This window comes from Fusarium phalaenopsidis (genome assembly GCF_050370095.1).
Source record: "Fusarium phalaenopsidis strain FUZ10S chromosome Unknown contig_32296, whole genome shotgun sequence".
NCBI classification, from domain to species: Eukaryota; Fungi; Ascomycota; class Sordariomycetes; order Hypocreales; family Nectriaceae; genus Fusarium; species Fusarium phalaenopsidis.
The window spans coordinates 45,804-167,699 of record NW_028145408.1 but is presented as its reverse complement, the minus strand read 5'-3'; the positions used below and the strand labels follow the sequence as shown (position 1 = coordinate 167,699).

Genomic DNA, 121,896 nt, shown 5'->3' with positions numbered 1-121,896 from the left:
ATTATAATAATTTAACCTATATTTTAACTAGAAGACTAGCTAAGTGCTCTCTTTTAATAATAAGGCACTTTCTATAGTAAATAACGACTTAAAACACGATATGAGATCTTAAACTTCTATTAAAGGAACTAAAGAAGTTAGGCAGAGGTAAATATAAGATACCTCTCTACCTATAGGAATAAGATATAAATATTAAAAAGGATAAAAATAATAGTAATAAAGAATAATCGCACAAGTTATATAATAGTTTTATAAACTTAAAAAGGACCTAGCTCTATAGAAGAAACTATAGGATAACCTAGAAGAAAAAGAGCGACTTAAGAATATCTTATAGCAATATCGCATCTATAAGAAACTCTTCGCGGAAGAACTTAAAATAGGCCTACCTAAGTATATATATTATGACTTAGAAATTAAGTTTATTAATAAGAAGTAACCTAGCTTTAGTAAACTCTACCTACTTAACGAAGCATAGCTATTAGTATTAAAGGAATATATTAAAGATATAATATAAAAAGGATATATTAGGGAAAGTAAGTTATCTATTAGATACCCTATTATGTTTGTTTTAAAGAAGAATAAAAAGCTCTAACTCTATATTAACTTTAGAATACTTAATGCTATTATAGTTAAGGATTATATATTACTACCTCTTATTAGCGAGTTAAAGGATTAACTTTTTGGCATAAAGTATTTTATAGCATTTAACCTTAAAGGAGCTTATAACCTTATTTAGATTAAAAAAGGATATAAATAAAAAACCGCTTTTTATACTAAGTATAGACTATTTAAGTACCTTATTATGCCTTTTAGACTTATTAATATACCTATTATATTTTAATAAATAATTAATAATATGCTATGAGAATATCTAAATATATTTATTATATATTATCTAGATAATATCTTTATCTTCTCTAAAATAAAAGAAGAATATATAGAATATATCTATAAGGTATTATAAATACTATAAGACGCTAAGTTATTAGTAAAACCCGAGAAAAGTAAATTTTATATCTTAGAAGTAAAATTCCTTAGATATATTATCTCTTATAATAAGATATAAATAGACCCTAAGAAGGTCTTAGCGGTTAAGGAATAGAAAGAACTAGTAAATATTAAGGAAGTATAGGCCTTTCTTAGATTCGCTAATTACTACTATAAATTCCTTAAAGTCTTTAAATAGATAGTTGCACTATTAATAGAACTTATAAAGAAGGATAAGACCTTTATATTTAAAAGTAAAGCCAAGGATGCCTTTAATAAGATTAAAAAATTTATCCTAAGCAAACTAGTGCTTAAAATATTTAACCTATCTTAACTAATTAAACTTAAAACTAATGCCTTAGACTTCGCCCTAGGCGCCTAAATTAGATAATAAGATAATAAAGGACTCTTATACCTAATCGTATTTTACTTCTATAAGCTATATAGAGTAGAATTAAATTACCTTATTTATAATAAAGAATTCCTTATAATTATTAATACCTTTAAAGAATTTAGATATTACCTCCTAGGAAGCTAATACTAGATTAAGATATATATAGATTATAAGAATATTACCTACTTTGCGAAAATATAAAAACTTAGTAAATAATAACTCTAATATATTAAATACCTCTTAGAATTTAATTATATTATTATTTATAATATATATAATAAGCGAGTATACTAGATAAATAAGTACACTAAAAATCTCTACCTTAAAGATAGAAATCACTATAAAAATACTATAAACCATTTAATTAATTAAAATTACTCGCTATACTCTTCCCCTGATATCTTAATCACTACCTGATAGGTCCTTGCATTATGGCCGGGCTTGCCGCAGACACCATAACGCCGAACACCCGGTCGCGCCGACCTCCCTTGACCACCACTTCTCGACGATTCGGCCACTACCTGCGCATCAATATCCATCTAATTAATTGCTTGCCTTCCTTCCTCTACCGTTATTACCCCTCTTTTCTGTAGTCGGGTTCTTTTTGCCCTCCGGCGCCGGCTTAGTATCTTATTTGCCTCTTAAAGGTCTTTATTCTTAGCGGTCAATAAGGCTACCCGATGCATAATTGCCTTTGTCCCCTTTGCAAGAGACTGTAGAGCTTCTAAAATTGACTCTAGGGAGCTGCTCTGATGCCTTCTAATTCGTCTTTCGAGGTATTCAGACTAAGATCTAGCCTTAAGCACGGTCTTTGGGGTCCTTAAGGCCCAAGGGGTCGACGGTTCAGCTGCCTCCTTAACCGGCGTTGGCGTATATAGCTGTATATTAAGCTTTAAGATTATATTTTCCGCATTAAGAGGAATAAGCCCAGCTCCTCTAAAAGCCCCCTTAATATTTCATTTTATCATAGTAGCTTAAAATACGGCGTAGAAGGCTAGAAAGAACTTGGTTTTTGAAACGTAGGTTATAGAGTATCTGATTAGACGCTCTATTTCTTAACCATAAACACTCTTAAGCACGCTAAAGCACCTAATATTAAGGGGCTAAAGTAGATAAGAGGAATAAGGTAGCATATAAAGCCTAATAATCTTATTCTCCTTATAATATCTCTTAAATTTAATAGAGTAGTGACTTTTATAGCTATCGAGGATTAAGAGACAATAGACACTAATTAATCGATTAGTTATACACCGGTTAAAGTGCTTAAGCCACTCGAGACCAGTCTCGTTATCAGTCTAGCCATTTTGGGTCATCGCAATAGCCTAATCGCCCGGGAGGTTACTTTCTCGGTACCAGTTGGCGAGATGATATTGGCCCGCACTGATAATAAACGGCGGGATTAGCCAGCCTTCCGCATTAATCGCCTAAATGACTATAATCCATTCTCGGTTTCTAGGCTGCACTGCTTTTAGCTTTTCACGCCTTTCTATGCCTATAACGACCATTCCGCTTATAATCATGCCCATAAGAAAGCTAGTCTCGTTAATATTATAGATATCATCTGATTAGATGCTATACTTCGCGATTATATTCGCTATAAGCTGAAACTAATCGCGGATAATAGTTAGATCTTTGCATTTAGCTCTCTAGTAATTATATTTGCGAAAAAAACGCGTCTTAAGGTCTAGGTATCACTTGATGAAGTTTAAAGCCTAGCGCACGCCAATTAGTAATGCGTCGCGGTTAGTAAGTAATTAATTAGCTATTTCTTTTATATCATATAGCTAAGGGGGAAATCCTTATAAATCTAGGTTAAGAATAAACTAAATAATAATCTATTCCTCTAGATTTAATAGTTTGCGTAATTTTAGGATAATATCGCGTTAAGATTATATGCTATTATGCCGACGACGTAAGGCATAGTAATTAACCTGGTAGAGCCTTGTAGTTTATCGTAGTTTTAAATCTAGGTTATTTTGAAGGGCCTAAAGTGTAAGAAGTAATCTAGCTTCTTTATTTAATTAAGATATCTCTAGTTGTGAGGAATTAATTAATTAAATGGTGATAATATTAGATAAGGGATTTTTAGTGCACTCGCTTGTCTAGTGCACTCGCTTATTATATATGTTATTAAAAAAATAAAAAATAATAAAGCTAATGCTATTAATAGATGCCTTAACCTAGATATAAGAAGAACTAAGATAAAGGAATAATTTTTATAATTTATATAGGAAAGATACCTTATATAATAAATTATTATAATAACCTATATAATAAAATAGGGCAATTTATTATTTATAAAGATCTTAAAATATAACTAATACCTTTTAAATAATAAAAAAATAAATAAATAATAAATACCTAAGGAATTATAATATAACCTTATATGCGAAATCTATAGCTACTTACTATATAGATACTAAGGAATTAATAAAACCCTAGAATAAATTAAAATAATATTTATTTTTCTTAATATAAAGAAAATTATTTTAATTATCACTAACTAATGCGACCTCTGCGTAAAAACTAAGGCATAATACTATAAACTATATAGAAAGCTATAACTACTCCTAGTTATATAATAACTATGGGACTTGATTATTATGGATTTTATCGCTAAACTACCCTTATTAAAAGAACTAGCCACTAGAAACTTCTATAATAGCATTCTTATTATTATAAATAAACTTATGAAATTTTCTTATTTTATACCCTATAGAGAATTAATAATAATAGAAGAATTCGCCTATCTCTTCTATTTTTATATTGCTAAAATATATAGGCTATTACTTAAGATTATTATAGACTAAGGACTACTATTTATATTAAAATTCTAGCAGAGCCTTATAGGATACTTAGGAATTAATTATAAACTCTTTATTATATACTATAAGGAGATAGATAGATAAATAAAACGCATAAACTAAATACTAAAATAATACCTTCGTTACTATATTAATTATAAATAAACTAATTAGGTTAAAAAGCTACTAACTGCCTAGCTAGCCTATAATATAGTAACTAATAAAAGCACTAAGGTTATACTAGTATATACTAATTTTAAATTCATATTAGACATTTATTAATAATCCTAAGATACTATTATTAACCCTAAGGCAATTCTTACTAGTAACTAATTATAAAACTTATATAAAGAAATAAAAATAAAACTTAAATTTATTAGAAATAAAATAATAATATATACTAATAAGAAAAGAATTAAGGGATTAATCCTCTTAGAGGAAGATATAATTTACCTTATAATAAAAAATATTAAAATTAAATAATAAAATAAAAAACTTAATTATAAATATATTAGATTATAACGTACTTAATAAGCATGCGGATCAGACAAGCATGCGGATCAAAAATCCCTTATCCTATAACATTTCCATTTAATTAATTAATTCTCAACCACCCAATATGCCACAGTCAAATAGAGAGGCTAATATCCTTCTTGCGCTCCAGGCCTATCAAAATGACCTAAAATTAAGTCTCCGACGCGCCGCAAAGGTCTATGAAATCTCTTATACTACTCTCTATCGCCGACAGCATAGCATATCTGCGCGTTGCGATTGGATCCCTAAATCACGCAAACTATCTGATCTAGAGGAATAGATCATTATCTAATTTATTCTCGACCTAGATTCACGAGGATTTCCCCCGCGACTACGTAGTATTAAAGAAATGGCTAACCGATTACTCGCCGACCACAACGCGCTACCCATCGGCAAGCGCTGGGCTAGAAACTTCATTAAGCGATACCCAGAGCTTAAGACGCGTTTTTTTCGTAAATATAACTATTAGAGGGCCAAATACGAAGATCTAACTATTATTCGCAATTAGTTTAGGCTCATTAAGAATATAATCGCAAAATACGGCATCTAATTAGAAAATATCTATAACTTTGACGAGACTGGCTTTATGATAGGCCTAATTCAGAGCGGGATGGTCGTCATAGGCGCAGAAAGGCGTGGAAGACCGAAATTAGTGCAGCCTGGAGACCGGGAATGGGTTATAGTCATTCAGGCGATCAATGCGGAAGGCCGGGCTATCCAGCCGTTCATCGTGGTTACGGGCCAATATCACCTCGCCAATTAGTACCAAGAAAGCAACCTCCCGGGCGATTGGGCTATTGCGACGTCTCAAAATGGCTGGACCGATAACGAGATAGGTCTCGAGTGGCTAAAGCACTTCAATCAGCACACAACCAACCGATCAACTGGTCCCTATCGTCTTCTGATCCTCGATGGCCACGAAAGTCACCACTCGGCCGACTTTGAGATATATTGCGAGGAGAATAATATTATCACGCTCTATATGCCGCCTCATTCATCTCATCTACTCTAGCCCCTTAACGTCGGTTGCTTTGGGCTACTTAAGAAGGCTTATGGTCGAGAAATAGAGCATCTGATCAGATGCTCTATAACCCACGTTTCAAAGACCGAATTCTTCCCGGCCTTCTACGCCGCATTTTAAGCCACTATGACGAAGAAAAATATCAAGGCAGCCTTCAAAGGGGCTAGGCTTATTCCTTTTGACCCAGAAAGTGTGGTCTCGAAGCTTGATGTGTAGCTACGGACTCCAACGCCTGCCGAGGAGGAGGCTAGCCCCTCTAACCCTTGGGTCTCAAAGACCCCAAAGACTATCCTTAAGGCCCAATCTCAGTCTGAATACCTTGAAAGAAGAATCAGAAGGCATAAAAGTAGCTCTCCTAAATTAATTCTAGAAGCATTAAAGTCTCTTTCTAAGGGAATAAAGGCGGTTATGCATGAGATGGCATTAATAAGGGCTGAGATCTAAGACCTTTAATAGGCAAATAAGGCATTAAGCCGGCGGCGGAGGGCAAAAAGGACCTGCCTATAGAAAAGAGGGAAGATGACTCTAGATGAAGGAAGGCAAGCAATTGATCAGATGGATATTAGTGCGCAGGTAGTGGCTGAATCGTCGAGAAGTGGTGGTTAAGGAAGGTCGGCGCGACCGGGGGTTCGGCGCTGTGGTGTATATGGTAAGCCCGGTTATAATATAAGAATATGTTAGGTAGTGATTGAGATATCTGGGGAAGAATATAGTAAGTAGTTTTAATTAATTAAATAGTTTATTGTGTTTTTATTGCGATTTATATCTTAGAGGTTGAGATTTTTGATCTATATGCTTATCTAATCCGCATGCTTATTAAGTATGTTATAAGATTAAGTAAAAAATCTTAAAATATAATTATAAATTAGACTTATTACTTAAGGTTAAGCTTTATTTAATCTTTTATATTTTATTACTTAAATTAATATAAGATATTATCTAGGTAAAAATAAATAAAGAATTAAATATAAAAGTTAATAGACTAGAAGAATATATTATAGAAGCTATCCTTAATATAAATAAAATTAATAGCAAAATAATATACTTCATTAAATAAAAGAACTACCTAGACTTAGAAAATATATAGGAACCCCTAGAATACCTCACTAGTGCATAGCAACTATTAAAGGATTTTTATTAGTAATAATAGGCACAAAGAGGTTATCCTAGTTAATAATATCCATAGCACTAGCTAACTACGCTTTAGCCACCGCGAAGGATTCTATATTCTCTATGGCCTCTAACTTATCTAGCATCTTAATATTCTAATAAAATATCTCTACCCCACGCTTAATTAGCTAATGTTTCTAATAATAAAGATATATTAAATAATTAAGCTATTTATTTACTTATTACTATAAAGAAATTAACTCTAACTCCGCTACCTCTTTTTTTTACTCTAAATAATATTTTTCTTATATTAAGTAATTAGCTACCTTAGAAGTTAGAAAATATTATAAGGAAGAATAAAAAAAATATATTAGAAAGAAGAGTAATACTATAGCTATTATACTTCTAACTATATTAAGTATACTAGGCATAATACTTATAACCCTCTTTTGCCTAGTATTTTAGCCATTGCGGTTTATAGTAACTATAAGGTATAATTAAAAAACTAGTATTTTTAATAAAAAGGGCTTAGGCCTTTTAGTTACGCGTGGCCTTAGAATCTAATATAATATTAGTAGGAAAGGAGGAATAATTATAGGACCAAGTTATATACCTTAGGATATAGCCGCGGAAAGTGGTCTTAAGGATAAAACTAATAGAGAGGGGATATCGTGTCACGGCACTAGTTATGATAACCGCCGGGGTCACGTGTGGCCCACTATAACCGCCGATTACCCTGCGACTCACGCCGCCAACGGTACGTACCGTGAGCCTCGAGATAGGACTCACGATCTAGATTATAACTCACCGTGAGCCTTGACTTATGAATCGTGAGCTAGACTAAGTATATAGAATATACTCGTTATACTTTCTTATATATAAGCTACCTTAGCTATTAATATAACTTAGTTATATTTAATACCTTTAAGTATATTACTAGATGTGACTTATAACCTATTGCTTAGACTATGCCTAGTACTCCTTGCTAATATAAACCTAGCACGACTGGCTTATCCCTTAGAAAACATATAATCGTTATATAAAGGGTAAGTAATTTTATTATTTATTATAATTATAAGCTAATATTACCTCTTTTACTAGTATTAAGAAAGTAACCTCTTAGGTAATTAAGTTATTATAATAACTTATAATAGCTAGACTAATAATAAGACTAATATTAAGTAATTAAAATACTTTAATTATTATATAAGTATATAATTAAATAATTATTATTATTTTTTAATTCTTAATAGGTATAAAAGTTATTATTTAATTAATTTTAAGAAATATTATAAGAAAAATAAAATTATTATACTTTATATACCGCCTTATTTATCTTATTTATTTTAGCCTCTTAATATTAAGTACTTTAAGTTATTAAAAATAGCATATAATTAAGAGATTAAGTATTTAATTAGATACTTTATTACTTATATTTTAAAGACTAAGTTTTTCTTAGCCTTTTATATCGCTTACTAGGGTATTATAATATAAAGTAATATTAAGAGGGGTTTTAAAGGAGCTAGGCTTATTTCTTTAGACCCCGAAAGTATTATATTAAAGCTTAATATCTAGCTATAGACCCTAATGCCCCCTAAGGAGGAAGATAACTAGCCTAACCCTTAGGTCTTAAAGACCTTAAAGATAATCCTTAAGGCTAGCTCTTAGTTTAAATACCTTAAAAAATAAATTAAAAGGTATTAAAATAGCTCTCTAGAGTCTATTCTTAAGGCTCTTAAGTTATTAACTAAGGGAATAAAGGTAATAATATATAAGATAACCTTAATAGAGTCTAAGGTCTAGACCCTTCGACGGTTAAATAAGGCCCTAAGCAAGCAACGCAAAGCAAAAAAAACCTAGCTATAAGATAAAGGGAAGATAATTATAGATAAGGCAAGGAAAGTAATTAATTAGATAGATATTAATATATAAATATAGGGTAAATCGTCGGGAAGTAATAGTCGAGGCGGGCAAGTATGACTAAAGGAAGGCTACTATAGGAAATATAGTAAGGCTAGGTATAATAAGAAAATATATTAGATTATTACTAAGTAGTTTAAGGAAAAAAATAGTAATTAAATTAAATTAATTAAATACTTTATTATATTTTTATTTTTAATTCTATCTTAAAGGTTAAGAAAAGTATATTATATAATTATCTATGCTATATACTTATTATATATATTAAGTATATAATATATTTTACCTTATAATATAATTTATATTAAATTTTAAAATAGTCTTAAAAATTTTAAAAATTTAACTTAAGATTTAACTAGTTAATAACTTAAAATTAAACTAATTAAGCTATAAAAAACCTATTATAATTTTTAAAACTTTTTAAAAAAATCTCTTATAAGGTAGTTTAAAAAAGAATTATTTATATTATATAAATAGCTTTTTTTTTATTAAGAGACTTTTTTAAAAAGTTTAAAAAATTATTTATAGTTTATTTAAGAATTAAGTTTATTAAAATACTTTTTTAAGCCTATAGCTATTTTATTATAGCTTTTATTAAGCTTAAGAATATTAAGATTTAATGCATAGTATAGGTGCGTTATATACTTAGATATATTGCATACTTATTATATATATTATAGTATTTTTATTATAATTTTTAATCTTTAGGGTAAAGAAAAGTAGCTAATTTACTTACCTAGCTAACTTGCTTATTATATATATTAGCTTTTATATTATATAATAAACTTAACTTTTTAAATCTAGGTAATTTAGGTATAATTTGGATTTTTTAGAATTTATTTAAAATTATCTTTTAAGGTAGAAATTCAAGTGGTGCACTCGCTTGTCCGGTGCACTCGCTATACATATATATTACTAATAATTACCTTTTATTAAAATAATTTTTTAATAAATAAATAACAATTTTAAAAAAACTATGCTATACATGCTGAGGGTTCCTATAATAGTACTATGCCGCGTCCTAAACAGATTGGCAGATTTTGAGCATAGACGGTTTTCGGCAAGATCTACGACGCCATGCGCTGGAAAGAGGCGAGTATCCTCACTCAATTGCGGACAGGAATGACACGCTGGAATGGATATCTGCATCGGATTGGAGCGATAAGTGTTAGAGCTCCGTCAGCCCGGTTGAGCAGACATCCGTTTTGGGGGCAGCTTCCACGAACAGTTGAAACAAGCACAAAGAAGTAGCGCGCTACTACGACGGACTTCCAGCTTCAGGTCGGTAAGGTGAATGCCTCCTCGGGCGTACCGTGTATATAACAGTGGCCGCAGAAAGACGGACAGGATGGTGTATCGATAAGAACTCAACTCGGGGATTGGTTAACTATCGGACGTCACAACCACGGAGGTGGCGCCAAATGGTTCTTATCTTTCTGCCGATGGTCACCGTCAAGGGTCTTGACAGCGGCCGTGTTCGGTGATGGTTGGACACATTGTGCCAAGATCTACACCAACGTAGCAACAGCCAACTTGCAGGAGTATATGACAGCTACTTCTTGCGTTACAGCAGCACTCAGTTCCCCAACTTCCCTTTCGTGATCTCAATGGATCAAAGAACACCAACATTGGCGCCACAGCTAAATACCGGCAGACGACGAATGAGCGACTTCCGTGACCAGACGGTCGGCCATATTATCGATCCCGCTTCGTACCCGGCATCTGGATACATCGGTTCGCCTCAACAGTTGCCAAACTTTGCTACAGATACTGGAACCCTCAAATTCTGTTCAGGAGGGCTTGTGACTACGTTCATCGGATCTGTCGCTGCCTTTACTGCAGCTGGAATCCTATACAGACGGCAGAAGGTGATCTACAATGAGTACGCCAACGAGTATGATCAATCCCCGATCGGCTTTGCTTCAACCGCAACAAAAGAAGGAGTCTCTCTACTTCTCAATTTTTACATTACGGTCTGCACGGAAAGCCTCGGATTCGTCCATGCTGCCTCGCTCCGTTGGACGCTCTACCACGAGGGAAGGCTGAAATACAACTCAAACTTGCGACTCTTCACGAGTGCGAGACAGTCATATGCGAATGGCCGGGTTGCAAACTTTCTCTGGGCTGCGAGCCTCGCGCTTTCATACGCCTCGGTCTCCCAGTTTATCCTCCCAAACGACCCTCAATCTGGGTTCCCGCACTACATTTTCTGTCCGTCTCCTCTCGTCATTCTCGGTGCCTCGCTGCTTTGCCAATGTGTGATGGCGATATGGTGCCTGGTTCCATCGGAAAGAAGAAGGATCCTTTCTTGGAACTCCAGCCCTCTCAACACTACTCTCGCATATCGTCACATGAATGGGATTAGTCACAGTCACTTTCGCGTTGCCTTGCCTTGCCCGCGCCAGCACAGCGCTTTCAAATCTGTTCCACATATGCAACACATACTGATTTTCTTGTGGTCTCTGGTCCCCATCACTGTACTCTGGGGCGTCTTGATATGGTTTCTTGCGGTCAAGGATCTGGGGCAGCGTGACACATCATTCAGTGCAACCGACGACACGGGAGGCTTCTATCCTGGGACGTACAACCTGGACGAAAACTCCGCGATCGCCGTCAACACCCTCATCGTGGGGTTAATGCAAATCGTCTACACCCTGGCCTTCCACGCAGCAGAGCAAGTTGTAAACGCCTCCCGAGATGAGGAACAATGGCGGAAGGCGGCAAATCTTGATAAAGGAGTGGCCATCGGCGCCAACTCTATTACAGCAGCGCTCACATCCTGGAAGACCCTCATACTCCTCATTCTCAAACCCATAGGTCACTGGATCTTTAGCTTCAGCTGCGTAAGCTTCTGGTATGGCTGGCTCGCTTTCCACCCGATTCCAATCTTTTGTCTTTCCGGCATCGCTTTACTGTTGTCGGTTTTCGTGACAGCCATCGTCTTTTATCAGCCTGCTGGGCCGCAGCCTTCGACATACGGCAACTTGCAATTTTTGTCAATATTCATTGATGACTGGGGGAAGGAGGATCATGGCAAGCTCTATTGGGGAGATAAATGCACCGTACTAGATCTCTCGAACCGGGTCGTGAGAGCCACAGGGACGTCAGAGACAGCTGAGAGGCTTCAACCGATTAGGATGCAGGAGCTATATTTAGGACTGCAGATAGGAGCCTCATAGTGCTCGGCAAACTTTTGGAGACTCAAAAACTCTTGCCAAACATTGTTTCTTAATCATTGTATTTGAAGGTCTTGCCCTGTCGTAGAACCGGCTACAAGCATTGCTCCTTGAAGATCAGAGCAGTGGTCCTAAAATGGCGGCATCGCTACGGCTTAAAGATCCTCGAAGACTATTAAAACTAAAAGAGTTTTTAAATAGATTAGTGCTCCTTCTATTATCATTGAGCTATTAACAGAACGGCAAACACCTGTGAATATAACTATCTTTCCCGCGTTCCAACTGAACTACAGAACTATTATGTTTAAAGATAATATATACTAGCTAAGAAGTTTAGCAATTCGCCGAGATATTATATTTAAGAGCTCATTAATATATTTCTTCCTATACTCCTCTTATTAACTTATTCTAATAGCTATAGCTTAAACCTTTTTATTTTTATAACTAAAACCTTTCTTTCTTATAGCTTAAGTTACTCCTATGACTTAATAACTTAAAACTTTAATCCCTTCCCTAAGCCTTAGTAATATATCCTCTATAACCTATTCTCTAATTTTCTTACTTTATTAATATTTTTATTTTATTTTATTATGCTTATCTTAGCTATATAAGTAACTTTATTAACTCTAATAAAATATTAACCTAGCTTATAACGTACTTGATATGCGAGCGCCGCAGTCAAGTGAGCGCCGCACTTTTACCCTATCTCCTGAGTGCATATGTGTTGAATAAGAGGAGCAATTGCGATCGTGCCGAAAACTAGTGGCGCGCCCTGTTTTTTGGTGCAGTTGAATTGTTCAACAATATCATCTCGCCAACTGGTACCGAGACAGTAACCCCCTGGGCGATTGGGCTATCGCTACGACCTAAAATGGCTAGACCGATAATAAGACGGACCTTAAGTGGCTAAAGCACTTTAATCAATGCATAACCAACTGATCAAATAGTGCCTATCATCTTCTAATCCTTAACGGGCACAAAAGTCACTACTCGGCCGACGTTAAGATATATTACGAGGAGAACAACATCATCACGCCCTATATGCCACCTTCTTTATCTCATCTACTTTAGTGATATCTCATAATATCTATCATAAGATACCCCTTAGATTATACCTATAAAAGACTATATAATATTTCTTAGATAGATACTTTAGCGATCTTAGGTTCTAATATAACTTAATTACTTAAGAATAACATACTTGATAAGTGAGTAGATCAAACAAGTAAGTAGATCAAAAATCCCTCATCCTCCACCCTCTCTTCTTAATCAATTAATTCTTCACCACCAAGCATATCACAGACAAATTATGAGGCAAGAATCCTTCTGGCACTTCATGCCTATCAAAATAACCCCAATCTAGGTCTTAAATGCGCTGCAAAGACCTATAAGGTTAGTTATAATACACTATGGCGCCGACACAATGGCATTTAGTCTCAGCGCGATACCACCCCTAAATCACGCAAATTATCCGATCTAGAGGAATAGATCATAGCTCAATTCATCCTAGACCTAGACTCGCGAGGGTTTCCCCCATGACTGCGTAGTATAGAAGAAATAGCCAACCGACTACTCGCCGACCGGAACGCACTACCCGTCGGTAAGCGCTAGGCTTCTAACTTCGTTAAGCAACACAATGAGCTTAAGACGCGGTTTTTTCATAGATACGACTGCCAGAGGGCCAAATACGAAGATCTAGCCGAGATTTAAAAGTAGTTTAAGCTCGTGGAGAACATAATCGCTAAATACGGTATCGACCTAGCCGATATCTATAACTTCAATAAGGTTAGCCCGTTTTCTCAACCAAACGAATGATCAATTGGCTCAAGTCTTGAATGTGGACGCTGCCCCAACGACTCAACCCTGCACTAACCTGCAGGCCCTTTCCACGCTGCAGCGTCAATTTCGCCAACTCGGGGATCTAGATGCTTCTCTTATTGACAGGACCACATCCTTAGCTATAGATTATAGGGGGTATCATAACGGCCATCTTAATGTATGGCGTATCTGACGCAACAGAAAGTATATAGTTATCCACGACGCGGCTTAGGTGTTGTCTGATCAAGGATTGGATTGATTCGATGCCCGATAGATCATCGTAGACGTTATCGCCGGTGGATCCAGATGATCGCGATAGATTTGCAAGCTCGGGCATTGCTAACACGCTTGCTCCTGAGATTTGAATCCAGTACTGAGACTTCTCGCCGCTGGCCTTGCCGGAAAGGGCTTGGTGGATCGTCTGCACAATTTTCAGATGGCTCGTAGCAGCGAGATCTATGAAGACGGCTTAGCAAAGCTACACCAACGGGATGGGACTGTCGACGTACGGACAACGACATCGGCGCCGACTGCTTCACGGGCGATGAGCTCAGTGTCGTCAAGACCACCATTGACGATTTGCACTTGGCCGAATGACCTCTTGATGGCCTCACCCTTGGCAGCGTCTCGAACCAGTACCCTAATACGGTAATGGGGATGCGACTTTGAGAGAAGGTGAAGCAGATCGCCGCCAATGTAGCCAGAAGCCCCGGTGCTGAAGGCAGTGGAAGATTAGTAACTGAGGCCAAATTGAATGAAGACGCACTGACAGAAAGATTTTGGCCATTTTCGACTCCTTTGGCAAATGATAAATGATGTTGGCTGCTTTGTGTCGTCATGGCGGAGGCTGAGGTTGAATTATAAGTAAACCTCCCCAGAGTGTGTGTGATTATTGACTAGGTAATGACCGACAGTAACCGGCTGAGAAATCCGCACCAGAACTCCAAGATTGTTGTTCTAAGTAGCGGTCCCAGAATTTAGATAAGCTGACTTGTAACAACCAAGTAGGGCCGAGCTTGGGTTTGTTATCGGTTAGCTAAGCTATGCCGAGAGCACCCCGCCCCGCGGAACTCCGTCTGTGTTCGAATTGGTCTCGCCTTGCACATTTATAATCAACTCGAGGTTTAAGGAAGGAATGTGGGTCAATCGCGTTCTAGACACGAGACGCCATTCTACGGGGAGACTCTTTTCACAAGGGAAAGCTTTGGACCGAGCGCTTCCCAAATACAATACGACTACACTCTTGGAGTTGTTTGATGCACTGGGACCAAAAACCTGAGACCAAGCACCCGCCGAATTAGTTGAATAAGAATCATTGATTGCGATAACGGAAATTTGGACAAATGCACCAGCAACTTCCAAACTCACCATGGCCCTGAGATTCTTTAAGCAGGGCATAGATGCTGAATTAGAGGAGAGCATTTATGTAGCCAGCCATTGAGGCAAACTTAAAACCAGTAGCAAGACGTAGTCGTGAGAATAATCTACGACGGAGAGGAGAGACAGGGAGATTTCCATGAGACATAGTCAACTATCCTAAAATTGAATGACTAAATTACAGCACGTTCCATCAGAGGCTCGTCCTTCGCAATGCGGGTATATGACAATGCTGACAAGTCAAGCGTACGGAAACTACCGTAGGTGATGAGCTCAGCGATACCCCGACCACACGCCGGAGCCTGTTGGCTGCCATGGCCCGAGAACCCCACGCAGAACATCAGGTTGTCGATCTCAGAATGTGGCCCGATGATGGCATTATGGTCAAAAGTGTTGAACTCGTAGTGACCCATCCAGGAATGAGTCACCTTGGCAGTAGAGAACTGAGGAACCCGTCTCCGAAGAACTGGAAGCATCTTCTTATTCCAGATATCCTCGGCGTAGTCAAAGTCGTCAACGTCGACAGCCACATCGGGGCCGATGGGTGGGCAGCCGACGAGGTAGTCTTTCTCTCCGTACGAGCGCAGGTGGACTCCACTGGGGTCGATGGTAAGAGGCAAATCTTGCGGAAGAGGTTCATCAACCGAGAAGATAAAGGTATACCGGCGACGAGCTTCAATGGGTAGGTCGATGCCGGCCAGACGTGAGACGTGTGCAGCCCGAGTCCCAGCCGCATTGACAACAGTGCCAACTGTGATGACCTCGCCGGTGTTCAAAGTGATGGAGTGAACTTGGTTACCCTTTAGGCCAATCCTAGTAACCTCGTTGTGGATGTAATCAACACCATGTTGCTGGGCCTTCTTGCGGAGGCTCCTAACCATACCGGGAGCGTCAAATGCACCCTCATCGACCGTGTTCAGGCTACCCGCTTTGATATCATCGGTAGCGAAAAACGGGTACTTGGCAGCAATTTCTTCAGGAGAAATCATCTGGGTGCCAGCTCCACAAGCGGCCTGGAGCTGCTGATCTTTCTCCAGAATTGCGGCAAAGTCATGGTTATCGGCAAGATAGAGATAACCAAAGTTGCGAATAGGGATATCAGGGATGCCATCTCCATCCTCGCAGCCAAGGTTTATGCGGAAATCTTTGACGAACTCGGCCGCGTACTGAGCTATCTTGACGTTGATTTCGGTAGCAAACTGCTGGCGCATACAGTTGTTGCTGGCTTGGGTTGCCGAGTACGAGAGCGACGGGTCGCGCTCAACAACGAGAACCTTGCCTTTGAAGTCAGGGTTCGAGGCAAGGAACCAAGCGATTGCCGAGCCACTTGTTGCACCACCCACGATGGCAACATCGTAGGTGAGACAGCTGGGCTGCCGAGGGAAGGATGAGATGCCAAGAGTAGTCATGGTTGGATGGTTGGTGTATAGACGGTTCTCGAGATTGGAAAGCAGTTCTTTGTCATGTCCACAGCGGTCAAGACAGAGACAGGGTCGGCTTTAATAGTTCTAGGCTTACTCGTACCGGATGTTTCAATTGTCTCTCTTTGACGCCGCATCTTTCCCAAGTCTGGTGTCAGATCAACTGTGACTCTTGCAGAAATTGGTTTCGGTAATCTTCCCCGAGCCCTTATCGAAAGGATGGCAAAAAGGATATACTCGGCGCAAGTATTTGCAATCATGTCTATCTCCAGGGCCTTTTCACGCGCCCACGGCATTTATCGGCCTCGGTCATGATTCTTCAAAGTTGTACCCGTCGGCTCAGTGACGCCACCTGGAAGGAATGTGGGCGAACTTACCAACGGAATTCCGCGGAGGGCGCTAGCTCTATTGGGCGTCTTGATTGGTAAGGCGACGACACCATCCTCTTGTCTGGGTCTCTGGGTAACAGAAATCCACTCGAGTAAAGGGAAATGACGCCTGGCCAAATAATATGGGTAATGCAATTCGATGGCTCAAAAGTTAAGAATGTAAATGTCGAGTGTCGCTACGTAACTCAAGTCTACACCTGCACGTAGCCATGGTTTGACTGAAAGGTAGGTAGATGGCCTGACTCGAGTGTATATATCAAACTTTTTTTTCTAGTCTGTGTGATAGCAAGCATGGTGATTGGTAAAACTCCGCTGACGCTCATGCTGAGTAAGTACTCGGGAGGGGTACAGAGATCCCGTGTTTTCCTCTCTTTGCTTTCTTGCGTCACAGCCGAGTCTTAGCATGGATATCGCTACGTATGCCCGCAGGCGTAAAGGTAAGAGAACCTAGCATCTCACTTGGCCACGGCTGATTCCAATAGCCTGTGACTTTTGTGCCGCGAGAAAGATCAAGTGCGATGGTCTGAAGCCGACGTGCTCCAATTGCAGACAATACGGTGTCGACTGTGAAATGACCGACGTCACCAACACCAGTAGGAAGAGGGTGCACCCGCCGCCCGAGGGCAGCAGCTCTGCGCCCCTACGGTGAGTAAAGCTTATATTATGGAAGTATGGAGATGCTGACATCCGTGAAAGGGATAGAAACAGTTCAGTCGAGACTCGTCTCGCCAGCATTGAGTCACGGCTTGATCAGATTATTGCGGGAAATGCTAGCTATAACCAGGCTCGGCAAACACCTGCTACATCCTCCAGCCAGACCAATGTCCAGCTCACCTTCCAAAACTTCCCTGAGATCCGCGTATACAAGGCATCTGACATGTGGAACGAAGCATCGACGCTACCATGTCTCGGCATATCCCCCCAGCTCCCTTTCGGGGAGATGACGGCGAACGTATCCCAGCTCGAGCTTCCGCCATTAGTCGGGATTTTGCCGGCCCTCGACAACTTCTTTACTAACTATAACCGAGTTGTCCCGCTCTTTGACCGGGCGACCTTCATGCATATGGTCATCGATTGGTACTCGCCATCTTCGAAGCGAACCCGGGTCCCGTGGGCTGCTATCAACATTGCCCTTGCCATTAGCTGCCGCGTGATAGACGACTTGTCGATAGATGATCCGAGACTGGCCCAGTATATCTCCAATGTTCAATCTGTCACAACTGAGCTGATGGCATGGAGCGAGGATCTGTTGGGTCTACAAGTGTTGCTCGGTATGGTGATCTTGTTCCAGGGAACCACGAACCCTCAACTTGCCATTGTCCTCATTGGTAGTGCTATCAGATTAGCGCAGAGCATGGGTTTACCCTCGCGGAACATCGACTCCAGCCCATCCTCGGAGGCATTGCTACATAGACATCGTGTCTTCTGGATTGCATACATTCTCGACAAGGTACGTTACCGCGGTCATGGCTACTTGGCGAGGACTAACGCCATGGAACAGGACTTGTGCCTTCGCTCCAAATCTCCCTACACTCAATTCGACGCCGAGACCGACCAAGAACTTCCAGAGCAGCACGCACCGGACGGTGCAGGCATCTTGACTTCAGACATCGACCATATCAAGTTCAATCACCTCCGTGCCCGTGCCGAACTTGCCGTGATCCAAGGCAGAATACATAATCTACTCTACGGCAGGACCAGACATCGGTTGGATGAAGAGCAAAGAGCTGCGTCATTGTCTCGAATTGAGTTGATGCTGGCTAACTGGCGGGATACAATTCCAGCCGAACTCTTACACTCCGAAGGCCTATTTAAGCGATTCCCTCGGATGCCAGTTCAGATGATGATGAACATGTATAACAGATACCTGGAATGCCTATATAGGATCCATGGCATATTTGCCTTTGACGAGGCGTGGATCAATAGAGTTCGAGGGTATCTTTCCCCAGCAGTTATTAAGCTTGGCGAGGACGGGATAGATGGCAAGGTCGACCACTCAAACATGCCACCACTTCCCGACAAGTGGAGGGAAGATGTGCAATGCTGCAGACTTGGGCTCGAGTTATCTGCCCTCGGACACGAGACCGAATATTCGGTCTGGTGAGTTCTGGACATCCATGGAGCGTACCGGGTCTAACCGCCGACATAGGCTTCATGCGTGCTGCAATCTCTCAGGCCTTATTATCCTATTGGTCAATATCATCGAGTTCCCAGACCACCTGCTCGTCGTGTCAGACTGGGACTTGATTAATCGTGTCCGCGGGACGTTTGAGAAGATGAACGCCGAAGCTTCTCAGGACCCATTCTTTCTCATCACGGTGGCAAAAGAATTAGATCGCCGCGCGCGAGGGCAGATGCGACGTGTTGCTCAATACGCAACTGAGTTCCAGGATGAGTTTATTGGCAGCTCTAGTGGATGGATGGATGTAGATATGATACAATATGGTGGCGGAGACAATGACAGCTAGTACCACACTTTACATACCGGATCGTCCATTCAATAACTACCATATACGGCCAGTCTGGGACACACGTGCTATAAAATAAAGAAATTAGTATATTTCTCGCTCGAAGCCTACTCAAGTATTAAAGACCAAAACGGGGCCCGTTTCCGCTTTTCAACCAATCATGCCTCTCGATTATCACAGGGGTCATTCGAAGTCGAAACGGGGCCCGTTCTTATTTCTAGCTCTCAACCGCGATCGCGAAACGGGGCGCGTTTTCGCGTCGCGTTAGTCCATGCTAACCAAGTCAACTCCTTTCATACCTCCCTCTACCTCGCCTGAACTAGTATTTCCTATATTCTTCTCTTTTTTAGTTAATACCTATATGACTTATACTCTATAGAAAAATTAATTAGCTAATTTATAGCATAGATCTAATGCATTAAGAAATCTAACTTAATATATATAATAAGCGAGCGCTATAAATAAGCGAGCGCTATACTTTTCTTAACCCTCTTTAGTAAGATTATAATAAAAATATAATAAATTAATTAATTAATTAAAACTACTTACTATACTCTTCCCTAGAGGTCTTAATTACTACTTAATATATTCTAGTATTATAACTAGGCTTATTATATACTCTATAGTACTAAATTCTTAGTTATACTAACCTTCTTTAATTACTACTTCTTAATAATTTAGCTATTACTTATATATTAATATTTATCTAATTAATTACTTATCTTCCTTTCTTTATTATTATTACCTCTCTATTTTATAGCTAGGTTCTTTTTGCCTTTTAGTACTAGCTTAGTATCTTATTTACCTATTAAAGATCTTATATCTTAGCCCTTAATAATACTATCTTATATATAATTACCTTTATTCCCTTAAAAAGATACTTTAATACCTTAAGAATTAACTCTAAGGAGCTATTTTAATATCTTTTAATTTATCTTTTAAGGTATTTAAACTAAGATTTAACCTTAAGTACTATCCTTAAGGTCTTTAAAGCCTAAGGGGTTAAGGGCCTAGCCTTCTCTTTAACTAGCATTAGAGTTTATAGCTATATATTAAGCTTTAAGACTATACTTTCCGGGTTAAGAGGGATAAATCTAGCCCCTTTAAAAGTAGACCTAATATTTTATTTTATTATAATAGCTTAATAAGTAATATAAAAGGCTAGAAAGAACTTAGTCTTAGAAATATAAGTAATAAAATATTTAATTAAATATTTTATTTCTTAATTATAAGCCTTTTTAAGTAAGCTAAAGTATTTAATATTAAGAGACTAAAATAAATAAAATAAATAAAATAATAATATATATAATAAGCAAGCGCCGCAGACAAGCGAGCGCCGCACTTTTCTTAACTCTCTTTAGTAAGATCATAATAAAAATATAATAAATTAATTAATTAATTAAAACTACTTACTATACTCTTCCCCGGAGGTCTTAATCACTACTTAATATGTTCTAGCATTATAACTGGGCTTACCGCATACTCTATAGTGCCAAACTCCTAGTCGCGTCGACCTTCCTTAACCACTACTTCTCGACGATTTAGCTATTACCTATGTATTAATATCTATCTAATTAATTACTTGCCTTCCTTCCTCTACTATTATTACCCCTCTCTTCTATAGCTGGGTTCTTTTTGCCCTCTGGCGCTAGCTTAGTATCTCATTTGCCTATTAAAGATCCTATATCTTAGCCCTTAATAATATTATCTTATATATAACTGCCTTTATTCCCTTAGAAAGATACTTTAATGCCTTAAGAATTAACTCTGGGGAGCTACTTTAATATCTTTTAATTCGTCTTTTAAGGTATTTAGACTAAGATTTAGCCTTAAGTACTATCCTTAGGGTCTTTAAAGCCCAAGGGGTTAAGGGCCTGGCCTCCTCCTTAACCGGCGTTGGAGTCCATAGCTATATATTAAGCTTTAAGACCACACTTTCCGGGTTAAGAGGGATAAGTCTAGCCCCTCTAAAAGTAGACCTAATATTTTATTTTATTATAATAGCTTAATAAGCGGCATAGAAGGCTAAGAAGAACTCGGTCTTAGAAACGTGGGTAATAGAGTATCTAATTAGATGCTTTATTTCTCGACTATAAGCCTTTTTAAGTAGGCTAAAGTACCTAATATTAAGAGGCTAAAGTAGATAAGACGAATAAGGCGGCATATAAAGCGTAATAATCTTATTCTCCTCGTAATATCTCTCGAAGTCGACGGAGTAGTAACTTTCGTAGCCATTAAGGACCAAAAGACAATAGCGACTATTTAATCACTTAATTATACACCGGTCAAAGTGCTTTAACTACTTAAGACTAGTCTTATTATTAGTCTAGCCATTTTAGGAGGTTATAATAGTCCAATCGCCCGGGAGGTTACTTTCTCTATACTAGTTAGCGAGGTAATATTAGCCCGCACCTATAATAAACGGCTAAATCGCTTAGCCCTCCGCATTGATCGCCTGAATCACTATAATCCATTCCTGGCTTCTAGGCTATATTGATTTTGGTCGACTACGCCTTTCTGCGCTAGTAATAACTATTCCGCTTATAATTATACCCATAAGGAAGCCAGTCTCATCAAAGTTCTAGATATTATCTAATTAGATGCTATACTTCGCGATTATATTCACTACGAGCTAAAACCATTTCCGGATTTCCTCTAGATCTTCGCACTTAGCCCTCTGGTAGTCATATTTATAAAAAAAACGCGTCTTTAGCTTTTCTTATCGCCTGACGAAGTTAGAAGCCCAGCGCTTGCCGACGGGTAGCGCGTCGCGGTCAGCAAGTAGTTGATTAGCTATTACTTTAATAGCATATAGTCGCAGGGGAAAACCTCGCGTATCTAGGTCGAGAATGAATTAAACTATGATCTGTTCCTCTAGATTAGATAGTCGGCGTGAATTTGGGATAATATCGCGTCGGGATTAAATGCCCTGCTGGCGGCGACGTAGCCGCCGCTCATTAATCTTATATATCCCTATAGCGCTTTAGATGCTTAGTTTTAGGTTATTTTAAAGGGCTTAAAGGGCAAGAAGCGTTCTAGCCTTAGTATTTAGGTCTAATATATTTAGTGGTTAATAATTAATTAATTAAATAAAAAGTTAGGTATAGGAGGGAAAAATGCGGCGCTTGCTTGTCTGCGGCGCTCGCTTATTATGTATGTTATATAAAATATAATAATTTTATTTTTTTTATAATATCTCTTAAAGTTAATAAAATAATAACTTTTATAGCTATTAAGGACTAAAAGATAATAATAATTATTTAATTACTTAATTATATACTAGTTAAAGTGCTATAGCTACTTAAGACTAGTTTTATTATTAGTCTAGTTATTTTAGGAGGTTATAATAATTTAATCACCTAGGAGGTTATTTTTTTTATACTAGTTAGCGAGGTAATATTAGCCTATACCTATAATAAATAGCTAAATCGCTTAGCTCTTTATATTAATTACTTAAATTATTATAATTTATTCCTAGCTTTTAGGCTATATTAATTTTAATTAACTATGCCTTTTTATATTAATAATAATTATTTTATTTATAATTATACCTATAAGGAAGCTAATCTTATTAAAGTTCTAGATATTATTTAATTAAATATTATACTTCGCGATTATATTTATTATAAGCTAAAACTACTTCTAGATTTCTTTTAAATCTTTATACTTAGTCTTTTAATAATTATATTTATAAAAAAAATATATCTTTAGCTTTTTTTATTACCTAATAAAGTTAGAAGCCTAGCGCTTACTAATAGGTAGCGCGTCGCAGTCGGCAAGTAGTTAATTAGCTATTACTTTAATAGTATATAATCGCGGGGGAAAACCTTATATATCTAGGTCAAGAATAAATTAAACTATAATTTATTCCTCTAGATTAAATAATTAGCATAAATTTAAGATAGTATTATATCGGGATTAAATGCCTTATTAGCGGCGATGTAGCTACCGCTTATTAATCTTATATATCCCTATAGCGCTTTAGATACTTAGTTTTAGGTTATTTTAAAGGGCTTAAAGGGCAAGAAGTATTCTAGCCTTAGTATTTAAGTCTAATATATTTAGTAGTTAATAATTAATTAATTAAATAAAAAGTTAGGTATAAGAGGGAAAAGTATAGTACTTACTTATTTGCGGCGCTCGCTTATTATATATATTAGCCTTAATAGCAAAATTATATAATAAATAATAATAACTAATAATAAAGGCGGGCTAAATATTAAAAGGGAAATTAATAGAAATATAAAAACCTTTTATTACCTTATTTCTTAAGGCATAAGGTATTAATATAAAGGGTAAGCTTCTTAGCTAGAGGCTATTATTAAGTAATTAATATATTATTATAAATTAAGGTAATATATATAATAAGTAATTAAAACAGACAAGCAAGTAAAACAAAAATCCCTTAACCTATACCTTCTCGATTTAATTAATTAATTCTTAACTACCCAGTATGTCACAGTCTAATAGAGAGGCTAGAATCCTTCTTGCCCTTAAGGCCCTTTAAAAAAAGCCAAAGTTAAAGCTCCAACGCGCTGCAGAGATCTATATAGTTAACCTAACAACGCTCTGGCGTCGACAGAAGGGCATCCAATCTCGACGCAATACTATCTAAAAATCACGTAAGCTATTTGATCTAGGGGAAGAGATCCTTATTTACTTTATTCTCGACCTAGATTCACGAGGATTTCCCCCTTAGCTACGTGGTATAAAAGAAATAGCTAATTAATTACTTATTATTAAAGACTTTTATAAGAAAGGTCTTTTATATAAATAATTCTAGGAAGTTTAGCTTAAAAATTATAAATCTAATAATCTACTACCCTATAGTATATTACTAGCGCTATTTAATAGTATGCTTATCTAAGCTATAACTGCTTAGATAAGTAAGATATTATAAAGTTATATAAGCTTCCCTCCTGGGTGATTCCAGACATATAGGGTAAGTCACGTGACCCAGACTTAGGGCTTTTATTAAAACCTAATAACTCTATTAAAGGCGGTCTTCTTATATAAGTATTTTCTATCTAGTTTTTAATACCTAGAATATAAAACTCTATAGGTTTTATCTTCCTTATGCAATAGCCCGGCTATTAGCTATCTGATCTATATATATTATATTTAATTAGAAGGCCTTGGAAAAGAGCTATTTAACAGTTTAACTTTTATCCGAATCGGGCTAATAGATTCCGAACTATTAGTTATAAAAGAATAGCTTTCTCTTAGAATAGTTTTCCTTCCTTAGTGTTATAGTCCTCTTAGGGGAGTAAGAGGCCTAAGTATTACTAAAAGCGGTGAGATGAGAGCTGTTTCTAGCAGCTAGAAGGTCAAAACAAACATAAGTCACAATGCAAAGAAGGCACATAAGAGGTAATCTAAAACTAAGTTGATTCTATCTAAAAGCTGCTGGATCTGGCTATTATAGAGCTATATTCGTCACGTGGGGGACCTATGTGACTGGGGCATGTAACACTTAGAGCTTTATATAAAAAAAAGCAATATAAGCATCAAGACCACTAATTAGGAGCTGGCCTTTTACTCTATACTCTTATTTATCTTATGACTTACTTTTATTGGCCTATAATCTCTTATTTACCTAATTAGCTTTTTATAAGGACTGAATCCTCTGCTTATTCCCCTCTGTAAAATACTTTATCTTTAAGAAAGTCTTTTATAAAATAAAATTCTAAAAAAATAAGCTTATAAGATATAAGCCTAGGACTTTATTACCTTATATTATAGCCTACGCGCTTCTCTATGGGCTGCTTACCTAAGCAATATCTGCTTAGATAAGCAAGATGTAAGGGAGTGTTAATATTGCCCCTTCTAGGCTAATTTCCCTTTTAGGAAGGTCACGTGACTTCGGACTTAGGGCTTTATTATAAACCCGGTAACTCTATTAAAGCTGTTTCCTTCTAAAGAGTATTTCCTATCTGGTTTTAAATATCCTAGTTTAAAATCCTATAGGTTTTAACTTCTATTATGCCATAACTCGGCTTTTAGTTATTCGCAATTAGTAAAACTAGTAGGGTTTTAAAGCCTAGAATTAGGGCTATCTGATGGTATAACTTTTATCCGAATCGGGTCAGTAAATTCCAAGCAATTAGATATATAAGCTATAGATTCTCTCTTTAAGATAACTCCTTAGATCTTTAACCAATTCAGATAATAAGAATACTAATAAAAAGCTAGTCTTTTTTATTTTAACCTTATTATTTATTTAATTTACTTTTATTACTTTATAATTCCTTACCTAGCTAATTAGCTTTTTATAAGGATTAATTCTATTACTAATTTACCTCTTATCTCTATTACCTACCTTATAGGCTTTAAAGACTATATTTCCTCTTTTTTATAATCTTTTATATCCTCCTGTTTTAGTTACTTACTTTATACCTTATTTAGACCTTATAGTTTATATTTTTTAGTTTTTTATATATTTAAAAATATTAGAGGCAAAGTATTAATATGAAATTTATATATTTCTACTTAAAAGGGCTTAAAGCTTATGCCTTAGTCCTTTTTAGCTAGAAAAACTATAGCCCGGGTTAAATTATTAAATTAAATATAATAGCTATATTATTTATTAAAAAAGCTTATATTATTATAAGAGGTAATAACTTATATCTTATTTAAAATTAAAAAAAAAGCTTATTAATAAAGTTAAAATAATTTAATAATATTTAAGTTAATATATATATATAATAAGCTAAATAATAAGTAAATTAAATACTTTTTTTAACTTCTAAAATAAAAATTATTATAAAAATATTATAATAATATACTTAATAAATATATAAATTAAATAAGTATATAAATTAAAAATCTTAACCTTTAAGATATAAATTATAATAAAAATATAATAAATTATTTAATTAATTAAAACTATTTATTATATTTTTCCCTAGATATCTTAATTACTACTTAATATATTCTTATATTATAACTAGGCTTATTATATATACTATAGCGCTAAACCCCTAGTCACGCTAATCTTCTTTAATTACTACTTCTCAATAATTTAGCCACTACCTACGCACTAATATCTATTTAATTAATTACTTGCCTTCCTTTATCTAGAGTTATTTTCCCCTTTTTTCTATAGGTAAGTCCTTTTTGCCCTCCGCTACCGGCTTAATGCCTTATTTACTTATTAAAGGTCTTAGATCTTAGCTCTTATTAATGCTATCTTATATATAATTGCCTTTATTCCCTTAGAAAGAGACTTTAATACTTTTAAAATTAATTTAAGAAAGTTATTTTTATGCCTTTTAATTCTTCTTTTAAGGTATTTAAACTAAGATTAGGCTTTAAGAATAATCTTTAGGGTCTTTAAGACCTAAGGGTTAGAGGGGCTAGCCTCCTTCTTAGTAGGTATTAGAGTTTATAGCTATATATTAAGCTTTAAGACTATACTTTCTAAGTTAAAAGAAATAAGCCTAGCCTCTTTAAAGACTACCTTAATATTTTTCTTTATTATAATAGCTTAAAATATAGCATAAAAGGCTAAGAAGAATTTAGTCTTTAAAACATAGGTTATAAAGTATCTAATTAAATACTTTATTTCTTAACTATAAGCCTTTTTAAATAGCCTAAAGTAATTAATATTAAGGGGCTAAAGTAAATAAGATAAATAAGGCGATATATAGAGCGTAATAATATTATTCTCCTCGTAATATATCTTAAAGTCAGCTAAGTGGTAACTTTTATAGCTATTAAGGATTAAAAGACAATAGGGACTAATTAATCAGTTAGTTATATACTGATTAAAGTGCTTTAGCCACTCGAGACCTATCTCGTTATTAGTCTAGCTATTTTAAGACATCGCAATAGCCTAATCGCCCAGGAGGTTACTTTCTTAGTACTAATTAGCGAGGTAATATTAGCCTATAACTATAATAAACGGCTAGATAGCCCGGCCTTCCGCATTAATCGCCTAAATAACTATAACCCATTCCCAGTCTCTAGGCTATATTAATTTCAGTCTTCTATGCCTTTCTACGCCTATAATAACTATCCCGCTCTGAATTAGGCCTATTATAAAGCTAGTCTCATTAAAGTTATAGATATCTTCTAATTAGATATTATACTTCGCGATTATATTCTTAATAAGCCTAAATTAATTATAAATAATAATTAGATCTTTATATTTAGCTCTTTAATAATTATATTTATAAAAAAAACATATCTTAAGCTCTAAGTATTACTTAATAAAGTTTCTAGCTTAGCGCTTACTAATAGGTAGCGCGTTATAGTCGGCGAGTAATTAGTTAGCTATTTCTTTAATACTATATAGTCACGGGGGAAATCCTCGTAAATTTAAGTTAAGAATAAATTAGATAATAATCTATTTCTTTAGATTAAATAGTTTATATAATTTAGGGATTTAATCGCAATGCATAGATATGCTATGCTATTAGTAATAAAGAGTAATATAAGAGATTTTATAGACCTTTGCGGCGCATTAGAGACTTAATTTTAGGTTATTTTAATAGGCCTAGAGCGTAAGAAAGATATTAGCCTCTTTATTTAATTATAATATATTAGGTAGTTAAGAATTAATTAATTAAATAGAAATATTATAAGATAAGGGATTTTTAATTTATATACTTATTTAATTTATATACTTATTAAATATATTATATATAATAAATAAGTAAAATAAATAAATAAATAAAATACTTTTCTTAACTTTTAAAATAAAAATTATTATAAAAATATAATAAATTATTTAATTAATTAAAACTTATTATTATATTCTTCCTTAAATATCTTAATTACTACTTAATAAGTCTTTATATTATAGCTAGGCTTATTATAAATATTATAATATTAAACCCTTAGTTATATTAACCTTTTTTAATTATTACTTTATAATAATTTAGCTACTACTTATATATTAATATCTATTTAATTAATTACCTACCTTTTTTTTTCTATTATTATAACCCCTCTTTTTTATAACTAGGTTTTTTTTACCTTTTAGTATTAACTAAGTATCTTATTTACCTCTTAAAGGTCTTTATTCTTAGTAGCTAATAAGGTAACCTAATATATAATTACTTTTATCTCTTTCTTAAGAGACCTTAGGGCTTTAAGGATTAACTCTAGGGAGCTACTTTAATGCCTTTTAATTTATCTTTTAAGATATTTAAACTAAGATCTAGCTTTAAGTATAGTCTTTAAGGTCCTTAAGACTTAATAAGTAAAGGGTTTAGCCCTTTCTTTAATTAATATTAAAGTCTATAGCTATATATTAAGCTTTAAGAATATACTTTCTAACTTAAAAAAAATAAGCCTAGCTTCTTTAAAATCTCTTTTAATATTTTTTTTTATTATAATAGCTTAATATATAATATAAAAGGCTAAAAAGAACTTAGTTTTTAAAATATAAGTTATAAAATATTTAATTAAATGCTTTATTTCTTAATTATAAGCCTTTTTAAGTAGCCTAAAGTACTTAATATTAAGAGACTAAAGTAAAGAAAATAAATAAGGTAATATATAAAATATAATAATATTATTTTTTTTATAATATATCTTAAAGTTAGCTAAGTAATAGCTTTTATACCTATTAAGGATTAAAAGATAATAAGGATTAATTAATTAATTAATTATATATTAATTAAAGTGCTTTAGCTATTTAAGACTTATTTTATTATTAGTCTAGCTATTTTAAGATATCACAATAGCCTAATTGCCTAGGAGGTTACTTTCTTAATATTAATTAGCGAGGTAATATTAGCCTATAACTATAATAAACAGCTAGATAGCCTAGCCTTCCGCATTAATTACCTAAATAACTATAACCTATTCCTAGTCTCTAGGCTATATTAATTTTAGTCTTTTATGCCTTTTTACGCTTATAATAACTATTTTACTTTAAATTAGGCCTATTATAAAGCTAGTCTTATTAAAGTTATAGATATTACCTAAGGTAATATTATATTTTATAATTATATTCTTTATAAGCCTAAATTAATTATAAATAATAGCTAGATTTTTATATTTAGCTCTTTAATAATTATATTTATAAAAAAAATATATTTTAAGCTCTTAGTATTACTTAATAAAGTTAAAAGCTTAGCGCTTATTAATAGGTAGCGCATTGTGGTTAGCGAGTAATTAATTAGCTATTTCTTTAATATTATATAATTATAAGGGAAATCCTTATAAATCTAGGTTAGGAATAAACTAAATAATAATTTATTCCTCTAGATTAAATAGTTTCTATAACTTTAATAGAGTATTATATAGAGAAAGAATATTTTATTATTAGCGCTATAGTATTATAAGACTAACTTTATAGATCTTTATGGCGTATTAGAGAGATAATTTTAAGTTATTTTAAAGGGCTTAAAGAATAAAAAAAATATTAGCTTTTTTATTTAACTATAATATACTAAGTAGTTAAGAATTAATTAATTAAATAGAAATAATATTAATTAAGGGATTTTTATTTTACTTATTTATTTATTTTACTTACTTATTATATATATTATATTATTTAATTAATTAAAACTACTTATTATATTTTTCCCTAGATATCTTAATTACTACTTAATAAGTCCTTGCATTATAGCTAGGCTTACTATAAATATTATAACGCTAAATACTTAGTCGCACTAACCTTCCTTAACTATTACTTCTTAATAATTTAACTACTACCTATGCATTAATATCTATCTAATTAATTACTTATTTTCTTTCTTTTATTATTATTACCTCTCTTTTCTATAGTTTAATCCTTTTTGCCCTCTAGCGCTAGCTTAATATCTTATTTACCTATTTAAGTTCTTTAACCTTAGCCTTAAGTAAGGTAACCTTATATATAATTATTTTTATTCCCTTAGAAAAAGACTATATAGCTTCTAGAATTAACTCTAGGGAGCTACTTTTATGCCTCTTTACTTGCCTCTTAAGGTAATCTAACTAAGATTAAGCCTTAAGTATAATCTTTAGAGTCTTTAAGACCCAAGGGGTTAATAGTTTAGCCTTCTCCTTAGTAGGTATTAAAGTTTATAGCTATATATTAAGCTTTAAAACTATACTTTCTAGGTTAAGAGAAATAAGTCTAGCCTCTTTAAAGAGTAACTTAATATTCTTTTTTATTATAATAGCCTAAAATATAATATAAAAGGCTAAGAAGAACTTAGTCTTTAAAATATAAGTTATAAAGCATTTAATTAGATATTTTATTTCTTAGTTATAAGTATTTTTAAGTATATTAAAGTATTTACTATTAAGGGGCTAAAGTATATAAGATAAATAAGGTAATATATAAAGCTAAATAATTTTATTTTTTTAATAATATTTCTTAAATTTAATTAAGTAATAACTTTTATAATTATTAAGAATTAAAAAATAATAATAACTATTTATTTACTTAGTTATATATTAATTAAAATACTTAAGCTACTTAAAACTAATCTTATTATTAATTTAGCTATTTTAAGTTATTATAATAACTTAATTACTTAAGAGGTTATTATTTTAATATTAATTAATAAGGTAATATTAGCTTATATTAATAATAAATAATAAGATTACTTAGTTATTTATATTAATTACTTAAATAATATATATAATAAGTAAGTTAGCTATATAAGCAAGTTAGCTATTTTTCCTTATCTTAAAGATTAAAAATTATAATAAAAATACTATAAATTATCTAATTAATTAAAACTACTTATTATATTCTTCCCTAGATATCTTAATAACTACCTAATAGGTCCTTATATTATAGCTAGGCTTACTATAGATACTATAATACTAAATACCTAGTCGCGCTGACCTCCCTTAACTACTACTCCTCGACGATTTAGCTATTACCTACGCATTAATATCTATTTAATTAATTACTTGCCTTCCTTCCTTTATTATTATTACCCCTCTTTTCTATAGTTAGGTCCTTTTTGCCCTCCGGCGCCGGCTTAATATCTTATTTGCTAGTTAAAGCTCTCAGACCTCTGCCCTCATTAGAGCCATCTCATATATATTTCCCTTTAGTGCCTTAGTAATTAACTTCATAGCCTTAATAATTAACTCAGGGGGAGCTACTATGATGCCTTTTAATTTATCTCTTAACGTATTTAGACTAAGATTGGGTCTTAAGCATAGTCTTTGGGGTCTTTAAAACCCAAGGGTTCAACGGTTTAGCCTCCTCCTCGGCAGGCATTAGAGTCCGTAGCTACACATCAAGCTTTGAGACCATAATTTCTAGGTCAAGAGGAATAATCCCGGCTCCTTTAAAGGATACCTTAATATTTTTTTTATTATCATGGCCTAAAATATGTTATAAAAGGCCGGGAAGAACTTAGTCTTTAAAATATAGTTTATAGAGCATCTAATCAAATGCTTAATTTCTTAACCATAAGCCCTCTTAAGCACGCTAAAGCATATAACATCGAGGGGCTAGAGTAGATAAGATAAATAAGGTAGTATACAAAGCCGGATGATCTTATTATCCTAGCAATATCTCTCGAATTCGATTAAGTAATAACTTTTATAGCCATTAAGGATTAAGAGATAATAGCAACTATTTATCCGCTTAGTTATATACCGGTCAAAGTGCTTAAGCCACTTAAGACCAGTCTTATTATCAGTCTAGCCATTTTAGGTCATCGTAATAGCCCAATCACCTAGGAGGTTGCTTTCTTAATACTAGTTAGCGAGGTAATATTAGCCCGCACTAATAATAAACGGCGGGATTAACTAGCCTTCCGCATTAATCGCTTAAATAACTATAATCCATTCCTAGTTTTTAGGTTGCACTAATTTTAGCTTTTTACGCCTTTCTATGCCTATAACCACTATTCCGCTTACAATTATGCCCATAAGAAAGCCAGTCTTATCAAAGTTCTAAATATTATCTAATTAAATGCTATATTTCGCGATTATATTTACTATAAGCTAAAACTAATTATAGATAATAGTTAGATCTTTGCACTTAGCTCTTTAGTAGTTATATTTCTAAAAAAAAACGCATCTTAAGCTCTAGGTATTATCTAACGAAGTTATGAGCCTAATGCGTGCCGACTAGTGGCGCATCGCGGTCAGTAAGTAATTGATTAGCCATTTCTTTAATACCACGAAGCCGAGGGGGAAATCCTCGCGAATCTAGGTCGAGAATGAAGTGAATAAGGATCTGTTCCTCTAGATCAGATAGCCGGCGTGATTTCTAGATAGTATTGCGTCGAGATTGGATCCCTTTATGGCGATTAATAAGAGTATTGCGATTAACCTTATAGGCTCTTATAGCTTGTCGGAAGCTAAGTTTTGGTTGATTTTGATAAGCCTGAAGGGCAAGAAGCATTCTAGCCTTATAATTCGTAGATAATATGCTAGGTGATTAGGAATTAATTGATTAAATTAAGAAGATATTAGGTGAGGGATTTTTAGCTAACTTGCTTGCATGGCTAACTTGCTTATTATGTATGTTAATTATAATTTATTTCTAGTTTCTAGGCTAAATTAATTTTAGCTTTTTATACCTATCTATGCTTATAATAACTATTTTACTTTAAATTATACTTATTATAAAATTAGTCTTATTAATATTATAAATATTATCTAATTAGATATTATACTTCGCGATTATATTTACTATAATATATATATATAGCAAGCTAAATAGCAAGCAAACTAGATAAAAAATCCCTTAACTTATATTATCTCTATTTAATTAATTAATTCTTAACCACCTAGTATATTATAGTCTAATAAAGAGGCTAGAATCTTTCTTATACTTTAAGCCTATTAAAATATATTAAAACTAAGTCTTAGAGGTGCTATAAAGCTCTACTAAGTTAAGTATTTAATACTATTTAACCGATATAATAGCATTTAAGCCTAAGTTAATACTATTCCTAATTCACGCTAATTATTTAATCTAGAGGAATAAATCCTTATTTACTTTATTCTTAACCTAGATTTATAAGGATTTCCCCCCTAGCTTTATAATATAAAAGAAATAGCTAATTAATTACTTATTAACCGCGATATACTATTAGTTAGCGCGCATTAGGCTTTAAACTTTATTAAGTAATATCTAGACCTTAAGATGCGTTTTTTTTAAAAGTATAATTATTAAAGAGCTAAGTATAAAGATCTAGCTATTATTTATAATTAATTTATACTTATAGTAAATATAATCACAAAGTATAATATTTAATTAAATAATTTTTATAATATTAATAAGATTAGCTTTATAATAAGTATAATTTAAAGTAGAATAGTTATTATAGGCATAAATAGGTATAAAAAGCTAAAATTAATATAGCCTAGAAACTAGGAATAAATTATAATTATTTAGGCGATTAATATAAATAGCTAAGTAATTATGCTATTTATTATTAATATTAGCTAATATTACCTTACTAATTAATACTGGGATAGTAACCTCCCGGGCGATTAAGCTATTATAATAACCTAAAATAGCTAGACTAATAATAAGACTAGTCTTAAGTGGCTTAAGTACTTTAATTAGTATATAACTAAGTAATTAAATAGTTATTATTATCTTTTAATCCTTAATAGCTATAAAAGTTATTACTTAATTAAATTTAAGAGATATTATAAGAAAAAAAAGATTATTAGGCTTTATATATTATCTTATTTATCTTATATATTTTAGCCCCTTAATATTAAATATTTTAATATATTTAAAAATACTTATAATTAAGAAATAAAGCTTTTAATTAAATACTTTATAACTTATATTTTAAAGACTAAGTTTTTTCTAGCTTTTTATATTATATTTTAAGCTATTATAATAAAAAAGAATATTAAGTTAGCCTTTAAAAGGGCTAGGCTTATTTCTCTTAACCTAGAAAGTATTATCTTAAAGCTTAATATATAGCTATAAACTCTAATACTAGCTAAGGAGGTAATTAAATTATTAACCCCTTAGGTTTTAAAGACCTTAAAGACTATGCTTAAGACTTAATCTTAGTTAGATTACCTCAAGAGATAAATTATAAGGCATAAAAATAGCTCCCTAGAGTTAATTCTAGAAGCTATATAGTCTTCTTTTAAGGGAATAAAGATAATTATATATAAGGTTATTTTACTTAAGGCTAAGGTTAAAAAACTTAAATAAGTAAATAAGATACTAAGCTAGCGCTAGAGGGTAAAAAGGACTTAATTATAAAAAAGAGGGGTAATAATAATAGAGGAAAGAAGGTAAGTAATTAATTAGATAGATATAGATATATAAGTAGTAGTAAAATTATTAAGAAGTAGTAATTAAGGGAGGTTAATATAACTAGGGGTTTAATATTATAATATTTATAGTAAGCTTAGTTATAATATAAAAATATATTAAGTAGTAATTAAGATATCTAAGAAAGAGTATAATAAGTAATTTTAATTAATTAAATAATTTATTATATTTTTATAGTAATTTCTATCTTAAAGGTTAAAAAAAGTATTTAGTTTACTTATTATTTAGCTCGCTATATATATATATTAAGTATAAACTACTTATAAATAATAATTAGATCTTTATACTTAGCTTTTTAATAATTATATTTTTAAAAGAAATATATCTTAAGGTCTAGGTATTACTTAATAAAGTTTAAAGCCTAATACGCGCTAACTAGTAGTGCATCGCGGTCAGTAAGTAATTAATTAGCTATTTCCTTTATATTTATAAAAGTTTTTAAAATAAAGGTTTTTTATAAATATAATTCTAGAAAAATAAACTTATAAGATATAAGCCTAGGATTTTATTATCTTATATTATAACTTATGCGCTATCTTATAATTTGCTTACCTAAGCTATATATACTTAGATAAGTAAGATATTAAGGAGTTATAATAATACCCCTTTTAGGTTATATTATCCTTTTAGGAAGGGTCACGTGACTTCGGACTTAGGGCTCTTATACAGCCCAATAAAGCTAATAAAGCTGTGCCTTTCTATTAGGTATTTTCCACCCGGTTTTAAAACTCTTAGTTTAAAACCTTTAAGGGTTTTAACTTCTTTTAACTATAGCCCGGCTTTTAGTTATCCGTTTCTAATAAAACTAATAGGGTTTTAAAGCCTGGAATTAGAACTATCTAATGGTATAACTTCTATCCGAGTCGGGCTAATAGATTCTAATTCATTAGCTATATAAGCTATAAACCCTCTTTTAGAAATAGCTCCTAAGATCCTTAATAAATACAAGCAATAAGACTACTAATCAGAAGCTAGCCTTCTACTATATACTCTTATTTATCTTTTAACCCACTTTTATCAGCCTATAATTCCTTATCTAGCCAATCAGCTCTTTATAAGGACTGAATCTACTGCCTATTCTCCTCCTATTTTAGTTACCTACCCTACACCTTATTCAGACCTTATAGTCTATATTTTTCAGTCTTTTACAATACTATAAAGCCAGGGGGGAAATCCTTGCGAATCTAGGTCGAGAATAAAGTAAATAAGGATCTATTCCTCTAGATCAGATAGTCGGCGTGAATTAGAAATAATATTGACTCGGGCTTGAATGCTATTATATCGGTCAAAGAGTATTAAATGCTTGACTTAGTAGAGCTTTGCGGCACCTCTAAGACTTAATTTTGGGGTATTTTAATGGGCTTAAAGTGTAAGAAGGATTCTAGCCTCTTTATTAGACTATGACATACTAGGTGGTTGAGAATTAATGGATTAAATAGAGAAGGTATAGGTTGAGGGATTTTTTGTCCGGTTCGCTTGCTGTCCAGCTCGCTATACATATACGTTATAAAATAATATTAATTTCTTATTGCATTAAACTTTTCGTACCCCTCACGTACTTCCGAGGTGACCGAGATAAGTGGGGCAAGTGACTTTGCGGAGGTCCGCACCCACTCAGGAGATAGGCTTGACCGGATACAGGAAGGCGGGACGGTGCTAAGTCAAAACTCCGACATTTATGTCCTCCCTCCAGTATTTTATAATGAGACCGGTCGCGGTGAGAGTATTGGCGAGAAGGACAGAGTATTTAAAGAAGTAGTTCCATCCAGTTGCGAAGCTAAGCAAAGTCAAGTCAGTACATGAAACAACGAGCGTTATTATGACAGGCAGAACACACATACCCCAAAGCAGGATCCACGAATCTGGTGGCATAACCACTGAAGCCCTTATTCATGGGTGTAATGATGGCCATCTCTGCAAATCCTGTCATAACGGTGTACACGCACGTGCCCAAGATTCAATAAGCGATCAGGATGCTACCTGGCCCACCGGCTGCCAAGGCTTGGCCGCTGCCGATGATCAGGCCGGTACCAATGGACCCAGCAATGGCGAACATGTTGACATGCCGCATCTTGAAGCCCTGTTTCAAGTCGATCTGTACCTCGGCCGACGAGGTCTGTTGGCCATCGTTGCTCGCACGGCCATCGGGGGTGTCAGGATGATCAACATCCAGCGCCATGTCGTCTTGCTTGGTAGCCATGTTTCCAATTAATGTTTTGAAAGGTATGATATAATCAGATTGAACTGAAATGATACAGATCTGGGATATCGAAAGACTGGGTTCAATCCAGATTATATGCTCTGGATCTGCCCTTATCAGCTAACAGGGGCTCAGTCATGCCAATCTCCGGGGTAATCTGGGGATGGTCTGGAGTTGGAGTTTGCAGAGTCGCCTCGCTCATACCATGAGGGGCGGAAAAGACATCCGCAGCGGCAAAGCCAGCCGCATGTTGTCACCAGACTACTTTAGCATACTGATAAGAGTACCACTTTGACCTCCTTGGGTCCGAGCCGGATTGCAGTACGGAAAAGATAAACTGAAATGGAGCATATGGATGGGAGGAGAGGCATTCTATAGGTTTTGATGAATGAAAGTTCCATCCAAGTCTGACACATACTCTCACAACATCAAGAGAATGTGACGCGTTTAATTGTAGGAGGGCCTTCTATTTCCTGCAGGCCATGACAGCAGTTTCAATTCACAACTGCACCACAATTAAACAAACCTACAAGGGAACACTTTGAGAGTCAATTCAGTTGTTTTTATCCTTCCTGATGTATTGAATGTCGCAACATGGCTCCCAGATTCTCACATTTAGGCCTCTACTCAGGCAACGCAGCCACCACGTCCAATCCCATCGGCGCATTCTTAGGCATCTCCATGACCTTCATCGCAGCTCTAGCCGGCTTATGATCTCCCAGGTACTCAGCGGATACCTTGTTGAAGACTTCAAATTGGTCGAAATCCGTAAGATAGACGTTTTGCTTGATAATCCGGTCCAGGCTAGTGCCGGACTCCTCCGAGATGATCTTGAGGTTCTCGAAAATGCGGCGAAGTTGGTTTTCGGCAGGCCCATCCACGACCTTCATGGTGGCTGGGTCGAGGGGGATATAGGCTGTAGTAAATACCAAGCCACCATGAATAGCGGCATGGACGTAGGGGCCGATGGTGCGGGGGGCGCGGTCGGGGCAGACGGCCTTCATGATTGTTGCTTTGGTGATGCAATCGGGTAAACTTGAGAGAGGTGTAACAGTGGATGTTTCGAGGTTGAAACCTTGTTATCAGGATTGGAATCTAGAAGCATGGGTCTGCGCTTTTATCTTGAGTTGATTATCAACTTCATCCATCAAGATGGAGATAGCGGATGGCGATCCGAACACAGAGATGCAACCCGCGTGAGCCCACTTGGCGTAGCGGATTCCTTTTCCGTCACGAAAACAAGATCAACGGGACTGCAAAACTTGACGCACCATGTCCTCTCTTCTGGTTAGCTTCCTCATGAGAGTCAGGGAAACTCGAGTCATTGGCTGCGACTAGTGGGACGGAGCAGCTACCCGCTCCTCTTCCCGCCACAAGACGGGATCAATACCCGCTCTTGCAGGGCACCCCCACATTCGCGCCCTCAGACCAAGCTGCGGAAGCCAGGCCGCCTGAATGATCAATTCTGTTTGTAAGTCCGCTACTCCCCTGGTACCTTGTTAAGAAAGGTACGAGACAGCTGGTATGATCAGCACTTGACCTCGATCCTTGGTCCATTCCTGTCAGACTTCCTGTCCTACGTTTCTCCCCTGTTTTTGTTGTCATTCATTCAAGATGTTGATGTCAATGAGGCAGGGAGCTTGCCTTGGGCTACAAACTGCCCCCACAGCTCTTCCTCGGTGTACAACTCGATTATCATCAACCGCGACCGCGCGAACCGCAGTCTCATGGAGAAACGTTGCATTGAAGGATAAGAGAGTCCTCTACGCTGCTGGAGGAACAAGTTTAGCTGTTGTGGGTTTGTTTCTAGCGACTTCAACATCGAAGACGCAGAACAACTCCGACGACTCCCGGGATATCAGTGCGCTCCCCAAGCTCCCTTTCAGTAAGCTTTTGTCTGGCTGGATGTAAGTACTGCATGGCGGTTGACTACATGATACGTGGTGACTGACCTTTCCGGACGATAGAGCCTTTGCTTTCTGCTCCTCGCCCACCTGGGTCGACATCGGCGAAGGCCTTTACAATGTCGTGTCCAAAATACCGATCGTTTCTTCAATCACCCGCGTCTTTGTTATGCGAACCTTTTTCAACCAATTCCTCGGCGGAGAAACGACCGAAGATTGCATACCGAAAATCAAGGCCCTACGAGAGGACCAAGTCGGGACCCTCCCTGGTTATAATATCGAAGCCGAATTTGATGGATCAAGCAAAGATCCCAGACTTATTCATACTAAAGTCAAGCATGTGATTGCCTCAATCGAGGTTCAAAGACACTTAGGCAAGGAGTTTTGCCCTGACACGGCTACGTTCAGCGGAGATAACCGCTTCTGGGTCAGGATCAAGGTTACCGGTCTTCTCCCGCACCCAGTCGCCATCCTCCATGGTTCCAATTCCATCTTGAAAGCCAGGGCCTCCAAGGGGCTCGACAAGGATGTGCCTTATCCAGGGCTACCGCACGATGGTGACTGGGAAGCAGCTCTGAACGGAGTTGGTGCAGCTGATCGCGAGCAACTGGTTGACCTCCGCGCGACTCTAGAGACTATCGCGAGGAAGGCACGCGAGAACAACGTTCGTATAGTTATCGACGCTGAACAGAGCTGGTATCAGCCAGTGATTGACAGCCTGACTGATGAGCTCATGCACAAGTACAACCGTCTTGATGGCGGACCTGCTACCTGTATTGCATCATTCCAAGCTTACCTTCGCCGGTACCCACAGCTTGTTGATCAACAACTACGCCGTGCCGAGGAGAAAGGGTACAAGCTGCTCTTCAAGCAGATCAGAGGCGCATACATGGTGACGGAGGCTTCGAACTGGAAGGGCAAGGAGGGTTTAGGACCCGTTTGGCCAACAAAGTCCGAGACTGACGCAAGCTACAACTACGGCATTGAGAAGACACTGTCTGTAGTCGCAGATCAGGTCAAGACTACAGGTAGTTCGACCATTGGTGCCGTTTTTGCCACGCATAACTCCTTCAGCATTGACCTGGGCATCAAGCTGCTTGAGAAACACGGGCTTGCCAAACGGAGGGCCAGTGACAACAAGCTCATTGTTTCAAATGAAATCGCTGGAAGCATTGCCTTTGCACAAATCTATGGTATGCCAATATCGCGCTCATCATCGGTGAAGTGATTTGGTGTCCTGACTTGACTGCATAGGGATGAAGGACGACCTTACAAACAGAATCAGGGGATCAGTCGCAACAGAAAGCGGGTTTCCACTCGTTGTGAAGGTACGTTCATTATCATACCCATTTCTGTGCACCAACATCACTGACACCACTTGTCTGCAGTTAATGAGCTATGGTAATTTGAAGGAATGTTTGCCCTTTCTCGCCAGACGAGCCACAGAGAACAAGGCTGTTCTAGAGGGACGCGGTGGAGCTGCAACCGAGAGGATACGTCTGGGCCGTGAGATCCGTCAGAGATTGGTCCCATTTGTATCATAAATGCACGAGATCCGTTCTTTCGATTTAGTAATTTCAGCTATTCCTACGCCTTGAACCCAACGTCTCATACATTATTAATACATAATCCTAACCCTACGCCTGCGTACGATGTATTAATATCCCCAACGATCCACCCTTCCCAAATCCAGGAACCAGATTGCCAGTGTAAGCAGAGCCGAGGTAGATGCCTAGGCCGAAAACAAAGCGTTCAGTGATAGTCCAAGCAAGCCTGATGGGGTTATTATCATAATGGCGGCGAGTGCTAAAGGTTCTGGTTGCAAGCGTATGTCTGCAGCACTGTTCTTAAACCGAGGGATTGCTTCGGTCCGTGACTGTGATGATTCTTGTGTCTTTGAAATAGCTGGATTTCAAGAACTTGAATAACGGTTGGGCAGAAGTTTTTCTGTGGAGAGCGGTAGAGAGAGAGCCAGTTGGCGAAACCACCAGAGCCGACGAGGCCATTCAGTTCTTGTTGAACGATGAAAGCAACCATCGTGTTCAAAGTTGATGTGTACGCCAATTATTTGGCAACTCGCCGAGATTCTACGTCTAAGCTGCCTAAAATACCGTATAACTCCTCCACAACGTAAATCTCGTACGGAGGTTAGAGCAGTTAAATACCCCTTGTGTAGATAGGTATGAGTCTTCGACTGCCTGCAGCCCGCAGGTGGCAGAAAGGCTAAAAGAAAACGGCCACTGTGTTAGCATTGGGATATGATACTATGATGTGTTGGAAATGTGTTCTTTATCATAGTTGAAGCCGGGATAACCGACAGACAAGATCGATGAAAGGAACGTATCCATTACAGAACTGTTATTAAAGCCGTTGTAACCTGCCTTTTTCAGACCTTCAATTCAGTGCACTCAGGGCCTTTAGCTCAATTGGGTTGTCAGCTTTGGTAATCAACTCCTTATCTGCGCCGCCAGCGCTGCATTTGCCCATATTCTCTCATAGTACTAATAGCACTATACTATACTATATAAATATATAACGATAACTCTTTCTTTTTTCATTGAAAAAATTTTTTGACCTTTAACTATTGAAATTGTTACTTTTGCTCTTACAAGGACCAAACGGGCGTTGCTCATACCCCCTGTCAACAGCTGCTGTATGTCCAACCTTCCTACCTGCAACTGACTCTTGCACGCATCTTGACGACCAAAAGTGACATACAATGGACAAGTTCGACTGCGTTGTCGTTGGTGCTGGTGAGTAACGTCAATGCCGATCCTCATGCCGCTGGCCTAGGTAGTATCCTTCACGTCTAGGTAGCTGGATAGGGCGAATTCAGTGGCTCCTACGGAGTACAGTATGGGATGGATGCTAATTTGGACCCTTTGGTTAGGATGGTACGGCTTGGCCGCCGCAAAGCAGTATCATTGCACTTGCCCAGATGACTCTCTGGTGGTCTTCGAATCAGAAGCTACGCTCGGTGGCACATGGGCAGACCATCGCCTGTACCCAGGTCTCAAGAGCAATAACCTCCTGGGAGGCTACGAATACCCCGACTTCCCCATGGACAGCGCCACGTTCAACATCCAGCCGGGCGAGCACATCCCCGGCGGGGTCATCAACGCCTATCTCAAGGCCTACGCAGTGAAGTTTGGGATCATCGACTTGATCCGCGTCAAGACAAAGGTGCTTGTGGCTGAGCATCAGGACACGGCCGAGGGTGGATGGGTGTTGACGGTCGCCGGCTCTAAGGAGGAGACCAAAGTCTACACCCGCCGGCTCATTATCGCGACCGGCCTGACTTCCGAGGCTTTCCTCCCGCATTTCGATGGCCAAGAGGTGTTCGGCGGAAAAATATTCCACGGCAAGTACTTTTTGCAGAACAAGGACACGATACAAGCGGGCAAGTCCGTGACAGTGTTTGGCGGGACAAAGTTCGCTTGGGATGCAGTCTATGCGTATGTCACGGCTGGTGTCAAGGTTAACTGGGTAATCCGGTGTACGTTTATGTCCTGGCGTTGTGCTTCATTACTCGTCGAAACTGACGAGAAACCAGCATCTGGACATGGTCCCTGTTGGATGTCACCGTCGTATGTGACGCCGCTTAAGAAATGGATCGAGAAGCTGGCGAGTATGTGCTACTTAGTCTTCCCTCCCTGCTCCAGCTTCTGACAGGACTGAGCAGACATTCGGTTCCTCACTTGGTTCAGCCCTTGTATATGGGGCGAGGTTGACGGCTACAGAGGTATTCGCAGCTTCTTACACAGCACTGCCGTGGGCCGAGTAATTGTCAACGGCTTCTGGAGCGTCCTCGGTGGCGATGTCATAGCCGTCAACAAGTACGACTCGCACCCGAACACGGCCAAGTTGAAGCCTTGGATTGAGGCTATGTTCATGGGCCCCAGCTACAGCATCCTCAACTATGAGACCGACTTCTTCGAGCTCGTCAAGGGTGACCTGGTCAACGTCCACATTGGCGAGATTGACCACCTCAGCCCAGGAAAAGTCCACCTATCAGACGGCACCGAGTTTGAATCAGACGCTCTTCTTGCCCACACCGGCTGGAAACACGTACCGCCTATGAAGTTTCTCCCCGAAGGAATCGAGAAGGAGCTTGGCCTGCCACATGCACCAGTACCAGTGGAGGGAGCGCCAGAAAAGGACCTGGCGAATCAACAGCCGCTCATAAAGAAGGCCGACGACGAGATTATGCAGCGCTTCCCACGCCTCAAGCAACAGCCTGTCTGGAACAAGAACTACGTTCCCCTGACCGACCAGAAAGGCATTAGCAGTAGCGACGACGTGACGCCATGCAAGCCTCTCACTCCGTATATGCTCTATCATTTTCTAGTGCCGCCGTCTGAGCGCCTCCTTCGGACTCGCGACATCGCTTTCATCGGCATAGTCAGCAACTTCAGCAACATCATCACCGCCCACCTCCAGGGCCTCTGGATCAGCGCCTACTTCTCGGGTCGACTCGCAAAGGATCCTGCTGCCGCCGTCGGTGATGAGGTATCGATGTCGAAGCTGCGATACGAGACGGTGCTACACAACCGCTTCGGCAAATGGCGTTATCCTATCGACGGCCACAGGAACCCTAGTTTCATCTTTGACGCAGTTCCGTATCTTGACCTGCTGCAGCGTGACCTTGGACTGGACCCTCACCGCAAAGGCGGCTTCTGGTCCGAGATTTGGGATCCGTATCTCCCTCCGGATTACCGGGGAATCAATGAAGAATGGAAGGCCAAGTATAGCAGTGATAAGCCGATCGAATAAGGTGCACTCCCCCTTGCCTTAATTTCCCCCACTTAGAAAGATATCAATAAACTTGGGTGACCTCTGATTGTCATGTTTGGCCTTGCTTATGAATGTTTATATGATGGTCAACGTTCGGAGCGTCGAGAACCTACTCAAGTACCCGTTGGCTCATGTGGGGCTAGGGCCCCAGGCGATCCAACCTAGCAAGCTAGGTTGGTCACAAAATGGCGGGACAGCCCCTCACTATGACACGTCTGAATTTACCTGCATTTCCCACCCAAAAACGCCAAAAAAGAGACACAAGGCGGTGTAATCCAGTGCATCCGCATCTATCTTCATTATGAGTGCCACAAATAACGTTAAGGCCGCGAGGGCTGTGATCGCATCACGTGCTAGATTCGCCAACCGGCCGCATCGCGCTGCTTCCTCTGGCATCACAAAGCCACTCTCTGTCAGGGCTGCAACGACCAAATACGAGGCTTCTTCTTCTTCTGCAGTCGATCGTCTCATCAAGCAGCTTGAGAACCCTGATTCCGTGACGCCTCCGGGCCGCCCGCGCCTCCTCACGGATGAAGAAGAGGATGCCATCGTCGCCTTCGTCACCTGGATGGAAAGGGCCGGCTTTCCTGCCTCGAAGGGCGAGATTGAAGACGCCGCCTACACCCTTCGCCGCCGTAGGGACCCAGAAGCGAAGCCTATCCCAGCTGCGCGGCAGAATCGCTAGCGATTCCATTTAAGTTCCCATACTAAAAAAAAAAGGCGCTAATGAATAACGTACTTGATAAGCATGCGGATCAGACAAGCATGCGGATCAAAAATCCCTCATCCTACAACATTTCCATTTAATCAATTAATTCTCAACCACCCAATATGCCACAGTCAAATAGAGAGGCTAATATCCTTCTTGCGCTCCAGGCCTATCAAAATGACCTAAAATTAAGTCTTCGACGCGCCGCAAAGGTCTATGAAATCTCTTATACTACTCTCTATCGCCGACAGCATGGCATATCTGCGCGTTGCGATTGGATCCCTAAATCACGCAAACTATCTGATCTAGAGGAATAGATTATTATCTAATTTATTCTCGACCTAGATTCACGAGGATTTCCCCCGCGACTACGTAGTATTAAAGAAATGGCCAACCGATTACTCGCCGACCGCAACGCGCTACCCATCGGTAAGCGCTGGGCTAGAAACTTCATTAAGCGACACCCAGAGCTTAAGACGCGTTTTTTTCATAAATATAACTATTAGAGGGCCAAATGCGAAGATCCAACTATTATTTGCAATTAGTTTAGGCTCGTTAAGAACATAATCGCAAAATACGGCATCTAATTAGAAAATATCTATAACTTTGACGAGACTGGCTTTATGATAGGCCTAATTCAGAGCGGGATGGTCGTCACAGGCGCAGAAAGGCGTGGAAGACCGAAATTAGTGCAGCCTAGAGACCGGGAATGGGTTACAGTCATTCAGGCGATCAATGCGGAAGGCCGGGCTATCCAGCCGTTCATCGTGGTTACGGGCCAATATCACCTCGCCAATTAGTACCAAGAAAGCAACCTCCCGGGCGATTGGGCTATTGCGACGTCTCAAAATGGCTGGACCGATAACGAGATAGGTCTCGAGTGGCTAAAGCACTTTAATCAGCACACAACCAACCGATCAACTGGTCCCTATCGTCTTCTAATCCTCGATGGCCACGAAAGTCACCACTCGGCCGACTTTGAGATATATTGCGAGGAGAATAATATTATCACGCTCTATATGCCGCCTCATTCATCTCATCTACTCTAGCCCCTTAACGTCGGTTGCTTTGGGCTACTTAAGAAGGCTTATGGTCGAGAAATAGAGCATCTGATCAGATGCTCTATAACCCACGTTTCAAAGACCGAATTCTTCCTGGCCTTCTACGCCGCATTTTAAGCCACTATGACGAAGAAAAATATCAAGGCAGCCTTCAAAGGGGCTAGGCTTATTCCTTTTGACCCAGAAAGTGTGGTCTCGAAGCTTAATGTGCAGCTACGGACTCCAACGCCTGCCGAGGAGGAGGCTAGCCCCTCTAACCCTTGGGTCTCAAAGACCCCAAAGACCATCCTTAAGGCCCAATCTCAGTCTAAATACCTTAAAAGAAGAATCAGAAGGCATAAAAGTAGCTCTCCTGAATCAATTCTAGAAGCATTAAAGTCTCTTTCTAAGGGAATAAAGGCGGTTATGCATGAGATGGCATTGATGAGGGCTAAGATCTAAGACCTTTGATAGGCAAATAAGGCATTAAGCCGGCGGCGGAGGGCAAAAAGGACCCGCCTATAGAAAAGAGGGAAGATGACTCTAGATGAAGGAAGGCAAGCAATTAATCAGATGGATATTAGTGCGCAGGTAGTGGCTGAATCGTCGAGAAGTGGTGGTTAAGGAAGGTCGGCGCGACCGGGGGTTCGGCGCTATGGTATATGCGGTAAGCCCGGTCATAATGCAAGAATATATTAGGTAGTGATTAAGATATCTAGGGAAGAATATAGTAAGTAGTTTTAATTAATTAAATAGTTTATTGTATTTTTATTGTGATTTATATCTTAGAGGTTGAGATTTTTGATCCACATGCTTATCTAATCCGCATACTTATTAAGTACGTTAGATAAAGTAATTCTATTTAACTAAAACGGAATCGCTATATCTATAAGTTTTATCTAGTAAAATATATTTTAACTAATATATATATATAGCAAGTGGATTAGGCAAGCAAGTGGATTAATTTGCTTAATAAAGGGATTTATACCTAAGATTATATTAATTTAAAAATTTCTAAGAAAATTAAGCTAAGCCTAAAATAAATAAAATTAAAAGTTTAAGTATATTATATAATAAGCTATTAATTTTAAACTTTATATATTTTTTAAAAAAATCATAGTTAGCTAGTATTTAAAAAGTCTACTTATATTATATAAATAGCTATTAATATATATAATAAGCGAGTGCACTAGACAAGTAAGTGCACTAAAAATCTCTACCTTAAAGATAAAAATCACTATAAAAATACCATAAACCATTTAATTAATTAAAACTACTCGCTATACTCTTCCCCTGATATCTTAATCACTACCTAATAGGTCCTTGCATTATAGCCGGGCTTGCCGCAGATACCATAACGCCGAACACCCGGTCGCGCCGACCTCCCTTAACCACCACTTCTCGACGATTCAGCCACTACCTGCGCATCAACATCCATCTGATCAATTACTTGCCTTCCTTCCTCTACTATCATTACCCCTCTTTTCTATAGTCAGGTTCTTTTTGCCCTCCGGCGCCGGCTTAGTATCTCATTTGCCTCTCAAAGGTCTTTATTCTCAGCGGTCAATAAGGCTACCCGATGCATAACTACCTTTATCCCCTTTGCAAGAGACTATAGAGCTTCTAAAATTAACTCTGGGGAGCTGCTCTGATGCCTTCTAATTCGTCTTTCGAGGTATTCAGACTAAGATCTAGCCTCAAGCACGGTCTTTGGGGTCCTTGAGGCCCAAGGGGTCGACGGTTCAGCTGCCTCCTCAACCGGCGTTAGCGTATGTAGCTGCATATTAAGCTTTAAGATCATATTTTCCGCATTAAGAGGAATAAGCCCAGCTCCTCTAAAAGCCCCCTTGATATTTCATTCTATCATAGTGGCTTAAAATGCGGCGTAGAAGGCCAGAAAGAACTTAGTCTTTGAAACGTGGGTTATAGAGTATCTAATTAGACGCTTTATTTCTTAACCATAAGCACTCTTAAGCACGCTGAAGCACCTAACGTCAAGGGGCTAAAATAGATGAGAGGAATGAGGTGGCATATAAAGCCTAATAATCTTATTCTCCTCATAATATCTCTCGAATTCGATAGAGTAGTGACTTTCGTGGCCATCAAGGATTAAGAGATAATAGACACCAATTGATCGATTGGTTGTGCACCGGTTAAAGTGCTTAAGCCACTCGAGACCGGTCTCGTTATCGGTCTAGCTATTTTGGGTCGTCGCAATAGCCCAATCGCCCGGGAGGTTACTTTCTCGGTACTAGTTAGCGAGATGATATTGGCCCGCACCGATGATAAACGGCGGGATCGGCCAGCCTTCCGCATTGATCGCCTAAATGACTATAATCCATTCTCAGTTTCTAGGCTGCACTGCTTTTGGCTTTTTATGCCTTTCTATGCCTATGACGACTATTCCGCTTGTAATTATGCCCATAAGAAAGCCAGTCTCATCAATATTATAGATATTATCTAATTAAATGCCGTACTTCGCGATTATATTCGCTATAAGCTAAAACTAATCGCAGATAATAGTTAGATCTTTGCACTTAGCTCTCTGGTAGTCGTATTTATGAAAAAAACGCGTCTTAAGGTCTAGGTATCACTTAACGAAGTTTAAAGCCCAGCGCATGCTAACTAGTAACACGTCGCAGTCGGCAAGTAATTAATTAGCTATTTCTTTTATACTATATAGCTAGGGGGGAAATCCTCGTGAATCTAGGTTAAGAATAAACTAAATAATAATTTATTCCTCTAGATCTAATAGTTTGCGTGATTTTAGGATAGTATTATATTAAGATTATATGCTATTATGCCGATGATATAAGGCATAGTAGTTAACCTAGTAGAGCCTTATAGTTTATTATAGTTTTAAATCTAGGTTATTTTAAAGGGCCTAAAGTATAAGAAGTAATCTAGCTTCTTTATTTAATTAAGATATCTCTAGTTATAAGGAATTAATTGATTAAATGGTAATGATATTAGATAAGGGATTTTTAGTATACTTGCTTGTCTGGTGCACTTGCTTATTATGTATATTACTTTATAAAGAACTTTTTTTAAAAATCTAAAAAAATATAAATAGCTTATTTAGTAATTTAATATCTAATATAACTCTTTTTAAGCTAGTAGCTATTTTATAGCTATTTTAATTAGGCTTAGAAATCTCTGCTTTTAGTATATAGTATATATAATCCACTTACTTATCTAATCTACTTACTATGTATATACGTTAGGTATTAGCTTTAAAGATATAATATTAATACTAGGGTCGGACCCGAGCTTATGCAGCTAAGGTGAACTGGTTGATTGGATATCTAAGACTAAGAAAGGGAGAGAAAAAGGAAAAGAACTAGCTGTGACCCCGCTGCGGATTTTGCGCAGGGCTCGCAGCGGGGCTACGGAGAAGGATTTCTCCGGTCTTGGTTTTTCCAGGGGGAAACAACCTTCCTCACAGGTTTACCTATAACAATTAAGAAATTATAGCTTAATAAAATAAAAATATAAATAATTCTTTTATTTCTTATATAAAGGTTAAAGTAATTAAAATACCTATAAAAGGTTAGACTTTTTATAATAATATAGCTAGTATATATAATAAGTATGCAACGCATCTAAGTATGTAATATACTTATATTATATATTAAATTTTAATATTTTTAAGCTTAATAAAAGCCGCAATAAAATAGCTATAGGCTTAAGAAAGTATTTTAATAAACTTAACTGTTAAATAAATTATAAATAATTTTTTTAAAATTTTTAAAAAAGTCTCTTAATAAAAAAAAAGCTACTTATATAATATAAATAATTCTTTTTTTAAACTACCTTATAAGAGATTTTTTTAAAAAGTTTTAAAAAATTATAATATATATATATAATAAGCTAAATAGTAAGTAAACTAAATACTTTTTTTAATCTTTAAGATAGAAATTACTATAAAAATATAATAAATTATTTAATTAATTAAAATTACTTATTATACTCTTCCCTAGATATCTTAATTACTACTTAATATATTCTTATATTATAACTAGGCTTACTATAAATATTATAATACTAAACCCCTAGTCGCGCTAACCTCCCTAAATTACTACTTCTTAATAATTCTACTACTACTTATATATCTATATCTATCTAATTAATTACTTACCTTCTTTTCTCTATTATTATTATCCCTCTTTTTTTATAATTAAGTCCTTTTTGCCCTTTAGCGCTAGCTTAATATCTTATTTATTTATTTAAGTTCTTTAACCCTAGCCTTAAGTAAGGCAATCTTATATATAATTATCTTTATTCCCTTAGAAAAAGACTATATAGCTTCTAAAATTAACTCTAGAGAGCTACTTTTATGCCTTATAACTTATCTCTTAAGGTAATTTAACTAAGATTAAGCCTTAAGTATAATCTTTAAGGTCTTTAAAACCTAAGGGGTTAATAGTTTAGTTACCTCCTTAGCTAGTATTAAAGTCTATAGCTATATATTAAGCTTTAAGATAATACTTTCTAAGTTAAGAGAAATAAGCCTAGCTTCTTTAAAAGCTAACTTAATATTCTTTTTTATTATAATAGCCTAAAATATAATATAAAAGGCTAAAAAGAACTTAGTCTTTAAAATATAAGTTATAAAATATTTAATTAAATACTTTATTTCTTAGCTATAAGTATTTTTAAGTATATTAAAGCACTTAATATTAAGGGGCTAAAATATATAAAATAAATAAGGTAATATATAAAGCTTAATAATTTTTTTTTTCTTATAATATCTCTTAAATTTAATTAAATAATAATTTTTATAATTATTAAGAATTAAAAAATAATAATAATTATTTAATTACTTAGCTATATATTAGTTAAAGTGCTTAAGCTACTTAAAACTAGTTTTATTATTAGTTTAGCTATTTTAAGTTATTATAATAGCTTAATCGCCTAGGAGGTTATTATCTTAATACTAGTTAGCGAGGTAATATTAGCTAGTATTAATAATAAATAGCGTAATTACTTAGCTATTTATATTAATTACTTAAATAATTATAATCTATTCCTAGTTTCTAAGCTATATTAATTTTAGCTTTTTATACCTATCTATACCTATAATAATTATTTCGCTTTAAATTATACCTATTATAAAGCTAGTCTTATTAATATTATAGAAATTATTTAATTAAATATTATACTTTATAATTATATTTATTATAAATATAAACTAATTATAAATAATAGCTAGATTTTTATACTTAGCTCTTTAATAGTTATACTTCTAAAAAAAATATATCTTAAGGTCTAGGTATTACTTAATAAAGTTTAAAGCCTAATGCGCGCTAATTAGTAGCATATTATAGTTAATAAGTAATTAATTAATTATTTCTTTTATATTATAAAGCTAGAAGGGAAATCCTCGCGAATCTAGGTTAAGAATAAAATAAATAAGGATTTATTTCTCTAGATTAAATAATTAATATAAATTAGAAATAATATTAACTTAGGCTTAGATGCTATTATATTAATTAAATAATATTAAATACTTAACTTAATAGAGCTTTATAATACCTCTAAGACTTAGTTTTAATATATTTTAATAGGCTTAAAGTGCAAGAAGGATTCTAGCCTCTTTATTAGACTATAATATGCTAGGTGGTTAAGAATTAATTAATTAAATAGAGATAATATAGGTTAAGGGATTTTTTATCTAGTTCGCTTGCTATCTAGCTCGCTATATATATACATTACCTATAATAACTATTTTACTTTAAATTATACTTATTATAAAGCTAGTTTTATTAATATTATAAATATTATTTAATTAGATATTATACTTTATAATTATATTTATTATAAGCATAACATATATAATAAGCAAGCGCCGCAGACAAGCAAGCGCCGCACTTTTCCCTCCTATACTTAACTTTTCATTTAATTAATTAATTATTAACCACTAAATATATTAGACCTAAATACTAAGGCTAGAATACTTCTTACCCTTTAAGCCCTTTAAAATAACCTAAAACTAAGCATCCAAAGCGCTATAGGGATATATAAGATTAATGAGCAGCGGCTACGTCGCCGCTAGCAGGGCATTTAATCCCGACGCGATATTATCCCAAATTCACGCCGACTATCTAATCTAGAGGAACAGATCATAGTTCAATTCATTCTCGACCTAGATGCGCGACGTTTTCCCCTGCGACTACGTGCTATTAAAGTAATAGCTAATTAACTACTTGCCGACCGCGACGCGCTACCCATCGGCAAGCGCTGGGCTTCTAACTTTATTAGGCGATAAGAAAAGTTAAAGATATGTTTTTTTCGTAAATATAACTACTAGAGGGCTAAGTATAAAGATCTAGAGGAAATCTAGAAGTAGTTTTAGCTCGTGGTGAATATAATTGCGAAGTATAGCATCTAATCAGATAATATCTAGAACTTTGATAAGACTGGCTTCCTTATGGGTATAATTATAAGCGGAATGGTTATTACTAGCGTAGAAAGGCGTAGTCGACTAAAATCAATATAGCCTAGAAGCCGGGAATAGATTACAGTGATTCAGGCGATCAATGCGGAGGGCCAAGCGATTCAGCCGTTTATCATAGGTGCGGGCCAATATCACCTCGCTAACTGGTATAGAGAAAGCAACCTCCCGGGCGATTAGATTATTGCAACCTCCCAAAATGGCTAGACTAATAACGAGACCGGTCTCGAGTGGCTAAAGCACTTTGACCGGTGTATAATTAAGCGATTAAATAGTCGCTATTATCTTTTAGTCCTTAATAGCTATAAAAGTTATTACTCCGTTAACTTCGAGAGATATTATAAGGAGAATAAAATTATTACGCTTTATATGCCGCCTTATTTATCTTATTTACTTTAGCCTCTTAATATCGGGTACTTTAGCCTACTTAAAAAGGCTTATAATCGAGAAATAAAGCATCTAATTAGATGCTCTATTACCTATGTTTCTAAGACTAAGTTCTTCCTGGCCTTCTATGCCGCTTATTAAGCTACTATAACGGAACAAAATATCAAGTCTGCTTTTAGAGGGGCTAGACTTGTCCCTCTTGACCCGGAAAGTGTGGTCTTAAAGCTTGATGTGTAGCTATGGACTCTAACGCCGGTTAAGGAGGAGGCCGGGCCCTTAACCCCTTGGGCTTTAAAGACCCTAAGGATAGTGCTTAAGGCTAAATCTTAGTCTAAATACCTTAAAAGATGAATCAAAAGATATTAAAGTAGCTCCCCAGAGTCAATTCTTAAGGCATTAAAGTATCTTTCTAAGGGAATAAAGGCAATTATATATAAGATAATATTATTAAGGGCTAAGGTATAGGATCTTCGATAGGCGAATGAGATACTAAGCCGGCGCCGAAGGGCAAAAAGAACCTAGCTATAAAAGAGAGGGGTAATAATAGTAGAGGAAGGAAGGCAAGTAATTAATTAGATAGATATTAATGCGCAGGTAATAGCTAAATTATCGAGAAGTGGTGGTTAAGGAAGGTCAGCGCGACCGGGAGTTCGGCACTATAAAGTATGCGGTAAGCCCGGTCATAATGCTAGAATATATTAAGTAGTAATTAAGACCTCTAGGGAAAAGTATAGCGAGTAGTTTTAATTAATTAATTAATTTATTATGTTTTTATTATGATCTTATTAAAGAGGGTTAAGAAAAGTGCGGCGCTTACTTGTCTATAGCGCTTGCTTATTATATATATTATATTAGTTAATATATATAATAAGCAAGTGGGATAGATAAGCGAGCGGGATAGCTAGATTATATATTAAAACTAGGATTTTTAAATAATTCTAGAAAATTTATATTAAGCTAAGGAAAGCTAAAAATTAGAAGTTAGCTTAATTATATAATATATTATTAATTCTAATTTTTATAGATTATTAGAAAAATACCCTATAGGGTAGTTTAGAAAAAGTATATTCATACTATATAAATAGCTATTTCTTTATAAAGGAGATTTTTTAAAAATCTATAAAAATTAGATATACTTTATTTATAAGTTAAATAGCTAGAAATACTCTTTATAAGTTTCTAGCTATTTTATTAAAGTTTTTATTAAAGTTTAAAAATCCTAGTTTTAATATACAATCTAGCTATCCCGCTCACTTATCTGTCCCACTCGCTTATTATATATATTATATATAATAATTAGGTCTTTATATTTAGCTCTCTAGTAATTATATCTCTTAAAAAAATATATCTTAAGCTCTAGGTATTACTTAACAAAGTTTAATACCTAGCGCATGCTAATTAGTAATATATTATAATTAGTAAGTAATTAATTAGTTATTTCTTTTATACTATGCAGCCGGGGGGGAAATCCTCGCAAATCTAGGTCGAGAATGAACTAAATAATAATCTATTCCTCTAGATCAGATAGCTTATATAACTTAGGGATCTAATCATAGCGCGTAGTAATGCCATTCTCTCGATCAAAGAGAGTACTATGATAGACTTTATAGAGCTCTGCAGCGCGTCGGAGACTTATTTTTGGGTTATTTTGATAGGCTTGAAGGGCAAGAAGGATTCTAGCCTTATTATTTGCCTGTGATATACTGGGTGGTTAAGAATTAATTGATTAAATAGAGAGGATGTAGGATGAGGGATTTTTGTCCGGCATACTTGTCTGTCCGGCATGCTTATCATGTACGTTATAGATATTTAAATAGGCTATTATATTAATATTAGGTTGTAATATTATATTATATTTTAAGATCTATTTTTTATTATAGTTATAGCCTAGCCTTTGATGGGTTAACTGAGCCTGAAGATCGTGAGAGTGACCTGGGGAACGGTCTGCCATCTATCAGCTCACTAAGACCACGCAAAATTCGGAGCTGACGTCCAAGGACATGAGGGCCCCAGTTTCTGCCACGCACAACATGAGCCACCGCGATGATTCGACCCAAGACAATAACAAGACGCCTTTCGATACATACCATAGTTTCGGGCAGCACAGGCCTGCACCCTGTCTGCTATTATTCTTTGGCCAAAACGTACGTCAAGACGATGTTATGGTTCGTGGTCTCATCTACCAGAAACACGCCTGGCACCTGTTCAACAGCTTCATGATGAACATGGTCAACTTTCTGCGGATATTCGATACCATGCTCGATAGCTTCAGGATGTTGCGCACTCGAGAGCCGTTTTGCTTCACCGTCATACCCTTCCTTGCTTCGTGTATCGGATGGTCACCCTCGAGCTTTGCGTGCGTGCAAGATGTTAAGGACCTGATGTCTGGGAGGATGTTTTACTATCCTGTATCGCTTGGCAAGGTCTAGGCTATGATCCGGCTCGTGGCTTACGCTGAGGGCACATGGTACGCCCTGGGCCATACACTGTAGATGGCTCTCGATCTCAGCCTCGACAAGCACGAGCAGAAGCCCGACCAGATCGGCTATTTCAACCATTCGGAGAAGCGGAGGCAAATCACCCATGGGGCACGGGTCTGGCTCGCGCTGTGCTTCATCGAGCGCGAGATTGCCATGGGCATGGCCAAGACATCCCGAATGCCACCGGTATCCTCGTAAGACCTGGTCCATCTAACATGTCAGTCCCACGTACCACCAACAAACATGAGGCTCGCCTCTCTGGTTGAGGCCGTACAGATTTGTGACGAGCTCCTGCGTGCCATCACGTTAGCCACTGATCTCGAAAGTAGCGGGCTGCAGAGAATGCAGAGCATGAACACGAGATTTGACGAATGGTTCCAACACTGGGACGCTCTTCACGAAGATAGCGGCTACGACTTGTCCTCCTTCCAGGGCACCAGTCTTCAATACCAGCCAAGTTACACCATGATGTTCTTAGGATATGCGACAATTGGCCGTCTGACTAATAACCAGTCTCTGTGAATGGCAATGAGCTGCAACATGATCCTAAGGGAAGTTGTCAAGTTTGTCCTGTTCATAGCCATGGGCCAAATGCATCGGGTGGTGCAGTCCGAGTCGCACAAGCGGCACCTGAGATGGGCTACCAACTACACAATCATGTCACTGGCATTTGCAGGTAAGTTACCTAGGCGTACGGAACCCGTAATGTCTCTTTGCTGATGGCCCCCTCGCCATTTTTGTGCCAGAAATGTGTAAGCGTCAAGACGAGACTGAGCAGCAAGAGGTCTTAGTCGTCGTCGCTACCGTGTCACAGATCCTTACAGACTATCGCGATCCCTTCCTCCACTGATTGATTCACGCGCGTCTGGCGAAGCATTCAGGAACGTCACCCAGTGTGGAAGGTTGGGTATGTAGATCATGGGGCTTTTACATTGTCCGCCAGAGAAGCCTCTTACGGGCACACCCTTTCCATTTCCCGGGCATGGTGATTCCGCGAGGCATCGCTTGGTTGTCGGGGCCGAGAGTGTAAGTGATGACTGGAGAGAAATGGTGGAACGTGGTGGAGGCTCACGATAGTATAGAAATGGAATATATCATGTAAACTGAGACCTCCATTTCACTGCAATCACGACATAAAACATTCACAAGCCCACATATCTCCAGCTTCCCATTATCTCATCATGTCTCCCAAATCCAGTTTGCCGCGCGTCAGCGTCTGTGGCCTTGGTGCCATGGGCATTGGCATGCCCAGGAACCTGATCATGAACGGCTTCACGGTCTCTGGCTATGAGATTGTCCCCACCCTCGTCGACATGTTCGTTCAAAGAGGAGGAAAGGCAACCTCAAGTCCCAAGGAAGCCGCCGAGGCCGCCGAAGTGCTGCTCGTCATCGTCATCAACCACTTCCAGGTCTCGTCGGCCTTCTTCCAGTAGGGCCGCTGATCAATGACTATGTTTGCCTGCGGCACCGACGCTGGTCTCGACCTTGCCAACTCTATTCTCGGTCGTTCGTTTCCAAGGTCAGCCGGATCAAGACAACTGACTCATCAAATGGTGAAACGGGTTCCGGTGTCAACGGAAAAGTCGTCCACCAAGTCAGGCCCGAGATTGTTATCGCGCTGGTCGCCGAGGTCATGGCTCTTGCTGTCAGGGCTGGTCTCAATACCCAGACGGTTTATGACCACGTTCAAGGCGGCGCGGGCGCCAGGTCAATCATGAAGAACCGTATTACCCATGCCCTCGATGGCGATGAGACGGTTTACTCAGCCATGACCAATGGCCAAAAGGACTTGTCCATCATCGTGCGAACCGCGGGCGAGAAGTCGGTCCCCGTGCCCCTCGTTGCCATGGCCGAGCAGATCTACCAGACCACCGTCTACATCGGCTGGCCAGGTATGGACGACTCGGCCACCTGGCGCCTGTACCTCCGCGACGGGCCCGACGACGCCGTGCATTAGCAGACCAAGGTCACCAAGGATACAAGCTCCTCAGCCATCACGCTGCAGGATATTTAGGACATAATGGTCGGAGTGCACCTGGCTGCGACTGCCGAGTCACACGCATTAACAGATGCTGCAGGCCTCAATACCGAGTAGATCTTTGACATTGTCTGCGGCGCCGCTGGCTGGAATGTGAAGTTTGAGAAGTACGCCCTCAAGATGAGGAAAGGGTCCTGGTACCTGAGGGAGGTCGAGGAGTCCAAGGAGTTTGGCGCTCGTCTGGTGATTCTGCGCTAACACGATGTTTTGGTGAGCCTGAATTGCTGACGTCACAACTAATAGGCTAAAGCTGTGACCAAAGCTGCCACTATTGGCTCCAACCTGACTATTGCTTCTGCTGCTGTACAAGTTTACAAGATGCTGGTTGGGCCTCTCTCTGCATGAACAAAGATGAAAGTGAACATTAGCATGTACACGATAGGAAGCGATGATCTAATGACCTTGCACCACTCACTCATCTTACTTGGAATTTGAAAAAGTGTTTCATCTGTACTCGTAGTCTCTGAATCCGATCAATCATACAGTTGTACCTGGGCATCTCTACTATGGACATACCTAAGCAAACGAACTTCACGAGGCTTGATTAGCCCATGATATTGGCGAAGAAATCTCAGGGAAATGCTGCGGGGCACTGGAGGGTCACCTTACTGGACCCCCTTTTGCTTGCTCAGATATCTTCAACTATTGTTCAGCTAGTCCGTTCTCGCGTAAACAGTCTGGTGGAAGGTCTTGATGGTGTTGAAGTATCTTTCGTACTCCACCTCCTCGTTCTCGGGAGAGTCTTGTAGATCGTAATGGTAGTGACCCCCCTCTCCCCTCTCATCTGAATAGCAATGCGTGTACTCCAGTCTGATGCCAATCTTCTCAGGATCCCCGGAGTGGAGGACTGCGAGGCAGATCATAGGCCCTCCAAAAGTATGGTACGACAACCAGCCGTCGAGGTGCTCCTGGTTGTGAAACTTGAACGGCGGCGGGTCGACCTTTGGGAAGGGTGGTATGACGTACAACTTGGCCTTGCCTGACTTTATGACGAACACGCCGCTGAGCGAGACCTGGAGATCCATACCATAGGCTTTTGCGAGGGACTGGCGGATGAAATCCGTACAGCTGCTGACATCACCCCGGCGACCGCGTGCGCTGAGCTTGATCACCGGTCCCGGAAGGCCTGTCGATCCGTAGAGATTCATCATCAGGCCAAAGTCGGTACTTCCAGACAAGGGACAGCAGACGGGCAACGCACTGCCCTCTTTACTTAGCTGGGCGGCCCGAGTCAGGTTCGTCACGCTGTCGAAACCGTTCCCCCAGCTGAGATGGTGGGCGAGTTCTGAGTTGGTGCCGTCAACGAGAAAGGGGCCAGCCCCTGCCCCGATAATGACTCCCTTTCCTGGAGACAGACCCATGAGCTTAGCGCTCTCGATAAGCGAGTAGGTCTTGTGGAGATACGGTTGGGGGGGTAGGTCAACCTGGCCACCGATGTCGGCAGCAGTCTCGGACCCGGTGAGACCCTCGCCGGTGACCTTGAAGGGCGTCTGGCGCAGGTCGGTGACTGTGGCCGATGAGGTGATATAGTTTGAGGGGAGCGCCTTGGCCAGAGTCTGAGCGATGTCCTCAAGGAACGGCGGCGAGAGCCTCAGCTGTGTTACTTTCATTACGATCTTCTGGGAGGAGACGGTACTTGGTGTTTAGGGTGCATCACTTGCCAGTGCTTCTTGCAAGCGTGTCTACTGATTGTCTTATACGACAAGAAATATCATGGTAGCCCAAATCAGCGGTGTCTTAAGGGCTCAACTCCGCTTCCCCATCGTCAAACGCCAAGACTGTTTGCGAAGCTGGGAGTCTTGGTGACTAGTTGCCCAAAAAGGAAACCCCGCATTGCCCCACTCGGCGCCGAGGGCGGGGCCGAAACCCGAGGTCCGAAGACTGGATCCTCGGAGAATCAAGAGAGCACAATGCCCGATTTCTTCCAAATGATATGTCAAGATTCCCCGCGACCTCAGAAAATATCATGTCCCCTCTCACTGGCAAGCTTCCCGGGCCCACTAGCCTTTCGCCCTGACACCGACACCATGCCCCCGAACCACGCCATCTCTTCAAGCCGGACCGGGGTGGGTTAATATAGTTAACCATGGCTCGGTCATGAAGCTCACGTCTCCAGGCACGCGTCATCGATTCGGCGGCAGCTTTACTTCTGGCATAGACAGATTGACCCTGGTGGCCGATTGAGGAGGAGACACTAGAGACCGTGACGATACGACCAGAGCGATCATGGGGAAGATGAGGTGCGATGGCTCGAGTGAGCAATAAGGGGCCAAGGACATTGATGGTATAGACGCGCTCGAACTCCCTGGGTTCAATAGGCCCTAGCTTACCATTATTCATGTGCTGCTTGGATGATACACCGGCGTTATTGATTAAGATGTCCACATGGAATGGCTTATCGGAGGCGTAGGTTTTGAAGGCTATCTGGGCGGTGAGGAGGATAGCATGGGAGGCCCCGATCGGCGATGCGAGATCAGCCTGAACGCAGCCACATGATATTTTGTAAGTGTCAGATAACTGCTTGCAAAGCTCCTCAGTCGAGGCGGTTGAAGAATCAGATGTGTATGCGAGGACCAGGTTGCATCCATTAACAGCCAGCCGGTGGGCTACCGCCACTTTAACACCTGAGAAGACGCGAATATTCGTTATTTTTTTGTTTCATCGGCACCAACTGGGACTCACCGCGAGAGCCTCCGGTAATGATGCCCAACTTGCCCTTGTAAGGTCGTTGAGACATGATCTCAGGTGTTCACCAGGGGTTTGTGTCGTCAAGATATTTCCGGGTTCAGGCAGTGAAGCACAAAGGGAAGTGACGAAACGCCACATGCATACAATGGGCTCATGTGTGTGTAGTGTAGAGGTCGTAGTAGGCACAAGCCACCATCATGAAACTATGACCCGCCGCAGGACTCTCGAGCCTGACCGGAGTTTCGCTTTCCAACGCTCTCACCTAGTTGGCGCCGATGGACGTGGAGACAAAGCACTCCCCTGATTGGGCTCTCACCTCATCTCGGTCAAAGCCCACGTTCTTCGGCGTCAGAATCTTGAACACGAGGTGATCGGACATTTCGCGTAACCAAGGCAGAGCAGTCTTGGGTTTCGACACAGTTCAGTCTCAAAAGCCATTCATAATAGACCAAGTATTTTAGAGGTCAAACCTGCCGGTATGGTTTGATTTCCAAAACTGTGAAGCTATTCAGTCACCTCGTTCATTCCATCATCGGGCCTATACTACGCCTACACCGCCTATCATGTCTTTAATGTGGGATACTGTGAGGGAGAGACGACTGACCGCCAGCGCCGTCTCACAGACATTCACACCATTACGCTCTACCAGACAGACGCTACTTGAATGAACAAAGAAGCCCAACTACATACTACGAGGCAGCAACCCCTTCACCAGGCCATGATAACAAGCTGCCATCGACAGCCACCGCCTTAGGCGCAATCCGGCCAGGCTATGAGTCCCCTCGCCTTACCGCCAAAAGCGTCAACGCCGACGCCGACGCGATTAATCCCCTTTTTCCTAATGTCTTCGATTGCCTCCACCGGACTCTTCAGGACATGACTATCTATGGCAAGACTGTCCTGGTCACTGCTGGTACCCTGGGCCTAGACAACAATATCGCTCGTGCCTGTGCCGAGCCGGGAGCCCAGCGGATCATCCTGTTCGACACCGACCAAGAACTCGGCGAGACCTCTTTCGCAGAACCCCATAAAAAGCCCAGAATTCCCATATCCTTTACAAGGTAAATATGCGTCATGACTCAACTCTGCCGTGGATTCCATAGTCAAGGAGTACGGCGCTCCCGACATCCTGCTCCACGCCGCAGGCATCGCAGACTCCAACCTCAAGGCGGAGACCTATAACCCGACCATATTCCAACGAGTAATCGATATCAACCTAAACGGATCTTTCTTGGTCTTGGTCTCACAAGCTACCAGCCGAGCGATGATAGCTGCTGGCAAGCCTGGAAGCATCGTCCTCGTCGCGTCCACCTCCGGAGTTATTGTCAACTATGCGCAGGAGCAGAGCTGGTACAACGCTTCCAAATATGTAGTTATTCAAGTAGCAAAGTCTCTCGCTGTCAAATGGGTTAAGTTAAATGTTCGTGTTAATAGTATTTCTTCCCGAAAGAAGATCTGGCGGCCGCTGACGTCGCAGAATCGCCTCAGAAATGTGCGTAAGCTTAATGATCACTATGTGTTTCTAGAGACGGATGCATCTCAGCTTCATGACGGGGTCTAATTGCCTGATTGACAGAGTATATTCTTGCCTTTAGGTGGAGCTTACAGAAGACTCAATGGGGAAAGCCTGCGGTGAAAGACGTGCCCGACGACTGTGTTAATACATTCTCAAACTTAATTTCTACACCTACATTATGGAACACCTTTGTTTTTCTCTTTCCCCCTCTCGCAAATAAACCCATCAAGAAAGCCTAGGGTAGACCAGTATTCGTCCATGACCAGCACACTCTCATTTATCTACCGGGGCTCACCCCTTCCCCCAAAGATATGCTTCTCAAGACCGACGAAAGCTTCGCCAGGAACTCAAAGCAGCGCCCCGGCTTCTTCGCCTTCTCACTCAAGCTTAGGGTCGCTCCTCTTCGCTGTGGTGGTAACCATCTTGTCCAATTTCGGACGAACCCAGGCCCCGTGCGTGACTCTTATAACCACAAACTCGATGTTGGAGGTAGCATTTCCAAATGGCCAATGAGGCCCGAGGACCATAGACAGAGTAGGCATCTCAGAAATGGTATAACCCCGGTAGGTTTGGGCCAATGGCCAGGCCAGATTGCTCTGGTGTGTTTCTTGGGGTTATCAGTAATGTTAGCAATAAGAGGACGCTCGTCTTTCCCATGCTAATGAATAGCACCGAAATCACCGGTCATAGCCTTAAAGCTTGGGGCACAGATGAAGACATCTAGAGCATATTCGGTTCTATCTGAGGTTGTGATGCCACTCGCCGTGATACTCTTGATAGGGGTTTCATTCAGATCCGTGAGGTGAACATGCGGTTTATTGTATGCCTCATAATATCTGCTTTCTAGGGGCATATGCCGCGTGCTAAAGATCTTTTAGAACTGGCTTATCGGCCAAAATCGGGATGGAAACTCGCTCTCTGATCTTGCGGGTCATGAAATCAGTGCAGAGCTTATCCGCTACGCGATCGGTACATATATCAGAGAACACACTGAGCCACTTGCTCATGCCGGCTGCATTGTAGAGCCTTTCCCGTAACTGCGCACGTATTTTCCTTTGAGAAACATCGGATAACTTAGGAGGATTGGAGAGATACGTGAAATTCAAAGTCAATTGGGCGCAAATGTCGAAAACCGAGTTGTACTCATCTCTCTTGATAATCTCGGCCATCTTCTCTGACGAGATGTTTTAAGTCCCAGAGGGGAGGCTGTACCGAGAAGACTCCTTCCGATGCCATTTGTCGAGAAGCTCTTTATCGAAGAAAAATGCATAAGAAAGAGACTCGGAGTTGAATTGGCAGCCTGGGTATACGTTCTAATACTTGGTGCTACCGATATCGGAGGCAGCGTCTAGAACCTTTACTCTACAGTCGGTGAACTGCTGTCGAATGCGATGAGGAGGGCAGAGACCCAACACACAGGCAACGATGACAATGACACCGAAATCAGTCGTGTGTGGTACGGAACCCATCTTTACAGGGTGTCGACTTGGAGCGAGGCAGTGGCTTCTGATGTAATGGAGGACGCTGTGCAAGTGGCTTATGTGTGTTGAAGTTCAGGATGTAAAGATACTTAGTTGGCTGAGAGCAGGGAGTCTTTGAGTATGGGGTAGCGTGATGTTAATTAGTAGTATGTATAATTGTCGGCCGACCTTGCCGCAGAAGCCATTCTATCTTTTCGATCATTAGTTGGACTTCTCATTCGTTACGAGGACTTTGCCACGCCGGTTGGGTCTTTACGACTATGTGATTAACTTTGTCAAATCAATACTTACCCCAAAGTTCCCCTGCCTCTTATCGCAAACAACTCTGTATGCCGAGCCGAGAGGATGGTACAAACAAAGCCCACGGCTATGTCGTTTACAACACCTCTTCTACTGGCCATTCACTTGCTCGAATCCATACCCAAAGATGAATGTGGATTGACAGTCTCCCGCCACCTGGCCGTATCTCTCTCGCCGAGCCAGCGCGTAAGTCAAGCAGTAAAGAATATCAGGACGTCTCTAACCTAGCATGTCTCGCAGATGCAAGCAGTGCCGGGCCTCCAAAGTAGGATGCTAAGGAGGACGGCCCTGTAAGTTATGTGCCTGTCGGCGCCTTCATCTCCGACCAGACCAGAGCCTTGAGGCTCCTCAATGATAACCACTGGGTGGGGTTCTCTCGGTCTCGGGCCCGAACCCGACTTCGCACTCCCACCCACCAGGGGCCGCCCAGACAGCCTCCCTCGTTATCGTCGGCTATGAGCGCCGGCTTGCCGTCTCCAGCCTCGTGTTTACGTCCAACAGGTTGTGGGCTAGGTCTATTAGCAGGGAAATCTGAATTCGAACTAAAAATCGGTAGTCGCAGCCCTCAACGTATCCAATAGCCGTGCGGCCACATTCACGATCCCCTACTCTTCTTTGAGGCGGCCTGAGCCAACCAGTGACTCTTGTAACCTGGGGCTCGCTGCTCAAGACACAGAACTCCCATATGACGATGCAGGCCGCCCTAGTTCATCTCGCAACACCTTGGTATGGAATGACTTTGCCTATGTGCAAGGCACTCCTACACGCCGTCTTTGTATGTTTTGATGTCCCATTATCCTCTCCCTGGACCCTCATTGTGACTCCATCAATGTAATTACTGATTTGATTACACGATGACTTCGCAGTGTTCCTCGGCCTAGCCTTTGCCTTGACATTTTGTCGCAGAGCCTTTGCCGTGTTGGAAAATGCTGAAAATTGCCCCGACATGCCTTCTTTCTGTACAGCACGGTCAAGTTTTGCCTGGGCGAGCTCTTCCGCATCTTTGATGAGCCAAGGTTCCTTCGTCTCTTTGAATATTTCAACAGGTAACCGTGGCAGACGACGCAGGTGCATAGAATGTGGTTTGTTGGATATCTCCTAATTCTTGCTTTTGGAAAGGCGCTTACGCCGAGTCGGTGTGGCCCGGCGGCAAACGCCCTCCCTGGATGCGACCTTGCTGTAAGGGCCTTCTCGCTTCTTCCTGACGTGGCCTGTGGCCTTTCTTCAGGGTCAATGTCCGGCTTTACAGGCAATCGACGTGTTATCGTTGGCCGCTCTGTATTTCCACTCCATTGACATGCGGTCCGCCGCGTATCAATATGTTCGTCATCACCCTGCCGGCTCCTCAAAGATCGAGATGCCAATACATGCTCGCGAAATGCAAATTGGCCAAGCACTCTGCCTTGCGCTGCATGACGGCTTTCATCGTCGCATGCCAGATGGTCTCGGTCTTGGCCTGATGGCACTCTGCGGCACTGTGTGGTGGGTAGCCTATGTCCTCGACCAGGAGATATCGGCCAGCTTGGGATGCCCCTCTGCTGTGCCGCAGGGCGATATCACCACTCCTCTTCTCAACGCACTGTCTTCTCAAGTATCTGACAAGGCACTGGCTCTACGCACATGCCTTTCATGGCTTGTTTCGATTGTATCTAACTGGACAGAGTTTCCTATGATCACTCCCTCATATGTTTTACGACATTACATTGCTCCACCATCACGTTCGTTTCTATGGATCTCTTATCATTCTCCGATTCTAACCGACCATCGTTTCAGTGCATCCCCCCTGCCACAAGACCACTCGTCATTTGGCTGCTTCTTCGCTCCCTTCCTCTAGGTCACTTCGACCGCAGTCCATTAAGGAACCCGTGGCCACGCTGCTGGATAAGTCTGCGCCATCTGCAACAATAATCTTTTACCTGCTCAAAGACTTGGCCAATCGAGAGATCCTAGGTTCGTCCGTCCCTTGCCATGTTGGATAAGCAAGAGGCAAATCCTAACCACCCAATGCAGAGGCATTCTTGCTGTTCCAACTTGATTACGCCCTTTCCTCTGCACTTTTACTGTACATTCTTTCCAAATTCCTACTCCAGTTTGTACTCAGCTCAGAATGGCTCCAGGCGAATGTATCTCTTTTCAAGGCCATAGTGAGAAAAGGGGGCGTCGTCGCCGGCTTGCGGATGGCCGAGCTGGAACATCTCGAAACTCTTTTGGGCAAAACAAACCACCTGAGCAAATACTACCGCCAACATGGGAACCAAACTCGCATACCGCAGTATCTAGGGCCCAGGTAAGGCAGAGATTCAGAGACCTGAGTCCTACACGGGGGATTGGCGAGAATGGCCTCGCGGCGAGCAGAGATGATACGCGACGGGATGCTGCCTTTTTCAATATAACCGTAGAGGATATGCTTGCTCTTGCACCCGAGTTTGAGAACGATGATCATTCATCATGGCTCATCTTTGACGAACGAGCTTGACCTTTATGTTATCCAAGCCAATATTCAGGGACTCTTGGAGCCCAGCCTGCTTTTCCTTCATTAAACTCCAGCAGTTCATCATCAGGTTTCAAGTGCGCGACTTATCCGTGACAGTCCAACCGGCCAGGCTGGTGAGCGCGTGGTTGTAGGATACCGGAACATGGGAGTAATAGTGAACCATAATCATAACCCGTCCATGGTGATGATAATGGTGAGAAGGAAACGGGCCAAAGTTCAATACTTTGCTGCTCAAAGGATGAAACTGGGTATTTCTACGATTCTCACCTACAAGGCAGGTGAGCAGGGCATGCAAGACATATCGTCCAGATCGCAACGTCTTCGCTTCGACGCCCCGCAACTAGTTCCAGAGCACTCATCTCGAATAGTCAAGCGAGGGCCCAGTTCTAAGCCCGCCTTAGAATAAGGCCAGCCATTGACGAAGAGACGGGCGACACTGAAACCTCCAACAACGGGATACTGTGTTCTCCTAGCATACCCAGCTAACAAGCTGTCAGCAATGATGACGTTTGGATGGGTAACCAGCGTCGCATCTCCTACAGCAACCGTCACGGCGGATCGCGGGATAGCATGCAGAATACCGCGCGGCAGCTGTGGTATCATCGAAATTACCGGCTCATCACAAGGATCATGGGGCTGTGGAGCCGGCCATCCGAGACGTGCATCGGTGGTAATCCCGTAGAAAACGACCCGCTCGGCGCGGTGCCGAGTCCGACGCTACCGACAGGCTTGGAACTACAGAATGCGAGAATGTGCGATTATGACGGCAGCGTGAATCCGATGGCGTCGAGATGCCAGTACGTAACAAAGCAAAGGCCTTGTGCGGGACATCTTGTTTAACGTATACAGTCAGTGTGCCTTGAGAGCTCTCATCCCTATCGCATACTAACTACTTTTCCCACATCGATGGCGTCCTTAAATCACAAAGTCGTACGTTACCTGCCCATGTTGTTCACAAGCCAATATGTCGCGATGGCAATGTGCAGATGAAGATTGCCATCACGGGCGCAGCTAGTGGCATGGATCTTGCAACAGCTCAACTACTGGCCGCTCGGGGGGCCTCTCTCTCCTTGGCTAATCTAATTGAGACAGCGCCGAAAATCGCTGTTGAATCGTTGCCAGGTAGTCACGAGAGCTACCGAACCGTGCCAGCAGATGTTCGGAAAAGCGCTCCTGTGGATGCGTGGATCGAGATGACGGTGCAGCATTTTGGCCAGCTCGACGCAGCGGTGAATATGGCAGGTGGATATCACTGACCCCTCTTTCGTCATGAATAGGCTCATCTTTTGAAATTTTGCACGGGACAGTCAGCCGGGCTAGCTGCGAGTAGATATGTCTCAGTGGTGGGAAACCCCCTCAAATGTCGATGCCGGGGCCCGAATGAAATTCGGATGCCCATCACATCTTTTTGGAGATACTGCTGAGTTTGTCTTTCACACAGACAAAGATTATAGAGGCAAACATGACGTCCGATAGACGGTAGTTAACAGTATCAACCTCGGACTTGAGGAACCGGCGGGGTTGCCACGGAGCTAGTCGCCATAGAGTTGTTAAATCCCATATCAGGAATTCGCCGGTATGAGTAAGATAACGTACATGATAAGCGAGTTGGCCAGGCAAGCGAGTTGGCCAAAAATCCCTCACCTAACATCTTCTCGATTTGATCAATTGATTCTTAACCACCTAGCATATTATCTACGAATTATAAGGCTAAAATACTTCTTGCCCTTTAGGCTTATTAAAATTAACTAAAACTTAGCTTCTAATAAGCTATAAAGATCTATAAGGTTAATCGCAATACTCTTATTAATCGCTATAAAGGGATCTAATCTTAATATAATATTATTAATAAATCGTATTAATTATTTAATTTAAAAGAATAAATTATTATTTAGTTTATTTTTAACTTAGATTTATAAGGATTTCTTTTTTAGCTTTATAATATTAAAGAAATAATTAATTAATTACTTATTAACTATGATATATTACTAATTAGTATATATTAAGCTTTAAACTTTATTAAGTAATACCTAGAGATTAAGATATATATTTTTTATAAATATAATTACTAGAGAGCTAAGTATAAAGATCTAATTATTATTTATAATTAGTTTATATTTATAATAAATATAATTATAAAGTATAATATTTAATTAGATAATATTTATAATATTAATAAAACTAGCTTTATAATAAGTATAATTTAAAGTAAAATAATTATTATAGGTATAAAAAGGTATAAAAAGCTAAAATTAATATAGCTTAAAAACTAAGAATAAATTATAATTATTTAAGTAATTAATATAAATAGCTAAGTAATTTTATTATTTATTATTAATATAGGCTAATATTACCTCGCTAACTAGTATTAAGATAATAACCTCCTAGGTAATTAGGCTATAATAATAACCTAAAATAGCTAGACTAATAATAAGACTAGTCTTAAGTAGCTTAAATACTTTAATTAATATATAATTAAGTAATTAAATAATTATTATTATCTTTTAATTCTTAATAGCTATAAAAGTTATTACTTAATTAAATTTAAAAAATATTATAAAAAGAAAAAAATTATTAAGCTTTATATATTACCTTATTTATTTTATTTATTTTAGCCCCTTAATATTAAATACTTTAATATACTTAAAAATACTTATAATTAAGAAATAAAGCTTTTAATTAAATACTTTATAACTTATATTTTAAAGACTAAGTTCTTAGCTTTTTATATTATATTTTAAGCTATTATAATAAAAAAAAATATTAAGTTAATCTTTAAAGGGGCTAGTCTTATTCCTCTTAACCTAGAAAGTATAGTCTTAAAGCTTAATATATAGCTATAGACTTTAATACTAGCTAAAGAGGTAATTAAACTATTAACCCCTTAGGTTTTAAAAACCCTAAAAATTATATTTAAGGCTTAATCTTAGTTTAAATACCTTAAGAAATAAATTATAAGGCATAAAAGTAGCTCCCTAGAGTTAATTCTAGAAGCTATATAGTTTTCTTCTAAGGAAATAAAAATAATTATATATAAGGTTACCTTATTAAAGGCTAGGGTTAAAGACCTTAAATAGGTAAATAAAATACTAAGTTAGCGCTAAAGGGCAAAAAGAACCTAGCTATAAAAAAGAGGGGTTATAATAATAAAGAAAAGAAGGTAAGTAATTAATTAAATAAATATTAATATATAAGTAATAGTAGAATTATTAAGAAGTAATAATTAAGAAAGGTTAATATAACTAAGGGTTTAGTATTATAGTATCTATAATAAGCCTAGTTATAATATAAGAATATATTAGGTAGTAATTAAGGTATCTAGGGAAGAATATAGCGAGTAGTTTTAATTAATTAAATAGTTTATTATATTTTTATTATAATTTCTAACTAAAAGGTTAAGAAAAATAGCTAACTCGCTTGCCTGGCTAACTCGCTTATTATGTATGTTATTCCTTAAATTATTATATAATTAATTTCAGACCGCCATAATAAGCGGTTTCGTTGCCCATTTTAATGAATTTCAATTGGTTTCCTTAAGTTTACTGTCTCCATTCACAAGGCAGAATAGTTACACAATCTCACGTCAGCCGTGAATTTCATCCATCGTGGCGGACCCCCACAGTGATATAAAAGTCTCACTCGGCCCCAGCAGTGGTTTATGCAACCAAATCTTCATTTGAATAGTGGCATAGATCTCCTTGATATCAATTCCGTCTCTTGTCAAAATGGCACCCAAAGTCACATTCAGTCATCTACCCAGAGAGATCAGAGAGATGATCTACGAATACACCTTTGAACCATCCGAGCCCGTCTTCACCAACGCCATTGCATCGCAGACAGCGTATACCGCAGAAAAATATCCACTTTTCTATCTGGATAAGAAGATCTTGGAGGATATGCAGCCTCACTTGTATCGGGAGCACACCATGGTTATTCCTATCCAGGAGCCGTACGATTATGTGAAACACGACTTGCCATTTGCTCCTCGAGTTGCCGCATGTTCCAAAAGAATGAGACAATCCACCAGGACACTCATAATCGAAGCTTCTCAATCAACAACTTCCCATTACGGCAAAGAGTTCTTTGAAGAGTATGGGGACTTGAAAGATTTATATGCGTTTTGGTATAAACACGACAGAGGGAAGAGATTGGCCAAGAAGGTCGTCAATGAAATTCTCTCCCTCAAGAAAAAACTCCCCAATATCAACAAAGTCAAGTTTGTTTTCTGGTTTGGCTGCTGGATCGTCGACAACAGTCACTGGAAAAGGTCACTCAGGAAACTCCAGAAAGAATGGCCCGGGCTATTCATCGAGGTGAAATTCAACCTATTTGACTTCATCGACCACGAGGTTTGTCACGACAATTACGAGGACCACTGGCTCTGGATCTGGGATAATTGGCAGGAGGACAATGAGAACACAGAATTCTCCGCTCGAAATTTCAAATGGGCTCAGCATGTAAAGGGAAACTTTCTGGGCAAGTTTATTTGGACCGAGGCCTGGACTTATGATGATTTTTTCTACAATACTCCAGCCGCGAAAATTAGCGTTCAGGAATCTGGGGAGTGTGAGGGACGTCCTTTGGCTGTCAAGACAGCGCCGCTAAGCAACATGGCACACCTGTATCATGCCCTCCCGATTGTAGTAGATAATTGCAAAGAGTAGAGTTTCAAGTAATATAGGGTATCGGCTGGCCGATTGTGGCCGAATTGATGGCGCCGTTGCGAGCCCCCCTATCATCGACTTTCCGAAGGGCAGGAGTGGGGCTCGCGAGGCTCCTTGCCTCCTATGAATGAATATTTCCCGGGAAAAGGACGTGGGACATTCGGCAGGAAAGCGTTGCTTTAGGCGCGGAGAGTGTATTTAGGCTACGGGACATGAAAGACGAATAACACTGGCATAATAGTCGTGTTTTCCTGATGAAGCCCGAGACTGGCTTTAAACACAGCTTGTTGGTCATGGGGACAGTGCGTAACCGCTCAATGACCTGCGATGGATTAAAATCTAATCACCATTACCTTAATGTTGGGTTTCTAGCAGCTGTTGGAAACATGTTGAAGTTTCGCGTTCGGAGATCCCCCCGGCCCTCTACCCTAGCTCTTATCTGCATGTCAGGAGCAAAGTGGCCCTCTTTATCTTTCTGTGGATTGCACATGTCCCATGTGAGGTTCCTGCCCCTCACAGATACTTGTCAGGCCGTCATGTTCTTCAGCATATTATCAGTATCATGATGGTAGAAGCAAGCCGGGTGCACAACTTGAGTTGGTGGCGCGGATGCAGGCATGGGCTCGCTGCAGTGGCTCAAGACTCGGCAGGTTGACTCAAGCAGCTTGCCTCGGGAAAACCAGATACGGTAGCGGCCGAGGATAGATCGGATAGCAGAAGGAATCTCTTGCGGTACTGAGCTTCTGGGGATATAGAGCCTGGCGTTGTTGCTCTGGGTGATGAACATGTCGTCTTCAGTGGTTAGTTTGGCATGCTTCAAGTCGACAACCAGCCCGTCAAGATTGACCTTTTAATGTATCAGCCATGTGCCAGAGACATCTAGTTTGATCTGGTCCCAGAGATGCTGAGTTCGTAAGAGAAGTGCGCGCCCTCTATCCCGCAGCTCGTTTGTGTCGTTACGTCGCACGCCTATATTCTCTCAATATTCAGCCCTGACCAAGCGCACCTCACCGTCTTCGTCTTCATTTGAGCTCTGGAATCAGTCTCTTGCTTGCTGCGCCAATGGCTCGAGTATAAATGCCTGCAGCTCCTGGGCCATGACCCACGATTGATCTAACACCCAAGACTGGCCCGGAGGTAGTCTCGAGTCGTTGCCTATGGTGGGATGGAGAAAGGAATTGAAGAATATGATTGAGCAGGCCGATCAGAGGGGCAACAGTGCCGGGAGAAGCTGTCAGTGGCGTAACTGGTGTTGGCATGGAGATGGAGGCCAAAATGACTCCTAGCGACGTAAGCGACATAATGGCAAGCAGGTCACGTTCGAGGTTGAGCTGCAATGGCAATCCTTTATGAGGTCTGCGACGCTCGCCCTCGGGCCTGGCACACTCGCCAACCTCGCGTTGTATCTGGTCGTCTGGCAACGCAAGAAATCGCGGGTCGTTGGGTAAGATATCAACCCTGCCGTGCTCAACGATAACACCCGCGGCGGCGGCGCCTCTAATATAGACGGCTCCATATATGTAATGATATCGATTTCATCAAAGTGTGTGTAGCGAGAGCGGACGGGCTGGCTGGTCAGGCCGTAAAATCGTGGTGGAAGCACAGCTCGATGGGCTGGCCGGTGACCGAGGTGCCGTTGGTGAGGCCGACGGTGACGCGGACGACATAAAAGGACAAGGAAGTACGGAGGGCCTCCTGGAGGGTATCTCCGTCGAAAATGCTGTTACGGTCATCTCTGGCCCCGTCAAATCTAGTGCCGCCATCTCTGGTGCTGTCAGGTCCAGGGTCATGGTCGTTGAAGGGATTGCGACGCGCCGATCGTGGAAGCGACGGAACCAACATCGCTTTGGTTGGCATTGCCACGGCGGACAAAGACACAGAGGCTCAGGGTCTCAGTAATGTGATGATAAGACTCAGTGCAAGGCCTATGGCGAGGCTGGTGAAGGAGCTGAAACCTATGAGTGACCCGACTTTGACACAATGGGCAAGGACACGTACCTTCCAGGGTGGGGTTGTGCTAGAGAAAACACGTCGTTCATGGCGAGCGAACAGGGCCTTCAACTGTCCTATAGAGGCTCGAGGCATTGAGGTGTGGTGGGGGGCAGAGAACAAAGAAACTCGGCGAGGGGTACACGAACACGACCATGGTCGAAGAAGAGCCAAGGCCGGGAGAAGGCTCTGCGCTTGTGGGACATGCGAGAGTCGTCTTGTGTTATCAAAATCTGAGGTTGTGGTCGTCATACGGTGAAACACGAGTCTGTCACTATCTGTGTGACAAACATGGCCATTCTGGCCGAATGCGATTCCCGACAAGGCAAGCAAGTTCAAGCGAGATGTCAAGAACGGCCATCTTGGGTTCGTGCTGCCGTTGCTACCTACAGGAGTTTGCTTGACCGTGGTGGACAAGAAGGTTGGATATGTTGGACGGTGCTCCATAAGTTACTCGGTACAATATTAATTGTCAGTGTCTATCAGGGAGGAAGCTTCCGATCACGACCGCCAGTCCATCCAGCGCATGAACCCATGTCGATCATATTCCCAATCAACTGGACATGGGCCAGATGGCGTCGGGCCCTTGAACCCTTTAGCCACTCAGCAAAGCCGTGTGAAGCCACAAGTAACAGCTGAGACTGACGAGCCAGCCACCCGAGGGACAATAGTGCCTTGTAATGCCCAGTGGCTAACTGTTCTCTCCTCTCCTCTACTCCTCAACACTTCTTTCGTCCAAACCAGTTATCCCAAAGCCGGCCGCCATCCGGTTATTACTCCTTAGAGACTAGGCGGCAGATCTCGAGACACCAGGAAATGCAGCATCCCCAACTACGGTAAAAGCTTCAGAGCAACTCCCTGTCGCTGCTGAAGAAATCGCCCATCGCCTCGAGTTGCAGGTCATCTAGTCATATGAACCACCATATGCTCTGAGAAGCAATGTCGATGAGCTGATGCATCGCTGCACGGTTAGAGTTATTGCCATGGTCGAATTCCAACAGCATTGCGACAGACCGCCCAACATGTGGCGAGAACATGTAAGACGGCCGAGCGCGGGCCTCGACTGAGAAGTGCTCGAGGGGAGGAGAGGCGAGGGGAGGAGTGGCCGGGCCATTGGTGGTTCACTGATACTCATCGCTAATGGCCGGCCTTTCCCGGACATTATTGGACCCGTCATTCTCATCAAAAGACGGCCAGTCTGGCCGTCTCATTTGCCGTCGGAATGATGCAGGGTAAGATGAATCCTCGCCATGAGACAAGGTCTCTTTACGCGCCGCTTCTAGAATCGAACGGGATGGGGCTCGTCGCCGTGACACAGTCGTAAGGTCGACTGGGTGACTGTTGCTACTAGAGGGTGGTCGAGTCGAGTGCGGAGGGGCAGGCTGTGAACCCCGAGGAGTGACTCTCCCGCTCTCGTCATCACCTTCACCGCCCGAGTCTCGAACTGACTCCAAGTCAGTCCAATCCAGGACGCTGAGCCTTTTTGTTTCTTTCCTGGGGATCAGCAAAATATCTGGCCCCCTCTGGCTCTCGATACAAGCGGGACGGAGTCGACATGAAGCCTGCGAGCCATGTCCGATGATCATCCAAGGGCCATCGGCCTCCGGGGCATGTGGTTAGGCCTGAGGGCTTTCCGAGTCAAAGATAGACGGGGCACGCGTCCACCATTCAGTTGTTTCAAAGAGCCCATAATCAACGACCTCAGGCCTTGCAGTTAGCAGGGCACCGTCAGAGAGACTGCCACATCATAGGGCCAGGACTGAAGCTGCTCCTGCTCCAGCTGCTGCTACTTGAGCTTGAGCCTCCTTCTCTTCTTTCATCTCCTGGGACCAATTAAGGCGCATCGCCTTCAGCCGTTCCTTAAACCCCCTTTCTTCCTCCAGCAACTTCTTCACTGCATGGTCAGAGCACCGCTAGAGCTCGAAGTCTGCCTCTCGTCTCTCCTCCTCGTCCTTCTGCTTCTCTTACTCAACAGACGCATTTGCCACCTCACGTTGCTTGCCGATGAGGTCTTGATAGGCCTTGAGGAGGCCAGCCTCGTAGTGCTTTGGGGCTTTGGCATAGTTCCCTGTTCCGTCCATTGCGACCTGTGACCCTATTGTGTGCCAGCGGGCATAGACGAATAGGGTCAGGCAGGATTTTCACCTTGAGCCATAAGTGAGTCAACGTCCATGGAGTCGTTTGGCTGCAGAGCCTTGTCAGAATCTTGACCAGGCTGGGATTGAAGAGGTTGGATGGGCGGGAACAGCACGATGATGGCGGAGAAGCCACTTAAGAAGAAAACGATTAGGATGGCGGAGATGGGAAATGAGGAGCTGACTGGCATTGATTTCAGTTATGAGGCCAGCGGGGTTGGCTTCCAAGATTCAACTCTGGAGCCTTGTCGATGCGGCTTTGGTCGAAACCACTCTGGCCTTGCCCGCCCTGGTTCTGGTGATGGGGCAGGCCAGTCTGCTCGTGGAGGGTCTGATTGATGGGTTCGTTGATCTGGCTCTGGTTGAAGCTGACTTGGTTCTCCCCGACCTCGACCGGGCTATGCCTCGTCGTCAGCATCGAATGGCACGCACGACGAGAGAGGGGTTTCGTCGAGTCGTACCTGCGAAGTACCTGACTTGGTCATTAGGGTTGAAATGTTGAACATCTCCAAGTTTCCCTCCCAATCTAGCCGGGCGAAATTATCCTCGTCGTCAGACGCAACCCTGGCCTCCTGTCTAAGGGCAACATCTTGGTGCTTGCTTGATTTCTCCGTCCTGCTAGGCGTGACCTCGTCTTCATTAGGGACATTGATTGCCGTCTTAAGAGAAGACTGGGCGTCCTGGTACTCCTTCACAAGCTCATCTCGTCAGTCGATAATAATCCTCTTGGCTCCTGGATCCCACTTTTTGGTGACTCTACCCCGCTCCTTTGGAGCCTTGACGGTATTCTCTACGGAACTCAGATTCTTCTTCTTCATAATAGCCCGCTATTTGTGATTTAGCTGCTAAAGATCGAGGCCAGGCAATACAGCAAGCCTACTTAGGGATTGCTTGTCGCTCCGGAGGGTGGCCTAGGAGTGACAATATCTTGGAAGCCACTGGAGTATCCTCAGGCGGTCTTCGGGCCACCAGTTGACCTATCGCCGGCTATCGGTTCGATATTCTTCCACAAACCGGCCATTATAGCGGAGCTCGGCACCGCTCTGTGGGTTGGGGTCAGTTATGGCGAGTCTTGACGTTTTCCTGTCGGGATGTGGCTCACCATTGATCGAACTTGCTTAGGGCGTCACGTGTGGATCAGGGATCCTAAGATTGGGACCAGATCCGTCACAAGCACACAACATGAACACAACGCAAGTGCACTAGACTCGATTGATGGACTGGGTACACGGGACATATGACAGATATCTGCCGACCCTCGATTATATATCCCGTAACGGGAGACGCCTATTAACAATCTCATGGCTCACCAGCTTTCTAGAGCATCAAAAGTGAAACAGAAAAGAAAGCTGCGAAATTCCTTAAATGGAACTTGTAGGCTTTTGTGATACATCCTTCTCCTTGCCTATGATTTTGATGTGGTCCTCGTAATACTTTAGCATCTGTTCCCCGTTAGCATACCAGCCGATAAGCTCATAATCGTGGCGGAAAGGTGAAATACCATCTGAGGACATTTCTCGTAGATAACCTGCGTCCCATGCTTGGTTTTCTTCCCATTCTTCCACACCAAGTAGACAACTAATTCTCCTCCTCCTCTACGCAATAATCAATCCTCTTAATATGTTCCTCCCATGAGCCCGAAGGGGGACTCCACTGCTCCGTAGATGTATAGTTAGGTGTCATCATTTTGGTACTCCTCTGCCTTGCTCTTTTCGCCCTAGGGATTCTACCTGGCTTCTTGAATATCACGTCTCTCCCTCCAATCGTAGCATAATATTCGTTGAGAATCTGGTCACCCGATATACTTCAAGAGATACGTTAATCCCGCAACCATAGGGGGACATGCTGAGTTAGGACCGACAACATACCTTAGGTTACTTTCAGGTTCCCATGTCCAATCCTTTTTACTTTCGTAACCTAGCCATTAAACCAGAAACCTGGCATTGCCCTGAGCAATGTTAATTTCATCGATACATCGTACTGTGTTGACGGGGTGCTGACAGCTTTATCGACTTTGTGATTGCTTATCGTTTTGACGATGAAACTAGACACCGTCAGTAATTTTAGAAAGTGAGTAAAGACGAAGGGCTCACGTTTGATCCCCTGAACTGTCTCCAATTCCATCAATTCGCGTATCAACAGTGGCGAATCCGTCAGTTTCCACCTTGTTGCGATCGATGTCATCAGATGACTCATCGTTAGTCAACTTTGGGCTTTTTCGACCTCGGGCCATGAATCGTATTGATTAAACCAACGTAATGAAACTGTGTTTGTTCGGGTGGTGACTGTGCATCCTCAAAGCGAGTTCTTGACGCGGAACCGGAGAAGGTGGCTGGTAGCTTTTGTTGACGCAGCAACTGACCAGGTTGTGGGGCTGGGTAGGCACTCGATAACGCTTGGCTGGACTTCCCATAGGTTCGTGCTACCCGAAAATTCAAAATTTCACGATCTTCAGGCTCAGTTAACCCATCAAGGGCCGGGCTGCAACTATAATAAAGAATAGATCTCAAACAAAATATAACATCATAACCCGATATTAATACAGTGGCCTATTTAAACTTCTGCAGCAGCAGAAGAGTCATACCTAGCCACATCGTCATGAAAGGTCTAGCCTCTCATGGGTATTTTAACTGCTCTAACCTCCGTAGTGGCTGAGGAGTACGGGCTTAGTTAGAGCTTGAATGCGATATCTCGGCGAATTGCCAAACTTGTTGGTTGGCGCACACATCATCTTTGAACACAAAGCAAAATTTCACAGGTAACGTACATGATAGGCGAGTGCACCGAACAAGCGAGTGCACCAAAAATCTTGATTTGAAGAATAGGAATCGCCAGAAAAACATTATAAGTCACTTAATAGATTAAAACTAATCGCTGCACTTTTCTTTAGATATTTTAACAACTACCTGACATATTCTTACATTATGTCCTATCTTTACGCATCCTCTACGGTGTGACGGTTGGGATTCCCAAGGGATAAACCGGAGCCGTGCCGGGGTTTATGTTGGCAGAGAAGTACGGGGTGGATCTGAGCAATGAGTTGAATGCCACGTGCAATAATACCAAGAGGGTGTCTTGGGTAACTTAGTTATATTGATGGCTGAGTAGCTTTACTCTAGGCAATGTGCAAATGAGCGTTTTATATGTATCAAGATGATTTCGAGGGGATCACGGTGGTTCAAGGGGTGTAGCTATGATCTAGCCATGATCCTTGGGTGGATCACGCACCATCATAGCTTCGTCACCCAGTCATTGTGTTAAGCCAGCTTGACCAAAATCAATCTACTGTCAAGGGTAAGGATCACGACTAGCGTGAATAATTTCGGTCACAACAAACTCTAAACAGAAGGCAGCATCTGAACAGTCAACAATATGAATGCAAGTAGAAGAAACCGACTCTCGTCGCTCCTTGAGATAGAAATCAAGCGTTCATTTGATCCTGATTGTCCATCCGTGCATGCGATATCCCAGATGATGAACTGAGTGTTGGCATGGCGCAAACAAGGCCATCGGGGGAAAAAACATTGGTGCGGGCAATCGTCTAACACCAGTAATCTCAAGAATGAGGCGTTTCAACTGCAGCTGGACATTGGCGAAGGGGTGAAGAGATGCGCTTGCATCGAACGAAAATAGTATGTCAGCCTCACCGGATTGTCCTCCATCTATATGGGGCTGGGGGGCGTGGGTGTTGCGGAGACTGGTTGTTACATCCGGCGGAGGGAGTAGGAGGCGAAACGCGGCCAAAACGGTGGAACCCGTGGATCATCGCCACGACAATCTTGCTTGGTCGGCTAGGGTGGGAACATGGAAGAGGTGGCGGGGGGCTGAGGCAGGCTGGCAACCATGGGCACTGATGACAATGTTCATTTCCAGCTTTGCAGATCGTGATATCTCTTTTCTCATGGCAAGGCCTTTTCGGACAGCGCGGAGTGATGGCGAGATAATAAGCTCGGCTGCCTAAAGGTAATTGGATACGGCTGCACATCACTTGACAGCTGTCAATTATGACAGGACCCTGACACCAGTGATTCAAAAGGGGGTGGCGCGGAAGCTGGAATAAGCAACACATCTAGATATCCCGCATCGATCCGGTGTAGATCATTTAGCGTCCTGCGAGTGAACTACGCTAGCACCACGATGTGAAGGCGTAAAGCCCCTATTGCCGTTACCACCGCGTGGCAGGGCATCGTTCGGGTAAGGACACCTTCGTATCCGCCAGGCACTGATTAGGCCGATCACGACTACATCCTACAGCGCGAACAGTGGTAAGTGATCGAATGACCCCGTCAATGAAGCTTGGCGCAGAGTGTCCCCACCGCGCTGAGTTTGGGACAGCTGAGTGATACGTCAATATCCGTAGCGCGCGGTGACTTTCAGCTTGCAAGGATCCAGCTTGGGCTAGTCTCTGTAAGGAAGAACAGGAAACGAGCAGCGACAATGACGAATCGGGCGCGGGGCCGAGAACTGGAAGCAGCGAGTCCGCGATTACAATCGAAAAATTAAAATTTTATTATATAGTTAAAATCGTTATAACGTACATGATAAGCGAGTGCACCAGACAAGTGAGTGCACCAAAAATCTCTACCTTAAAGATAGAAATCGCTATAAAAACACCACAAACCATTTGATCAATTAAAACTACTCGCTATACTCTTCCCCTGATGTCTCAATCACTACCTGACAGGTCCTTGCATTATGGCCGGGCTTGCCGCAGACACCACAACGCCGAACCCCCGGTCGCGCCGACCTCCCTTGACCACCACTCCGCGACGATTCGGCCACTACCTGCGCATCAACATCCATTTGATCAATTGCCTGCCTTCCTTCCTCTACTGTCATCACCCCTCTTTTCTATAGTCTAGTCCTTTTTGCCCTCCGGCGCCGGCTTAGTATCTCATTTGCCTGTTCAAGATCTTTGACCCTGGCCTCGAGTAAGGCAACCTTATGCATAACTATCTTTGTTCCCTTAGAAGAAGACCGTATAGCTTCTAGAATTGACTCTGGGGAGCTACTTTTATGCCTTTTAACTCGTGTCTCGAGGTATTCTGACTGAGATTGAGCCTTAAGCACGGTCTTTGGGGTCTTTGAGACCCAAGGGGTCAAGGGTTCAGCCACCTCCTCGGCAGGCGTTGGAGTCCGTAGCTGCACATCAAGCTTCGAGACCACACTTTCCGGGTCAAGAGGAATAAGCCTAGCTCCTCTGAAGGCTGACTTGATATTTTTTTCCGTCATGGTGGCCTGAAATGCGGCGTGGAAGGCCGGAAAGAACTCGGTCTTTGAAACGTGGGTTATAGAGCATCTGATCAGATGCTCTATTTCTTGACCGTAAGCGCTCTTGAGCACGCTGAAGCACCCGACGTCAAGGGGCTGAAGTAGATGAGATGAATGAGGCGGCATACAGAGCGTGATGATGTTGTTATCCTGGCAATATCTCTCAAAATCGATAGAATGATGACTTTCGTGGCCATCGAGGATCAAGAGACGATAGGAACCAATTGATCGATTGGTTGTACACCGGTCAAAGTGCTTTAGCCACTCTAGACCAGTCTCGTTATCGGTCCAGCCATTTTGGGTCGTCGCAATAGCCCAATCGCCCGGGAGGTTGCTTTCTCGGTACCAGTTAGCGAGGTGATATTGGCCCGCACCGATGATAAACGGCGGGATCGCCCAGCCTTCTGCATTGATCGCTTAGATAACTGTAATCCATTCCCGGTTTCCAGGCTGCACTAATTTTGGCTTTCCACGCCTATCTGTGCCTGTGACGACCATTCCGCTTTGAATTATGCCCATCATAAAGCCAGTCTCGTCAAAGTTGTAGATATCTTCTAATTGGATGCCATACTTCGCGATCATGTTCGCCACAAGCATAAACCAGTCACGGATAATAGCTGGATCTTCGCACTTGGCTCTCTGGTAGTCGTATTTCCGAAAAAAACGCGTCTTAAGGTCTAGGTGCCGCTTGATGAAGTTGGAAGCCCAGCGCTTGCCGACGGGTAGCGCGTCGCGGTCGGCGAGCAATCGGTTGGCCATTTCTTCAACACCACGCAGTCGCGGGGGAAATCCTCGCGAATCTAGGTCGAGAATGAACTGAATAATGATCTGTTCCTCTAGATCAGATAGTTTACGTGATTTAGGAATCCAATCGCGTCGAGATTGCATGCCTTTCTGGCGGCGACCTAGCTTTTTAGGGCAGACATTGTAGATTGATGCAGCGCGTCGGATGCGTAATTTTGGGTTATTTTGAAGCGCTTGAAGGGCAAGAAGTATATTACCCTCGCTATTGAATTCAGACATGTTTAGTGGTTGAGAATTAATTGATCAAATGGAAGAGAGAGAGATTGAGGGATTTTTGGGACACATACTTGTCTGGGACATAAGCTTATCATGTACGTTATATATAAAAGAAAAGTGTGAATATTTCATTTCTCTGGGTTAGAAGATTGCTTATATATAAGATCTCTAACTTAGTATTGAATATTACAGTATCTCTTCAGCTCTAGTCCTATACTTATGCGGCGAGAATCAAGTCAAGAGGTGTGTAGCCAGGCGACTGGTTTCCACTTGCGGCAAAGTAACCATTTTGAGAACCATCAACATAGAACTGAGAAAACGGTACGCCGTTATTGGGTCTCCTGCATGTCCCACTCGACGTGCAAGATCCATTTTTCGCAGTGCAAGCAAGGGTGCCGCTAGATGACCGCGTGCAGGTCAGAGGAGCGCTTGAGAAGTTATCAAACGGACAGAGAACAAGGGGCCCAGGAACATCTGTGTCTTTATAGGTCATGCATAGGTAGTTGCCATTGCCTGCCGAAAGCTGATTGTTGACGAGAGTAAAGATCAAGGTTGAGCCAGATGATGCGAAGGATAGCGGGATGAATCGCGCGCTGTTGCTACCTTGGAGGGTAAGATCAGCGACGGGTCCGGTGCCAACAATAGAGCCGGGTGTGTAAGATGGGCCTGCGGTGGTTGTAGTAGAAGCAGCTTCAGTGGTTGTTGTGGAGGCTTCCTCGGTGGTCGTGGTGGAGGCTTCCTCGGTGGTCGTGGTGGAGGCTTCTTCGGTAATTATAGTAGATGCAGCCTTGGCGGTCGTGGTTGAAGCCTCCTCAGTGGTGGCAGAGGAAACAAGCCCGACCGAAGTAGTACCCTCCACCGTGGTAGACGATGTCAAGGTTTCGATTGAGGACTCGGAGCTGACAGTCTCGATTGCGGAGGTCAAAGACTCGGTGGCTGAAACTCCTGAGGTTACAGTAGGAACTGTGGCTGTAGACGACACCAAAACTGAAGTAGTTGCCAACTGAGAAGTAGTTATACCTAGATTGACCCATATCAGCATTGAAGAGTTGTCGTGCATATAACTACTCACCTTTGGGCTTGCACACTCCAGCTTCAACAACCATATCGGCTGCGAAAAGGGCCAAGGCAAAAGACAAGACACGCATTGTAATGGCTGAACGAAGATTAACGAAAGACAGACAGCATGGCGAGGCAGACCGCGTTGTGTTATGGCGCGGGGACTGACTCTGTCTTAAAATATTCTTTAGCGAAGTCTACCTCAACTTTAGCCCAGGTTCGCAATTATTATCCGTCGATAGTCTCTAGATAGACGACGCTAGCTTCAATAGTTTCATCGTGTATACAGGGGGAAAGACGTTCTAAGTGGACGGCAAAGTGTAAGGTCCCACTTAGCAAATTGTTTCTAGTTAGAAGGGTCTAGACTCTTAGAACAACACAGCATTTTACCCCTTTTGTCTATAGAGATAACATACATGAGTGATGTTGTGATTTGAGAGCAACAAGGAGTGATGTGGGTCAGAGAACAACTAAGAGAATTTAAATTAAGGCAAGAAAATGAGGGGACATACCGGAGCGATCTTGAGTCTTGACTTCAGCTCCGGCATCAAGAAGCCGCTGTAACAGTGGCTTGAATTTGCTGTCAACAGGACTTCAGACCAGCTGATGGAGAGAATTCTATACCCCGTGATGTGACTTCGGATCAAGGCTGTCGGACTCGCGTAAATTGCCTAATTGAGTTTTGCAGTCAGAACACTAGCCGTTTTAGAGCTAGCGCCAAACACTCTCGACCAATTGTAATAAAGCGGTCATGATGCTTACTTCTTTTGGATTTCGCGGTCATCTCAGGGGCTCAGCGTAATCTTACTGCACTACACCTGTTGAAATGCCTGGAAAACGTGGCCGGCCTCGAAAGTATGCTTCTAAGGAGGAGAAAGCACAGCATGACGTCGCAGCAAAACGCGCCCGTAGACGGCTCCGAAGTTTGGTCATGCGACGCAACGGTCGATTTAGACCTTACGACATTCAAAGTGCCAAAACAACATATGCTTCGAGCTCTGAACACAGCGACTCACTGTCGGTGAGCCGTCTCGATGTTCTTGCTGCTACCGCCTACTCCGTACAATAAACAGGAACAACAGCCAAACAGTCATTGCTTTCGCAGCATATACCGTCTATTATCCCCAACACTACTGATACATCATCTCTCCGCTGGATATCCCCCTGCTCACAGCCATCATGCGATGCATATTCGGGGCAGGCAGGGTGCCATAAGCCCGCGCCGACATCAGAATCGTCAGGAGCAAGGCCAGTGTCCTCATTGAAGACCATGTTGAGTTGCGATGAGCTCTTCACAAACGACCATGGTACGACGAACAGCAGCTCAACTTCCTCTCCACTCCATGTCGTCGAGCCATCTAATGCGGATGGCGGTGACGGTGTGCAGTCTTTGCTCGGGCGTACAAACGACCGAGCAGAGTCAGAATTTGAGAGAGAAGATCCAGTGGGCCATCGCATGATTGGCGATGTATCGAGCACGTCGCAAAACATTGGAATAATCCAAGACAGAGATTCCATCGTCGAAGAGGTCACTTTGAGTAATGATTTTTACCCAGATATTGGCTCTGAACTGGATTCTGACATGGAGTCGGATTCCTTAAGTGCCTAGTCGGAAGAGGAATCATATGATGACTCTAATATTCTCTTCGAATCGGATTATGCTCTAGCTAAGGCCTTTCTGGAAAGAACATAGAGCCGATAGTGCGATTGCCGAGGTGAGGCGAGTACGGCTCTGCGAGCGCGAAGTGTGTTCGGCCTTCAAAGAATGACTGAGTACTGGCGTGGGCTCGGTGTACCAGATTTAATCGGCAAAGCATCTGTTGTCTTAGATCTAGTCAAAGTTAAAGACGAGGACGAAGAGAGAAATGTAAATATAAACGCAGAGATCGATTGGTCCGCGATACTGAGTGGTAGAGATAAGCGTCTTATACTAAATATTGAGATATCTTAGATTAGCTCTCTAGTCGTCGAATGAACCTAGGATATTAATAGTATTATCTCTTAGGCTTCTTACTTATTAATAAACCGCGGGCTTTATATTATATATTATTCTTTAGTCTTATAGAGTTTTAGAAGTAGTATTTATCTCTTTTATAAGAGGAATTTATTATACCTTATATTATACTTTCGCTTAGGTAATAGTAGGTAATCCCTATAGTTTAGAGTATATATCTTCTTTCTTAGAATATTATATATTTACTATATAATTAACATGCTCCACAAGCGAGTATCCTATATAAGCGAGTGTCCTAAAAATCCCTTAACCTCTCTTCTTTTTAATTAATTAATTAATTCTTAACTACTAAAGATGTCCTAATTAAATAATAAGGTAAATATTCTTTTTGCACTTTATGCCCTTTAAAATAACCTAAAATTATGCGTTTAATGCGTTGTATTAATTTATTAAGTCTATCCTAAGAAGCTAGATCGCTAGTAAAAAGGTATATAATTTTAATATAATATTATCCCTAAATTATATAAGTTATTTAATCTAGAGGAATAAATTATTATTTAATTTATCCTTAATTTAAATTTATAAGGGTTTTTTTTATAATTATATAATATAAAAGAAATAATTAATTAATTACTTATTAATTATAATATATTACTTATTAGTAAAAACTAAGCTTTAAACTTTATTAAGTAATATATAAAGCTTAAGATATATTTCTTTTATAAGTATAACTATTAAAGGGCTAAATATAAAGACCTTATTATTATTTATACTTAGTTTATACTTATAATAAATATAATTATAAAATATAATATTACTTTTATTAATATTTATAACTTTAATAAAGCTAGCTTTATAATAAGTATAATTATAAGTAAAATAGTTATTATAAGTATAAATAAATATAAAAGACTAAAATTAATTTAGCTTAAAAACTAAAAATAAGTTATAATTATTTAAGTAATTAATATAAAAAGCTAAGTAATTTAATTATTTATCTTAATTATAAACTAATATATATAATAAGTATGCAACGCATCTAAGTATGCGACGCACTTTTCTTAAACCTTACTACTATAAACTAAGATAAAAACATAAAAAATTAATTAATTAATTAAAACTACTTACTATACTCTTCCCCAGATATCTCAATTATTACCTAATAGGTCCTTATATTATAACCGGGCTTGCCGTAGATATTATAATGCCGAACCCCCGGTCGCGCCGACCTTCCTTAACTACCACTTCTCGATAATTCCGCCACTACCTGCGCATTAATATCTATCTAATTAATTACTTGCCTTCCCTCTTCTACTATTATTACCCCTCTTTTCTATAATCTAGTCCTTTTTGCCCTCCGGCGCCGGCTTAGTATCTCATTTGCCTCTCGAAGGTCTTTATTCTTAGACCTCAATAAGGCATTCTTATGCATTATTGCCTTAGTCCCCTTAGTAAGCGACTTAAGAGCTCCTAAAATTGACTCTAGGGAGCTACTTTAATGCCTTCTGATTCATCTATCGAGGTATTTAGACTAAGATTAGGCCTTAAGGACGGTCTTTAGAGTCTTTGACGCCCAAGGGGTCGTAGGGCTAGCTACCTCCTCGGCAGGCGTTGGAGTCCGTAGCTGCATATCAAGCTTCGAGACCACACTTTCCGGGTCAAGAGGAATAAGCCCGGCTCCTCTAAAAGCCGCCTTGATATTTCTTTCCGTCATAGTGGCCTAATATGCGGCGTAGAAGGCCGGAAAGAACTTAGTCTTTGAAACGTGGGTTATAGAGCATCTGATTAGATGCTCTATTTCTCGACCGTAAGCCTGCTTAAGCAGGTTAAAGTACCTGATATTAAGAGGCTAAAGTAGATAAGACAAATGAGGTGGCATATAAAGCGTGATGATCTTATTTTCCTCGTAATATCTCTTAAAGTCAATGGAGTGGTGACTTTTATAGCTATCTAGGATTAGAAGATAATAGGAACTAATTAATTAATTGCTTATATACCAGTTAAAGTGTTTTAGCCACTCGAGACCGATCTTATTATTAGTCTAGCTATTTTAGGTCGTCGCAATAGCCCAATCGCCCGGGAGGTTACTTTCTCGGTACTAGTTAGTGAGGTGATATTAGCCTATACCGATAATAAACGGCGGGATTGCCTAGCCTTCCGCATTAATCGCTTAGATCACTATAATCTATTCCCGGTTTCTAGGCTATACTGATTTTAGCTTTCTACGCCTATCTATGCCTATAACGACTATTCCGCTTATAATTAGACCTATTATAAAGCTAGTCTTATTAAAGTTATAGATATTAGCGAGGTCGATATTATATTTCGTAATTATGCTCTCCACGAGCCTAAACTAATCGCAAATAATAATTAGATCTTCATATTTAGCTCTCTAGTAGTTATATTTACGAAAAAAACGCATCTTAACCTCTTTATATCGCCTAATAAAGTTATAAGCCTAGCGCTTGCCGATAGGTGATGCGTCGCGGTCGGCGAGCAATTAGTTAGCTATTTCTTCAATAGCACGTAGTCGGGGGGGGAATCCTCGCGAATCTAGGTCGAGAATAAACTGAACTATGATCTGTTCCTCTAGATTAGATAGTCGGCGTGATTTTAGAATCTAATTGCATCGCGATTGGATTCCCTGTCTGCGACGACGTAGCCTTGGCTCGGAGACCTTATAGATCTTTGCAGCGCGTCGGACGCTTAGTTTTGGGTCATTTTGAAGGGCTTGAAGGGCAAGAAGGGTTTTAGCCTCAGTATTTAGGTCTAATATATTTAGTGGTGGAAAAATCAATTGATTAATTGAAAAGTTAGGTATAGGAGGGAAAAGTGCGTCGCATACTTGGATGCGTCGCATGCTTATTATATATGTTATTAGCTATTGCATAATAGGGGTATTTCTACTAGGCCTATTTATCTTAATAATGCACTAATCTTTTATAAGGATAGAAGTTAAAGAATTATAAAGGTATAGGCCTAATTGGTATAATTAAAGTAATATTAGAGATAAAAGGGTAAGTTTTATATTATTATTAGACTTTAACTTATTAAAGCCTCTACTAAGTCTTTAATAGGAAGAGTTTAATATAGCCTCTAGCCTATATAACTATTTAATAATTTCCTAACCTACTAGTAAAAGCTAGTATAACCTAGGTGTTTTTATACCTAGCTCCTCTAAAAGCTCTTTTAATATTTTATTTTATTATAATAGCTTAAAATATAATATAAAAGGCTAGAAAGAACCTAGTCTTTAAAATATAAGTTATAAAATATTTAATTAAATACTTTATTTCTTAACTATAAGTACTCTTAAGTATATTAAAGTATTTAATATTAAGGGGCTAAAGTAAATAAAAAAAAATAAGGTAATATATAAAGCCTAATAATTTTATTCTCTTTATAATATCTCTTAAATTTAATAAAATAATAACTTTTATAATATATATATATAGCGAGCTAGACAGCAAGCAAACTAAATAAAAAATCCCTTAACTTATATTATCTCTATTTAATTAATTAATTCTTAACTACTTAGTATATTATAGTCTAATAAAAAGGCTAGAATCCTTCTTATACTTTAAGCCTATTAAAATATATTAAAACTAAGTCTTAGAGGTGCTATAAAGCTCTATTAAGTTAAGTATTTAATACTATTTAACTAATATAATAATATCTAAGCCCGAGTTAATACTATTCTTAATTTATGCTAATTATTTAATCTAAAGGAATAAATCCTTATTTATTTTATTCTTAACTTAAATTTATAAGGATTTCCCCCCCCTAGCTTTATAATATAAAGGAAATAGCTAATTAATTACTTACTAATTGCGATATATTACTAATTAGCGCGTATTAGGCTTTAAACTTTATTAAGTAATACCTAGACCTTAAGATATATTTTTTTTAAAAGTATAACTACTAAAGAGCTAAGTATAAAGATCTAGCTATTATTTATAATTAGTTTATACTTATAGTAAATATAATCGCGAAGTATAATATTTAATTAAATAATTTCTATAATATTAATAAGACTAGCTTTATAATAGGTATAATTTAGAGTAAAATAATTATTATAAGTATAAATAGGTATAAAAAGCTAAAATTAATATAGCTTAAAAACTAGAAATAAATTATAATTATTTAGGCGATTAATATAAATAGCTAAGCAATTGCGTTATTTATTATTAGTACTAGCTAATATTACCTTATTAATTAGTACTAAGATAATAACCTCCTAGGTAATTAAGTTATTATAATAACTTAAAATAGCTAAATTAATAATAAGACTAGTCTTAAGTAGCTTAAGCACTTTAACTAATATATAGCTAAGTAATTAAATAATTACTATTATTTTTTAATTCTTAATAGCTATAAAAGTTATTACTTAATTAAATTTAAGAGATATTATAAGAAAAAAAAAATTATTAAGCTTTATATATTATCTTATTTATTTTATATATTTTAGCCCCTTAATATTAAATACTTTAATATACTTAAAAATATTTATAACTAAGAAATAAAATATTTAATTAAATATTTTATAACTTATATTTTAAAGACTAAGTTTTTTTTAGCCTTTTATATTATATTTTAAGTTATTATAATAAAAAAAATATTAAGTTAGCTTTTAAAAGAGCTAAATTTATTCCTCTTAACTTAAAAAGTATTATCTTAAAGCTTAATATATAGCTATAAACTCTAATACTAGCTAAGGAGGTAACTAAACTATTAACCCCTTGGGTTTTAAAGACCTTAAAGACTATACTTAAGGCTTAATCTTAGTTAGATTACCTTAAGAGATAAGTTATAAGGCATAAAAGTAGCTCCCTAGAGTTAATTCTAGAAGCTATATAGTTTTTTTCTAAGGAAATAAAGATAATTATATATAAGGTTATCTTACTTAAGGCTAGGGTTAAAGAACTTAAATAAGTAAATAAAATACTAAGCTAGCGCTAGAGGGCAAAAAGGACCTAATTATAGAAAAGAGAGGTAATAATAATAGAGGAAGGAAGGTAAGTAATTAATTAGATAAATATAAATATATAGGTAGTGGTAAAATTATTAAGAAGTAGTAATTAAGGGAGGTTAATGCGACCGAGGGTTTAGTATTATAATATTTATAGTAAGCCTAGTTATAATATAAGAATATATTAGGTAGTAATTAAGATATCTAGGGAAAAATATAATAAGTAATTTTAATTAATTAAATAATTTATTATATTTTTATAATAATTTCTATCTTAAAGGTTAAAAAAAGTATTTAATTTACTTATTATTTAGCTTGCTATATATATATATTAATTATTAAGAATTAAGAAATAATAAATATTAATTAATTACTTAGTTATATATTAATTAAAGTGCTTAAGTTACTTAAGACTAGTTTTATTATTAATTTAGCTATTTTAGGTTATTATAATAGCTTAATTGCCTAGGAGGTTATTTTTTTAATATTAATTAGCGAGATAATATTAACCCATATTAATAATAAATAATAAGATTAGCTAGCCTTTTATATTAATTACCTAAATAATTATAATTTATTTCTAGTTTTTAAGTTATATTACTTTTAGCTTTTTATATATTTCTATACTTATAATAATTATTTTACTTATAATTATACCTATAAGAAAGCTAGTCTTATTAATATTATAGATATTATTTAATTAAATATTATACTTTATAATTATATTTACTATAAGCTAAAACTAATTATAAATAATAATTAAATCTTTATACTTAGCTTTTTAATAATTATATTTATAAAAAAAATATATCTTAAGGTCTAGGTATTACTTAATAAAGTTTAAAACCTAGCATATATTAATTAGTAATATATTATAATTAATAAGTAATTAATTAGTTATTTTTTTTAAATTATATAGCTAAGAGGGAAATCCTTATAAATCTAAGTTAAGAATAAACTAAATAATAATTTATTTCTTTAGATCTAATAGTTTGCGTGATTTTAAAATAGTATTATATTAAGATTATATACTATTATACCGACGACGTAAGGCATAATAATTAACTTAGTAGAGCCTTATAGTTTATTATAGTTTTAAATCTAGGTTATTTTAAAGGACCTAAAGTATAAGAAGTAATCTAGCTTCTTTATTTAATTAAGATATATCTAGTTATAAGGAATTAATTAATTAAATAGTAATAATATTAGATAAGGGATTTTTAATACACTCGCTTGTCTGGTATACTCGCTTATTATATATATTAGGCATTTTACTTTAATTACTTAGTATCTTCTAAATTACTAGGATTATATATAAAACACTTTATAGAATATATAGCGGCTAAGACCTTAAAACTAATTATTAAAAGGTATTAAGATAGCTCCCCTTAACGACGGCACGACTATATTGACGTAGTCGGGGACTAAGAGCGTACCTAAGCGGCGGTGTGGAGTAATCTTGTCGGAAGGTAGGGTCAAGCCAGAATTGTGTGTTCTCCATTGTTCCTCGTTCCCAATTGCCACAGGGGCTGCCCACAAAGGCAGCTCAAGGTCCGGGGATTCGCCGAGACTTTAGCGACCTTTTGCCGGCTCTGACTAATCATATTGTACATGGCCATATCCAACATTAGTCCTCTCTCTCGACATCTCCTTAGGGGTGTGTGCAGAAGCATCCCTAAAGTACTGGTCCCCAATACTTGGATTGACATGAGCCCTGCGTGTAAGGCTAGATCGTATTAGAATAATTGGCAGCCAGTAGGTGTTGAATAAGAGGAGCAATTGCGATCGTGCCACTAACTATGTGGCGCGCCTTGTTTTTGGCACAGTTGAATTGTTCAACAGTAGGCGCTCAATAATTGATAGTAAGCCAGAACCTCAAGCTGAATTTTACTTCGGAGGCGGATAAAAATGAGCCGCTAGAGTGGAATTTATTGAATGTGGCCTGCGTAAGGGGGGATGGTGCCTACCAGGGGCTACAGTACCCCAACCTTGCCAAGCCAGATCTCCATACTCGTGCCCCCCCCTAAGCTCCAAGATGTTTATCAGCCAGCCCGCCCCCGATCCCGGCCTTGGCCCAAGCCCCCCGCTGATAAGAATGATCCTCCTCGGCCATTCTGATAAGCATCTTCCCTTTAACGTCAACTCACCCTACACCTTACACAGGTCTTTCTTGCGTCTTTCAACAATAGCGAGCATGATGCAAACAGAAAGGCCCACATCTGGGTCGCGGAGATCGACGACACGCACAACTAGAGGCTGCCAGACTTGTCGACGGCGACATGTAAAGTGCGACGGTATGTCCTGGATTCACCAGAGGATCGACACCAAGATTGATAATGATAACCCACAGAGGTAAAGCCGGCTTGTCAAAGATGCCAGCGTGCAGCCCTCGACTGCTCCTACAAGCCTCAGCTCAAATGGCCACGACAGGGTGCGAGGATGGGCAACAACCGCTCCCGGAGGCGGCACCGAGCACGAAGCGACGCGTCATCGCCAACAACTCTGGGCGAGGAGATGAGATTCGAGACCTTCCCGATAGACTGTTTCCAGGAGTCCAGCCATGCAATGCTTTGTGCGAGTGGAGCCGATGTCTACGGCGACCACCACTTTGCAAGCTGCATTGATCTTGAAATGAATCAATCCTCGAGCGACAGCATTTCGAGCATTTCCCAAGGTGACACGAACCCCATGTGCGGTTCGTCAGCCATGGAATCAGAGGAAGAAACACAGCTAGTCACTTATTGGAACACGGAACGCTCTAGTCTCGTTGAGGTTCTGGACGAAGGAGAAACCACGCCTGACGACAGCGCATCACTCGTGCCGATACCGTCGAAGACATGCTCCCTTTCCATCTCATCGCCGGGCGACCCATATCAGCTTCCGAAGATGACAAGCGAGGACAGCATGCTCTTCCGATACTGTAAGACCGACCCACGACTCAAACCATGTTTAGCGCATGATATTAATGATGGGGTCTAGATGTTGCCGAAATGTGCCCTCGGTGCATTGTCAGGAATGATTACAACAAGAACTACCGTCAGGTCGTCCTCCCACTGGTCGACAAATCCAAAATCCTGTTGAGAGCCATTCTAGCCTTCACGGCCAACCGCGTCAAGTTGCAAGATAACCGCTTCCAGACTATTGCCCTTCGTCACCAGGCAGCAGTGCTACAAGGCTTGCAACAGTCGCTCAGCACCAAGAAGCGGACCTCCTTCTCAAGACTGGAGATACTGAGCACGATCCTCATGCTATGCTTCTATGAGATTTACAACCCAGGATCAAGTCCTACAGACTTGCATGGCTTGCCCACAAGAGCCTGGATGGCGCATTCAGGAGGTGTCCGCAAGCTGTTGGACCTCCGCCTGCTGGAATCCCACGACTCTCACTATGAGAAGGCTATCGTGTCTTTCTCAGCCAGTATTTTGCTTCGCGTAGCGTACTCGCCTTTACTTCCTTGTCGCCGCTAGAGGATCAGAGTGAGGTTGTTGACCATGCTCAGTACTGGCTCGGCATGACTGACCGGCCAACCGAGGAGATCAATCCGTTTACTGGATGCTCCAATGAGATGCTCAAATTGATCTTGGACATCACATGGCGGGTGAGACAAGCAGGACAATCGCTATCGCAACCACCACCATCATGTTTACAGCAGACTTGGGCCAACATGATGGCACAGAAACTCTTATCCATGGACCAACTTGCACCCGTAGAGAATAGAAATGGCGATGCAACCGCGGGATTGCTAGGCCGGCACTCGGACCGGACGGTGACGGCCCTTCTGAAAAAGACATCTGAAGCCTTCCGTTGGGCCGCTGTGCTGCTGCTGGGGAACCTGTACCCTGAATCGGATCCCACAGCTCATGCGCAAACTGGAACGTGCCTGGGTCGGCTGAATGAGATCCTAGATTCTGGTCTTGCTGTCCCGCAACGCGGTGCACTTGGCTCTTCCAGCTATCTGTGGCCGTACTTTGTCGCAGGATGCCACTTGCAAACCCTGGATCAGAATGCTTCACTGGGACAGCGGATCAGAAGGCTCTTGACACGCAACCGGTCCTGCGACACAACGTCGCCTCAGATCCTCCACGTGCTCGAGGAGATGTGGTCCATCCTGCCTGGGCACAGGGCTACAGCATGCACCAATGGGGATAGTTTCTTGTGGAAGAGCGCCATATTGAGTAGTCACCAAGTACTCGAATGGGTGTGACAGGATTGCACTATGTAATTATGTTTACAATCTTGACTCTATACCCTCGTACGTGATGGTCTTGATATTGAGAAACTCCTCGATGCCATATTTGCTGTCCTCACGACCGAAGCCACTTTTCTTGACACCTCCGAACTTGAATCCGAGTAAGTATCAAGCCCTTCCCAAGCAAGAGGAGAGAGGGGGGACTGTAGCAGTGGTAGCGATTGCCTCGTGTCCATCCGCCTCATCGCAATTAGGGCAAGACCCAACAATTAGTCAAAACAGTCCTTGGATTCCCAGTGGAAGTGACTCGCCCGTGGTGTTGTTGATGCCATCTTGAGTCCAGCAAAGCTCCCGGATCCTGCGAACGTTAGTCTCCAGGATAAGAATTGGAATTAATTGCCAGTCAGCTGCTCTCTTGACTCGTATAAAATCTCGCCTATATCCTCAGACACCGATAAGACTTCTCTCGAGGGGTCTAGACTTGTGTCACTAATCTGGCTCGTGTGAAATGGAGTAAAAGCAGTAAGCGTCCTGAACCAAGTCGCTTCGTATGTGCTATATGTGCTATATATTGCTAGTGTGCTTGGCCTTACCCACCCTGCGAGATCCCGTTTGCTTGATACTTCGTTAGGGTTAGAGTCAAGGGTTTACTGTATCATACTTCCCGCTCTTACAGTAATCTCGTTTGAAATGGACCAAAAAAAGTAAAGCGCAAAGGATCTTTATCACACACTACTTGGTCGCTTCACATATACTGCATGTGGCTAGCGTGCTGGTTCCACCCTCCTATATCTCGTCAGTTTCACACTCTTCTGGGTTTAGGCCCTCTATAAGATGATTGATGATATTGTCTAAGCCAAGTGCAGTCTAATCGGCCGACAATACAAGTTTGGACCATGAGCCAACGACTATATGGCATCTTGTGTCCAGATGGCTAGTGCAACCAGGACCATCTAACTGGAACGCGATTCTCAAGAGACACTTCACTTTGCAATTAACACAGGGGTTTGAGCCGGAAACCCACATCCTTTGACACAATGGCCTCGTCTACTCCCAAAAAGAAGGTCATCATTATTGGGGCTGGCGCGTTCGGCCTGTCCACTGCTCTGCATCTCCAGCGCCATCACCGAGATGCCGTTGACGTGCTGCTGCTCGACTCTGCGTCGTTTCCCTCAATCGACTCTGCCTCTGGCAACGACACATCTCGCGCTGTGCGCATGGACTATGCTGATCCGTTCTACTTCAACCTCGCCAAAGAAGCCATCGAGGCCTGGCAGGGCGACCCCGTGTTCTCGCAGCACTTTCATCTTTCTGGCCGCATCGGTGCTCAGCCCCCTGGACACACGAATGTCGAAAAGTGCAAGCATATGCTACAGGCCGCTGGCGTAGACGTCGAGGATTTTGGAGAGGCTGACAAGGTGTCATCTCTTCACAACAAGTTTCCTCTGTTGGGGAATAGAGACAAGCTTTGGGGATGGGACTTTTACTACGTCAAAGTGAGCTGTCAATTCCTCCCTGCATGTGGCATCTACTAAGCTTGGCCTAGCATGCTGGGTGGGCGAATCCAAAGGAAGCTGTCATCTCAGCCATGAAAGATTATCAATCTCTTGGTGGTAGACAAATCACCGATCGCTGGCGTGGGCGTGTTGTCGACAACATCATTTCTGGCAATCAGATCCGCGGAGTCAAGACGGCTGACGGGCAGTCGCACTTTGCTGAGCATGTCATCTACGCCACAGGAGCATTCTCAACCTCCAACAAGAAGCTTCTCCCCGACCTTGGCACTCAGATCCATCCCACTGGCTTTGCCATCGCGCACTGGAAATTGGAAAACTCAGAAGAGCTGAAGGCTTGGCAAGGTTATCCCGCCGTCGACATCTACCACAACGGCTACTTTTTCCCTCCGGACCCTGTCACCGGCCTCATGAAGCTCGGGTTAGGGATTGTCGGCTTCACGCATGACGAGAATCCTCGATCGAGCTGGGAAGACCAATCCGACGTTGGCATTGCGCTTCGCAACAGCGACCTCGTCGGCACCAACGAGGCCGGAAAGATCCCGGCCATTGCAGAGGAGGGCATCCGTTGGATCCTGAACAGATGGGCGCCGAGCCTGGCCAACAAGAAGTTCCTTGACATGAAGATCTGCTGGGACGCCATGACACCCGATGGAGGCTGGTTGATTGACCATCACCCAGGGATCCAGGGCCTCAGCGTCGCCACCGGAGGATCGGGCCACGGTTTCAAGTTTCTTCCTGTTGTTGGGAGTTTCATAAGCCAAGTTCTTGGCATCACTGAGAGTAACCGGATCGCCAGGCCCAGGCTTGAAGAGATGAGAAGTAGGTGGCGCTGGGGTCGGCCTTCCAACGTGGATGTCAAGGATCGAAAGGTTGTTCTGCAAGGACGACCTATATTGAATGTGATGCATCATTTGAGGGCTCAGACCCCCGGGCAGATCAATGATATGGTTCGTTGCCAATTGTAGGATAGAGTGTCAAGTCACTCATACCCGATGGGCAAAATCAGAGTGGAAAGCTATCTCTCTGTCAAGTATGTAGCTCTGCCATAGACGCACTTCAATACACGACCTAGGAACCACATGCCCTCGATGAGAAATATCTTGAACACTTTAGTCCGGATCTATTGGTCCACGGGTGCGAGTAGAGTAGGCGGGCTGCTTCGACTATGAAAATGAGCACAGTTTTCCCGCTATCATTAACGCAAGGACCCGAAGTCAACACTCATGCATCCAATAAAACGATCATAGTGTTCGTCATTCTTTACATGTAATTGCCCTGCATGCTATCATTTGCTATACTAAACATGCTGTCACTCAGCCAAACTCCATCAATTTCTAAGGGCCACAACGGATCGCCCATCAGCGAGTCTGGTTCGAAACCACCAATGCTACCGTCGAAGAGCATGAATTCCAGATTTGCCTGAAACGCTACGCACATCACCCATTAGCAACGGTGACTTGAGGGGTGCGAAGTCCGTACGTCTTACTGCTCTTGTCCGGCCAATCCTCCGGCAACAGCTCGTCCTCCTTTTCCAGGCCGAGAGCCAGCGTGACTCTGTCCATGCGAGCCATCAAGGATCTAAAGATACGCAGAGGTCGCTTCAGACCGCGATTGCAGCCCTGCTGGAACTCCCACAGGACATCCCAGAAGAACTTGATGCAGCATAGGTACTGATCGCTCTCCTTGTAAGATGACGAGCGTGGCGCAGTAGGCGGCGTAGGCGATGCCGTAACTGCGCTCGTCTCAGGGTAAACGTCGTCTTGTAAGCTTTGAGGACCTTCTAGATTCGCACTATAGCATCTATGCATATCTTCCTGTTCGGCTTTCGGATGGCTGGAGCCGAGGAGGGCTTGCTTAGTTAGGATGACAAGTGTACAGTTCATGGCGCTGTTGTGAGCTTGCCAGCAGTCCAATGCGAGGTTTTTATCGTAGTCAAAGGTTACTACTTACTGGGGTGTTGTCTGATGAGATGGCGGTGTTGGAACAACTCCAGGCCCGTACTCAAGCCATGGTGGAGTTGTCTCTGCCCACTGCCGAAGCAATAGACGCATCTCACCTCTCTTGTCAAGGAGAGCCTGGCGGGGGGTTCGCGCGCTGCCGACCGAGCAGAGGCTGTCGATGATGCTTTTTGCAATCTCACACAGCTCCAGGAGTCGCCGGAAGGATGTTGAGGGCATAGCACGGTTGCCCCTTTTACGCCGAGCTCGTACTCGTTCCGTTGACATGAGGCGTCCATTCCACCATCTCCTCATATACGTCAAGGTATGCGCGACACTATCCTGCGAGACTTGAGGATCTTTAGTGCTCGCCCCAAGAACCACAACTGCAATCTGTCCCCGACGTATGCGGCTCAATAGGTGTATTTTCGGATTTCACTATCGATGATATCAGATTTAGGTGTTGGGGCATCTGCGAGGCAATCTAGATATAGCCTAAGATCCGTAATCATGTGATACGTAATTTCGCAATATATCCAGCTAATGCTCTGCTATCCATTAGCAATAAGACATATATCACATGTTAGGCGCGCCACTATTGCCGGTATTGTGGCCTCGCCAAAGTGCTAACCCATCAGGGTGTTGGACCGCGTCAGGAATGCTTCTCTGTGTGTCTGGAGATCCCGAGGATTGGTCCGCAACGAGAGCCTATCGCTGTAACGGCTGCTCTGGAAGTAGATTGCGCTGAGAAGCAGCTTGTTCGCGTAGGGTCCTCCCCCCCTGAAGAGATTGTCTACGATCGCTGGTCGTGACGAAGGATGTAACATAGAATAACTGCGGTACCTGTTGAAAGGTATCTGTCACTTTTGCCACAATGGCTTTGCGATACTGGTCAATAGGTTAAAAGGTAGGAAAGGTGTTGCCTGTTCTAGTGGAGATCCAGAAGATGTAATGCTATATCGCCGTCAAGTTGGTCAAAGTCGATCTTGGAGGTGATGCTTGGGTCGGAGCAAAGCGTCGCCTCTTGTTGTCTCGGGATGGTAGAATAAGAGACGAGGGCATCCCAGAATATTTGCCTTGTGCTCCTATCGATGCTAAGAGGCCGCATACAATCCTCTGGAGAGGCTGTCAAGGGCAAGACTGATGACCGGTCTGGCAGGACGCTTATTATGCCATAGAACTGGGAATCGGTATCCCTGCTGTATTTTGAGGCAAGGAGCGTTTTTGGTCTAAGGGAGACTCATGCGACCAAGACTTGGCCAGTTCTATTTCTTAGCAAGCATCTGAGTTCCTTTTTAGTTACTATCCCTTCGTTAATCTCACTTTTTTAGGTGCTCTCCTATCGATAGATATTTCTGTCGGCCTCCTATCGCGTCGCATGGCTGCGCGAGCCCCAACGGCGACGTAAACCGAGATAACGATCCCGGCTCCCAAAGCTTCATCGCGGATTCATTGTATACTACAAGTGACGTCTCGAATCATTTGGCGCCCCATCAAGAGCCGAATATGAACCATAAGCCCTCGGAACCCATTGGGCTTTCTGGGCTGGAAGACCTCATGCTGCAAGAGCCTACAACGGCGAGACATATGCTCGGGGCGGCCTTTGGCCAAGATGCTGACCTAGACTTGGACACCAACTTTGACATGCTCGCAACGCATGACGACTCGATCAACAGAATCTTCAACTGTGAACCATCTATTTGATGCTAGCTACACGGACAAGATCTCGACGACAGAAACTTCCAGAACCGCCTAAATCAGTCCAGGACACAACCAACAGCAGCCTCTGAGTGCCCTGGGTCAACCATCGACCATCACGGCCCAGACGAACTGTGCCCGATCTCATGCTGAAACTCGCTCATTGACACAGAGTCCGAGGAGGTCGAAGCGAGATATAGGTTTCACGCCGTGTGAACAAGATCATAGCCTCGCGGTTGCAATCTAGAATGAACCATCGTGGGAATACTATGCAACTTCTCGTCAACCTGACGCCGTGGATTGGGTCATGGAGCTGTTTGGTGCTTTGTGACTAACAGCTATTGCTGCACCGACCGAGCATACGAAAGAGGAGTAATAAAGAGCCTTGATTTCTATAAAGGGGAAGCGGCACAAAGCCGTTTATAAGCATGACCGCGCGGACCACAGGCAGGTCTGTGCGCGACCAATCAGCGGGAGGGGCTTACGTAACATGCTTCCATGGAGCACTACATACCCGCAATCGGCCCGACGAGATGGCCTACCGATGAGGGTCAGTCCAGTCACACAGCACTAATCCCAGAACTTTCCCTAAGGCCCTGATGCCAATCGTACATCTGAGGATGACTGGGACATCTAATTTCCGCCTAGATGAATGCCAAGACACGCTTAGCTCAAATTGTCAGCTATAGGCGCTGTGTGTGTGAGTGTAAGCTGTCCAAATTGCATACGTGGGGAAAATAAACGTCGCCACATGTATCACGCTAGCCCAGAGCGCCGGAGCTCGCCTTCTTTGCCGTATCTCCTTGAGTGCGTTAAGGCTACAGCCAGTTACTCGACCCACATGACCTTAGTCATGACGTAGGTACGAGAGGGGTACGGCATAGTGCTCCATTAATTATTTCCACCTAAAATACCTTGCAAATCTTTTTGAAGATACTCATGAGCTCCCAATCAATCCCTAGTCAGGCACTGAGTGCCTCTGATCCAAGCATTATAATTACAGAAGAGAATAGCCGCCGCGAGCAGCCAGCCGATTTCACTTGCCGACCTGTATTCAACCCGGTCCCTAGCTGCGGCACCAATTTCCTCCCGGTGATGGTGCCCGATCGCGACCTCGAGGTCAAAGAGCTGCCCCAGCAGCCTCTTGACCTCTTCCATCACTTTGTGCCTTATTTCCTAGTTGCAAAATGGGTTAAATATACGAATGAATGGGTTGATCATTTGCTTCGCAGTCGCAGCTGGAAGCCACGGGCTCGAATTCGCAGTTGGAAGCCAACCACCGTGCCAGAGGTATATCTATGGCTTGCGCTTCTAATTCATATAGGAATTCATAAGGAAATCACAATCCGAGACCATTGGAAGACTTCCCGGCTAGGGCACCAAGGTTCCGACCATTCAATCCTCAAAGTCATGACTTTTGACCGCTTTCAACTGATTCATCGGCACCTTCGGCTCTTCAACCCCTTCAGCCTCGCCAAAGAGGCTGCCAAAGCTGGCCTTACAAAGGTCTTTGCCGCCGTTGACGAGTGGTCTCGGCACCTACAATACGCGTCAACTGAATTCCTCAAGCCGGGCACGAATATCGCTGTGGACGAGTGTATGATCCGCTATACAGGAAGGTCATACCAGACAACACGAGTCCCAAATAAGCCTATCCCCGTGGGCTTCAAGATCTGGGCCACGGCGCAAAAGGCCTCTTCTTGCGGTGGCTTTGGCACGAGCCGAAGAAGAGATACGGTCCAGTTAGCCTCGTAACGCGGCTTCGATCTCAGAGAAGAAGGCGACTTTACACACGCCTCAACCCGACACAGAGCGTGGTTATTGCCCTTATTAATAAGCTGCCAAAAGCCATATATCACGTCTTCATTGATAACCTCTTCTCGTCCGCTAACCTCTTTAGAAGCCTCCGTCAATATGGCCACGGGGCCACAGGCACGGCCCGCCGCAACTGTGGTATCTACGCCCCCTTCGCGAAGCTCAAAGATGATGATTCTGCCGGCCGGAGACTTCTTCAGTTCAATGAGCTCAGAAGTGCTCCAACAGTTGATAATAAGGTAGCAAGCCAAGTCAAATTTACCTATAGAAACCCTATTAATTTGACATGCTCTTCCCTAGGTCAACCAAATCGCGTGGAAGGATAACGCCCTTGTACTCTTCTTATCCACTGTGTTCAGAGGCGACGAGCTCGTCATACGGAAGAGGAAGAGGCCAAATACAGATCAAGCCCGCGCACGGCCAATACAGCGTTTTTTTGGTGACGAAGCCGTCAAGACCTTTGCGATCCCTTCTATCGCCGCTACCTATAACGACGAGATGAATCATGTGGACCGTGGCGACCAACTGAGGGCATCACGGGGCTATAGTCACTCAATTCGTCGCGGCCCTTGGCAGGCTATAGCTTGGACCTTCCATCTTGACACAGCCCTCATCAACAGCTATCTTCTTCAGCTTCATGGGCAGCCAAAGTGGAATAAAATACGGTCTCAAAGTGACTGGCGAGGCCGCCTTATAGATGACCTTATTGCGGCTTATTGGACTGGTCATTCCAGGAAGCGATATCGAGCTGGCGACGAAAATACGCCTATGGAGCTGCATGAACGCGTCAAAAGAGGGAAAAATAGCCCTTGCCTTGCTTGTCAAGGCCTCCGCTGCGGTCAAATTAGGTCACGAAGCAAGAGGAAGCCGTTAACCGGCATCAACACCAATACGAGGAAAAAGGGGCCAAAAAAAACAAGGTACGGCTGCCGGCAGTGTGATGTTGCCCTTTGTAACCAGCAGGATTGTTGGGACTTCTATCACCATATAAAATAGGAGGCAATTGAAGTACCTCTAATTTGCGGCATTTTAATTGGATCAGACCCCTGCTCGTGACCTGGTTGTAGCCTTAACGCACTCAAGGAGATGAAGCAATCCTGATAGCTTTCTGCCGCTTTCCCTGACTAACGCAGGAAGGTGATAACTATAGATCAACGTGAGCTAACCGCAGACCAATATGAAGCTATTCACAGATGTATATTAACGAAGATGGATAAACCTAACCTCCACGGGCCATCAGATGACGCCCTCTCGCTGTCTAATGATATTGATGATGCCGAGATATCCTCAGATGACGCTATGGGCGCGAGGAGGCGTGCGAAGATGCACCTATACGCTGCCGAGGAGCGCCTAGATAATACTAAGTGCATAGAGGAAGAGTTTCTCGTAAAGCTTCTAATTAAGGATAATATTAGTATAGATTAAGAGAGACTATTTAAGATACTTATTATCTTTAATAAGTAGAATAAAAAGGCGCCTCGCCTAAGAGATTATAGTAATCCTATCACGCAAGGTATATACTAAACCATTAACCTATAGCTCGCGAGAGCGTATTTTAAGTAGGTACTTAAGGCATTAAAGCTAGTCTTTAGCGACTTATTTTATATACTAAAGGCTATATTTTTTACCCTCTATAAGTAGCTTTAAAATAATATTATCACTAGTAATAATTAAGAGATATATCTAGAGCAAAAGGTATTAATTATCCTCTAGATCTTTGCCTTTGGCGCTATATAGAGGAATATAATAGGCATTTTCTCTATTAACCAAAGCATAGTCTTAAGGGTATTCCACGAGATTATTAGACCGCTGCTTTAGCTATATAACCGCTTCGTGATATAGCCGACGGCAAGGGAGCTCTCTCCTAATATGGAATTAAATAGTAATTCTATATAGTTTAATAGTGCTATAGGGGCAATAAATAAGACTCATATATATGCCTTTATCGCCCTTAAGCAGCAAGGAAGGTAATAATTAAGGAAGAGCTAAGTCTCTTAAAATATGCTTGCTATAGTTAACCTTAAGGGCCGGTTTATATATATACTCATAGGTATAGAAGGCTTAACTCATGACTCCGCATTACTTTAGATCGCCCTCACATAGGCAGACCCATAGAAGCTCATACTGCCTCGCGGGCGCTTCTACCTTACTAATATAAGATTTCCTTCGAGATATAGTATCTTAACGCTATTCATAGGGCATATATACTACCTTAAAGACTTCTAAGATTAAGAAACGCTGCTAGACTATAAAGAAGAGGTATTTAATTATAGCTATGCTAAGCTACGGTAAGTAATTAAGTAGGCTTTTAGTATATAAAAGAGGAAATTTATAATCCTATATAGGTGCCCTCTTAAGTATAATTTTAATAGTTAATAGCTTATTATATATGCCACGGCGGGTATATATAACTTTATCTTAAATAAAGAGAGAGAACTTATTAAGGAGAGAAAGCTATTTAAAGAAATACTTATAGAAGAAGAGAGTAATATTATAGAGGCGGCTAGAGCTCGTGCTAACTTTATTATACCTTTCTAAGCTAATAGGCATATATGAGAGTATATTATAGCGTAAATATAAACTTAATATAGCTTTAAAGAATATATTAAAAGGCGGCGAGAGCGTGAGGGCGTTAATAATATTAATAATAAAGTTAATAAAGCCGGAGAGTAAGAAGAAAGGAGTTATAACTATGAATACGGGGGCGGTAGAAAAAAAACAAGGCCTGTTATTAAGGGCTATAATAAAGATATTAAGGCTAGTATAAAGGCATTAAAAAATACTATAATTTATATATAAAAAGTAGCTTTTAAGCTAATCTAATTATATAAGTTAATATTAATACTATTAACTATTATAAGCCTACTTATAAGGCTTAGCTATAGGCTTAATTTTCCTTATAATCTAAGCCTCCTTTATAGTAATTAAACCTAATGTATTTTATATTATAGCATTGCCTAGATCTTCCTAGAACTAATAGATTACTTAGATCATTAGTGAGAGCTCTTTTTTCCTTTATAACCTCCTTATAGTTAGCGATAGCCTTCTTAATATCTTATGAGCTAACTAGGTAGGTATAAGAAACTATATTATAAGTCCTCTAGGTCTCTTAATATATTAAAATCTCCTTTATCTCCCCCTAGGGCATACCGCTAAGATCCTTATAATTATTATGCTTCTTCTTCTTATAATAATTAATAAAAGGGTTATTTAGCGGTATATTACTTATAGGATAAGAGCTAGAGTAATTCTAAGCGCGTTAGCGAGGCTATAGAGGCAATAAGACCGCTAAGCGGCGACTAGGTGAGTTTCCTGCCTCATAAGAGTAATCCCGCGATGCAGGGAGAGATTACTAACTATCCTATATATCCTATAATAATATAAGGAAGGCATAGTTATCTCTCGGCGCCGCTTATTCCTTAGCTTTAGCTTTATCCGCCGCTTCTTCCTCTATCGCATTATAAGTAGCCACTACTTCCTCTACTATCTCTATCTGCGCTGCCCTACCTCGCGCTCTTCCTCGCTAATAAGCGCTATCTCTAGGTAGGTAAATCTACTTCCTAGCGGGCTTATTATTTAAGAAGATCTTATTATATTCCTTGAAGTTAATATTATTAGAAATAAGTAAACTATTTATAATAATCTTACTCCCTAAAGAATTATATCTCTTAAGGCAAAGATTTTTATTATCTTTATTTATTAATAATAGACTAGACTTATATTTATAATATAATTTAAAGTAATATTTTATATTCTTAAAAGCGCGCTAAAAGGTCTTAATTTATATAATTTTTATTATTATTATTTTTAGTACTTACTAAGTATTTAGCTACCTTCTTTAAAAGCTAGGGATAAATATCTTAAATAATAACTTATAGGTAAATCCCTTTTTTACCTTTAGCTTTCCTTAGTAATAAGCTTTTAATAATCTCTTAAAGAAATATATCTCTTAGTCCTCTAATTAATACTAACTTATTAAATTCTTTAAATTACTAGTATTATTTTTATATTAATAATCCTCTTATCTTTTAGATTCCTTGCCTATAGCTAATATAGACCTTAATAGCTAGCTAGACAGCACCATAGACGCTTTAGCCAGCGATTCTATATATGCCATTGAATTTCATAGTAGGAGCCAGGAACGCAGAAGCATCTTAGCAATCCTGGCGTCTCGAGAGCCTTATTTTAAGTATCAAAAGGCGATATCACTATAGCTCAAGAATCTATATCACAATGACTTTAATAGCTGCGGGGGAAGGCGGTGAGAGGAGGTGTGGTATTAAGCTTAACGGGGTTTTGGTATAAGACGGTGGGTACGCTAATTTTATGCGTTACAATGTCTCAAGCTATAATCCCTGATAGACCGATTGCTCATTGGCATCAGGACCTAAGTCATAGCTTGTCCTGTAAGGCTTTGTAGTTCCCATTCATCGCATTTCTCGCAAACTCCTCTCCCGTGACAAGAGGGTACTTGTTTAACAGAACGCTTGACGGTGAGTGGGCACAGCTAGGGTTTCAATTTTACGGCCTTGGGGCAGCTAAGGCGCTTTGATTATCTCCTTTCGAGTTGAGCGAGCTATGTCAAAGGCTTGTAATTCTGCATACATGCTCTTTTTGACATCCTCATCAGCCCAACACATGTCCACAGCGTTTCTCGCCAGCTGTACCATCTCGGCCTCCGACAGTCCACCATAGTGGTATGCCTTCTCCATGTTACCATCGATCCATACATCATGCATATACACAGGATCGTCGCTGTTGATGCAAAACTTGACACCCTTGTTCAACAACTGTCGCAGCTTGGGGAACAGGACGTCGGTCGCTGTCCTTCGGTGGTAGGCATGTGGACAAAGAGTTAGACCGATACCCTTCCCCAACAAACCGTCGATGAGCTCATCCTTGTCAAGAGCATCAAGCCCATGATCAATGCGCTCTATACCAATTTCGAATATCGCCTGGCGGATGTGCTCGTGGGTGTCCTTCTGCCCGAAATCACAATGCGTAGTAATGTGCAGCCCATCTGCTTGCGCCTGCTTGAAAGTATCTCTGAATAGAATCGGTGGACGCTCGTAGGCGTTGCTTGCGAGACCAACGGCGTGAAAGAGCCCATGGCCACTCTTGGCCCACGGCATGGCAGTTCGATACGCTGCTTCGCCGTCTTCTACCGGCTCGTCGCGAATGAAGCAGAAGATCCAGCTGGACCGCACGTCGTACGTGTCTGCTCCATCCCGCTGGGCGCGCAAGTAGCCATTGAGGACAGCCTCGGCGTCGACACCTCGCCGGGTGTGAGCCTGAATGTCAAAGAAGGGCTCCACGTAGCGAACATTCATGGCCTTGCACCTCTTTAGATAGTCCATAGCCATGTCATAAAAGTCTTGCTCCTTCAAGAGAACCTCGCACCCGGCAAAGTAGGCCTCGAGGAAGGTTGGCACATCCTTGCGGCCGCCCATCTCAGGGCGGTGGTTGTAGGTGACGTTGTACGACTCAACGAGTTCCTCGTATGTTTTGTATTCCTGATCCCTCCATTTCAGGGGGATGTTGTTTCGTTGGGCAAGGAGCCATCGCAGGGCTGGTTGAAGGGTGCCCTCGATGTGGACGTGTAGCTCAACCTTTGGCAAGGCTGCGATAAACGGTGATACAACAAGACCATTCATGTTGGTGTTCTGAGACCGGGCACGTTGCTACTCTGGTTGTGAGAAATGGTGTGCGCATCTTGTTCCTTTTGCGCGGTTTTGCGACTGATCGGCGTTGGACAGCGGACATCTCCGATCTCCGATCTGTAGCCCCAGAAGCCAATTATCTATCACCATCACTTTGGCTTGCCCTATCTCCTTAGTTGCCCGAAGACTTCTATCGGGTGACGAGCAGGATTCATGCTATCAGATAGCTGTTTGCCTTAGTATCGCGCGGTACATTACCGTATCCTCTCAACTAATTCAGATAGAGCTAATATAAGCCTAACGGCCCACAAGCCAGTACCTTTAGCAGAAAATATTATGACGGTAGTGGGGGAAAAGTGGAAAACCAGAGTATTGTCAAGAGGATACGGAGTACAGTGGATAGAGATTTTTTCAAGATGCTTATCTGCACCGAGCCGATCTCGGGCTTATTTCTAGGTCAAGCAAGGGCCGAGATAAAGGTCGGCAACAAAACTAAGGGCCGATGATCAAGTAAGTACTTGTTGACGGCCGACCTCCACGTTTCTGGGAGCTGGCATTCCATCCCATTCCATACGAGAGTGGCTCGAGGCAATCAACCCTACTCGGAATTTTGCGTCAGAAGCACAATGGATGCCGCCGCAGAAATGGCCATTGCCCCGGATGCCACCACGGCTTACCGGGTTGTCAAGAAGATCGACCGCGTTATCATCCCGCTGCTGTTCGTCACGTACATGCTCAACTTCATGGACAAGACGATCCTTTCGAGCGCCGCAGTGTTTGGCCTTCGCGAAGACAATGTGAGTTGGACTCTGGCGGTCTTGTGTCGCATAGAACTATTGGTTAACTTGTTTTTGTAGCACCTTGAAGGTCAGCAGTACAGTTGGGTCTCCAGCATCTTCTACTTCGGATACCTCATTTGGGAGTATCCTACCACTATTCTCATTGCTCGGTTACCGACAGCCAAGTACCTCGCGGTCAACACCTTGTTCTGGGGTGCCGTGGTAGCCTTGACGGCAGCATGTCGCAATTTCGGCGGTCTCATGGCTGTGCGTTTCCTACTGGGTGTGGCCGAGGCTACTATCACTCCGGCCTTTATGTTCTTGACTTCTACCTGGTATACTCGTGACGAAATGCCCGTCCGTGTCGGCATTTGGTTCGCGGGTAACTCTATCGGTGGGCTAGTTTCTAGTCTTCTAGCCTTTGGCATCGGCCACATTGACGACCATATCCGCCCCTGGCGATGGATGTATATCATCCTCGGAGTGTTGACTACTGTCTGGGCTATACCCATGTTCCTTTTTCTCCCTGATACTATTTCCAAAGCCAAGTTCCTTACCGCCGAGGAGCGAAAGGTTGCCGCCGACCGCGTCGTTATTGCTGGAACAGGTAGCACTGAGAATTCTCATTGGAAATTGGATCAAGTGAAGGAGTGTCTTATGGACCCCAAGACTTGGTTCATCGTATCTATCGAGCTTCTTACTCAAATGCCCAACGGTGGCACGCAGAGCTTCAGCAACATTGTCATCTCGTCATTCGGATTTACTAGTCTGCAAACCACCCTCATTAATATCCCCTATTCAGTCATTACGGCGAGTACTATCGCTGGAACAGGCTGGCTGGCCAGTCGCTACCACACGCTCAACTGTCTGCTCATCCTCTGCGTTGTGGTTCCTCCCGTTGTAGGCTCGGCTATCATCTACGTACGTGAGCAGGTACCGCACGGCGTCCAACTCTTTGCCTATTTCTTGCTTTCGACGGGTCCCGCGGCCATGCCTCTGAATATGTCCCTCGTGCAGGCCAACTACCGTGGCGTCACGAAGCGCATGACCATAACAGCTATGCTCTTCTTGACATACTGCGCGGGTAATATAGCCGGACCGCAGTTCTTCCGCAGGTCAGAGGCGCCGAAGTACAGGACGGCTTTCCAGGCCATCATGGTATGCTACGCACTTGTCGTGGTTGTGGTACTGTCACTGCGGTTCTATCTGCAATGGTTCAATGCAAAGCGCTCGAGAGAAGAAGGTTTCGAGGGCAGTGCCCGCTCGGCGGGTGCAGTGGCGAATGGAAAGGTCCCTGAAGCATTGAATGGCAGAAATGTGGCTGAGGCAGTTGCCGAGGTGGAGCTGAGGCCGGAGGACTATGAGGATGTGACTGATTGGAAGACGGTTGGTTTCCGTTATCGTCTGTAACCTATTTATGTGCAGAGGAAGGTTGTCTCTGTTTCCTGGTATCCCTTTTCAATCCCTTCTCATTGAGCAGGACTCGAAATGACCGTGTTTCTACCTTGGGCGACTATAGACCTGTACTATATGGATGTAGTAATTGGCGGACCAGACGCCAACTAAGCTGTGGTGGCTGCAAGCTACGCACGCCAATTTCAGTGTTGAAAAAAGGCTATGCCATTTGGCTCCTGAAATTCAAATCCAACCGACCAGTTGAGGTGTTTGAGCTGCCTGGAGCCAATTGCTCTGTAGAGGCGCTTTGGAGGTTGTTGTCCATCCTCAGAGGCGTCATTGACACAACTCAGCAAACTGAATGGGTCGTAGATGAGGATTGTCTTAAAAGGTTGGCTGAAACCGCCCTATCACTTCAGAGGCAATTATATACCACGCTGGACATCTGAGCAACGTGGAGGGAGCGTTTGTGGCCTTGGACTAATGTAAGATGCCTTCTTATATCTTTTCCCTGTCAGCGAACTAGGGTGGTAATACAGTTGCCGCGAAGCTTTTGTTGGCAGTGGGGAGACCCTATGCGCCGGCTTGCAAGACTTTGGCGCAAACATCTGTTACGGGACGTTGAAGATCAACGAGAGAGTCTCAAAGAGGCCGCTAACACTAGCCAGGTGACTTGAGTCACATTTCTACCTTTGCAGATGATTGGCGCTGCTGGTTGAAGACCACTGTAGCTCGTGGCTCACCCTTGAATCCTTTTCAGCCGAGTCAAGCGTTAAAGTGCGGCAACAGCTCAAGTGAAATCATTCATCCAATTCGAACAGCACAAAAAGCCCTGTACCCTCGACCACTAGTTCCCTAAGACTCCAGAGAAAGCTCGAGCGTATGAAACCAGTCAAGTTCTGCCTGCGTCTTATTGCAAGACGAGATACTATGATAGTTAGTCAAGGCGATCTTACAGAAGCCGCCGATGGCAAGAGCCTTTTAAGCCGATTTTAATAAGAGGTATATGGCATCATCCGCGTATACCATCGAAGCTTTAGCTAGTCCATCTACAATCCTTTTAATCCAGTAACCACATGCTGCCTGCTGCGTAGACCTTCCAGCGCCTTCTCGCCGTGGTCTTACCCCATCCCGCCACTGCGCAACACACCTTCTACTCTACACAACAAGACGATGGTCGACTGCCTCATCATGATTATACTATATCGTGTTGGATGTCTACTCATTGATCCTGTGGCCCGGAAGCGTCTTTGGAAGCCTTAGTATCATCAACAGCAATGACCGTATTGTCGCAATCGTTGTCTATCGTCCATCCATTCTCAGCCTTACTATATCAAATTTCCGACGGCCCGTCCGCATGAGCTCCTACGTGACCATCCCCTCCCATTGAAGGTATCCTCAAGCACTGAGCTTATCCGGTACAGTCGCAGCCTGGATCGAGCCTTTCGTCAGTCAAGTGGAAATAATAGAATAAACATCTTAATTCAAGTACAGCCAATACTGCCTAGATAAGCAGCGGCATCTTTCACCAACGAGGCAGTTTCGGCATCATGGCTCTGGGGAGTAAGATGTTCTTCATTAATGCTAGAATCAATTCATGGCTCTATCTCATAACGCCAGACCCGGGGTATTCCATGCTAAGAACTACAACTGTGTTTAAAGTTTAGCAACTCATAATTTACATCAGCCAGAAACTGATGGCTATTCCACGGCGTGATGCTACCCTCCCACAACACTGTGGTAGAATGATAGAGGGCCTGCCCCTCGTCATCACAAAGTACAGCCTTGCCACTGTCCGCGATGCGGCGCCGTTTATCGCGGTGAGGAGCTTCAGCCTCTGTTGATGAGTACCCATCTTGCGAGGTCATGAGAGGCGAACCAGACCAATATTGAACAGAGCTTGAAGTAGACGAATGGCCGGTCGACAGTTCAAGGGCCTCCGTCACGTCAATGGGCCGATCTGGGTCTCTCCTATGCCGTTTTGAAGGATCTCCAGTGGCGCCGGAATCGTCAGGACTGGATAGATGGGCAAGAACACCGTGGTAGTCGAGGAGCACATAATACGGCATAAAGACGCGTATCCGCAGTGTGTCGGGATGGATAGAAAAGAGCCTTGCATCGAAAAGTTCGTGCAGATGGCTGAACAGCAACAGTCCGTTCTTGGCGGACCATGTTCGCTCCCAAGCCGCTCGTAGTCGCCGAGAATCGTATCTACCCCCTGGGAAAGAGCTTGGGACCGGGTAGACGTGGTAATGCTGCTGAGGCACGATATGACATGCCTGCACTCCAAGACCGACGGTTGGATTCATATACCAGGACCGACCTTTGCCTGTGATGGCACACCTGGCAGTGCCGCTCAAACATGAGTTGCGGAACGAGGCCATGGTCTGCCGGGCCGTTTCGATGGGGATGTCAAAATCTGGCGGGGCGACAAGATCCGTGACGTCCTCGACTTGGTTCAACGCCGGATCCTTAGTCGGCGACGCGGAGCCTGAGGCGGAACGCTTCGGAGGAGATTGGGAACCCCGGGCGCGGATTGTCTTGCGATATGGGAATCGCGAAAAGCGGGAATCAGTGGATGGTTTGTTGGGGGGAAGATAGCGATCATCGCGCCGGAGGGATGGATAAGGAATGTGCTTGGCACATCCAGCTGGGGGTGTATTAGCAAGGCATGATAAGTTGTAACTACAAGAACCCTGCTTACCTTGCAGATGTCCCTTCAGCGATGTCTCGGCGGCGATCTCGCAATCTTTATGACGCACGACGTGAAGACGCACAATCGGCGGCCGTTGTTCACCAGAGGGATCACCCGGGGGGTGTTGAAACAGACTGGTCAAGCTCTTGTCCGTGAATCAACCTGGGCGATGAGGGAGTAGCTATGGTCGCAGGTCCACCAAGTGGTTGCAAGCTCGCACCCACCGAACCAAGGTATCCAAATGCAACATCACCCCAGGAGTCATCTGTCACACCAGACGCTGTGATATTGAAGCAAAGACACAACTCGTTGATGATGTCGCCGTAGGTCAAGCTGTTGCTGCCGGGTGGATGATATAAGCCTGCAAAATGATCGGGAACCCGTACACGTACGTCTAGGCGTACAAATAAGGTCACGTGATATCTCATACGTCTAGGCGTACAAATAAGATCTGTTATATAAGAGGCATGTGTATATGCAACAGCGATATAAGCAATGACTTAGCCTATTTTAACCTATATATAAACTCGGCCATAGTTCCATTTAACGATATCATTAGGTCACGGGAATAATACTCAGAGATTTGCCTTTTCTTTGCCTTTATAACGGTATATAATTTATTTATTTCCTCTTGCTTATCTAGGTATTACTTAGGGGGGGTTCCCATTGCTATATACTCTCCTCTATACTTCAATATCTCTCTCGGCAGCATCCCACATATGCTACATGCCTCGGTGCCTTGGGAAGGGCTCCTCCTCCATCTCCATCTCTACGTTCTTCTTAACCCGCTCGGTCTCAGCCTTATCCCAATCAAGATAACTCATTATCTCCTCCTTAATCCACTCTCTCATGCCGGTTTCTGCCCTATAATGCTTGCCCATTTACTTATAGTTAAGGCACCAGTTATACTCTAATTACTTATATAATTAAGGCAGCCCCATAGCCTTCCGATATTACTAGTTGCTCCTAGTGGCACTCGGGGGCAATATAGCATACCAAGCCTCTCGTGCCTTTTTATACCATTAGTAAATCGCCCGGGGGTTATTAGGTTATAGTGCGGGCGTAGGCTTCGTAGCAGTTATTGCTAATTTAGCCACTAGAGGAGATACCACTCAGGTTATTATATGTATTATTATATGCGTTATTATATAGGCTATAATCTCAGATACAATAGAGCTGCCCGACGGAGAAGCCGGGGAGAATAAGCGGGTTATAGAGCAAGTAGATATATATATCTCTATATATATTACCGTGGTGGTTTAGGGTGGAGTCTCTAATAGATATTTATAACGCAAGGGGCAGGCCTTTAAGTTTATCTTATGGCCATGGTTATGATATCTCGAACACTTTGGCGGCGCCCTTGGCTATGATGCCCTCTTAATTGCCTTGAACGCAGAAGGCTCACGCTACGTGCTTGATGATGGCAGTGTCGCATTAGCAGCTAGGCGATTAAATAGCTTGCGAGGCTTAATGATAAGCTAGGGGGTCCCTGAGCGTTAGAGATACTAATATAAATGGAAATAGTATAATTAAAGGGGGTAACCTTGCGCCAATAGAGGCTAGAGGTTAGAGGCTAGAGGTTATAAGCACAAGGCAGACCAAGAGTCTTTATAAAGACCCCTATGCACCCGGGAAGCTCTTTTAGTAGTCGTGCCCGTTAAGTATCAACCTTCCGCAGGGCTTCATATGAGACCCAGCCGCGGATATTACCATATAACGCCCTAGAGATATTAAGAGGTATAGTAGTATTCTACTTAGCTTGCCTAGCCTTAAGTTCAGAAAGCTGGTTTAATAACATAAGCTTAATAATACCCTAGGCCTCGAAGAGATTAGACTAAGAGTGGCCTATATAACTCTTAATAAGCCAATAAATACCCTCCGCCCCCGATATAATATATTACTCTAAGTAGAGGTATTATTAAACCTAGGCCTTAATAAATCTCTCTTTATGGGGCTCTAGCTAGGTCTCTATAATATAACCCACCTCTTTAATATACTCAGGAAGGTAACGCTTCTTCTATTTCTTAAGCCTCTCGTTATATATACCCTCGGTTATTGAGGCAACGATCTCATGCAATAAGCTAAAGAATTACTTCTACTCTTTATCCCCCTTAGGGTTACTTTTATCCTGAGTGAATATAGGTATATAATATGCTATAATAGCCTTATTAATATGCTATATATATAGCATTAAGGCTGACTCGGGGAAGCAAGAAGAGGAGGAAAGGGCATTCATATAAGTCAGGCAGCGATCTATAAGGATCACAGAAGGAAGAGCTATACCGTAAAGCTTATATACCTGCCGCAGCCTTCTAAGAGCCCAGACGAAGTCTTCTTCTTCCTCGCCGCCGAGGAATACAAATGCAATACAGAAGGAGCTTTAGTAAGCATTAACACTAACTATATTAAGAAGGGGCATCTTATACTTATTAGTCTTATATGTATAGTCTAATAAAAGCACCTCAGGATATAACTTAAGGTATCTTAATAACTCTAGATATGCAAATAAGACTGCCGTAGCCCTGCCAGTCTTATCAAGACGAATCTCGCTCCAGAAGCCCTCGCTATTGAGTTAATTAGCAAGGGCATATATATGGCTTTGACCCTCAGCAAGCAGCCGCTTGCCCCGTGCAATGCAGTTATAGATATCCTACTGTGTGGCGAGTATATTTGAGCTCGTGTGTAGATAAGATTTGATCTACTTTGGCATAATGCCGGCGCCGGAGAGTCGGTAGACTATTGATTCATCTGGGCGTGATAGTTGGCGATATACTAGATGTGCCACTGGGCCGAAGCTTGGGGGGTGATTATGCTGATGGAATTGAGGGCTAGGACGATGCCTGAGGGACTATTGAGTCCCATATAGGCTCTCCTTTGCTATCATAGAGAAGAGGCATCCTATACGACGTGATATGGTCTTCCGGATCTATTTCTTGGGGGTTGCAGAGGCGGCAGAGGCGGTAGGCCCTCCTCCACGATCGCAGATAAAGGTAATTATAGCTCTTCCAGTGGAGCTCTTCGTGGACCTTTGGGAGATAAAGGCATAGCCTCGGGGCGCTGCCCAAGTGTTGATTGCTGTGGCCAGTTCCTCTCGTGAAGTGTATTGGCCCTCAGGGGGAAGAACATCGTCAGGGAAGCCGTGAGACTCGTCAATTGGATCCATTATAACGGTAGCAAGGCATGGCAACTAGAATTGATACTGATGAAGCTGTTGATCGTAGGGTTAAGGGCTCAATAGGCGGTCTGAGGCCACCCTTGCAATAAGGCCACATATGCCTCTTATATAACGGATCTTATTTGTACGCCTAGACGTATGAGATATCACGTGACCTTATTTGTACGCCTAGACGTACGTGTACGGGTTCCCAAAATGATCCTCCTCTGGGCCACAGACAAGATGAATGTTCCATCCAAGGATACGAAACTGAGGCGTGATTGCGGCGCTCGTCATGGCGCCAGGTGCGTGACCGTCGGTGCTGTCCAAAATGATGGTTTCCTTAATTAATGATGCTTCACTTGTTGTTGTTGTTATTATTATTGTGGTTGTATGGTGGGGCGGGAAGGTCACGTGCTGATTACGCCGATTACGGTTGACCGAGCAATTGACTTACTTGACCTAGGTACCTACCTACCCTATAGTCCGCGCCGATCAACCTAGTTAGATAACGAATGATAGGCTCGCTAGGGACGCGACGAAGGAAGAGGCGTACGGTATCTTACGGAATTAGGTCTTGATTCTGCTATTATATTAGAATTACGTTCTTTTATATTGTCGCCGACCTGACGACCTCTGCATGTCTTGACAGCTTGCCAGTCAGCGCTCTAGCGCCATGCCAAACGGCCTGTCTATGCGCAGCTGGTCCCGTCATCTTCTTGGCCTTCAACACATGATGGATAGCAGGATCGTCCACGTCAAGGGTATGCTCGGGAGTCCCATAACCGTCAAACTGGCAACTAGCCAATACACTGGCTGAAAATGATCCTGTCTCGGGGCAGTGGTAGGCCAGGACCATATGACTAGTGGGTAAGCTCCCGAGATTGGTGATGCTTGGATGGTTTGGAATTGGTCCGGGGGGGCTTAACGTCGGCCCTCGGTTCCAAGGGCCTTTCTCAGCACTAGTCCCGAGCTTTAGATACCTCACTTTAGATATATCATATCTAAGAGCTGCAGGTTTGTCATCCTGGCTCGAATCTCCAGCTGGACTGTTGTAAATATCTCATGGTTTAGTTTACCGCGGCGTTAAGCTCCCCAGCTGACGTTCGATGAGTTGTACCACCAGCTTTGCAAATTGGCCGAGGTTTTCCTTGTTTAATATATTGGGCTGGCGGGCCTCGGGCGATTCATCTGGAAAGTTATGGCTGACATAGGGGCATCCGCGGCGTTTGCAGGCAATGCATGCTCTATTAGACATCTCATCAAAATTGCGTTGGGTCCTTCATTGCGCGCATTAACGGCATCCGTGGTTTCTTCTCGGAGGTTCCGGTACTTGGCTAGAGGTACAAGGTCGGTAGCCGGTATCGCAAAGGACCCCCTAACGCTCAACTTGCGAAAGAACAACTCGATTCTTTATGACTTTCCCAGACTGGCAAGGCGAGAGTTGATTCAGTCAGTTCATTTCAATATAATGCACACGAGCCTGCTGCTGCCCCAGCCAAGTCTCAGTTGCTTACTGCAGTGCTGCTGATGGTGTTAAAAACGTAGGTATGGTAAGAGTGGAATGCAAGACTTGACAGGGCCCTGAAGCGAAACTTAGAAGACGGTGAATTTGACCTCGGTGAATCTTCCAAGTTGGTACTTTAATTCATGCTCCGAGGATATCGGTTACGACTTCAACGACGTGTTTCGCAGGTTCAAGTCTTGTAACTTATCTGAACCTCTAAAGCGAAATCACGGCTGGCATGCAGAGCCAGGCACATATGACTCTCACTGAGTTCGGCTAGGGAGATTTGAGTCTCGATTCAGACTGTGGCAAGCCAAGTACTGTATGAATGACCCCGAGGCCCCCCAAAGACGAGACTCGTCCGGTAGAGCGAGCAACTTTGCTAAACAAACCAACCCGGCAAACATGACAACACCAACAAAAGAAGGGTCAGGATGCAAGCCATATAAGTATGCACACGAAGCATTGACAAGTCGAGGATCAGTGCGCTCAGATCTGTTGTGTAGTCGGTTAAAGACTTGGATTTCCCGAATACATAACTTTGCCTTGATCAACTCTTAATGTCAGCGACTCCGGCCCAAGCTTCGCCCGTACGAGGGACTCTCGAGTCTCGTCAAGAGGGCTTTGCCGAATCCTTGGGGGCGTGGTTGCAGCACTCATTTATGCCAACCCCACCGGCCCGAAGGGCGTTGTTACTTTCAGAAGCCGGATGAAGATGAGGATGATAATGAAGGTGTCAAGAGCAACTCAATTGGATTACAGCAGGGCTCGAATACTTGTAGGTTTGCGTCGTGGCCATCATCAAGTCAGAAACTATGACTAGGTGGAGGAAGATGGGACCTTCCTCGATGGAATTACTCACACGCCATGGCTGTCCGAGTCATGCTCGTGGCCAATAGCCTCCCAACGGGAATGATTAGCAATTGGAGTGGTTGGAGCCGTTGCTATAACATTGGCCTTGTGAATGATGTCTACTGGACATGACAAAATGGTGAGCCAATTTGATTGCCCTGAGATAATCAGTAAAACACAGCTGAGACAAACAGGGCACACATACACATTGGTCCGTTTGTAAATAGATCTGTTCCACTGCCTATAGCGGCTGCCTGTTTCATGGTTTGGCTTGTTGCCATGCAGGCGAGGTTGAGACGATTGATCGACTGACAATTTCGCGCATTGTTACTGAACTAGAAAAGCTTTCTTTCCTGCGACAGGAGATGTGACAAAGATGCCCGTTAACAAGGGCTGATAGAGAACTGGAAGCCTCACAACGCATGGCAAGTCTCAAGCCAACGTGGCCGACGGGTAGCTGACTATTCTGGGATTCGTGCGCCGTACTTGTATCTAAACGACGGGCATTCGATGAATGCAGTCGATGGTCTTTTATGCTACATACTTCATGAGAACCCGGGTTTATACAGTAGCTAACTCTTACTGACTTGAGCGAGCAGCTTCATCAAGAGCGATTAACTCCTTCACCCTCGTCGAATGACGGTGGCGGTGTAGTAATTCGTTATTAAGAGCTCTCTACGCAATCGAGCATACAACAAGGCTCCCTGAGTGGTGTTAACGAAGGTTTGGCGTGAATGATGGGTCCTGAAATTCTGGCCCTCAAATTTTGCCGCCGCCCTCAGAAAAGATGAAGCCTGGTGATATCCTTCACAGAGAGTATCAAGACAAGACCGCCAACGTCAACCATTTGGCTTCTCGTCTATATATAAGATACAATAACTCTAGAGGCCTTTGAATCTATGGTGTTAGTCCTTGGACACGTTAGCGCCCGTTAAATGTTAAGACGGAATCTCGTTAGCTTGTAAGCGCAGCGTGGGTCACAACGACTGACTCGACGGTTGAATATTATGACGTTAGGAATCATCCCCTTTTCCACGACATTAGGTTCGAACATTTTCTCTCATATAAACTTCCTTCAGATGTTGCGTTTGTTCATCTCGTCTAGGCCATGCTCGCGGTGCGGGAACAACTACCGATCAACATTTGATGAGAGCGCTTTGGCTGTATGAGGGTCCTCCCACCTCGACCAGAACACTACTGAGAACGTTGTGCATTTTAGAATGTTCGCAGGAAACCATTCTTAGGACACCGGCCAATCATCAGGCTTGACCACAACAACCCCTTTCAAGTCCAAATGGTGGCCTCCGCGTAGTGGAGAGTGCGCCCAGAGGTAAACACACAGTGTAGGCCGTTGACGGTAGCTGTCAACTAGAGTATCAAGCGCATCACGTATGAGTGAGATGAATACACCTAGACTGGAATTGGGAGACAAAAATTTCTCCTCAGCTAGAGGAAAGCTTTAGATAGGCCAAGAATGTGAAGTCTCATGGCCTTGTCTATTTACTAGTCGTTGAAGAAATATGAGTTGGTCAAGACTGAGCCCAAGAGGGAGCTCCAGGTTGTGTTACTAGGACACCAACTGCGCGCTCTTTGATCTTGTATCTGAGATGTGTCTTTAGAAGAGTTGGCATCATCAACAAAGATATTTCGGCCACGAGTCCTATCAACTTAATAAGACCGGGTTCGGGAAACAGAGTCTTTCTACGATGAAGGGAGAAAATCCATCTACGTAATAGACGATGCCGGCCTCATGGACGCGGCTAGGCCCTGTCAGAAAGGACGATGGCGTGCAGGACCGACATGATTCTAGCTAAGTTCCAATTCGGGGGGTGAAGAGCCCACTGTGATCGCTTTGGATGAGTGGTTTTTTGAGGAGCTTTGCAATAACTAGTGGGTGGACGGGAGTGGTCCGGTCGGGCTTTCCGGCGAAGCGCTCTAAAGCGGAGCTCCGGGGCATATGCCAACGACGCCCGGGCCGGAAATAGAACCCCGCTCCTTAGTGGGGCTCCTCGGGTGTCCGCCGTTATCACGTGACCGAATGGTCCCGGCAACTACCGGAACTTCACCATCCCACATTCTCCTACTCGGGTCTTATATCCAGACTTTGCGCCTCCTATACATCTGTTTATCTATCATTGTAATACTGACTAATTCATATACAGGCACATACACACTAATTCGCTTCATCCTGACTTCTATCCTCCCGCAATGCTCCTCCCACCAAAGTCATCACTAAAAGAAGACAACCCTCACCGGGATTTATATATCTCAACCACACTGCTTGCGTCTAAGTCCGCTGCTAGTTTCTCGTCGCTTCTCTCATATTCGACCCCTGTCTCCCCGATCACCTTTCTCACTTCGACTCCTCCAATACTGCCGAGCTACGCCTGTTCGTGAGCAGTCCCTTATCCTCGACAACATCCCAGCGTTCACGGTAGGGAGTCATCGATGAACCCCCCATAGAAGGACAGAAATTCACTAAGTCCTCCAAGGCACAGCAGCCGTTTTGCTCTCTTCGATCTTCGGGCTCAGTTAACGCATCAAGGGCCGGGCTGCGACTATGATAAAGAACAGATATTGGCTCTCTTCACTTTGCAGACGGCGCGTACACGATAGCACGCTTCACCCCCGAAGTCTCCCACTTATCAACGTACGAGAGAAGTGAGAGTAACATATTCAACTCTGAAAATAAAACCGCAAATCCCGACCCGTTGGCTGTAAGATAAGCTGTCATAGTCAAAGTATATATGGTAAGTGCTAAAGCTCATATTCGTTTGCCTCTTGGACAGACCTAACAATGATTCATGGACTTGTGAAAGGGGGCAAATAAAATCACAAGAGACCTTTCATGGTTATCCTTATGACATTATCCTCTTAGTATGACCAATCTACGGCTTGTATTCCTCGAGGTTCTTATCATACTCACTGGGTGATAGATACAGATTAGGAAAAAAGAAGATTCCGATGGTCTGATGGTGACGTGACGCTATCAACCAAGTACAGCGCGTCTTAAGGAAAGACAGGCAAAGGAGAACAACAAGTTGTTAATTTACTTCCCTGCGAAAGTCGTGTACTAGATGCCAAATTCTCTCAAATGAAGCAAAAGTCCGTGTATAGCGTGAAGATGTAAATAAGCGTACAGTTGGCCGCGCTTGGCGTCATTCAATGTCAACACCACCTCTTTCGCCTACCCATATTCAAATATGTACTGTTCACCTACTCGTCTCCGTCATACACCTTATACTCATCAATATTAAACACGTTATATTTCACGGGGCCTTGCTCACACTTCTCAAGTTTCTCCTTTCCCTCGCGGCCGGCCAGTCCGTATGTGCATTGTTCTCCAGATGGAGTGGCTAATCTCTCATTTTTGCTAGGCAGTCTATTCCATGATTGAAGCCGGGGCGATATATGATGGCATAACCTTGCCAGCTGATATAAGAAAAAAGCGGCGCCTATTTACCGAGCGGAAGGGCTTTGAGCTCTGCCTACCCAATTTTACGCCCACAACCCCTTTTGGTTTGCTTCCCTCAATCCCCCAAGCCTTTGTTAGTAGAGAATCTTGTTACTTTGATGGTTAGAAAGGTAGAACGACAACATCAAGTGCCCAGAAGTGTCGCAGCGGGTGACATATCGCCTCTCTATTTATCTATGTATGATTTAAGTTTGTTTCTTCTTTCACTGGGGACTAACTGAGCCTTTAACCAGCGATGCCACCCAAGTCTGTTAAATCTCCCAAAACTATCGGGTCAAACCTATGGTCAATATCTCAGGCCCTCATACACCTTGGACGTATCAGAGATCTCGCTCACAAGCTCACAAGTTTCGCTTCCACGCTCGGCTGAGAGCGTCATCCAAGAGGTCTCTCCCCCTTCATATGCCCTTTCCCTATGTTACAACGAGACAACGAGAGAAAACGGCCGAAAGTAGCGAGAAAGCTTAGTGACTTAGCCGTGCCTTATCTTTTAACTTGCTACAAGCCCTGGCTCGAGAATCAAGCTCCCTACTCGCTGCTGTGGTGCCTTGGAGCTCGCCTTTGGCTATTGAATCTCACATGCCATGTGTGTGTGTGTGAGAGAGAGAGAGAGAGAGAGAGAGAGAATTTTTTTGGGTTTGGCAAAGTAAAATACTCCGGCGGAGTGCACTTCCTAGACGCATACCTATCTTGGCCTGTGGCGGGCCTTAGGATGCTGGACTGGAGCTGTTGAGGGCCTTGGATGAGCCAACACTTGGCGAGAGTTCTTCGTCCTAACCTTGGTTGTGTAAGAAAGCCGAGAAGGCCAAGCTGGGTCTTGGTTGGGGAGCTCAAAGGTCGAGAGCTAGGTCGACGCAGACTTCACCGCGTCCCGGAGGATGGAAGGGTATCATGGTCTAGGCGGCCAGAATGGATGGTACCTGGAATGGCTGCCCACCGGGGAGCATTATGTTTACCGACCCCAGACAGCCTCTAGCCGGGGCTTGCCCTACGTCAAGTACCGAGTGGCCCAACCGCCAGAAGGATACGTTTAGAAGTAACGACACAATTTTGGGCGAGGCTATGAAATTGTCGCTTCATTTGGCCTTGCAGCAAAGATAGAGATGTCCTGGGCTGTGACTACAGTTCTCTATACGAAGGCACTTCATAAGAACTATGGGTTAGAGATATTCCTCTCACATAAATGCATGAAGGCCCACGAGCCTCATGCAGGGCTGTGGCAAGCGTATACGAGTCTTCGCGTTGGGGCAGTCCCAGTTGGGTGGTATGTGCAGCTCTTTCTGAGGCTAGGTATGGCAATACATCCGCACAAGTCTTGGGTATCTGAGCGGCACAAGGATGATAACGATGGTAAATGAAAAGCCTGGGTAGTCTTCTGAGACAGCTAGTAGAAGTCTCTTGATCCATGTTTTTACTCTACAGGAGGACGGGTGAGAGACAATATGAATTCCGCCCCCCCCACACACACACAACCCTCACCATGATCTCATCCACGATGCACCAGGAACCCGAAGGCCCAGTCCAAGCGCAGCTATATAGACACTTACACAAATAGCCGATATTTGTGGCATACGGCGACAGCTAGTAACAAAGGTGCTAAGCTTCTGCTATCAAGTACAAAGCCGTTTATTAAAGTTTTCAGAAGCGATAGAGTTAAATTATTTAGCTCTTAGTAGTTCTATAGCTTGTAAATTTTAATATTAAGATTTATATTTCCTACTTATGCATTATTCGCCTTACTATCCTGTAAAAGTTAAAGGTACTTAAAAATTAATAACCAAAGAGGTAAAAAGCAATTAAGCTAAATGCAGTTAATATGCCCTATAGGCGTAAAGTCCTACAGGGCTATATAAGAGGAGCTGGTAAGCAATCTTCCTAGCAATTCTATTTGCTTTCATTGTATCAAATTGTTCACTTATTAAAAATACACGCAGTTAATTGCAGATGAGGGAAGTGTTATAGGCCAGTTTATTAAGTGGCAAGTAAATCAGAACAAACAAAGAGCTCTCCAACATATCTATATCAAAACCATCCCGTGACACCCATGAACTAATATTCTATCCTTTAGTTGATCATGATACGATGAGACCCAGAAGTAGCCTTGGGAACTACTATGGTCAAGAGGCCATCCTTGAGTTCGGCAGTAACCGCCTCGTGGTTGACATAGGTTGGGAAAGTGAAGTAGCGCGAGAACTCCTTGCGATAGCCAGAGTGTCTCGGCTCTTCAGGCTGCTTGGGCTGCTCGGTCTGCTTCTCCTTGACCTTCTCGCTGAGAGTTTCAGGCTCTGGCTGACTGATGGTCTCTGACTTTTCTGATGTGTGGCTCAAAACCTCAAAGTCGTCGCTATCGACATCGTCTTCGACAGTGGCCTGGTAAGAGCTCCTGCTTCGGGTGTCTTCGTTGTCTGCCTCAACGAACGGGGCGAGAGCAGTCTGTCCAGTGGTTGTTTCAGCTGCCTTGGGGGCATCTGCGAATCGCTCACCCTTGCCGCTAACAACAAGCTTGCAAGGCTCGGGAAACTCGACAGTGACGTGCTCCTTGTTCAGGCCTGGGAGCTCGCCGTAGACAACGAAGGAGTCCTCCGTCTCGTGAGCCTCAAAGAGGGGCTCCCATGGGCGGGTATTCACCCGATAGGTAGGGCAGGAAGCGGGAGTGTGGCTCTTCTGTTGAGCCTGGCATTGGTGCTTTCGCTGTGGCCGCTGGGGCTGCTGAACCGACTGGTCGAGTTCCCTGAGGAGATGGTAGAGTGGGTTCAAAGGAGCCTGGATATGGTAGGCGGTGCGGGGAAGGAAGAATGCCATTTTGTTGATGTGTTTTGCTGGTGACTTGTGAAAGGTGATTGTTGATTGGCTAAGTGGATGTTTGTGCTTGGTGCAGATTGATTGAGCAGTGAAGATATCGAATTCTGATAATTAAAAATTCATCAAGGTCGTCGAAACTCATTTATTTATACATCAACATTTTGCAATTGGCACTTAGGCAGCGCGTTCTTGCGCAAGCTGTTACTCACCATATCGAAGGGTCATGATCTTGC

General features: G+C 41.8%; 19 protein-coding genes across 19 annotated transcripts; 9 read left to right on the top strand and 10 right to left on the bottom strand.

Annotated features, from left to right (window-relative positions):
• Positions 1-13,900: 13,900 nt before the first annotated feature.
• Positions 13,901-14,551, bottom strand: LRP88_05646 (uncharacterized protein; the record flags this gene model as incomplete). The annotated part of the gene is made up of 3 exons (XM_083242196.1): positions 13,901-14,220; positions 14,274-14,479; positions 14,535-14,551. The coding sequence occupies 3 exons, from the start codon at positions 14,549-14,551 to the stop codon at positions 13,901-13,903; spliced, it is 543 nt and encodes a 180-aa protein (XP_083101132.1).
• A 763-nt stretch (positions 14,552-15,314) lies between these two features.
• On the bottom strand, positions 15,315-16,550 carry LRP88_05645 (FAD dependent oxidoreductase; the record flags this gene model as incomplete). Its single annotated transcript, XM_083242195.1, has 1 exon — positions 15,315-16,550. The coding sequence occupies one exon, from the start codon at positions 16,548-16,550 to the stop codon at positions 15,315-15,317; it is 1,236 nt and encodes a 411-aa protein (XP_083101131.1).
• A 972-nt stretch (positions 16,551-17,522) lies between these two features.
• Positions 17,523-19,419, top strand: LRP88_05644 (transcription factor domain-containing protein; the record flags this gene model as incomplete). Its single annotated transcript, XM_083242194.1, has 5 exons — positions 17,523-17,596; positions 17,648-18,401; positions 18,453-18,574; positions 18,836-19,051; positions 19,101-19,419. 5 exons carry the CDS (start codon positions 17,523-17,525, stop codon positions 19,417-19,419), a joined length of 1,485 nt encoding a protein of 494 aa, XP_083101130.1.
• Positions 19,420-36,298: 16,879 nt separating this feature from the next.
• On the bottom strand, positions 36,299-36,842 carry LRP88_05643 (uncharacterized protein; the record flags this gene model as incomplete). The annotated part of the gene is made up of 3 exons (XM_083242193.1): positions 36,299-36,419; positions 36,484-36,565; positions 36,623-36,842. 3 exons carry the CDS (start codon positions 36,840-36,842, stop codon positions 36,299-36,301), a joined length of 423 nt encoding a protein of 140 aa, XP_083101129.1.
• A 623-nt stretch (positions 36,843-37,465) lies between these two features.
• LRP88_05642 (uncharacterized protein) lies at positions 37,466-37,846 on the bottom strand (the record flags this gene model as incomplete). Its single annotated transcript, XM_083242192.1, has 1 exon — positions 37,466-37,846. The coding sequence occupies one exon, from the start codon at positions 37,844-37,846 to the stop codon at positions 37,466-37,468; it is 381 nt and encodes a 126-aa protein (XP_083101128.1).
• A 1,069-nt stretch (positions 37,847-38,915) lies between these two features.
• LRP88_05641 (uncharacterized protein) lies at positions 38,916-39,974 on the top strand (the record flags this gene model as incomplete). Its single annotated transcript, XM_083242191.1, has 1 exon — positions 38,916-39,974. The coding sequence occupies one exon, from the start codon at positions 38,916-38,918 to the stop codon at positions 39,972-39,974; it is 1,059 nt and encodes a 352-aa protein (XP_083101127.1).
• Positions 39,975-41,465: 1,491 nt separating this feature from the next.
• Positions 41,466-43,519, top strand: LRP88_05640 (uncharacterized protein; the record flags this gene model as incomplete). The annotated part of the gene is made up of 4 exons (XM_083242190.1): positions 41,466-41,499; positions 41,637-42,242; positions 42,300-42,374; positions 42,429-43,519. The coding sequence occupies 4 exons, from the start codon at positions 41,466-41,468 to the stop codon at positions 43,517-43,519; spliced, it is 1,806 nt and encodes a 601-aa protein (XP_083101126.1).
• Positions 43,520-43,841: 322 nt separating this feature from the next.
• On the top strand, positions 43,842-44,225 carry LRP88_05639 (uncharacterized protein; the record flags this gene model as incomplete). The annotated part of the gene is made up of 1 exon (XM_083242189.1): positions 43,842-44,225. One exon carries the CDS (start codon positions 43,842-43,844, stop codon positions 44,223-44,225), a length of 384 nt encoding a protein of 127 aa, XP_083101125.1.
• A 10,397-nt stretch (positions 44,226-54,622) lies between these two features.
• LRP88_05638 (uncharacterized protein) lies at positions 54,623-55,132 on the top strand (the record flags this gene model as incomplete). Its single annotated transcript, XM_083242188.1, has 2 exons — positions 54,623-54,804; positions 54,940-55,132. The coding sequence occupies 2 exons, from the start codon at positions 54,623-54,625 to the stop codon at positions 55,130-55,132; spliced, it is 375 nt and encodes a 124-aa protein (XP_083101124.1).
• A 659-nt stretch (positions 55,133-55,791) lies between these two features.
• LRP88_05637 (uncharacterized protein) lies at positions 55,792-56,993 on the top strand (the record flags this gene model as incomplete). The annotated part of the gene is made up of 4 exons (XM_083242187.1): positions 55,792-56,039; positions 56,135-56,558; positions 56,706-56,831; positions 56,892-56,993. The coding sequence occupies 4 exons, from the start codon at positions 55,792-55,794 to the stop codon at positions 56,991-56,993; spliced, it is 900 nt and encodes a 299-aa protein (XP_083101123.1).
• A 308-nt stretch (positions 56,994-57,301) lies between these two features.
• On the bottom strand, positions 57,302-58,258 carry LRP88_05636 (PTD012 family protein; the record flags this gene model as incomplete). The annotated part of the gene is made up of 1 exon (XM_083242186.1): positions 57,302-58,258. One exon carries the CDS (start codon positions 58,256-58,258, stop codon positions 57,302-57,304), a length of 957 nt encoding a protein of 318 aa, XP_083101122.1.
• Positions 58,259-71,366: 13,108 nt separating this feature from the next.
• On the bottom strand, positions 71,367-71,830 carry LRP88_05635 (uncharacterized protein; the record flags this gene model as incomplete). Its single annotated transcript, XM_083242185.1, has 2 exons — positions 71,367-71,541; positions 71,790-71,830. 2 exons carry the CDS (start codon positions 71,828-71,830, stop codon positions 71,367-71,369), a joined length of 216 nt encoding a protein of 71 aa, XP_083101121.1.
• Positions 71,831-80,423: 8,593 nt separating this feature from the next.
• LRP88_05634 (uncharacterized protein) lies at positions 80,424-81,354 on the bottom strand (the record flags this gene model as incomplete). The annotated part of the gene is made up of 2 exons (XM_083242184.1): positions 80,424-81,226; positions 81,279-81,354. The coding sequence occupies 2 exons, from the start codon at positions 81,352-81,354 to the stop codon at positions 80,424-80,426; spliced, it is 879 nt and encodes a 292-aa protein (XP_083101120.1).
• A 9,540-nt stretch (positions 81,355-90,894) lies between these two features.
• Positions 90,895-91,655, top strand: LRP88_05633 (uncharacterized protein; the record flags this gene model as incomplete). Its single annotated transcript, XM_083242183.1, has 2 exons — positions 90,895-91,108; positions 91,168-91,655. 2 exons carry the CDS (start codon positions 90,895-90,897, stop codon positions 91,653-91,655), a joined length of 702 nt encoding a protein of 233 aa, XP_083101119.1.
• A 1,759-nt stretch (positions 91,656-93,414) lies between these two features.
• LRP88_05632 (NAD(P)/FAD-dependent oxidoreductase) lies at positions 93,415-94,710 on the top strand (the record flags this gene model as incomplete). The annotated part of the gene is made up of 3 exons (XM_083242182.1): positions 93,415-93,873; positions 93,924-94,641; positions 94,697-94,710. 3 exons carry the CDS (start codon positions 93,415-93,417, stop codon positions 94,708-94,710), a joined length of 1,191 nt encoding a protein of 396 aa, XP_083101118.1.
• A 620-nt stretch (positions 94,711-95,330) lies between these two features.
• On the bottom strand, positions 95,331-95,777 carry LRP88_05631 (uncharacterized protein; the record flags this gene model as incomplete). Its single annotated transcript, XM_083242181.1, has 1 exon — positions 95,331-95,777. One exon carries the CDS (start codon positions 95,775-95,777, stop codon positions 95,331-95,333), a length of 447 nt encoding a protein of 148 aa, XP_083101117.1.
• An 8,105-nt stretch (positions 95,778-103,882) lies between these two features.
• On the bottom strand, positions 103,883-104,998 carry LRP88_05630 (adenosine deaminase family protein; the record flags this gene model as incomplete). Its single annotated transcript, XM_083242180.1, has 1 exon — positions 103,883-104,998. One exon carries the CDS (start codon positions 104,996-104,998, stop codon positions 103,883-103,885), a length of 1,116 nt encoding a protein of 371 aa, XP_083101116.1.
• A 650-nt stretch (positions 104,999-105,648) lies between these two features.
• Positions 105,649-107,193, top strand: LRP88_05629 (uncharacterized protein; the record flags this gene model as incomplete). Its single annotated transcript, XM_083242179.1, has 2 exons — positions 105,649-105,801; positions 105,862-107,193. The coding sequence occupies 2 exons, from the start codon at positions 105,649-105,651 to the stop codon at positions 107,191-107,193; spliced, it is 1,485 nt and encodes a 494-aa protein (XP_083101115.1).
• Positions 107,194-120,925: 13,732 nt separating this feature from the next.
• On the bottom strand, positions 120,926-121,663 carry LRP88_05628 (HSP20-like chaperone; the record flags this gene model as incomplete). Its single annotated transcript, XM_083242178.1, has 1 exon — positions 120,926-121,663. One exon carries the CDS (start codon positions 121,661-121,663, stop codon positions 120,926-120,928), a length of 738 nt encoding a protein of 245 aa, XP_083101114.1.
• Between the last annotated feature and the right edge of the window lie 233 nt (positions 121,664-121,896).